This window comes from Pteronotus mesoamericanus, unplaced genomic scaffold (genome assembly GCF_021234165.1).
Source record: "Pteronotus mesoamericanus isolate MK-2021 breed Mesoamerican mustached bat unplaced genomic scaffold, CSHL_Meso_final scaffold_165, whole genome shotgun sequence".
Classification (NCBI taxonomy): domain Eukaryota; kingdom Metazoa; phylum Chordata; class Mammalia; order Chiroptera; family Mormoopidae; genus Pteronotus; species Pteronotus mesoamericanus.
The window spans coordinates 3101055-3241324 of NW_026555307.1; the positions used below are offsets into that span (position 1 = coordinate 3101055).

Below are 140270 nucleotides of genomic sequence, written 5' to 3' on the forward strand. Positions count from 1 at the left end.
AGGGAGGACACAGCCTGGCCCAGAGGACAGCCAGGCAGGAGACAGCACTCATTTCTTCCACACAGAAGTGCCCCGAGTGCCAAGGACCCCTCCCCCAACCCAGCTACCCGCCAACCAGCTTGTTACTAATCCTTTCATCCTTAGAAAGTGAAATTATAATCACTTCTAATTGAAAAATGAGGCTGATAGGATTCTAAACCCGAAGAGAGCATAATTAACGCAGGCCTCTGAGGAAGCTCATTAATCTTGTCACTCAGGAGAGACAGCTCATCAACCCTGCCTTCCCCACCGAGCTTAGGGAAGGAAGCCTCGCGTAACCTCCTATCTGGTCCCGCTTCACAGGCAAAGGCCTAGCTTATGGCGAGATGGGCTCTGTTTCCAAAAGCCAGAGTAGGCAGCCTCCTTCTCTGGGGGTCTCAGGGGTCCAGAGGTTGCCCTGCAGACACCACCCAATTCATCAACCTGCCCACAGCCTCAGTTCTCTCACCTGTAAAATGGGTCTGATGCCACCGCCCCCACCATCCTCCATGGCTGCAAGCCGAGAAGACTGGCCTAAGGCCCCCTATCCGGAGGCCGGGGTAGCCAGAACAACGCCTGGCCCGGCCACCGGGCCCCAGAGGGGCCTGCGGAGCACCCAGGGAGGCCCCTTCTGGCCCAGGGGCCCGCAGCTCCACTCTGTGGTCTCCCTGCCTCTCCCTCCTCTCACCTGGACCCAATCTCTGTGCAGACCAGTGCTTTTCATCCTGTCGTACATCAGGGTCATGGGGTGGGGGGGTGACAGTGTGCAGGATTCATGAGGCACGTTCTGGGCCCCAGCCCAGGGTTTCACACCTAGAGGGTCTGAGTGGACCCCAGACTCGGCCTTCAGGGGCTGGCCCATGGCCTGCCTGCCCTGAGCAGCAAATATCTGGAGATCACTGACTCATTTGAGGACGGTGGAAGCAAGAGGGACACTGAAAGCCACTTCAGATGGGGCCCCGAGATTGTGACAAAGCACTTAAGGCTTCATGTTGAACAGTTAGAGTCATGGAAAATAACTTTGATTTTTTTAATGAGCCATCGCGTGTTAATGGTTGTTTGGGGGAAGGGATGGGGACAGTCTTTCCCACAGAATCACATGAAGCTTTGAACATTGTTCACCCTCCAGGGTTTTTCCCAGTGTGACCCACAACCCAGGAAGACCAGGCCCTCTGGGTGGGGGAGCGGGGGCGGTGGTTTGTTACAGAGAACTGAGGACCAAGGCTTCCAGATGGACTATCTGCTGTGGGCACAGCCCAAAGCGGCCTCCAGTCTGCAGCCTTCCTGAGTCAGGGGCCACCTTGGGGCCTGAGGCCACCAGACCAAGGCGACCTCCAACCCTCCTGGCTTTCTCTTCCTGGTCCCTCTGAACCTCTCCCTCTCACCTGCTGTGTCCTTCTTAGTGACAAGCGTGGGGGCTTATCCAGCTGGCGGCTCCCAACCAAGGGCAGGCTGGGCGTTGTCAGTCCTTCCCCAGAACTACTTCTTGGCATCAAGGGTGGTGTCTCCGTTCCCTTCTCCAGAAGGCCAGGGGCTGGGTACCCACCCAGCCCTCTAGCTGCTGCTCGTGCCTGCTTCAAACCCCCTAGGTGCTACCCTTGCCAGGAGCTCAGAGCCAGAGGCCCCGAGAGCTGCAGCTGGCCTTTGGGCAAGCCAGCACCCTCTTGGAGCCTCTGTTCTCTCTCTCTGAAGGGAGCACGCTGAACTAGGTCCCTCCAGAGATCCTTGTTCTAGAATCCCAAGGCAGAGTTGCTCACCAGGCAAATCTGAAGAAAAGGCCCGGCCTGCTGTGATTTTCAAAGTAGGTTCCACGGAGCCCCAGAGCTCTGCTGGAGTGGTCACCGCTGTGTGTCCCAACACCCCTCTGCCTTCCGCACCCTGAGCAGCCTGCCCTGGACAATCGGCACTTGCTTGTTCACCCCGGGCCTGATCAGGAGCTTCCTGGAGCCACTGAATCCCAATAGGAGCCTTGTAAGCCAGACCCTGGCAAGAGGGCCCCAAACGATCCCTTGTCCCTCTCAGCAGGGGGAAGGACTCTCCAAGGACCAGGTCAGGGGTAGCCGGAGTGTGCTGGGCTGAACTTGGCAGAGTGTTGACATGTTCCCAAAACTGGGCATCAGCCTTGCCATCAGACATTTCTGGACTCAGGTGCAACAGCAGAAAGATAGAGAGGCTGACGGTACTGTCCCCACACCACCATGCCCACCTCCCCCAGGCAGCCCCTCTTGCCTGCTGGCTTGTGTGTACGGAGCATCAAGAGGGCTTCATTCGGAAAGGAAGTTCAGAGACAGAGTGTGCAGCTCCTCCACAGCCTTGGTACGTGTGTACACATGTGTATGTGCTACGTGTGCATGTGTGCACACACATGTGTGCTGAGAAAGGGATCTGGCCCTGCCCTGCATACCACCCCTCAAACCTAGAGCCCCCAGTCCAAGGAGAAGATCCCTGGGAGCCTCAGGAATGGCAGTTCCGGGCACCCTCCCTCCCTGAGGGCTGGGCCCCAGTTTCCCCGACATGTGTCTCATCCGGTTCTGTGATGTGCGTTGAGGCAGGTGGGGGTGCCGCCACTACAAAGACGGGCAAACTGAGGACCGCAGAGCCTTCCTGAAGCACCCAGTGAGGTTAGCAGCAAGGCCGGGCAGACCTGGGTCCCCTCCGGCCTGTGCCAGGCCCTGGGCAGGAAGGGGCGGAGAGTGGGGCCTCAGCCAGCAGGGCCCAGGGGCTGCCTGTTGAGTGCGGGGGGGTGGTGCAGCAGTAAGCCGATAGCACGGTGCAGGAACAGGACATTCCTTGAGAGATTGACAAACAAGCCTTGGAGGGGCAGAAAGGGATCTTGGGCAGTGGCTATGCTGGCTCTGTGGTCAGGGAGGGCTTCCTGGAGGAGGTGGCATTGACGCTAGACCAGAGGAGGGAAAGAAGGCATATCATGCATCCCTGGTGTGCAGTAACATGGAGGGTGACAGAGGTTGAGCAGGTGCAGGGGAGGGCAGTGGGGAGGGCAGAGGGCAGCAAAGCGGGAGGATCCAGGCAGCGCAGCACATGGGCCTCTCAGGTGTATGGGTGCCTGAACCAGGAGCCTGGTGGCAAACGCACAGTGTTCCCTGCAGCGCCTACCCTGCAATGCACACACACAGCACTGAGGGCTGTTGGGGTTCCCAGCGTCTGGACTTTGCATAGTATTTCACACCTCTCTTTCTTTCAGTCTCTGACCTCACTCCTAGGCCCTTCCCTGCTCGGCCTACGTGGGACAGTATGGTCACTCCTGTCTTGTCAGTGAGGGCACCAAGGACCCCTAGAGAGCCATGAGCCCCCCACCCTCGACAGCTGATGCCCAGGGTTCCAGGCAGTGCCAGTCCGTGCAGGTGGCAGGACGGCCCCTGGCTGGGCGGGTGACCAGACTGGGAATCCTGCCTTGGATTTCTAGCAGCCCTCCTGACGACGAGCGGCCAGCCGAGCCAGCAAGCACTTTCCACATCCCCACAGGTCATCGAGTGCCCTGGACGGGGCCGCTGCTGTCCAGGAACTGAGACTTGCGGGGAGGCTTCTCAGGCAGAGCAGGATGCGGGCAGCCAGCTCCCATCCCCTCCCGCATCCGCCCAGCCCCCAAACCGTTCTGCACTCCCAGCCAGCACGATCCTATAGAACATCAGTGGGGCCGCTAGGCCCCCCTTGACATTCCAGGGCTCCCACTGCCGCACTCAGATTAAGGCCCTGCTCTTTGTCGGATCTGGAATGAAAGCGTGCGGTGTCCTGGCAGGGTTTCGGGTTTGTTCTAGGAGGATCTTGAACAGGCCTCCAGCTGGCCAAGAGGCACTGAAGGAGGCACCGGCCACCTCCTGAAGAGTTGACACCTAAAGTCTGGGAAATGAAGAGCTACTGCCAGCAGGATTGTGACGCACCCCCAAATTCTGGTCCTTGAGAAACAAAAGGACAGAGAGAATGCTCGGTGCGGTACCAGTCTTCGGTGGGCACCACACTCTGTCTTCAGCACACATCCCCGCCACCATCGCCGCCCCCCCCAGCACCTCCCTGTCATTTTCGAAGACATCATTTTCTCCCCACGTGCTCCTCTTATCTCCCTTCTGTTAAAGGATCTCAAATATGCACCCGATAAGGTGGGACAAACGCCCGCTTCCCCGGCCCCTTCCAACGCCAGCCTCCACTTTCCCCCAAAGTAATTAAGATAAATGCAGCTGATAATTTGCACCGTATTCTTAAACATACCCTCAGGCCATATCTCAGATATAATTTTACCTGCAGAGGTTTATCTGCCCGCTTGGGTAACAGATAGTTTTTAAGCAAAGCGGCAGCGTTTGAAGGAAAAGGAAAGGAGGGTATTTGTGAAATAAATGTCAGAATGAGCCACACGACAGCCCCTTAGAGCAAGGACAGCTGACTGGGAACCCCAGGTGCTGTTCTGGGTCGCCCCACTGTGCTTGGCTGCCCCAGGGCTCAGGGCATGTCTGGCTGCTTATCCAGCTGAGAAAGGGGCTGGAATGGGTGGGGGACACCAAGAGAGTGGCACTGCTGGGCAAGACGTTGTCACAGGGCACTGGGCACAGCTGTGCTCCTCTCACTCTTCCCAGTCATGCTTGTCACAGATGACCTGGAAACAGAGGCCCCTACCCAGCATAGCAGGCATGCAAGGGACCTGGCTTCACCCACCACACCCCTTGGGAGCAGGCTGGCAGCCAGAGGGGCCAGGGCAAGCCTCAGGCCAGTCTTGCGCAAGCTCAGGGAGACCAGGTGGCCAGGCTGGTGTCCAGGAGGCAGCTCAGACAACTCGAGAGGGTGCGCAGCTGGAAGCACAGCAGGAATCGATGATAAGAGAGGCCGGGCTAGACCCAGGCTGGGCAGAGGCCTCCTAGAGGCCGGGAAGTGACCTCTTGGAGGCTGCAGGGTCCACTCTCCGTGTGCCCTTGGACAGGCCCGTGTCTGCTGTGAGCCTGCCTCAGTTTTCCCAGTTGCACCCCGCTCAGGCTGGAGTCCTGCTGCCCTTCTCAGCCAATTCTGCCCAATGGTGCCTATGCCTTGCCTACTGTTTTATATCTAGAACGGGGAGCAGGGCCTTGGGGTTCGGTGTGAGCATGAGCCCCATGCATGTCCACGCATCCCTCTGTGCCTTCGCTTTACCTGCAGCTAAAGCCAAAACTGGCCCATCCCCTCACCAGCACTGCTTGCTCACACTGGCCTTCCATGCAAGAGTCCCCACCCCTAATCCGTGCTTGAGATCCCGTTACCCAAGGCCCAGCCATGAATGGCTGAGGGTCACCTCCTCACAGAGGCCCTGTGCCCACCGCTCTCCCCTAGGCCCCGCTCCCTCGCTTTGCCCCATTTACAATCCACAGCTGCATTTTCTGCTCAAACTCAAGTCATACCTGCGCTGGGTGCAACGGCACCTCCCTTGGGCTGCATGACCTGGCAAGAGAGTCCCCCCCTCTTCATGCCTCAGTCTCCCCTCTGTAATGGTGGAGAGCAGTGCCGCCCTGTTGAAGTAGCCATGGACAGAGAGCGTGACAGGTGTGTGGACACTGTCGCCGTCATTGTCCTTACCACACACTATGTCCTGGCACTGACTGCTCTGTGGGAAGGGGTGGAAAACAAAGAAAAAAAAGCCAACAGAGTCTGACCCTGCAGCTTGTCGCCACCTCCCTGTGCCTGCCTGACCCTCCAACTTCCCTCTCTGTGCTTGTCCTGTGCCCAGCACTGAGCCTGCTCCTGGACCAGCGCAAGCCAGGCTGGGCACTGAGGGGCCGTGTGATCCTCGCCCAGGTCCCTCCTCTCCGGGGCTGCCCTGGAGCCGTAGCCCACCCTCACAACCTCATCGGACCCTAAGCACCTCCAAGAGCCTCACCTCCAAACATTATACCCTGGGAGTTAGGGCTTCAACGCATAGATTTGGGGACACAAGTGTTCAGCCACGACAGCCAGAATGAAGGGATGAAAGAGCAGACGTGCCTTCATCCAGTGTGATGGAGGAGGGAAGCCAACACCTACCTCTCCGGCAGGGTAGGAAACAGCAGGGCCCAGTCCCTCCACTTAAGAAGGTACAGCCCAGCCTTGATGAGAGAAGCAGGAAATTTAAAACTCACTCCACATCTGAGCAGGTGGGCAGCAGGGGGACTATGCCGGGCCCAGGGCAAGGAATGAAGCTTGGGTGCCAGCCGGAGGCCGCGAGCAGCCATGTCACTGGTCAGGAAAGATGGACCTGGATGGGCCTGAGGGGTCCTCAGGTTCAATCCCTCATTTATAGGTGGGGAAACTGAGGCCACATGTGGAGCTCTGGCTGGACAGTGCCATCCTGGGTGCAGAGCTGCCCCAGGCCACTAGGATGTCGGAAGACAGTCCTGCCCTGAGAGCTCATGAGGTCAGTGATAACTGCTGGGTGAAGCACTGGCTCTTGAACAGGTACCTCTCAGGTGGGCTCAACACACAACATGGAAGACTTCCCGGAAGAGGTGAACTGCAGAGGGATGCAGAGGAGCCATGACTGCGTTCAGAGCAAACATCGTTGAGGGCTTATTGTAGCGGGTCTGCATGAATGATTTAGATGTGCTGGCCCTCTTAAACCTCCTTGAAAATCCTTTGGGGTCAGAGCTTTGGTCATCCCCATTTTACTGGTGAGGAAACTGCTCAGAGAGACTTGGACTGGCCCTGGTCCCACAGCCGAGAAGAGCTGATGCCAGGATTCGAGCCCAGCCCAGCGGAGCCTGCGTGGCTCCCTGGAAGTGGATGAGAATCAGAAGACTGGAAGGAAGGGAGGAGGCGTCCTAGGCAGGGGGAGCTGCTTAGGCAAAAGTCCTGAGGTGGACTCCAGAGGAAGGGCTGGAACGGACTGATGGAAGTGGGCAGGAAGGGAGAGGGGACCCCAGTTCTATCACAGAGAGGCGGCGGCTGAAACAAGGCAGATTGAAAGAGGAGGTGAGGGAAGAGTGTCAGGAGCAGAGGCTAGACATGGCGCAAGGGGCTGGGGGTCATGGAGAGGGACACAGGGGCAGCAGGGGCCCCGGGCTGCAGCAGGACTACCCTCACCAAGAGCTGCCGCCAACACCCGGGCCAGAGCCAACCAGCACCACTGTGGTCTTGAGTTACCTGGAGCTCTGGGACCGGGCCTGGTAGGGTAGGAGCCAGGTAGTGTTTCTGAGGGAAAGGAGATGCCTGCACTCCTGGGGTTCCCTGGGGCAGCCCCGGATCCGGGGGATTGGATCTCCCAACTTCAAAGGGGCCCCAGGCTACTGAAACCCACACCAATGCGCACCAAGGGGCTTTGCCAAGAGCCTGGGCGGGGGTGGGAACCCGAGACCTAGGGCACACACTGCCCCACGCCCGCCTCATGGTCTGAGCACTAAAGACTGGTCCTCAAACCCTTGGAGGGGCAGCTGGCATCAAGAAACCCAGGTGCTGCCGGCAGAACATCAGACCCACTGTCTTGAGGCTGAGCAAGGAGAACAATGGGTGGCTGAGTTTTGTCCACAGGATCAGTATGTGGAGGCAGGGCACCCAGGGATGGGAAGGGGACACTGAGGCAGGACCAAAACAGAGAGCCACCGTCGAGCATGGGGCAGGCCTGCATCACCACCCTCTGTGCTTCACCATGCGCTGTGTGACTTGGACAGGTGCGCCTCTTCTCCAGGCCTTGGTTTCCTCATCTGTAGCTACCTGTTGACTTTTCCTGTGAGCAACATGAGGCAGAGGCCATGGATCGGTCACTCACCACTGTACTCCCGTGCCTAGTGTAGCACCTGACAGAAACATGCAGATCTGGGAGGGAATGAATGAATGACTGGGAAGATGTAGTGAAAGCTCTTCCACTGGATCACCAGTGGCCTCCTGTGGCCTCCCTCTCCAGGCCTCAGCTGCCATCTCCACTGGGACAAGGACTCATTGTGATGCCAGTACTTAAATGAAAGCCTGGGGTTCTCTCCTTTGTCAGGGGGAATGCAAGTCGGTGTAACCTCACAGGGTTGTACTAATAGTTGTCGCTGTATGACAAATAACAGCTTAAAAGGATACCGTTATTATCTACAGTTTCTATGGGTCTGGAACTTGGGCACAATCGCAGCTGGGTAGTCTGGCTTGGGACCTCTCAAGAAGTCGCAGCTGGAATGTGATCAGGGGCTGCAGTCTCATCAGAAGGCTCAACTGGGGCTGGAGGAGCCACTTCCAAGGTGTCTTTTCACAGAGCTATGGGCAGGAGGCCTCAGTTCCTCCCCACATGGACCCTCCAGGCATGCTTGTGTGTCCACCCAACATGGCTCCCCTGAGCGAGCCATCAGACAGGGAGAAAGCAGAAGCCATAGTGCCCTTTATTACCTAATTTCTAAAGTCCAACACCCTCACTTCCACCATATTTTGTTTATAAGCAGCAAGTCACCAGGTCCAGCCCACATCTGTAAAAAGGGAATTGGGCCCCATCTTTTCAAGGAAGAAGGATTAAAAAAATTGTGGCCATATTTTAAAACCACCCAGGGATTAATTTCACAATATCTCTCCAAATCACAAATGCACTTGTCCTTTGACCCACCATCTCCATTCCTAGAGTTTACCCTGTGGGTCTCACTGGCACACAGAGTCATTGCTCTGTTGTGTGTAAGGCCCAATATAGGACAACCCAGTGTCTATCTGGAGGGGTCTGGATATATCAATAGCTATCCATCCAGCTTATTTTTGCAATAGCTATCCATTCTGCCAAATATTCTGTAGCTGTATGTGATGGAGAGATGGACAGAAGAGAGAGGAATCTATAGAGTGCTGTAGAATTATCAGCGAGCTGTGTTGTTAAATGCAAAAAAAGTTTGGAATCGTGAGTGCAATAGACTATTTTTTTGTTGAAGAATGGGGAATGGGGTTTGCTGGTATTAACATCAAGAAACTCGGGAAGGAAACACAAGAAGTTCCCAAGTGCCTACACAGCAGGACGGGGAAGAGGGTTAACGGGCCAGGGTACAGGATTAGACTCCTCACTGCAGACCTTTGAACACTATTTCAAGTTTGGGAGACACATGAATGTATAGTCTGTGCGTAAGAACTTAACAAAAAAAAATGTAAAATAATCAACAAACCTGGGGCAAGGCAGCCAGCTGACCCCTAATGCTGCTGGGCTCCCTGGCCAGACTGAGCTGCCTGCTGGCCTCCTGAGCTCACCATCTCTCCTTGCTGGTTTCCTGGCCCCCTCGGGCCTCCTGGCTCTGCATGGCGCTGGGGGGCCTCGCCTGGGAGTCGCTCCCTCTGCCTGGCACCACAGGGATTCTGACACAATCTCCATTTTCCTTGCAGCCAAGAAGTCCTCATTCCTCAGGAAGCTGTGCGGCGACCCAGCTGAGGGCCTGACTCCCCAGGTACGTAGATAAGGACAGCTGGTCGCCACCTGGCCGGAGATGCCCTCGTCCCAGCCTCCCCACCCACCCCACACCACCCCCCAACCGGGGCCAACTCCCTCCACCTCCCCACTCAGGCAATAACTGGGGATGCCAGTTGCCTCCCTAAGAGATCGGCTTCCTGAGCCAACTGTCTGGGACTGACACGTGGCTCCTAACCACGGCCCTGAACTGGGCGAGAGGACTCTTCAGGACGACAGCGGCAGCTTGTCGCTTGAAGTTCTCCAGGGGCCAGTAAGCCAGGCCTCCTCAGATCTGAAGGAAGCCTGGGACACAGCTGTTTCAAACCAACAAATTAGCAACTTCTTCCCGTTTTCAGACCCACCCAGCCTTCCCCCACAACTCCCTTCCCGTAGCCTCCTCACTACAGCTCCTTCGTGCCAATGAGCAAATCAGGGCAAGAGGGATGACAAGACTTAACAGTTACAGTATTAACAGGGAAATATCAGCCCCCACCACGCTTTCTGCTAAATGCTTTATGAAGAGGTTATTCAATGCCTTCTCCTTTGCCACACCCTTGAGATAGCTTCCAGTGCTGTTCCTAGATCACAGATGGAGAAGCCAAGGCTGACTGAGGCTCAGAGAGGTGCTTGGGGATGTGCAGCTGGCACTGGTTGGTGAATCAGAACCAGGGGCCCCCCTCCCCAGGCTGCTTAGAGCCTGGATCTGCAGGGATCACTGTGTAATGACTACTCTGGCCTTGCCCACCACCCCCTGAAAAGCTCTGGAAATAGCAGGGAGGCCTGGGCCACAGGCCTCCCCCCTCCTCTGTTGTGTCCCAGTAGCAGCCTGTTCGGGGGCAGGGGAAGGAGACCGTGCAGGATCAGAGGTCCTCAGTGCCTCTACACACCTGACCCCATGGACTTCACTGCCTATTGCAGTTGGAGCCCTGGGCCTGGGTCTGGAAGTCAGCCTGGGTCCTGCCCCCTTAGGCCGCCTGGGAAGTTCAGGAGGGGAGGGCTATCAGGCCAGATGCCCCTCCTATTCCTAGGAAGGGCCCAACCCAACCCCCAACTGGCTCAGAGCCAGCTCTTGGCCAGACTTTTGCGGGACCACTGCCCTGCCACTGGGTAAAGAGCATTCCCCGGAGCCAGTGGCAAAGGGGGCCTCCCAGGATACTCCCTAGCCTGGGTCAGAGTGCATGAAAAGGCGGGTCACCTTGCCCACACTGCTGGCTGCAGCCTGGATACCCACTCACTTGGGGTCCCATTTGCCCGCCCTGTAAGGGCCTCCCTCTCCTGCAGGAACTGGCCCAGCTCCCCACAATTCCTTCCCAGGGCACAGAACTCTTTCTCCCAGTTTTTCCAAGCCACCCTGCATCTGGCTGTGCCCATAGCTCGCACCCTCACATGCCCTCTCTGTCCACGTGGCCAGAATGGATGCCACCTCCTCTAGGAAGCCTCCTCTAGTGCCAGCCATGCAGAAGTCCCCTCCTCAGCTCCCCCAGACCCAAGTTAAGTCCCACCCAGCATGCAGTAGGTATCTAATAAATGCCACTCCCTGCCCTCCCCATGCCCAGCATCTGTGGGCCCTACAGGAGCTCTGAGCCAGAGTCAAATCTCCAAAACTGCAGTCTATCTTCTCCCCAAATGCTGGTCATGAGGCAGATGTCCAGAAGTGCTCTTGTGAGTGTCCATGCATGAACGAGGGGTCAGTCCCAAGGACTGTCCTTCCCGCCAAGAGAAGCTGGTTCTGGCTGCTGGGAACAAAAGGACCCTTTGAGATAACCTGGCCTGACCCCCTCCCCCTTGGCTTATGGGGAAGGGAGGCCAGAGATGGACAGTGCCCGCCCCCCAAGACCAAGCAGTCAGCCCACTACCTGGCCGCAGCTTGTGACCTCAGCACTCAAAAAGGCAGCAAGAGTCAGGCTTCCGGATCTCTGGTTGAACCATCTCTGCTAAGAAGTAGCATGAGTCACCATTGCTCACAGCTAGTGGCTGAATGGAGCCATGTGGCAAGCCTGCCGGCAGCGGGACAAACTGAAACAACCCTTCCACGGGGACAGCAGAATCTTAGTAGTGCGATTTACCACCTTGAGTCCCAGCAGGGAGCTTTCTAGGCAGAGCCTCTGAGAGCAGGTGGGGCCATGAGGTCAGAGGCCTCTGCCCCTAAGCCCACTCAAGATGGCCCAGGTAGCCCCACTTCAGATATGGCTGCAGCCTGAAGGCAGTGCCCCTGGAGAAGCAAGGCCACAACCCCTTGCACAGATGGGGACACTAAGCCTGCAGAGGCAAGAGGAGAGGGTGCCCCTGCACACCAGGCACCATGCCAGATCACAAGAATGTTGACCTTTAGGACGACCTGGTGCGGGTGGCACCGTTATCGCCCCTGTTTCAAGGGCGCGGAAACTGGCCTCTCCTCAATCAGGAGTGCCCACCCTGCGCCAGACTCCAGGCTGTGGGGACAAGGCAGGCTCCCCAGCTCGGGGACCTAGGCTCAGGCATAAACAGGGATAATCAGAAAACCACACAAACAGCAGATGACTCACAAGGGACCTATTACACAGTTTGGACACAGTGACTCCTGTCATCGCACAACAGCCTCATCAGAGGCTCTCCTGGGATCCCCATTTTTCAGGCTCAAGGAGGCTGAGGGACTAGTCTCAAGTCCCACAGCAGGTCAGTGGCTGAGCCAAGACTTGCACCAGGCAGTTCAAAGTGCAGCCAGGAGGATGACACCTCACAGGCCCTGCCCTCTCTCTTGCACGGGGCTTTATGAGGGGCCGGGCACAGCCTGGCCCCAGTCGGGTGTCCAGACCATGCGTGGTACGGGTGGAGCAGGTCCGTCCTGGGGACCCAGTGACCTCCACTAGCTGTGAGGCTGTGGGCAGTTACTCATCTCCCCATAGCTCTAATGGTTCTGGCCTCCAGAGCCACTGTGAGAACAAGAGAAGTGACTGATGGGAAGCGCTCGCTCCCCGGCCCCAGCCACACACTCAGAAGGAGCTCACACTGCTCTTACTGCTCTCATCTATTTGCTCAACAACCTTCACCCACAAGACTTTGCCCCAAGGTCTCCTAGTCTTGAGACGGAAAGGGGACTGGAGGGTGTGGCCCCGGGAGAGGTGGTGAGACCTCTGCTTAGGAAGGGAGGGGCACCCAGGCCACAGGGCTAGGGGAGGGTCCACAGGGCTGACGGCGGGGAGGGGCACAGTGTGGCAACCTCTGCTGGCCAGTACTGGAACCATCCGCACCCAGGAAAGACAGGGATGCTTGTACCCCAGATCAGGAAGAACACCCTTCTTCAATGGGTACGATCCCTGGGCAGGTCTCCAAACACTGGGAGAGAGCACCAGCAGGGCCTGGCGCTGCCTAGAAATACAGATGCAGACCCCACCCCGGGGAGCTGACCAGTGGGCCCCCAGAGCAAGTGGCCCGAGGCTGTCCTGTGCCCAGCAGCTGCAAGATGGTCACAGGACCAGGGGCCTCAGGCCAGACTCAGTTGTACATCATCTCACCCCTTATTTCCCAGCTCGGCTTCTGATACGAAGCCCCTCCTCTGTCCTGCCTGGGCTGTCCCCTCACCCCACCTGGGCTGTAGCACACAGATAGCTACCAGGCGCCTGTTATCCCCACCCCGGGGCCTCTGCAGGTCTAGGGCCTTTAGCCCACAGCCTGGCCAGAGCCAAACAGGGCTGCTCCGAGGTGGCCAGGAGTCTTCTGAGACCCTCAGACCCCAAACAACACATTCTTCCTTTCTCCTTCCCTCCCTTTCCCCGCAGCCCCAACCCCATGCTCAGTCTGGCAGTAACACTTTTCTGCTCGTCTCTCAAAGTGCCATTGGAGCCGAGTTCCTTCCTCTAAAGGCGGGGGCTTTTGTGCCAGTGGCTTCCACTCCCAGCCTGTCACAGCCTCCATGGGGGCCAGGGAGCCTCCCCAGCTCCCTACTCACTTCCATCTTTTCCCTTTAGGCTCCACCCAGGACCATGAGAGAAGGCTTCTCCAGGGCCCCCCGAGGGGCGAGGTTGGCCCGCCAGCCCACTCCCCATGGACCTCCTCGGACCACCACGTCCTCCTAGCGCCCAGAAAAAGGGGCCATGCCTGGGGAGCAGCCCCGTGGAGCACCAGCCCCAACCATGACCAGAGGCCTACAGTCCTGTCAAACAACCAGCAGCATGGCAAGTGGCACGGCCAGTGGCACAGCCACCCAGCCCCGCAGCGAGGACGACACCGCAGCCAGCAGGACCGCCAAGGCCACAAGGGAGGCGGGCAGTGGGGCCCAGGCCATGGAACCCCCTGATGCCCAGCCTGGGGAGGCTAGGGAGGTGGAGCCCAAGGTCCCCCTCCTGAGAACCCAGCCCCTAAGCAGCCCCCCTAGAAAGGGTGGCAGCCCCCGGACCCCACTAGGGAGGAGCCACACGCAGGCTCCCACACGGCACACAGACAGGGCAGACGGCAGCCCCCAGCAGCTCTACACTCTGAGCATTTCAGGCTCAAGGGCCAGACCCACCCTGGACGAGACCCCCGAGGGCCCACAGCACGAGGCTACCGGGCCCCCAGAGACAGAGGCCCCTCCTGCCACGGAAGAGCTCAGCTTCCAAAGGTGCTTCCAGGAGACCCCCTCCAGCTTTACCTCCACCAATTATACCTCACCAAGTGCCACCCCAGGGCCCCCGCCCCTCAGGGGCCCCCAGAACCGCGATGCTAGCCCCTGCAGGCCAGCCTCCTACTCCGAATTCCAAGCCAGGGGGGCTGATGCCTGGCCTCCCACTGCTGAGAACAATTTACCAGGTGCTAGTTTCAGGGTCCTCTCCACAGAGCCGGAGCCCTTTGCTGAAGGTGGGAGCCCCAGGGTGGCCTCCTTCCAGTTCCCTTTCCCAGCGCTGCACGGGGCCAGCCCGAAGCCTTTCCCCAAGGACACCGCGAGGCCTGATTACTCGGACAGGGCACTGGTGTTTGCCTTCTGCCAGCCTCGGGGGGAGTGGCAGGAGGAAGCGGTGGGCACAGGCTCGACCTTCTCGCTGCCCACCCAGCCTGCTCCTCCACCCCCACCCTGCTACCCCAGCCAGCCCAGGCGCCTTGACCCCCCCAGTGACCTCGGCCGTGCTCTCCCCGCCACTGGTGCTGCTCACCCAGCCCCCAGCCCCTTCTCAGAGAGCGCGGTCACTTTCCCAGACAGTTTGCACAAGAGCCTGACCAAAGCCCTCTCTGAGAGGCCGCCTTCAGCCCACAATGGGTTGGGGAGTCCCAGGGGACCCCCAAACTCTCTGTCCCAGAGGCACTTTTCCCCGCAGGCATATGGAAGCCCGGGAGCCAGTGCAGTGGGCACCAGTCCTGGGTCTCTGGATGCAGAGTTGGCCACCCCAGGGCCCCCACCTACCAGACTGCCCCAACTGTGGGATGCCACCGCAGCTCCTTACCCCACGCCTCCCCTGGGCCCCCCAGCCACTTCCAGGGGTGCATTCTTTGAAGGCCAGCCAAGCCCAGGCCAGCGACTTGGCCTTCCCCAGAACCCCGCGCTGCCCTGGCCCCAGGTGCTCCCGGCCACGGGGCCCAGACCCCACGACGTGGAGATGCTGAGCCAGCTGCCTTTTCCCCCAGGCACCCCTGAGTGGCAGGGGGGCAGCCATGCAGCCCTGGTCGCTGCCAGCAAGACACCTGGGCTGGGGGAGAAGCTGGCAGTGCTGAGGAGCAGCCCAGGCCAGCACAGCAGCGGCTCCCCAAGGCTGTTCCCCTACAATGGGCTGCAGGACCCTGGAACCCAGCCCCTGTTCTTTGGGGTAACCCAGCCCCAGGTCTCGCCCCGAGGGACCCCTGGCCTGCCCCAACCCAGGCTGGTGGCAGCCTCTCCCAGTGAGTCCCCACTGCCCTCTCCTGCCACCAACACAGCCGGCAGCAGCACCTGCTCATCACTGTCACCACTGTCCAGCAGCCCAGCCAACCCCAGCTCAGAGGAGAGCCAGCTCCCTGGTCCCCTAGGGCCCTCTGCCTTCTTCCACACCCCCAGTCATTCCCAGGAGAAGAGCAGCCCCTTCCCATCCCCCGAGCCCTCACACAGCCTCCCCATCCACTACCAGTCAGAGCCAGTCAAGACCTTTCCTTTCCCCACAGAGGGGCTGGGGGCCGAGGGCACCTTCAAATGCCTGGAGGAGGCCCCATTCCCGAGTGTGGGCCCTGAGGTGGGCAGCAGGGGGCTGGAGGGCTTTCCCCCAGAGCCGCCCCCCTACTCTGTCCACCACTTCCCCCTCAGCAGCGCCAGCCTGGACCAGCTGGACGTGCTGCTCACTTGCAAGCAGTGCGACCGCAACTACAGCAGCCTGGCCACCTTCCTGGAGCACCGGCAGTTTTGCAGCGTGGCCAGGACCAAGGACAGCCACCAGCAACCCTCGGAGCTTCCCACGCCCTCCGCCACGGCCTCCGTGCTGGCTGCTCCCAAAGCAGCAGCCGGCGGGAACCCAAGCCTGCTCAGCCACACCAAAACAGTCCCCTTCCTGCTAGGGGCAGACGTCCGGGTTGATGGCAAAGATGACCCCTTGAGGACAAGTTTCTTGCCTGGCCTGACCACTGCCCCCTTCCCTCTCTCTGCTGCGGACCTGGACCTGGAGGATGATGCCAAGCTGGACAGCCTCATCACCGAGACACTCAACGGCCTGGAATACCAGTCAGACAACCCTGAGATCGACAGCAGCTTCATCGATGTGTTTGCCGACGAAGAACCTTCTGGCCCCAGAGGTCCCAGTGCTGGGCTACCCCCCAAGACAAGGGTGGGGGCCACACCAGAGAACAAAGCTCAGCTCCCGCTCCCAGCCTCAGAGCCCCAGGCTCCCCGCCCTGGGGACGGGGGCCACTCGGCCTGCAACAGGCCCAAAACCCGATCCCTGGGCCTAGTGACTACGGAGGCAGATGGGGCCAGCCCGGGCAGCCAGCCGAAGAGAGGGAAGCAGTTTAAGATTTTCCAGAGAGAGCTGGACACAGCCAACACTGCCAAGAGGTCAGGCAGGGGCACCAGAGCCACCTGCCTGAGGCCAAGGAGGAAGGGCGACAGGGCTGAGCCAGTCCCACCTCGCCCCAGGGACCTCAGGACCCAAGCTCTCAAGAACCACACAGATCCCTGTGGTAGGGCCCTTCCAGCGGAGACCAGGAGCTCCAAGCGCCTCCGACTGTCCCCGGGGAAAGATTCCAGGAGAGCGAGGGCACGGGGTGGCACCTGGAGCAAGGAGCTCATCCACAAGATCGTGCAACAGAAGAACCAGCTGCACAAGCTGCAGGCGCAGCGTGGCCAGGGCAGGTGCCCCTCCCCGGAGACTGAGAGTCCCGCACCCAGCACCCAGGATGGCAGGCTCCAGGAATATGACTACGCCTCCGAGTCAGAGGAGGAGGACCATTTGCAGCCACGGGGCCCCCGCTTCAGAGGCCAGCCCCGCCACGGCTGCCGGCAGTGGCGCCGAGGTGAGAAGAGAAAGGAAGTAGACCTGACCCCGAGTTCCAGAGAAGATCAGGAGCAGCAGAAACCCAGGAAGGCCGTGAGGCAGGAAACCACAAAGCCAGGCAGGCCTTGCCCAGGCCCCAGTGAGAGCCCCAAGGCCCACGGCCCACTGCAAAGCCCTAAGACCGGAGAGGGCCCTAAGGAGAGAGGCCCCAAGTGTCTCCTAGAGGTTCCCACCAGTGCCAAGATCCCAGAGGAGAACCATTCATCGCTGGACTTCCATCAAGATTTTCCACCTGACACCACAAAGCTTCTCAGAGATGCCTCCGGCTCTCCTCCGCCCACCTGTGTGGAAGGAAGTCCCTGTTCCCCAGCCCCAGAGCGACCACAACCAGGCAGGGAGGACACCGTGGTGCCCCACAGGAGCTCGTCGGCACCAGGCGCAGGCAGTCTGCTGAGGGACCCCGGGTGCACGGAACCCCCCATCTCTCATGATGAAGAGGAACACCCTGCCTACCTGCCAGGAGAATTGCTGGTGCCCATCACTAGCACTGCCGCTGCGTATCCCGAGGCCAGCATCCTGTTTCTAAAGACCCCTGATCTTGGGGGAGACCCGGCTCTTTTTAACAGAGACTCTGTGGTTCCAGCTGCCAAAAGGGGGCCCCAGCCCTACAGCAGCCCCCACAATGAATTGCTCCTTGGACCCAAAGACCTGGCTGGCTGTTTCGGTGAAGACTTGTACTCCAAGCCCTTAGCTCCGGACACTCCTCCTGCCAGCAACATGCACCTTCGCCAAGATGGTGTAGACGCCAGTTCCCTCAAGTCAAAACCTCCCAGGAATCCACCCTCCATGGTCAACACAGAGCCAGGCAAAGCCGAATCACCACTGGCTTTAGAGTCCACACCCCTTCTCTCGGGGATGCCCGTGGGTGACTTTGATTCACCGATGTACAGCAGCCTGTCTGGAAATGGGGATACACACTCACCATCTACATGCATCGACCCTCCCCCAAGGAAGCCCCAGCTAGACCCATCTTACCCTTCATTTCTGCCTGAGAAGGGCTGGTCCCTATTGGAGGAAGTTTCTCCGATGCTATCCAGCCATCTGGGCCATTTTTCTGACCTCTCAAGGGAAAAGGTATTCAGTAAGAAGTGTCCTCGTGAAAGGACAGTGGCCACCAACCCTCCCCCTTTGCCTTCCAAGGTTAGCGAATGTAACATGGCTTTTATGGGCAACTTGTCTGAGGATGAATTAGAGATCAAAAGATTGGTCACCGAATTAGAAAGTCAGCTGGAAAGTAAAGGTGAGCACGAGGTCCCAGGATTGCTGCGCAAAGCTCAGAACATGGGCCAGACGCGCTTGGACACAGTGTCCCCCCTGCCCATGCACCAGGCTGCCTCCCCCGAAAAGGACTCGTTCCCCACAGCTGACCTCACTGGTCTTGGGGAATTGAGTCCACGCCAGAAAGGGGCAGAATCAGCTGTGGCCACCACAGAGGGGACTCTGGAGAACCCTCAGGAGGAATGGTCCTCATTTCACCCCAGAAAAGCAGCCACTCCCCCTAATAGCCACAAAGACCAGGTTTCTAGCCCCACTGGGGCTAGCCTCACTTTCCAGCCAGTGCAGGACACCAGAGTCTCTAGGACGGGGCTCCCCAAAGCAGAGGAGGGCTGCAGGGTCTGCCCAGAAGCCTGTCTACCTGACCCCGGAGAGCCACTCAAGCCTCCGTTGGACAGAGGAGATTTAGTAAAAAGCAGCCCAAACCATGAGCCTTTGCATCCTAAAAGTAACAGGGCCACCAGAATCCATCACAACGAAGATATCCTGCTGCTTCTTTCCTGCACTCAGAAGGGGCTGTTCCCAGGATCCTGCAAGGCACAGGGGCCCTGCCGAGATGCCCTCAACAGCCCTGTTGCCCATCTGGCACCTGACTTGGCTTTTCAGGGTGTCGGGGTTCTGCACCTGGGTACCACCCCACCTCCTGGTGCCAGTCACAGTGAGGTCCTCAAGGGACATGCTGTAAGCAGCACAGATGAGCCAGAAGGAGCAGGTCCCCTCTACCCTATAGCAGGGGGCCCTGGCTCTGAGGGTAACAAGGAGTTTGTACCAGCAGGAGCCTCCCCAAGTCCTGCTTGCTTGCCCGACACCAGTCCTGGCAGGAGGCCCCAGGACCCCTCTGAAAGCCCAATACGTCAACTCCAGCTACTGGTGGCCAGAGCAGCTGAGAGTGAAGATGCCGCCCCGGACTTACAGGGGTCCCTGCTTGCCGATGCCCAGAGCCCTCAACAGAGCAACCCCTCAGATGTGGAAGGGGACAGCGTGGAATGCGGGAACATGGTCCAGAGCCCTGCTAAGAGCTCAGAGCGGGGTATGCAGATAACAGCTATCCCTGCTATGACCAGATGTCAGCTGGGACCAGAGGCAGATGATCATCTGGGCTCATTCAGCCAGGCTGAGCAGCTCAGAGGCCCAGGCAAAGCCAGCCACCTGCAACCAGATAACTGGGGGAGCCCTGGGGGAGCAGACAACCTCGCCACAGTCAATGCTGATCCTGAAACCACACAGGACAGCCTGCCTGGGGCTGCAGACCAGTTAGGGGGGCAGGTCCAGGGAAGCAGGCTGAACGTGGGCCTTCAGAATGAAGCAGAGTCTGCACCCTGCCCCACCTCTTCTGAATCGGAATCTCTGGCCCTGGCCCTGGCAGCAACACGTGCCCAAAGTGGGCCTGAGGACTGGATTCGAGAGGTGACCGGCCCCAGCCTTAAGAAGCACCTGCTAGTCACTGGAGAGAGCCCAGAGCTCCCCATGAGGGGCCCGGTTGGCTGTACACCCTCGCCTACTTCTGCAACCATCCCTGTTCCTTGCAGCCTTGAGCACTTGCTCCAGGAGGACCCTCCCGCAGTGCTTTCGGGTGAGCTAAGGGGGCTGCTTCCGGCGTCTCCCTCCTGTGGCAACTCCACCGGCACAGAGCACCTGCCAGCCTGTTCCTCCGTCGGCACAGCTCTGAAAAGGGCTGAGTGCACCCCGGATCCCACAGGTTCTAGGGCCAAAGGGTACCTGGCAACCCCCTCACCTTTGAGGACAAGCCCCTGTGACCTCAAGGAAAGCCGGGCTTGCTGCCCTCTCCTAGGGGAACAAATCCCCCTCGAAGACCCTCCCATAGGCCAGCCCAACTTCATCAGTGTTTTCACTCCCACCCATGTGGGGGACCACCCTGAAGGCCACATGTCAAGATCTCTAGAGGGTTCCGGAAAAGAGAGGTTGAGGGGATCTCCTGCCTGTGATACTGCTCCTCTCCCAGCGAGGGACACGTCCCCGAGAGTAACCATCAAGGCTGCTGCCCGACCTGGCATCCCCGCCATAGATGGCATGGAGGCAGCCAGAGGCCGCAGGACTGAGTGGCCAGACCCCCACTGCAGGGGAGCCATGCCCAACACCAGCCCAGACAGGACGCCCAAGGGCCCCTCCTCAGAACACCCAGGAAATAGGGAAAGCCAGAGCATCACTACTGTGCCCACTGACTCTTCCACCCATAGGACAGCCGGGCCAGAGCCCCATGCCTGCCTGGACAGTGGGGCGGGGGCCAGCCCCCAGGGCCAAGAGGACCTTAAGACACCTGGTGCTGGCCGCCCTAACATTGCAAAGGCCTCAGGAGCTGGCACCAGAGGCCTGAGCGTCACCCACCCTTATGAAGAGGTCTGCCAGGACAGAGCCACCTCTCTAAGCAGCACAGCCAGCAACTCCAGACCCAACTCCCCCCAGAGCCTCAGAAATGTCTTCCACCAGATGCCCCAGGGGGACCTCCTATGTACCCAGGACCCCAAACAGAAGGCTTGTGGCGTTAAAAAGAAGCCCATGTCTACCGAGAACAGCCTCTGGAAGGACCAAGGTCCCAGCAGGCAGCCCGTGACCTGCGAGGTCTGCTCAGCCACCTTCAGATCCAGGCCAGGCCTAAGTCGCCATAAAGCCAGGAAGCACAAGCTGCACAGGGAAGCCACCTCCCAGCCAAGCCCTCCAGCCCTGCCCACTCCCCAACCTGGGGAGTCCGCAGCCCAGATGAGCCACCCCCCTGGGAAGAAAAGCCGCAGGGGTCATGGGAAGGAGGAACCAAGGCACAGGCTGAGCAGCCCCAGCCATGCAGCAATGTCACCTCCCATCCAGGGCTCCATGGCTTCTGAGGATGCTCCAGGCCCCGAAATGGCCAAGGAGCTCGGTATTCTGAAAACATTAGGCTGTGCCCCCAGCCAGGAACCACACCCCCTGGGCCCGGTCAAGCAAGGAGTGGGCTCAAGGCCTGCAAAGCCCAGGAAGTGGGGCTTGCTGCCAAGGGATGAGCCTTATCCCAAACAGACAGAGAGAGGAGGAGGCCAGAGGCGGGGTAGACCGTCTGTGAACATCCCCAGTGAGTCAGCGGGGAAATCAAATAAGAAAGCAAGAAAGCCAAGAGCGAGAAGGTTCCGGGAGGAGAGCGATCCTCAAGTCTCTCCTGATGTGATTTCAGATAGAAGCCGCTGGAATCCATCAACTGCAATTGTCAGTTACCCACTCCCTCTGAGCTGCAGCCTCTCACAGGAGGCAGAGCAGGAGACAGAGGTCAGCCAGCTGCCTCTCCCCGCAGTCACAGACCTGCAGGAGACACCTGCACAGAAATCACCTGGGAATTGGGTGACCCCTCCAGGAAGGATGGAAGGGGTGCCTCCTGGGAAAGGACTGGAGGGGCAGAAGGCAGCCTTGACAAAGGGATGCTGGGGTCCCAGAGAGACCGGGATTCTGGGTGTCTGCAGAGAACTGTCAAGGGCAGCTAGGAGTACACCTGCAGGGGACAGCAGAGCAACTGACTGCATGTCAGGGCAGACAGACTGGGAAGGGCACAAGCAACCCCAGGGACTGCCAGGCCCGCCAGAGACTTGTGGTTCTGAAGCAGGTGACACCATCAGCAGTTGCCTCCAGGGCCCCCAGCACAACCCAGAAAACAGGGTCCAGGAGCATGAAGGCGTCACTCCTGAAGCTCCCAGCCCAGGTCTCGGGGACCCTCTGAGCTTATTTGATGACGAAGCCTCCTTTTCCCAGCTCTTCCCTCTCGGCAACCGCTTAACTCGGAAGAAGAACCCCCGAGTCTACGGGAAGCGCTGTAAAAAGCCAAAGCCCCCGCCATTGCCGGAGCCTGGTGGGGAGTTCCAAGGCAGCGCTACTCTGCCCTCTGCCCACATGCCTACAGATCTCAGTGACTCCGGTTCCCTCTGCCTGTCCCTCGAGGACCCGTGGGGTGACGAGGCCACTGGCCTGCCCGAGTCCTTCCTTCTGGAGGGCTTCCTCAGCAGCAAGGTGCCTGGCATTGACCCCTGGGCCCCCGGACCCAGCCTATGGGCCCTGGAGCTTGACCCGGAAGCAGACTGTGCCAAGCAAAAACCCTCCTGCAGTGCCGAGGACCACCCGTCGGAGAACATCCCTGAGCTGCACATGGTCCCAGCAGCTTGGCGAGGCCTGGAGCTGCGGGCCTCCACTGATGAGACTGCCTCTTCTCTCGGAGACGTGAGCCCTGAGCCCCCCAACCTGGAGCGAGAACACTACGACTACGGGCTCCCGGGCAAGACTGTAGAGGCTGAGAGGCTCAGCACCAAAGTTGAGATGCAAGATCTGTGCTTTCTGGGCTCCTGCAAAGACCATGTGGCTCTCCCCAGCATGAGCTTCTTAGACTTCAAGGCCACAGGAAATTCCCAGGGGCCACAGAGCAAAAGGACAGAGGAGGCGTCAGGGGCCATGAGGGCCCCAGGCAGGGACCGGAATGCCAAGGCCAGGAGGGCGCCCTACAAGTGCAGGGTGTGCTTCCAGCGTTTTCACGGCCTGGGTGAGCTGGACCTGCACAAGCTGGCCCACAGCCCCTCGCCACCCCCCACCTGCTACATGTGTGTGGAGCGCAGGTTCGGCTCTCGGGAGCTGCTGCGGGAGCACCTGCAGGAGAAGCACGTGCAGGGCCGGGCCGGGCTGTGGGCCTGCGGCATGTGCTTGAGGGAGGTGGCCGATGTCTGGATGTACAATGAGCACCTGCGGGAGCATGCCCTACAGTTCGCCCGAAAGGGGCCAGCACGGAGGTCCCTGGGAGACTCACCTGGATGCTGGGAGGGGAACAGCACCGTCACCCACTTCCTGAGCAGCATTATGGGGCAGGCATCCAAACCCCACAGGGGCAAGTGCTCAGTTGGCCAGGCGAATGGGTGCCCTGCAGAGAAGGAGAGGGCAAAACCCAAGGTTCGTACCAACAGCTCAAACCAGGATGGCTCTTTAATGCTAGAAAATAACTTAACCAACAGCAACCAGTCGGCCTGCACAAATCCCACTCTGCCCAGCAGTTCTGCCACTCTCCTTAGCTCTACCAAGATGTGCCCCAGCCCATCCCCTGACGCCTGCTCCAACCGAGAGCCCTTACTCCACACCATCCCAATGCACCAGGACTGCAAGGACCCCTCCAGAGACTGCCACCACTGCGGCAAGCGGTTCCCCAAGCCTTTCAAGCTGCAGCGCCACCTGGCGGTGCATAGCCCACAGCGCGTCTTCTTGTGCCCCCAGTGCCCAAGGGTCTACCCTGAGCTCCGCGAGCTGCGTGCACACTTGGCCAGGGAACACGGGGTGAGGGAGGAGCTGGAGCTGCAGCACACCCCACTGTACGCCTGTGAGCTCTGTGCCAACGTCACGCACATCAGCAAGAGGTCCTTCGTCTGCAGCTCCTGCAACTACACGTTCGCCAAGAAGGAGCAGTTTGACCGACACATGGACAAACACCTGAGGAGGGGACAGCAGCCCTTCACTTTCCGCGGGGTGCGGAGGCCAGGCGCCCCTGGGCAGAAGGCCCAGGAGGGCTCACTGCCTAGCAAACAGCTCAGAGTGGCCACACCCAGCAGCACCCCTGGGCCCGTCGTGGACAGGTCTCTGTCCCCGGGCAGCAGCCACACCCCGAACAAGGCATCCCTCCCAGCCCTGCCCCAGCTCTGCTCGGAGGCAGCTCCCAGCAGCACCAATGAGCAGTCCAGGACCCCCGAGAGACCCACAGATCCTGTGGGCCACTTGGCCGGGGACAACAATCTGCCCTTTGACCCCCAGGAACTCCTTCTCCCGTCTCTGTCTCCTTTCCCAGCAACCTCAGCTGATGGCAAACATGGCCACAAGCCAGACCAAGCCCTGGAGAGCCCAACAGATGAGGCTTCCCCAGGCAGTCCTGGGCCTCTTCTCCAGCAGGCTTTCCCATTGGAGGGGTCTCTGCCCCGGCCAGCGGCCAGAGGCCAAGCCATGGAGGAACAGAGGGCTGTTGGCCCACTCTCAGGGAAAGGCAGGACCCCAAGTACCCCTGGCAAATGTGCCCCTGACCATCGCCTAGAAGCCCCCTCCCTGCTCTGGAAGGAGAAGCAGGTGTCCACATGCCACATGATGCCTGAGAGGGTCGAGGGGGTCAAGGGAGTCCACTCTCATAAGGGTACCGCCACCAAGCATGGGAGCTGTCGGAGTTCGTCAAAGGACAGGCCAGCTTTGTCCATCCCCAGCAAAGCACCCAAGTTCCCAATGAAATTGAAGAAGATGATGGCCAGCCCAACACCTGGCGAGCCAGCCCGTGGCACTGAGGACAGGCAGAAGCCCACTGCCCCCAAAGCCAAGCCAGGCCCCAGCTCCCAGGGCGATGGAGGCCCACAGCACAGCACCAAGACAGCAGGTGGCAGCCAGCCTCAACCAGCCAGTGGGCAACTCCAAAGCGAGACAGCCACCACCCCGGCCAAGCCCAACTGCCCAAGCCAGAGCCCTGCCACAGACAAGCCCCCAACTCGAGCCCTGCCCAAGGGCTACCCCAAGGCACTGAGAGAAGCTGGTGACCAGGGACCCCAAGGGAGCTTGGTCCCCAGGGAAGAAGGGGAGGGGAAAGAGAAGAAGAGAAAGGGCCGGACTCTGGGGCCAACCAAGAGTGACAGTGTGGGGAGCTTGGGGAGAGCCCCTTCAGTCCCCGACAAGCCCCCCCGGGCTCCCCGGAAACAGGCTACTCCCAGCCGTGTGCTCCCTGCTAAGCCCAGGCCTGGTAGCCAGAGCAGCTCTACAGTGCCCCAGCCCTCAGAGCAGCAGAGAGGGGAGCCCGGCCACACACACCGGGACTTCAGACGCAGCAAGGATGGGCTGGGCAAGGCCTTCCCCCAGGCAAGACCCCTGCACAGGACCCCCAAGAGGGGGAGATCTGTCCACGGTGCTGAACATGCCAACTCCCGAGCCTGCTGGACAGCTGAATCCCAGAACGACCTCCTCAGCCAGCTCTTCGGACAGAGACTAACCAGCTTCAAGATCCCTTTAAAAAAGGACCCTTCTGAGTAATTTATAGGAGTGGGAAAGTGTATGGGAGAAGGGCTGGGGGACAAACCCAGTGAATAAGGGACTCCTGTCTACACTGGCACACTTTAGTCCTCGGAGATAGGTGGATTGGTGGCCGCGTTGTAATCCACCTGATCTACCATGCAAGTGCTCAGACTTTGGTGTTAGAGCTGAGACTCTGATGCTTTGAGCAGGCCTGGGGTTGATGGACAGCAATCCCTTTCCACCTAGAAAATGAGGGTAAGGGGCAGGCCAGCTGCAGGCTCTACGAGACCACACAGCTGTTTTTTCAGTACCAAGAACTTGAAGTAAGGGCAGCTCACACCTTGCACCCTATGTGCCCCCTCCTTTAGAGGTTTGAACAGGGCTCACCCCACCCCATGTCATCTAGCAGGGAACTAAGTTGAGGCAGCCGCGGTCGGATCGCAGCAGGCCCCTCTTAGTCTTGTTGCTGCTGTTGCTGCAATTCCAAAGTGGCCTTACAAATCAAATGGGAAGTGCAAGGCTCTCCACCTCGAAGAGCAGTGTGCGAGCTGCCTTGCCCCCAGAGCACAACAGGCCATCTTTGACCATATGGTCATGACAGCCACTATCCATGCCTCTGACAGAAGCGCTGGTCTCCAGTGCACCTTGACCCCTGAGAACCAGGTTCCCATTTGGACAGGGAGACAGCTGATCAGCCACCTCCCACTGGTCCTTTCTCCCCATCCCCCAATCCCTCCCACACACACACACTCCCTCCCCAGCCTCTGTGGTTGCCTTTCTAGAGCCTCCCTCCTACACGGAGCTCTCGGCTGCAAGTATCAGCAATTTAGCTCTGAAGTTTCTGGTGCTATTTTCATATTGTAATGTGAATACAGGCTTCCTTGATTCATTTTACCTGGGAGATTGGGAGAGGAGCAAGGTGGGAAGACGCAATGGGGGGCTGCATGGAAGGCCCACAGGTACCAGCCACCCCAAGAAGTCTTCCACTGGCTCCCCCGCCAGCGGGCCCCAGCCCCAGGGTTGCAGTCAGAGCAACTGGCTGGGACACTCAGGGCCGGGTGTGGCGCTGCTGGCATCTCATGCACTGATGTGACCCAGGAGTTGGTACGCACGTTCTTTTTACAGAATTGTGTCTTCGGAGAGGGTAGGAGTGTGGGAGAGGCTTCCTTCTGTTCTTAGGCATCTGAGGTTCATGGTTTGTTTCTTTTTTTTTTTTTTCCATTTTTACTTTGGGTGCAATGTACATGTCAAAAGTTTTTATTTTGGTACTTTGAAAGAGACCAAATCAGGCCCAAATCTCCTTTCTAGAAGGTGTTGTGTGCCACTCAGAATGCCTCCTTAGTGCTGATAAATAAAACATTGGGGAACTCTGAGGCTGTACTGTACAAATCACAGCAAACTCATCCTGTCAAATATATTCCCACTATTTTCACAGAAAGCCTCTGCAGTGTTGCATCTGTCCTCCTTCCAGCCCTGCCCTGCCTGCCCACCCAGCGCCAGAACCTGGCTCATAAAGTGTCGGCTTCAGCTGCCACTCTTGTCCAGTCGCCAGAGCTGCCTGGCCCTGTGGAGCCCCCCTAAAGCAGCAAAGCAGCCCCACCAGCCCCTCTATGAGTAACACAGTGCAGATTAATGCCAGAGGGCAGCCTCACTTTGTTTCGGAATCTTCACAGCTCCGGTCTGGGGCCCTCGGGGGGGGCAGAGCGGGAGAGACAGGAAGTCATTAGTGCAGCTCAGCTTAGGGGACACAGGAAAGCAGCAGAGGCAGTATGAGGGGTGAAACCAGGAGACCCTCCCCCGCTGCAGGCTCAGAAGCCCAGAGCTCACCGTGTCCTGAAGATCCCCTCAAAGCCTCCACTGCCTGGGACAGGCGCCCGGAGGAGAGGCGAGGCTGTCCAGAGTCAGGCACCCACTTGGTCCTACCCCTGACAGCTGCTTGGGCCCGGGCATGAAGAGAGCGGCTCAGAGCAGGCCCCCAGCACCACATGCTAGGGAGGGGAGGGGAGCCTCACCAAGCCCTTTCCACAGGGAAAGGGGTCCCACATGTGAAACTGTAACTGGAGTCTCATCACTTTTGCCCAAGCCCACGGGGCCCCTACCCCACCTGCATTCCCCTGCCCGCCTGGCTCACCTTCATCCCCCAGGCTCTTGCCTGTGCATTTCCCTCCACCAGGAACGCCCTTCCCAGGCCCTCTCCCTCAGTCCTAGTCCCTCCTGTCGGCATGAGCCAAGCCCCAGGCGAATGGCCGTGAGGGATTCAGTGGGGGCCTGGCCGTCCATCTCCCATTCACGCACCTATTCTGCACTGGGAGCGAACCAGATGCGGCTCCCATCCTCGGAGGCCTTCCAACAGATCCTGTCAGGGATGAGGCCTTCGGTCCCGCTGGGGTCGGGGGCTCTCCATAGCAGCGCCTCAGACAGGATTGGAGATCAAGGATGGGAAGGGCCCTGAGTGCCATGCGAAGGAGAGGGGGTGGATGAGCTTGAGCTATGTTTGAAACAGGTTGTTGGGGGACTGGGCATGGAGACCCACGGGGCCCAGCGGGTCCACAGAACTGGCTGCTCCCATTCCTGGCTGGCCTCTGTTTAGCCCACCAGACCTCTCAGGGCCTGGGGCCAGTAGCATCCACTTTACCTGGGAACATGGTGGACGTTCCAGGCTGTGCTCCAGATTGTGACCAGATGCCCTGGGGCGGACCACCACTCTGTGATGTCACATGTCCTTCGGGTACTGATGCTCACAACATCTAGAGACCCATCATGGCTCCAGTCTGCCCAGGGACTGGAATGAGCAAGCCACACCACTCCTGTGGCCATAGCCCCATCCTGCAGCCGGAGCCCCCGACATGGACATACCTGGCTGGCCAGCAGGTGGCAGCATTCACCCAGCTAGGCTGGGCACCTGGGCCCGGTTGCTGAACTCCAAGCCTGGAGTCGCCCACGGTTTTCCCATGCAGACATGATAGACACATGCCACGGCACCCTCCCCCACTCCCCACCCCTTCTGCCTCACCAACAGGCTCAGAAACCTATGCTTACTGTCCATTCATGTGCATCCCTCCACAGCTTTACACATGCCAACATGGCATGCAGTCCCATACACAGGCAAACATGGGACTTGCCCAGACACACTGAGACTTGAGTGACTGTCTAAGGAGACCTGGCCTGTCAGAGGTCCCCAGGCAGGCATCCCAAAGGGCCTGTTTGAGCCATGGAGCAGGCTGGATAAGATGGGAGAAGGTTTGGGACTGCTCCCTAAGGACCCAAGGAAGGGGCCAGCCATCCTGAAGCTAAGAAAACAGGGCACAGCCCCTCACTCACCCCTGAGTGCCCTCAGACAGGGTCGCTTCTTTCCTGGATCAACATCTAGGAAACCCACAGGGTCCCTTCAGGGGCCAGGAGAAGGTCCCATAAACGGCTGCATTCTCTAATAGGTCCCGAAGCCTGATCCCAATGACTTCTCGGCCCCACCAGCCCAGGGACAAGCAGGAGATAAGAGGATACCTGCGACCAAGTGAGACAGTACAGGTGGAGGGGACAGGCTGGGAGAGCAGGAGAGCAGAAGGGTGCCTGGACTTGGGTGGTCAGGTCAGCAGGAGGGAGAGCAGCTGGTGGTGGGATGGCAGGCCAGCTCCCATCCCCCAGACCTCATAAAGGGGGAGCTCTGCTGGGTACATCTGCCTGGGGAACCGGCTGGAAAATGTTGCTTAAAGTGGGCTTCCCTCAACTTCTGGGGCCACAAACACCTTGGAGAGCCCAGTCTCCCCAGCAAGGGCGCAGATGGCCAGTTTCACACAGTGGGAAGAATCCAGTGGAAAGGATCTGACAGAGCTGGCCTCAGAGCAGCAGACAGCCACCAGGGAAGGGCGAATCCTTGGCACTCTGGAGTGGCCAATGTCGGAATTCCTTGAAGGACCCCCCATGAGGAGATTCCTTTGTCCTACCCATGTCACCTGTGAATATGCTGCCTGTGGGCTCTGAAAACTCAGCCCTGAGGCCACATAATTCCCATTTCTCTGCCTGTCCAGCGGGTGGGCAGCCCACTTCTTGCAAAAGCCTGACCTCAGGGCCCGAGGTCCCGCTGCTGTGGGGATGGCAGCCCCAACAGCCACGCTGGGCCCCTCGAGGCCATCTCTATTTCCCACCCACTCTGGGCCTAGATGCCCAAGGCCACAGACCCTTTCGAACAGGGCACTGTCTACCTCACTGACTGGCCGGTGTGGCCTTGTGGGCTGCAGCTCAAGGCCACAAGCCTCCTCCCCAAAGCCCCCAGGCGGAGTGGAGACAGGACTGGGCCTCCCGAGGGCCGGGCCTGGGTTTAGCTGGGTGTGAACAAACTGCACCTGGCCTGCCTTGCCAAGAGACCTCCAGATCCATGTCTGGGGCCTAGGGGTGGGGGCAGGCCATAGGCACTGAGGGTGGTCAGGCTCTGGGCTAGGAGGCAGACCTCAGGCCCATCACCAACCTCAGCACCTCAATTTTCCCACCAATTAAATGGGCACAGTGATCAACAAAAACCCTTCCAGGCATGACACTCAGAGATGCCCTTAGGCTTCAGTGGTGTGGCTGGACTGGTGGGTCTCACTGCTCTGCACCCCACCACGCACTTGGCTCCTCCTTCAGGCCTGTACTCAAATGACACTTTCTCTCTGTAGCCTCCCTAACCACCTGTTTAAAGTGGTAGCCGCACCCCCAGTGCCCCCATAGACCCCCCCACCCTGTTTTATAGCACATCTGACCTTCTGGTATGACCCAGGCCCACTCCTTAATTGTGCCATTGTCATCCTGCTGCTGGACTCTCAGTGATATGTTGTATGTGTTCACAGTTTTACCCTTAGAGCCTAGAGTAGGAGCTCAAAACAAGTTCATAGGTAGGAAGAAAGGAGAAAGGGACAAGGGAGGAGGGAAGGGAGCAGGGCCAAGGCGTTGGGGCAGAGGAGGGGGAGAGGGGACAAGGCAAGGGTGGAGGAGGGGAGGAGGGGAGAAAGAGGAAAAGAAGGAGAAAGAAAGAAAGTCTTCCTGTGAGAAAGTGTGCATTTCCTATCTGGTGACATAACCACGTGACCCTAGCTCTCAGAGTTGGGAAATGTCCAGATAATACTTCCTTCCAGATAATACTTGCTTCGGGTACTGCCTTGCCACATGGGATCAATGGGCCACACTTGGGCAGCTGCACGAAAGCGTGGCTCTAGCTAACACCCAAGGACCTAGGGCAGTTTCCAGGCGACATTCTTTTTGTGTCCCAGGATATCACAGAGTGTGGCTTTTTAGAGACGCTGGCTTCATAGAGGACACCATGCCCAGGAGAAAGGCTTATCTGGTGTGGTCCCATGCTGACTCTCTCTAACGTCCCCCAGATGGAATCCCCAGCTGCAGGCAGAACTGCCTAAGCCCCGTCTCCAAGGCCAGAGCCACCCATCCATGATGGGGGCCTGCCCACCTGCTCCCACCTGCCTGGGGTTGCCCAGGCAGCATCTAGTCGTCTCTGGGCCAGCTCTTCCTGATTCCTAACTTAATTTATTTTGACATCCTCACTGCCTTTTGACCTGCTTACGGAGTCATGTGGTGCTTAAAACTCATTATCCTCCCATTGAAACAGGAAGTTAATTAAACCCTTCACAGAGCCAGTGTTGATGAATGTCAGGATGGGCCCCTGATGCAGCTGCCCAGTGACTCCAAGGCCTTGGGCTGACCGGCAGAGGAAAGTGGGGGGGGGGGGCCGGGCCGGGTAACAAGGCCTGGCCCAGGCAGGGCCCGTGGGACAGACTGGGCCCCATTCCCTCCGGTACCGCAACCAGTGTTCATTCTGGAGCAGAGGGTATGGATTTCCTGGGGAGAATCCAGCTCTGCCACTTAACCTGCTGTGTGGTCTTGGGCAAGTGACTTCACTTTTCTGAGCCTCAATTTATTCACCTGGCAAATGAAAATTCTAACAGTCCTTCAAAGAGCCTTATGAGCAGACAGCGTGTCAACCTATGTTAGTGCTCAGCACAGAGCCTGGCACCAAGGAACCCTCCATGACATTACTCTGGTGGCTGCTAGTGTTAGATGACAGGGCACTGAGTGCTGTGGAAGAGGCGTCTCTGATCGCTGCAAGCTGGAGCAGAGGCCCAGCCTGTGGGACACCTGGACCATCTACAAGAAGGTTCAGAAAAGAGAGTAAGAGCAGGGTGGAGGCTATCACAGGCGGCAGGGACGGGAGTGGTTTGGGGGCCCAGTGGAGTGGGGGCAGCAATGGTTAGGGCAGAGGGTGAGGGAAGCTTGGAGCACAATGGGGTGGTGGTGGTGTCTCAGGGAGCATTTTGGAGCTATAGAAGGTGAAGTCACAGTGAAACAGAAAGAGGGCCATTGGTGGGCGTGATGTCCTGAGGCCTTTCAAGTAGCCAGGCCTCGGAATCTTTTCTACCCCATAGTTTGCTGCAGCCCCAAGCATTTGAGACCCCACACTCAGCACCCCCCACCTTTGCACCTACTCTTCCCTCAGCTAAGAATGCCCTTCTCCCATCACTCTTTCTTGAATACCCTTTTCATTCTTTAATGGCCAGCTTAAGTTCCCAGAACATTCTATGGCTCCCTTTGTCATAGCCCAATAATCAGTGCAGGGTCTGGCAGGGGGAGGTGTCACAGTTAGCTCCCTCCCCCACCCACAGCAACTTTCCAGCCCTGGGCCACCCTCCTGGGGCAGGCTATGCCCACAGACTGCCAGTCCACAGGTCAGAGGGCAGAGGTAGGCCAGACAGGAGCCCAGAACCACAATGGCAACAAGGCAGAGGAGCCCTGAGGGGTCAGGGGCCACCAACGCTTATAGGTGAGGAAACTAAGGACCAGATTGGTTAAGGACTTGCTCTGGTCCCGCCCTCTAAAGTGGCACAGACAGAATTTCAACCCAGTTCTCCAAACTCCCAGGCCAGGGTTAAGAGCATGGGCTCTGAAGTTAGCCTGACTGGGGTTATGGGAAGTTCTGCCACTTCTGAGCTGGAGGACAACTCTGAGCCTCAGTGTCCTCATCACGACCACAACAGCCTTGAACACCGTGTCCCAGGCCCAGCTCTGCTACTTTCTGCCTGGGTGATCCTGATGGGTGTAACCAGCTGAGGGTTGCACAAGGACCTCATGAGACAATATGAACCAGCCCAAAGGAAGGGCTTAGAAAATGCTGGTGATATGACCACAATATCTCCCTAGACTGGGCGTCCAGGACAGAGCCATGCTCAAGAGGCCTTCCTAGGCTGAGACACCCATGGAGCCTGCTGGGAGGCATCCAGGAAGCCTGCTATTAGCTTTGGAATCCAGTGAGCAGGGAACAACCAGACCATGGTCAGGGCAGCCCAGCTCCAGGCAAAGCCCCCTACTCTGCCCCAGTTCCATAGCAAGCATTGACAGCGCCCCATTCAGACTGAATGCCATTCTGTTTACTCCACTAGTGACTTTGGATGTGAATCCTGGCACTCCTCACAGACACACAGGGACAGGTGGAAATTAGGGTTCACTACAGGCAGCCTATGGGGAAGGAGGTGGCCAGGTAAGACACCCCCAGCAACCCTACACCCTGCTCCTCTTCTCTCACCTGATTAGGGACTCCTGCAAAGCTCCAATCAGATGTCACCTCCTCCAGGCAGCCTTCCCTGACTTCCCCAGGCAGAGGCAGTCACTCCCACTCTGGACTCACCCAGGCCTTGCTTTCAACAACACTTTTCGCTCCTCTTTCCTCAGTTTACCTTTATTATCAGCAGACCTCCTCTGCGGGCCAGTAGTGTGTTCAGGCCCTGTGGCATCACCACTGATCGCCAGCAATGCAGTTTCCTTTTCTGTATAAGGAAGGTAAAAAATATCCCCTGCAGGGCAGACTAAGGGACAAAGCATAAAAGGAAATTGCTCCAGAAACAGCTCTCACCTGGGTCCAGGGCTCCTGCACTTGGTTTAACTCTCTGCTGTTGCTGCCCTGAAATTCTCAATTTTTAAACTAGGAGCCCCACACTTCCATTTTGCACTGGGCCCCAAAAATGATGTAGCCAGTCCTGGTCAGTAGGTTCTATTTCTGACCTGCCTCTGCTCCTAAGTCTCGGGGTGATCTGGATGTGTTTCTCCTCTCAGGGCCTGTCTATGGACAAAGAAGTAGCCGAAGTGATGCTTATTTTCCTACCCTGCACCCTAGACAGATACCACTAATAGGTCATGGATCTCTCTCCTGCTGACCCTAAGAATCCTCTTTAACACAGATATCCAACCATTTTCAGCAGCACCAACCTTGGGGTTCATGGAGTCTCAGACCCAGCCCACGGCCCCCTCCACCAGAAATCCCTCTGACTCGAACATGCCCATCTTTGGGGAGGCAGTAAAGCTCAGAGAGAAGCACAGGCAGGTGGAGTGCCTCAAACATTGTGGGAACCTTGGGCTGAGTGAAGAAGCTAGGGGCCTGTTCCTGCACCCCTACCCCATGCTCCTCAGTGAGGGGATATGGCACGAGGCAGCTGTTGGAAGGCTTTACCCAATGGCCCTGGGTAGGGAGCTGCGTGACCCTGGGCAGGTCTCTTGGCCTCTTAGCCTTAGCGTTCCTCTCTGTCTGGTGGCAGTGGGTGGTCCCAGGATGGGCCTCTGCCTCCTGCCCTGCCTGCCAGTCTACTGCCCAGAGACCCCCTGAGCGTAGTGACAGGGCAGGAGGGAGTGCCCAGGCCCTGGAGATAACCCTTCTCCTTATTCATGGAGTGGGGGCAAAGGTAACAGGAGTCAGAAAAGCCGGTGGGGGGGGGGGGGGGGTCTCACAGGCAAAGAGCTCAGCACTCAGCCAGCTTCTGCATGTGACAGTGACAATGATTATCTGCCATCAGGTGGGTGTGACTCTGCAGAAACCCTTGCTGGTAGCCCTGGGGCCCCACTAATTCCCTATTTCTTGTAAATATAAGGGAGAGGGGGCAGGCACCAAATTCAGGCTAAGAATTATTAAAATAAAAGAATACAATTGTGCTCTCGGGACAATCCTTATGCTGTGTGGTTTTGAGCAAGACTCACTAGAAATGGGGGGGCTCCTAGGATCCCAAGAACATATCTCAAAAGACAGGAGGGTCGTCTCCATTTCCAGGAATGGAAAAGACGGTACTGAACTCCGGGACCTTCTCTCCTTTCAGACTGCTCAGGCGGCGAGGGGGTGGGGGTTCGCCCAACCCGCTGAAAGGCCTGCTTCCTGGGTTCCAACAGGAGCTCCCGTCAGAGGAGAGGCTTCGAGGGGTGACGACCGCCGGCTGCTTGGGAGGGGGTGCAGCGGCAGGCCCCTAACTTCCGCGCCCTCCTAGATTTCCTGCCAGATCTCAGCACAAGGGAGGAGGACCTGAGGTCCCCTCTCTCCATTCGGGGGTCTCGGCCAACGCGGTGTTGGGGATCCCAGGGATATGCTTCCACCAAAGATTTGGACGGAAGCCCCCACCGGCCAAAGCTAGCTCCCAAATCGGGCCCAAGAGAAATGTGAGGTGTCAAGGCATTGAGTTTCCTGACCCCTCACTGGCCTCTTCCCGCGAGCAAGGGAGGGCGGGTGAGCCCAGGTCTCCAGAGCACAGCCGAGAATCTAGGGGCGGACTTACTGAGTAGGGGCGGAGCCATAGGGAGCCGGGGCGGAGCAAGGGCGGAGCCACGCCGCTGGGGCGGAGGTGGGGCGGGGCCTCAGCGTACAGGGGCCCAATCTGGTCCTGTCAGGCTTGGGGGCAGGGCTAGCGCCAGGGGGGCATGGCCAGAGCCGAGGGGCCGGTCCAGAGAGGCCTGGAGCAAGGCCGGATACAGTGCCCAGGGCTCGGCGAGATGGAATAGGTCGCAGAGTCCCAAAGAGGCTCGGAGACAAAGCTACAGGATCGAAGGAGGAGTCTAGACCAGAGTTCTGCCCAGGGCCGTGGGCGGGGCCTCAGGGAGGGGGCGGGACGGTGAAGGCGGGGCCACGGCACGGGGGGCGGGCCGCGGCGCGGAGGGAGGGGCGGGGCTCGCTCTGTCCGGGCCGGGGCGGGCACTCCTCTCTGGGGGTGGGGCCAGCGCGGGAGGCGGGCTTGGAGGCGCGGCGCCCGTGACGAAGAGCAGGCCCCGCCCCTGCCGGCCCGCCCTCCCCGAGCTCCCGGGTCCAAGCCGCCCGGTTCGCCGCGCGTTGCCCGCAGGTTCCATTGAGAAAAGCTGAGCGGCGGCGGCGGCGGCGTCTGCGCGGGAGCCGAGGACTGGCAGCAGACCGCCGCCCGCCGCCCCTGGTGGTCTGTGCGCTTGCAGCGCTGGGCCGAGCCTCCGGCCTCCGCAGCGGCTCCGGACTGGCCGCGGCGGGCTGGGGGCGCGGGCCGGGGCGCCGTGGAGCCCGAGGGCCGGGGGCATGAGCCGTCCCGCGGTTCCGCCGCGCCCCCGCCGCCCGCCGCCGCCCGCCAGGGGCTAGAGGCGGCCGCCGGGAGGGCACGCGGCGCCGGAGACATGTCCAGAAGGAAACAGAGCAATCCCCGGCAGATCAAACGTGAGTCAAACTTTGCCCGCCCGTCCGCCGTCCTCGACCCCTGCCGGCCCTCGCCGGCCCCCCGCCCGCCTCCCACCCGCCCCGCTCTGCCCGCGGCGCCGCCGACCTTCACCCCGCGCCGCGTCCCCCGCGCTCTGTGCCAAGCGCGCCGTAATCTAATCTCCGCGGCGGGCTGGGCCCCTGCGTCTCTGCTCGGCACCGGGGGTCCGACCCGGAACGGTGTCCGCCTAGAGGGCCAGGAGCGGGGTGTCTTGGGCGCGCCCACCTCGCGACCGACCCCTCCCCCGCATCCCCGAGATGGTGCAGCGATAAGGCGGCCCCGATCTGGGCTCAGATAAAGTTTAAAATATTCCATTCTGCAAGTCCCATCCTGATAAGATCGCTCTGTCGGGACGGGCTGAAATTGTGATCTTATCTCGAACGGTTGACTCTCCCAGGCTTTGTATCTAGAGGGAGAAAGAGAGACCTGGGAGGAAGAGGGGACACCCGGGGCGTCGTGGAAATGCATGGGCAAGTGGTGGGGACCGGCCGGCGCCCAAAGACCCCTGCTAACCAAAAAGCCACGTGGCCTGTAGGGGAGTGGGGGTGGCCTGCAGCTACCGCAGCCCGAGCACTTGGCTCCAGCTACTCAGACCCTGAGTCCTGTCGCCAGGGTCTCAAACTCGAGCCTTCCCTGCTGGGAGACAGTTTCCTGGAGGTCCGACCCGGCCAAGGCCGCAACAGCAGCGGAAGGTGCGCTCGGATGCCTGCGGGCACTACCCCCAACCCCAAATGAGAGAGGGGGCTCCTGGGGACTCGCCCAGGCCAGGGTTGCCTCTGTGCACTTCCAAGTTTCTCTCCCATCCGGCTTGCGGGCCGGGCCACTTCTCGGGGGGCTTGGGCGGCCACTCCGCGGAAGCCCCTGCGATAAGGCGCCCCGCACTCTCGGGGGCCACGCGGCTTCGGGAGAAGTAACCGGTCGAGCGCACAGGAAGCGCGGCTCCCCGCCCCAAGCCAATAATAACTTAGTGCTTCGGTGTCCAGGGCAGAGGCAGGGACTTCCTCCGGGGGTCTCATCTCCCGGGCTAGACGGGCGGGTAGTCGGGGCCAGCCCACTGCCCAGCCCCAGGCACCGGGGCATTGCCACTTCTGTCCACATGACCACTGCCACCAGGACCGCATGTGCGAACTCCTGGGGGAGTGTCTACTCCCGAGGTCCCGGGGAGCGGGGGGGAACACAGGCATGAATCCGGGTTCCCGTAATCCGTAATCTGACTCCCTCAATGTGCAAGCGGGACCTATTTTCAGAAAGTCGCCTTCTATCAAGTCAACTCAAGTATTAGGTAAAACCACCCACAGGTCCCGATGTGTGCGCGTTCTCTGGTTTCTTTTTCCCCTCCTCCCCTGTGCGCCACTGTTCGGGCTGTTCGTGTGTGTGTGTGTGTGTGTGTGTGTGTGTGTGTGTTTCAGCGTGATGAGAAATGCAGATAGCGCGGGCAGGGAGATCGCAGGTTGGGAACCGATCGCCAGCACCGATAAGGCCTAGAGCGGGGCGAGCACCCGGGCCCAGTTGGGTCGGCAGAGCGGTGCGCGTTGAGGACAGAGACTGCAGCATGCGCACCGGCGAGCCCCAGCTGCCCACCCTTTGCGTTCCCGAGACCTAGGCAGAGGAGGGGGCCGGGCCTAGGAGGCGGGGCCGGGCACTCTCCCTGCTGCCTGCGGCCCCGGGCGCCTCCTCCCAATGGCAGATCTTGGCGCGTTAAGATGCGAGCGCTGATTGTCACCGAGCGGCGGCGCCCGCCCGCCTGCCCTCTGCCCGCGGCTGTGCGTGCGGCCGTCGCAGCTGCGCGCCCGCCACGCTGGCCTCACCTGCAACCAGGCCGCGGGTAGGGACGGGAGTAGGCAGAGCTCTTGGGGCCGCCGCCCCCCTCCCCCCTCCAAAGCCGGGGCGCAGCTGCCCGCGCCTCTGTGCGCCTTTTGTTCCGCGCAGAGATAGATGTGCCGCGCTGATAAGGCGAGTAACCGATGGCGGCGGCGATAGGCGCTTCCATTTATTAACTTCAAACGTGGGAGCGGGGGAGGGCGAGGCGGGAGCGCGGCCTTGGCCGGCCAGATGGCTGAGACGATAGCCCGGCTGCGCTGGCGGGGAGCGCTAGGCAAAGCGCGGCCCGGGACCCCTGGTTCCCCGGGCCCGCTGAGCTTTCCTCCCGCCCGGGTCGATGTGAGCTCTGATAAACTCCGGGGCCAGTCGGCCGGATGGCGATCGCCAAGAACGATAAGAGTCCTTATCTATGGCCACCAGGCCCCGCCGGTTCAAGGCAACAACAGCGCGGGGGTGTCTGGCTGGGGCGAGTAGGGGCCTCGGACGTGGGCGGGGCAGGGGGAGTGGGCTTCCGCGCCAGGGTTGGTCTGTCTGGGCGAGTTTTCATCCCAAACACACTTAATTGCCAAGAAGTTGATCCTCCCCCTGCGGGTGGTACAGTCCATCAAAATGAAAGAAAAGTGACTCTGTGCTGGCCAGGATGGGGGAGGGCAGGGGAGGACACCCCGCCCCTAATTTCTATTAGATGGTGTGAGACAACCAGAGGTGGGGTTGGCACCTCCAACAGGAGATATGGCGTTTTTCCTCTTGAATCATGTTGGGGGTTGGTGTTGTTTTCTGGCAAGTATGAGGTGTAACCTGCTTGGAGTTTGCTTGAAAAAAAAACAAAAAACAAAAAAACAAAAAGAAACACAAGGTGATTTCCACTGCCCAGGCCGAGTTTCGACGGACCCAGTGTGCTGGTTTCTTTTTGAGCAGGTCTCACAAATCTGGAGAGAAGGTCTGTGTAGATTTGCCTTGGTTCACTCAGAGTATCTTTATTGAGCACTTGCTGTGTGCAAGCACTGGGTCACACTGCCTTGGGGAGATTGAAGCGGGGTAAGACCGGGAGCAGTGTGGGAAGTCAGGACAGGGTACTGGGTAGAGAGCAGATGAGGGACATCAGGTAGCCAAGGACACTTTCAAGAGTGGGAGGGACTTCCAGTGAGGTCCGGAGGAGGCTAGCTAGGGTGGTGCCCCAGGGACAATGGACAGGCCTCATTTTCCAACTCTGAAAAATGGGATGGTGATTCCTGGTTGTGAGGCAAATGAAGGGCTGAGAGTCACATGATTCTAGGGAAGGGACAGCCTGTGTGAGGAGGCAAGAATGAGGTCAGAAGGGCCGGGCCTCAGTTTCCCTTTCTGAAAAATGGGGACAGGAGTGAACCCTCAGGTCAGACTGGAGCTGTCCAGGGGCACAGAGTCCCTTCATAGTGAGAGGGCCCTTGGGAACCATGGATCCCAAATACCAAGTGGAAACCAAGGCCAGCCACGGCAGGAGCTTCCAGAAGAAGCTGGGCCTCGCCTGGCTCAACTGTCCCCACCAGTCCAAGCCCTAACAGCTGCTCCAGCTCCATCTCAGATGATGATGTTTTTCACATGTTCTCAGAGTTTGATTAAACAAATTATTGGTGGCCACAGGATGACTAATTTACTCCGAGCTTCAAAGTCACCTGCCTGCTCTCCCCAGCAGCCTGACACCCACCTGTGGGACTAGCTGTGCCTTCTGGCAAGGGCCAGTTCCGGGAGAGCCTGGTTTAGGCCCTAAAAAGAGATGAAGTGGTCTGTGTGAGTTTTTATGAATGCAAGCTCAATTGCCTGCACAGAGCCATGCACACTTTCTTTCCAGGGGTAGCAGTCACTTGGGGTCTGCCTTCCTCCCAGGGGCCGCCTTGAAATGCCCACCACCCTGCTGTGATGGCAGAAAAGCTGGGAAAGAGGGAGCTGCAGCATCCTGGCTGCCTGTCTTGAGCCATTTGTGGACAGGGTACTTTGCCGGTCACAGCCTCTGAAAAACAAGTGTGACGGGCACTAAGTTCAGCTCTCAGTTAGCTTTGGCCCCCTTCTCAGAGGGCGTGGGGATTGAGCTCTAGTGAGCAAACGAGACAGAGGGCTTAGACACCTGGAAGGATGTGCTCACAATGCCTGCCCCTGAGCCTGGTGTACTCTGCAGCACAGCCTCTCACCTCCAATGGTGGGGCTTCACCCGGCTCCAGACTTTTATCGGTTTGCCTGCATTCCTAGGCCTGAGGGAAGACAGCTCATGTGATAGTAATAATAATAATATTAATAATAACTAATATTTACCGAACTTAAGCAAGTCTTTATTCTTATTGCTATTATATCTAAAGAAACTGAAGCACAAAGAGGTTAAGTTTCTCACCCAAGGAAGTGGCAGAGCCAGAGTTGGCATGCAGGCAGCCTGACCCTCACTCTGAACCAGTCTGTCCGTGAACGTCACGCTGCTTCCCTGAAGCCCTCTCCCCTCTGCTTCCCTCTGGGGTTCTCCAGGCCTCAGTCTCCACACCTGTGGCATGGGCCTCGGGGGCAGAGGTGCTCTGGGGTCTTTCCCAGTCCTGCCCTTGCTGAGTCTCCTGTGGCCTCCTTCCTGAGACATTCCTGTGCAGTAGTGGTCCCCAGGGAGACATCATCCAGCCCAACCTGGGGGCCTGAGCCTGGCCTAGTCCTGGCCGCCCAGCCAGCCCCTCCCCCGGAGGTCACCAGGAGCCCAGCATGGCACCAGCACCGCCAGCGATTTAAATGGGTCAGTTGGGGAAGAAAGGAGGAGGGAATGCGATGCCATTAATTGTACCCCTTATCTCCTGTTTCTATGCCAACCAGACGTTCCTGGGGCTTGACGGGCTCGTGAATAATACTCCCGGCCAGCCTATCTGCCATCGACAGGCCTCCTCCTGGAGGCAGCTGTTGCCTCGCCGATTGGTATCACCTACCGCATAGACCCAGGCCTGGGCCCTCACGTAGGTTGGCTGGGCCACACTCGGGCACCTGGCTGGGCTCCTGCCCACCCCGCCACCATATCCCTGGCTGAGTCTTCCTGGAGCTGCCCTTGGCTACTGTCCCCATTTCACAGAGGGGGAAACTGAGGCCATAGCCACATGTGTGCTCTCTGGACCTAGTCTGCTGTTCCCCACTCATACAGGAGCGGCATGGGGTAAAGGGGGTTCTACCAGCAAAGGGAGTCAGCCTCCCTGTCCCCTGGCTCTCTGTGGGCCTCAGTGTCCTTGACTGTGGCAGAAGGGGGCAGATGGCCCCACAGGTGAGAGTTCAGCTTCCTGCAAGCTGCACTGCGTGTGGCCCCGTGAAAAGGGGTGAGCCTGCACTCGTAGGGGCAGCTCCCGTCAGGGCTGAGCCGCGCCCCGGGGCTGTGCACAACCCGACTCGGAGGCTCTCTCTCTCCGGCATCTTTCTGTCCCTTCCAGCCTCAGTGCCTTTGCACAGTTGCTCAGGTCTCTGCTCAGAGCCCCTTACAAGCGGGCCATCCCTCACCTCCACATCCACCCTTCCTGCAGTGACCCCATTAGTCTGTGTGATCACTCCCTCCCTGGGAGCAGGGACTGGATCTGTCCTGTCCGCACAGAGGGCCTTCCAGAACTGTCATGGAGATTATCTAATGGATACATGGCGTGAAATGGACCTGGACTAGGATCCCAGCTGTGCCACTTACTGTCCATGGAACTAGGGGCAATGTCCACCCCAGGAGAGCCTCATTTTCCCCGTCTACAAAATGGGAGCGATGCCATTGCTGGCCTCTGAGCACAGCTGTGAGGATCAAAGAGAAATACGCATCATCTGAAACAGCTGCCAGAACCATCCTCCTCCCCACCCCACCCCCAACTCCCGCACTGCCGCCGCCTCCTCCTCCTCTACAGTATCTCTGTGGTCAGTCGGGTCAGATCTGTAATTTCCAACTCATGTGAGATGGAAAAATCCCTTTCTCCAAACTCTCTCCCAGAGAGTAAAACACATGCAGGACCCTGCTTGGGAAGTGCCCCCACCCCCTCTGTGACCCTGTGGTCCACAGAGCTCACTGTGCCAGCCCCTGGTCACCAGCCACCCCTCTTCCTGGCTGGTCTTCCTCTCCTGCTAATACCCACCATGACTTGCCAAGTGAGTGCCCAAGCTGTGCAACCTTGCCACCTTGCTCACCCTCTCTGGGCTGGGATCTCCTCTTTGTCAGAGGAAAGAGGGGAGGGGTCAGTGATGGTCCTCTGCCTCCCCTCCCCCACCTCCTTACCTCCCTGCCTGAGCTCCGGGTGGACCTGGTCCAAGCCAGCCCGGAGTTGAGGGGCCACAGGGCCAGGCAGCCAAGTGAGAATCTTCTGTGTCCCTGTGCCCATTTCACGGATGACATGGGAGCTGGAGGCCTAGAGAGGAAGGTGGGCTTGCCAAGTGTCCCCAGCCAGCAGTTGGCAGGGCCAGAAGGGCAGTGGGCCTGGGACAATGGGTCCAGGAGGAGCGGGGATCTCTGCAGGGAGGCACACTTAGTGGTTGCTGGCAGGGTAATAGGCAGCATCCTTGTGGTGCTCTCTGTCTGCCTCAGTTTGCCTGTTGGTTCAATGGGCACATCCTAGTTTAATGCCCTACTTCTCAGATGAGGACATGAAGGCCACAAGAGGTCAGGACTTGAATCCTGCGTTGGGGCACAAGGGAAAAAGGGGGATAGTCAAGCTCTGAAAGAGGCCTGAGATGCTCAGCCTTGCATCTCAGCCCACAGCTTCCCAGCTGAGCACCTTGGCGACTGCCTTCCTTCGTTCCTGGTCCTGGTTCTCTCATGTGTAGAATGTGTGTAACACGGTGCCTGCTCCGGCAGCTGTGCTGAGCTCAACATGGCTGGGCCATAGTAGTGTCAGATGAACAGCCGCACTTGGAGCATACCTGAGGCCCAAGATCGGCGGGACCTGGATTCTGTGATACTGAGTGAATGTTGCTCCCACCTCCCCAGCTGTCCACGGGGCCACCAGGTGGACTGAGGACAGAGACCCTCCATAGGGTTCCATCCGTACCCTATGGTCCACATCGGGGAACCAGGGCTCTGGATTCTAGGCCTGGGCTTCCCTCTGAGGGCTCTGGGTGGCAGGCCAGCCCTTGCCTCCAGAGTGGGAGGCCACCGCAGCAGGGACCACCTTTCAGCCTCGAGTCCTAGGCTCACTGTGACCCTGGGGGCAAGTGGCTTCTCTCATGCCTCAGTTTCCACTTTTGTAGGAAGAACTTAATTAGAGAAGATTCCTCCTGGAGCTTTCATGTGGGATCCACGAAATCCCAGATGCAAACTGTGAAATGCTGACCTGGGGTTGTGTCCTCGGTGGGCACTGGGGGCCTGAGAGCTGCTGGCTGTGTTACTGATATTTTGCCAGATACCCAAGGGCCCCTCACTGAACACAGAGGCCTGCCTTGTGCCTTCCTCCTCTTCTCGTGTTTGTTTTTGAAAAAGGAGGAACTCATGGGCAAGGGTGCCCTGGCTGTACCACGCCCTGGGCTGGGCCAGCCCTACACCCAAGCCCTCTCAGTCCTTTTCTGCACAGGGATCTTAATGCTGCACAGGGATCTTACCTGCTGTCATGATCATCATCATTACTGATTGACCCATTTTATAGGCGAGAAAACTGAGGCCCTAGGAAACTGTGACATGCGACACAGGAGCTGGGTCTGTGACACAGAGGTGGGCAGAGGTTTATCTGGGCAGTGCCTGCTCAGCCCCCCAGGCCACCTGCCCCGATGTCCCGTATCCTCCTGAGGCCTCCCCAGCCCCTCTCCTCCCCACCCCCTACTCCTTCTTCACAGCCTCATGTTTGGGAGACGGCAGGGCACTGCTGGGGCAGGAATGTGCTAGCTGACCTTGGGCCAGAGCCTGGTGAGGCAGATAAGCAGGCCCTCCCCTTGGCCTCCTGTCTCTCCATTCTGCCTCCCCTGGGCCAAAAGGCTATGGACTCTCATTGCTTTGGTTTCCCCACCTGTAAAAGGTAAGGGGGTGCTAGTGTGTGGCTTCCCTGAGCCCAGGCCTGGTCAGAGCCCAGCTCAGCTGCTCCAGTCCCGGAGCCAGAACGGGGACAAAGGCCCAGTCAGCCAGCCAGCGTCTCCTAACCTGCTAAGCACTTTGCAGGCATCCCCTCTTGTGGATCTCCCAAAACCCACTGAGGCTGGGGTTCTCAAGCCATTTTGCACACAAAGAAATGGAGGATCCACAGAGAGTGTGGGTGGCTGCACCAGGGTCACACAGCACATTCATGATAGGGAGACAGGATGGATGGGGTGGTCTGTGTGAGCCTTGCCCCAGACTCCAGGCTGGTGCACCCCACCCCCAAACTGGCAGGTGTGTTGCTTCCTGAGAAGGAGGGAAGACCACAAGGGCATCTCTGAACATGTGTGCTACTGCCGTGGACAGGTAGAACTCTGGGGCCAAGGCTCTGGGACTCTGCATGTATGCAGAAGTTACTTCGCCTTCCTGAGCCCGTCTCCTCCTCTGCAAGATGGGGACACTGGACTGAGCTCTGAGGGTGCCTGGGCCTTGTGCAGGCCATTGAGCCTCACGTTGTTGAGCCAGTATGAGCCTCAGTTTCCCCCTACAAAATGGAACACATCTCTCTGGGCATCTCAATTAAACAGTTGAGACTTGATGTAGGAAGTACAGCCAGGGACAGAGCTAGTGTGTCATATGCGTTGCCTGAAAAATTAAAATGAAGAGGACAGAGGGACACCTCTCCCCTCTCCAGTCTCCCTTGGGCTGCTTCCTTTTAGTTCTTGATGCCTTCAAGCCCTCTGGCTTTCCCAATCTGCCTATCATAACCTTCTGCCTCAATTTCCTTTTTCTCCATCAAGCCCCCACCCTGCAAGTCAGACCCAGGGAATAGGAAGGGGAGGGGCGCCAGGGCCGGGTGGTTTTGGCTCCTTCCTGCAGTGGGGTTTCAGGGAAAGAGCTGCCAGAGGGACCACCAGCAGAGACAGGACCTTGCAGGCAAGGGTGAGTCCATCCTGGGCATTGCTGGATTCTCAGCCCCCAGGGAAGGATTGGAGGTCTGCGGCTATTCCCTCAGCGGGTCTTTGGGCTGCTCTGGCAATGGGCCCTCGGCCCCCCAGGAAAGGAGAGGAAGCCAAGGCAGAGCTGTGGGCAGCCATAGGGCTTCATGTGGCCTCCCCCATCTGCCCCCGACTTATCCAGGGCTCCCAAGCTCATTCTCAATCACCTCAGGCTCGTTGGTCATTGGTCATTACAACAAGCATTTGCTGAGCATTTCTTAAGACTGCTCTGTGCCCAGGACTTATAGCCATGAGCTCACAGCCTTCCCCCAAGAAACCTTCAAGGAAGGTTCGGTGATTAGCCCGGTGCACAGAAGGGAAACGGAGGCTTAGAGAGTTTGAAAGTTAGACCCAGGGCTGCAACAAGCTCCTGGGGGAAGGAGGAAGAAGATGGCTGTAGTGGTGTTCTCCAGCGTGGAGCTCTGTGGTCCCTGCTGGGCCTGGCCATGTCCAAGTTCAAGTCTAGGAAACTGAGGCCTTCCTGGGGTTCTGGGCAGTGTCCATCTTTGGTCACCATGCTATATCTCACTGGCTGCATGACCTCGGGTGAGTCCCTTCCCTTCTCTGGGCCAAGGTGGCTGCCTCCCAACCTTCTGGGTGCGGGAGAGAAACCAGAGCTGCGGATGTCAGGTGGGGGCTGCAGGCAGGAGGGGTCCCAGGGTGAGACCCGCACACCACACCTTAGCTGCCCCTCTTTGAGTGGAAGCACTCAGTCCCCAGGGGCTTGGAATGAGTGCATTTCAGGACTCCTTCCTCTGAACGGACAGAGATATTCTGTTTATGGGCCATGGGCCCACCTTGCAGGGTGTCCCATGTCAGCAGGTAGGTGGCCCTCAGTATTGGAGGGTCACACTGAGCATATTCTGCTCTCCCCAGGCTGCTCAGGGGCTGTGGAGTTTCAGTGGAACCCTAGGTCAGGACCTGCAGGGCAGAGCCCGTCCTACTAATATTTCCTGCTGCCAGGGCTTAAGGCTGGAAAAGGTCCCAGGCAAGGGACATGGGACCTTGTATGTCTCAAGGTAGGAGGGCAGGCTCTTGACACCCCAGCCCCACCCCTTGCTATGCCCCCACACCACTGGCCATCTTGCCTTTTCATGGGTCTGGCACAGCTCAGGAGGGCCTGGGACCACCCAGCCTCACTGGGACCCTGAGGTGGCCTCCTGCCTCGGTTTCCCCTCCTATTCAATATACCCACACCCAACTCCACTAAAACCAAGCATTTTACCAGAGAACAGAGAGAGAATCCCTATGCCCCTGTGGTGACTTTGAAGGTCAGCAGGCACCCAGGCTCCTGGGGGCCCCGGCCAGGCCAGCAGTCTCTCTCTCCCTCCAGGCTTTGCCGGCCGAAGCCCAGTCTGCCCCGAACTGTCTCCCAGTCCGGGCCTCTGGCAGGCGCAGGTTTCAGCTCCTGTGATAACTCGGAAAGTTGAACTGGCCCCATTACTGCGCTGAGATGGTTGGCGAGATACTGCCTTGATAATGGGGGAGATTCGGCCTCTCCGTGGCCAATAGCCCAGCCTCTCCACCCATTAACATTCCCCACCAGCGATCCGCTCCTGCGCCTATCTCCTCCATTTCCACTCCTCCCGCAGATAAGAATGGAAATTCTGACTTCATAGCTCACTGATTAAAGTGTCTGGATTTCTTGATAATACACAGATAAATTATGTTTTTGAAAAAGAAGGTAGGGAGGAGGGTGGGGAGGGTGGGGGCCCTGGAGGGGAGCCCTTGGCTGTCTCTCTGGCCTTTCCTGGCCCCCGGGCAGGCCGTGCACCTCGGAGCGTCCAGCGTGCACCTCCCAGGTTTGGGTACAAAGACAGCATCCAGGGGCTGGGCTGGTGAGGCAGAGCAGACCTCCCCCAGAAGAGGAATCACGTTGGAGGGCATGGTGCCCGGGCCTGAGGGGCAAGCCCTCTGTGGGGAGACTTTAAGCCTCGCTTGAGCCTGGAGTCAACCCAGCTGCCTGGACTCTAACTCTCGGCGAAACAGCTTTGGGCCTCAGTTTCCTCATCTGTCAAACGGGTGCTGGCTTGTGGAGAGGATGCAGTGCTCCCAAGGGCAGGTATTTTGCCTCTTCAGGCCTCTGCTGTCTCCTGGACACTTAGAACAGTGCCTGGTTATACAGCAGGTGCTTAAGAAATGTTGAGGGCCCCATTAGTCAGTTGGGGAAGAGGGGGCACCTGGTTGTCTCCCCACCTCATCACCAGCCATCCAGCCTTCTGAGGCCGAGGCCGCTCAGCTGCCACGAGTGACAGCAGCACCCAAATGGGGCTCAGGTGCCATCTCCGCGTCTGTCTGGATAAAGCCGCCTCCTTCAGCTGATCCGAGATCCGGCGCTGATGGTGCGATTAGCAACGATTAGGGCTGGCGTGTGGCTAATCCTCCCGGTGAGGGACAGGTGAGGCAGCTGTGGTGGGGTTGGTGCCTGCAGAGGGACACCCAGCCCCCAGCTGTATGGGAGGGGAAACTGAGGCCCTGGTGGCTTCAACATGCCAACTGGGGCAGTGGCCAGGCAAAGCCCGCCTCCCTCAGTGCAAGGAGCCCTCCAGAGGGACCGTGGAGGCTCCCGATGGGCACAGGGCAGCTGGCCATTTCCCTCCTTTCTGCACTGGTTTTTTTCAGTGACTCTTGAGAAATGAGATTCTCTGCAAGCCCAGAGGCAGGAGGCTTGAGTGGGCAGTCAGCGACATTTCTGGATGGCTCTGGGACTCCCCAGTTACAATAATCCTAACGGTGCCCATGGCCACGGCCATTGTTAGATAACACCTCCCTTTACTCAGTGCTTGCTGTATGCCAGGCCTGGACTTGACCTGTCTTTCCTGTAGAGTATTCCCAGCAGATGTCACCTCCGACATCATTTCTCCTCAGAGGATTCAGGCTCAGAGAGGTTAAGTAACTCACCCAAGGTCACACAGCATAGGAGGGAGCAACAGAGGCTCTGGATCACACAGCCCTGTCCAAGAGCAGTGGACGAGAGGTGCCTCTACATTGGCTCCTTTGATAATAAAGTTGGCCTTTTTCTGTCTTTGGGGTTTTGATTCCTTTCAGTATTCTAAGGGAAGTCAGCTGTTTCCAGTAAATGAGTGCATATGCAGGGGAAGGGGCCAAGTGTAGGGTGGAGTGACTGGGATTTGATTCCTGCCCCCTGGATGGGTGGCCTGGGCAAGTGACTTAATGTCACTTGACCTCAGGTCACCTGAAAATGGGCATAATTGCAACTCCAGCCTCCTTGGCCTTTGCAGATTGAGGAATGAGACAGGAAAGAAGTGGGGAGTGCATCAGGGATTCGGGTTCTCTAGGGGGCATGTGCAGGGTCGGGCAAAAGTAGGTTTACAGTGTGGAACACGAAAAACAGAGTTTAGGGAGCAAGGGTCGCCAGGGCTGCACATGCTCCATGACCTACCAGCATTCTTCCTGGATGGTTTTTGGCAAACAGCTCTGGTTTGCAGAGGCCCAGGGCCCTGTCCTATCCCACAATGATGCCGGCATTCTAGTACATTTGTCCTATAGCCCTGGGAGCCCATTTCTTAGAGAACCCTCCATTTTCTCCAGAGCCGGAGGGCACACGGAGGGAGTGTGGGGTCCAGTGTGCCTCGTCTCTGTGGCTCACAGGCACTGCCCTGTTCTGAGCCTGTTTCACCATCTGTAAAATGGGACTGAAAAATACTAAGACCTGCCTTGCAGGCCTTGGGCTGGGAGTCAGAGGCCAGCTGTGGCCAGCTACTCTGAGGGGACCCTGTTCCTAGGCGCCTGTGGCCTCATACAACTTCTCAAGGGAGGAGCTCAGCAACCAGTCTCCAGACCACCAACTTCAAGGCCCAGATTCCAATCCCAGTCCCACCCACATATGTCCTGTCTCCTCTCTGAGCCTCTCTGCCTTCCTCCATGAAATGGGACATCATCCCTCCTCAGGGCCCCTTTGTGAGCTGATGAGAAGGATCCAGGGTCTTCACTCTGCAAGGACAGATGTGCTGCTGCTGTTGTCCCCATGGCGACAACAATCCTAGGACCCTCACCCCTGCCAGTTGGAAGCTCTGGGCCAGGGTGCTGGATGTGCTGGACACAGCTGGAGGGAACCTGAGAGGGGGGGCCTCACCCCTTGGTTCCTCCACTTGGGGGGGTGGTTATTCCACCCTACCCCCTCCCCGAAAAGAAAGAAAGAAAGAAAGAAAGAAAGAAAGAAAGAAAGAAAGAAAGAAAGAAAGAAAGAAAGAAAGAAAGAAAGAAAGAAAAAGAGAGAGAAAGAGAAAGAGAGAAAGGGAGAAAGAGAGAAAGGGAGAAAAAAAGAAAAGGGAACTGTGATAAAAAGGGCGATAGGCCCGCGTGGTGGAGGAGCCCTATCGCTGTTATCTATCTGCCTGCTGCTCGGAGCAGTTCTGTTGTTTCCCCTTATCTCACCCACCAAAATGCCAGGAACAAAAGCACAAGCACACTCTCTCACACACGCACCGGGGAGCCTACCACCCTACAACTCGTGGAGCCCCGAGAAGGTGGTGCCACTAGATCTAAGGTGAAAGCAGGAGTTGGGGGTTGTTCAGGTTCTCTTAAAACCATCATCATCATCATTTTGCAAAGGAAGGCAAAAATAGGCCTCCCTGAGACAAAGCAGCTAAAATTAAGAAGTTACCCACTACAGGCCCTCTCTGGAGGGAAGGACCTAGCCTTGGGATGGGGTGGGCCAGGCCAGGACTTGGGGCAAGATTCTAGGTATGCCACTACCCCCTGGCTGTGTGACCTGGGGTCAGTATCTTTCCCCCTCTGAGTCCCTTATTTGTGGAGTGGGGGGTTTTGTGGAGTTTGAGGAGTTAAAGAATCCCTGGAACAAAAAAAAGAGCCTGCACTATAACCAAAGTTTTCCTCGTGCAGCAAGCTGCCCTTTGTGTCCCGACTTAGGGCTGGGGGAGGTCAGTCACCCAGGGCCCAGCACCCCCAAAACCTCCTCAGAACCTGGTCTCCCCCCAGAGCACAGCACAGTCCTTCAGGAACCTGGCGCCGAGCCTGACATCCCAGAATCTGTCACTCCCAGAGCTTAAGCCCCACTGGCGCAGCCCCCCAAGAGTCTGGCACTCTAGAGCCCAGCGCCCCTTGCCTGATACCCCAACCCAGGTGCCCCAGAGCCCAGCACCCCTGACCTAGTCCCCCAATCCCACCTACGCAACAACTTCCCCTCAGCCCGAGAACCTAACCTGTGTGCTGGCAGCCAATGGAAACAGGGCATGCAAATGAGCTTGTGTGACCCAGGAATTGGCTGATCACACCAGGGCAGGGCCTCCTCCCCTCTGCCAGCCCTGACCTAGCCCTGGTGGTGGAAATCCCCGCTTCCCCAGCCCTGGAAGAGCCAGCCTGGAAGCAGGGGAATGGGCAGGCCGGCCTTTACGTGACCTCCAACTGACCTCAGAGCCCAGACCCCTCAGTCTGACGTAGGGCCTTCACATGACCTCCTGCTGACCCTCAGAGCCCAGACCCCCACAGCCTGATTTAGGGGGCCAGGATCTGTGTGTTTCTGAGATCAGCGCTGACAGCTGACTCCCAGACACGAACACTAAGTTCAAAAGCGGGGTGGCGACCTCTCCAGGCTGGCCAGCCTTCTCTCCTGCTCTCTGTGTCTGGGTGCCTCCAGACCCTGTGCATGCTGTCCCCCGACTCTCTGCCCTCCCCTGGCTATGGTTTTTATCAGAACTTTGCTCTGGCAGGCTCTGTAGCGCCAACTTCATGAATGACAGTTCCAACCCACTTGCCAGACCTGCTTTCCCCTCTGTAAATAGGAGGGCCTGGCCGCTGCCTCCCCGGGTAGTTTCTGTGCCCTCCAGCAAGCCCCGTCGCTCCCTGGGCCTCAGTTTCCCCATCCATGCAATGAGAAGGAGGTTCTTTGGGGGTTCCCTACTCTTCCTGGGGCTGTGGCATATTCTGGAAACTTGGGGTCTTCTAGATTTCCCATTTTCAGAAATTTACATGATGGGAGACCATGTCTGTAGGGAGGGTTCAAGCAACCTTGGGGGATTCTCATTGTGTTCATAGTCACTTTGCACCCCCACGGGATATCTTGTCAGCAAGATGGGACCCAGGTAGGCCCAGCCAGAGCCTGCTGCGCGCCCCCCGCCAGCTCCCACGGCACCAGCAGGGCTCGGTGACCAAAAAGCAGCCACAGGCGTGGGCGTTTTTCAAAAATGCGTAAGTGGAAAATAGCAGAGAGGTGAGGAGAGAACAAGTTTGGGCTTAGATCTAAGGGGAGGAAACAGGGAGGGGGCCATCGATCCAGAGCCAGACTGCCACTGTGTGACCTCAGCTGAGCCCCCCACCTCTCTGGGCCTTCATCCGCTACCCCATAAGATGGCATGATGGTGCCTTTCAGGGGTAGGGGGTGTGAGGGTCAGAGGGACTCGGTCCACAAGAGTGAAAGGACAGTTTGGGCAGCTTTACCTTGGAGGGGTGTCCTAGCACCTGCCCAGAACTCTCTGAGAGGAGCCCCCATTCTACCAGCAGCTCTGTCTCCCCCAGGACAGTACAGGGCATACAATAGGTGCTCAATAAGTTATCCTTCAACTGATTTCTAAATTTATTCCTGCCCGGGCCCCTCCAAGAAGAGCAAAACAAACCCAAGCAGAAAAGGAAACTGGAAGAAAAAGTTAATGCCTGCAAGGGAGTATGTCACGGGCAGAGCCCTAAAGCGTAGGAGCTGGGGTCCTTACCCAGTGGACAGCAAGGTCCCCATCCCTGAGGAAGGACTGGGACTCTCTACTTCAGGGGCTGGCTGCCTGGAAACTGGGACACACAGCCTGACTTCTAACTTGTACTGAGTACCTACTTGGGTGGGGGGACCTGGACCAGGGATCCTGGTGACCTTCACAGGCAGGGCCTCGGTTCCTGACCTCAGGGAGCTCCCAGCTGGTGAGGAGGTAGAGAAGGAAATAATCCCTGACAGCGGAGGGATCCCCTGTAGCTGGGGGACTGGCAGGTGGGGAAGGCGCAGCGGCCACACCGAAGCAGACATTGGGGTGGCGGCACGTGTGGGGAAGAATGCTCCGGGCAGAGGGAACAACAGAGGCAAAGCTCTGAGCAGAGAATGAGATTTATCGTCGTGGGAGAAGTGCCAGCCCCCTGCTGTGTGTTGACCAGCACAGTCGAGGCCCAGTTCAGTTCAAATGCCAGCGTGCCGCCTAGCCTCCAGGACAGCCACATGGCCTGTGGGCCCAGGGTGTGAGCTGGGGACAGGGGAACTGTGTGCGCGGCTCCTCCCTTCCCTCCCTTTTATCCTCCTCCTTCTCGTGTACTAGACTTGCCCTCTCCATTTACTCCATCATGGCCTGATGGGCTCTGGGAATCCAGACACAAGACAGCGATTGACAAGCCAAAGGGTTTGGCTCAAATCTGTAGTGTCCGTGCTCCGAGGTGATTGTCATCACCATGGCTCTCATTCATCCTGTAGGGGTCGAGGTTGCTGGTTCTGGAGCCACACGGCCTGGATGCAACTCCCAGCCCTCCACTTGCTAGGTCCTTTGGGGCCAGTCACTGTTGAAACCCCTGAGCCTCGGAAGGGGCCCTCCGAGGTCGTGAGGAACTCACTAGGGGCTGTGTGAACCACGCTTCTCACAAGCCTAAGGCTCAGTCCAGTCTCACTGGGTATTCTAGGCTGCGGGTCTTGGAGCTGGATGCCAGGGAAACCTCAGACCCTTCATCAATAGCCTAGCAGGGCCAAACTGTGACCAGCAGCAGAATTTTGCCCAGGGCCATTCATGGGACAAATCGGCTGGTCTGGCCTGCTTCCTGGACTTGCTGTGACCCCTCGGCATCGTCACCACATCCACGGTTGCAGAACCAGGCCCCAGCAAGCCCTGGCCTCAGTCTCCACATCCAGCAAATGGCCCAAGGCAATGTCACTATGGGGGGCTGTGCACATGGGTAGGCACCTGTGTCTCTGAATCCCTGAGGAGAGGAACAGACACTTAACGGAGCACCTGCTTTGCGCTTCCTGGCACTGGGTGACAGATTTGTTTTAGTTGTAGTAAAATATACATAAAACTTACTATCATTATAACAATTTCAAATGTGTAATTCAGTAGCATTAAATAGATTGACAAGGTTGTACAACCATTGCCACTACCAGAAAGTTACCATCACCCCAGCAGAAACTCTGTTCTCATTCAACACTAAGTCCCTACCCCTCCCCCAGCCCCCACAACCTCTGTTCTACTCTCTGTCTATGAATTTGAGGCTGATGTTTTAACTCCCAGTTTTCAGTTGAGGTAACCAGCTCAGGGGGACAAGGGCCTTGCCCCGTGGGATTTGAGCCCTAGTGTCCTCCACCCCAGCTTCCTAGATGCTGGGCTCTTGGCCCCATGGGGAGGCGAGGTGCTCCAGGCCAGGAGTACAGTTTCAGGCCCTGCAGAGCTGCCAGCTCCCCATGGGAAAGGGAAAGTGCCTCAGTTTTCCCATCTGTGCAGTGGGAGCAGAGCAGATTTGCTGCCCAGATCTGGCCAAACCCAGCAGGGGAAAAGGCCAGCCCAGAGGACCAGCTTCTTCCTTCCTCCCTGCACACCATCCGCGGAGCACAAGTCTGGACGCTAGAGTCTTCCAGGTTCGGGTATACTCCTCACACAGAGCATCAGGACAGCCTTTAGGATATGGGCGCAGGACTCCACTACCTGGAAGAGGAGGCAAATGAAATCTTGCACCCAGGCCTCCCCAGGGCCAGAGTTCCCGCTTCTCCTGGGGCCACAGCTCTTTGATAAAGTGGTTAATGACAGGCCCTTCTCATGGTGCCTGGAGCGTAGGACCCGGTGCAGTAGTGCCTGAGGGCCAGATGCTTCAGAGGCGAGAGAGGAGAAATCTGGAGCTGAGGAGGGCTCAGCACCTGCCGCTTCCCCTTGAGGCCTCCCGACCCACCTACCAGATGGCAGGGCCCTGTCACACTGGAGCCCTGGCCCCTTCCAGGAAGCAGTCTGCCTCCATCCATCTGACTTGGGGGCCACCCAGCGACGGCTCCATTAGCCGCAGCCCCACTCCCGTCTATCAGCCTTGTCGGCTCATCTGGGGAGAGAATCTCTTTGGAGCCCATGGCACTCCATTTTCTCGGGCACTATTTCCTCATCTCCTCCCCAGGCTGCCTACTGCTCTCCACTCTATGCTGTGGCCTTGGCTGCCCCTGCCACGCACCATGGCCTTGACCACCATATCACCCCGTGCTGTGGCCTCTCCCCTCCACCTCCCCATAAGTCACACGCTAGGGTCTTTGCCACACAGCCCCAAGTGTGTTCTCCGTGGCCCATGAGTGGCCTGGCCCCTCTCCACCTGGCCCAGGCCACGTGGTCTGCACCTCCTCCCCCGGGAGTATTAGTAATCGGTCCTTGGAGTGAAACAATCTCGTGTAATCTATCAGCAGCTATCAGGCCCATCGGAGGGTGGGGAGTGGCCAGGCCCAGAGATGGCGCCAACCTCCAGCGTTGATAAAGTTTCCGAGCTGAGCGGAGATGAATGTTGAGTAAGTGCAGGCCGCACGATAGGATGTGGACTTGGCAGGCCCACAGCTCCGGCTGAAACCAATCTCTCCCCTATCAGCCAGGCTGGGCTTTCTCAGGCCCTGCGTTTTCTTCCCGCCTCCTCTGCCTCCCCTTTCTCCGCCTTGCCCCGCCCGGACCCTGCCCCTGGGGACAGGGGTGGGGGACCTGCCCACTGGCCCTGGCCCAAGAAAGGGGGCAGGCTCAGGGCAGGGGAGGATCCTGATTGAGGCCAAGCACGTGGCACCCAGCTAGGGGCTGCCTAGAGTGGTGGCCATCCACAACAGCTGGCCTCCCTTCAGTCCAGCGCCCACAGTCTTTGCTTAGTTTCCCAGGTGCTGGGAATAAACCCCGGCCTGCTGCCGGGTGCTTCTGCCCCTCTGGTTCTCCACCTCCGCCATCCTCACCTGCAGAGCCAGAACCCACCAACTCTGCCCTGCGTCCAGGAGTTCACGCTGACGGTTCCCTCTGCCTGGAGCCGTCTTCCCTATTCACAGTCAGAGCTGAAATATCGCCTCTAATGAGAACCCCTTGCTGACCACCTACACACCCACACCACATGCTGTTCTCCATCCTATACCATCTTAGCTCTTCATCGTATCTGAGAGGCGTGTCTACCCCTCGATACGTTCTAGATACGTTCACACAGCGTGCCCACACACCCCGCGTCTGCACCTGTGTGCTCAGGTTGACTCAGCAAGTGGCAGGCTCTCGGGAACCTGGTAGAAGGGGTTACAGGGCTCTTGGAAATAACCCACATCTGGGAAGTCTTCACTTCCTGCAAAGCCCCTTCCTGTCCACTCCTTATAGCAGCACTACAAGGTGTGTCAGTGCCCATTTGCCAGATGTGCAAACCAAGGCCTGGGCAGGCTCCCTAGGCTCAGAGCCATATGCCCCAGGCCTGGCCCAGCCTCGGCTCTGCCTGGCCCTGAATAACAGTGGCGGGCAGATAGCTCAAGGCCCGAGATGAGACTAAGCAGGGACTGGCGCACTGCTGTCTGCCTCGGTTTCCTCCTCTGTGCAGGGGAACCAGTTTCCGTACGGGCTGATGTGAGGAGGGTCCTGGCAGAGCTTCATAAACCGTCGAGGGCTTTGCCCTTTTGTCCCGGGGATCTGGGCCAGAGGGTCCACAGCTCCTGGAGGGCGGGGCCCTGAGCGCCAGTCTTTGCACACCCTGCTCTCCCTATGCCACAGCCAGGGCGGGAGGTGGACATCCCCACAGAGCAGGGAGGGCCATGCCAGCCCAGGCCACACAGCAGGTAACCGGCAGAGCCTGGGCCCTGGCCTCAGGGAACAGACAGTTGGTGACTGGGTGGTGGGGGGGGGGGTGACAGACAGATGGCAGTAATAAGGCAATCATGGAATGGACTCTGGAAGGAGCTTGAGAGATAGGGAGTGCTTCTGCAGGCCTTGGTCTGTCTGTGACACAGGGTCAGGAAGGGAAACTGAGGCCAGCTGAGGGGAGGCCAGATGACAAAGCCACAGGCCTGGGAGTCCGCAGACCTGGGTCTCCTACTACCTCCTCTATAAATAGGGACAATGGGTGGAGGAGTGCAGGGAACACCGGGCACAGGGAAGGGGAGCGGGCAGGCTGCCTGTCCACTCTTCTAGCTGTGAGGCCTTGGGCCAGTTTCTTTAACCTCCCTTTGCCTCAGTTTCCCTATCTGTAAAGTGAGGGTAACAGTAAATAGAGGAGCCGGGAATCAAAACTGCTGCACGGTTCACCCTTTAGAACTGGGCATTCTGCAGAGGCTGCTTCAACCCCTGTTGCTGCTATCGTTGTCATCACTGCTGGTGTTCACTCCTGCCTAGCGGGATCCAGGCTGGGAGATGCCCCAGCGCTACACGTCGTCCCTCCTGCTCCGTGAGGCCTCCAGGGGTGCATGCGTGCAGGCAGTGACCAGGCTTACCCTAGGCCCCACACTGGGCCTAGCCCTCCAGGCTGGGGCAGTTAAGCCCCCTGAGTTCCGCCTGTCGGTTAAGGGGCTGACCACAGGAGGAAGTGGTGGTGGCTGCGGGATGGGATATGGAAACAGGACCCCCCCCCCACTGGGTGGTAGTGCCCTGTCTTCCCAAATCTCCCTCCCAGCCTGGAGCCCCGATACCCGCCCAGGCCCCAGATTCCCCAGGCAGGGAGGCCCAGCTTCCACCAGTAGGGGGAGGTGGCACACCCCTGGTTCCAGACGCGGCCCCTGGTCATCCACCCACACATGGACTTAGACCCCAAGGCTCCGCTCTGGGGCTGAATGAAACTCCCCAAGTGCTCTCACTCCTCTGCCCCAGTTCTCTCCTGTGGGGGCCCAGCAGGCCCCCAGCCACACCTGGCTCTGAGCCAGGTCATCTGTGAACAGCCTGTTTCCCTCCCCTACACCCGTCACGCAGTCACCAGTATTCTTTAAGCACCTACTGTGTGTCAGATGCTGTTCCAGAGCTGGGGTACTGGCACAGGCTGGGAGCCATGGGCGGTCCTGAGCAGAAGAGGGTGGGTCAAGGTGTGGAGGGTTCCGGGTGCACATCACCAGGAAGCCTGAGTGCGATGGGAGACACGAGCATAGGCAGCCACTCACCAGAGAGCATGACCTTAGAATCTGTGCTGACAGCCTCTGGAGGAAGGAGCTGGGACGCTGACCACCGGGTGGCCAGGGAATGTGAGGGCCACGAGGCAAGGGGGGCCTAAGGCTTCAGAGGGCGTCCTCCTACCCCAGAAGCTACATAGGTAGACAGTGGGGCTCATTTCCTGGGACAGGGCTGTTCTTGGTTACAGCAGCCCCCAGTCGTAATGGAGTCACAGGGACAAGATATCTACATGAGCACGGTTACTGGCCTTTACCCGTCACCCACCTGCCATCTGCTGTGGGGAAGGTTTATTTTGTCCTCAGCATCCAGGCCTCCCTCCACATCGTACAGTGAGGTCGGATGGGAGCCAGCCCAGCTGCCAGACCTGTGACGGAGTCGGAAAGCGGGTGTGAGGAGAGGGGACCTGAAAGAAGGGAGAGGGAAGTTGGGACAAAGAACATTCAAGTGTGGGAAGGGAGGGCAAAGGCACAAGGACCCGGCTCATGGCTGGGAGTAGGGCCCAGATGAGAGGCGCTGGCTGGCCGGGAGCGTGGGAGAGTTGACGAGGAAGATGCTAGTCCCTTTGCATGAGACTGAGTCACAGGGGGCCCTGGGTTTTATTTGGGTACATATGACTGTCCCTCCCATCTTTCAGTAAACACGCCTTAAAAGGATGGGTTTTACTGTATATGAATTCTATCTCCATAAGATCTTTTTAATTTGTTAGAAGCTGGAGTAAGTCCCAGCAGCTCTTGTCCGTGGGAGCGTGGTTCTGTGTTCCCAGAGAGCATGGGGCTCCTACTTGGCACCCTCTGGGCACTGCAAGTTTGTGCTTAATGCTGAGGGCATCTCTCTGCCCTCGGATGGCCCAGAGTGTGTTGGGATGGCAGCCAGCCACCCTCCTCCAGCCTGGCTAACTTGGGACTGTCGCACTCGCCAGCACCTCCGGGCTTGGCCTGGAGGCTGGCCGAGCTATGAGACTCACAGCTGTGACGGGGACACTAAGACCTGAGAGGCACAAAGGTCTAGGACTCAGATGTCTGCACCTCTGCAAGAGCAGAGTTCCCGGTTGCAGGGTGCATCCAGTCAGCATCTGGCAGACCCTTGGTGGAGAAAGAGAGTGTCAAGCTGCTCAGTCCCCACGTCTCCCCCGCCCCAGGCCCACTCGTGCGGTCGGGGTAGTGGCAGAGACAGCATCAGTGTGGGAGAGCATCTGGTCCCAGGTCCCCAGAACAGACAGAGTTTCAGACACTCGCTCTACACTTGGAGGAGCAGGCTGCCCACTCAAATAAGCCAAGATTATCTTGCCAACATCCTCTTTGCGGTCGCCCTAGCTGTCATCGGGACTGATCCTGGGTTGATGAGAGCTGCTGGCTGGCCACACCAGGGGCTTGTGGGCGCCTCCTAGGTTCACACCTGTTGAGGCTCCAGAGACCCCTCTGCGCTCCCTTGGGACCCTCTTCCTCTTGGCCATCAACGCAGTCCTTTAACACGGGACACACCGCATTAGGGCTACCGGGGCAGGGCCTTCCTTGAAACTGGCTACAGGCGGGTCACCCTCCAACCTCCCTCGGGGCACTGGGGGCCAGCAGGGAGCATCAGCTGACCAGCTGCCCCCGTCCCCTCTCTGCTCGCCCTGGAGAATTGTGCAAATGACTTGCAAATCAATATGAAGCTCCAGGGACACCCAGACTGCGGGAGGAAGAGTTTGCTGAGGGGTAAGGAGGCCTTAACCTGGCAGAGGGACAGCATGGGCTCCTGTCCTGTGGCTGGAGGGCCAGGGCAGTGGAAGGGGTTTGGCTGACATCCTGGGGGAGGGGGCGGAGCAGGGAAGAGCTGGGGCCCACGAAGGGCACCTGCTGTTGCGCTAGACCACACACTGGCAGTGTCGCGGAGAGGAGCGGACAGCTTCAGGCTACAGTTAGGGGGATGCTGGGCGGGAGATGGACTCGCTGAGATTGCCAGGCTCCATGCGGCATCTGTGTCAGCCCTCAGCATCCTGGTGGGAAGTGGGCATGAAAGGACCTGCCAGGAGGGACGGTCGGTGCCGGGGCCTGGCTGGGTATCCAAGAGGCCACCGCAGAGCTCCACCTTCCTCCTGTGGGCCCCTTCTGCTGCTGAGAGCTCCTAGGAGGCAGTGGTCCAGAAACCTGCCTTTGTTCGGGCTAGAGAAGCTGTTGAAGAAGTTCTGATTAAGTGAACCCTTTTCCCAGGCCTGATAACTTCCTAGAACCTATCATCTATGCCCTCTCGTCTTCCCCGGGGCCCCTTTCCTATCAGAAGCCCTACTGGGCAGCCCCTGCCCCCCATGGGCAGCACAAGCCAACCTTGCCAGTCCCCACACTGTCTGCGGCCTCTCTGCTTGGGGCCCTGGGGATACCCTGCCTTCACCAGAGCCCCACATGCTGGACTCCATCCTGCTGCTCTGGGATTGGTCCTGAGCCTGCCCTGTCCCTGCCCTGCCCAGCACTCCCCTCTTCTAACCTGTTTCTCTCCACCCACCTGGGCCTGGAAAGCTGCGAACTGCTTGTCAGAGTTGTGCATAAAGTACGAGTCACTTGGTCATGAGAGGTTTGGGCAGTGAGAGTGGGCTGCAGGCTGCGGGGTGCCGCTGACAGGCGGGTGCTGGGCGAGAGCAGCCAGCTGCCCCTGCACGCTGCACCTTGGGTTCCCTGTCTGTCATGCACATGCTGGATTAAAGACCTCCTATCTGATGAGGGGTTTAAGAGCATTCAGTCGTGCTCGACAGGACCCAGGGGAGGGAGAGCCTCACCAGAGGTCACGCTGCCTCCTGCCTAGAGGTCAAGCTTCAGACCCAGTTTTATCTGCTGGGCCCCAAAATGACCAGGTCCCTGTCGCCCGGAGCTCCCACAGCACAGCTCCCTCAGGGAGAACAGGACTGGCCCCACTGCCTCTGTGTCCCCGCCATGGCCCAAGCTGCCCGCTGCCCAGCGGTGGGAAAGTCTGAATCTGTTGCTATTTTCTCTCTGTTATCAGGGCCTTATCTGGCCACTGTGCCACCCAGAGGCCAGGGTTTCTCTCCTGGCAGCACCGAGCCCCCTCCCGCCCACTGGCCGTCCAGGGCCAGTGAGACAGGAGGCTAGGCCTTCTGCCAGTCTGGGGGGAGGTCTTCCTCTCCTGCCTGCACTCCCCTCCCCAGGCCCCAACCCCTCAGCACCCCCAGCCCTGTCACCCCCAGCCTCACCCCTAGAGGGCCAGGTGGCACCTCTGTGGAGAGTTGAAATAATAACGGTTGTAATAATAACCACAAGCCTGTGCTCAGCGCCCACTGGCACCACCTTGCCTGAGCCCTGACCGTAGCCTGTGACAGAAGGCTGCTCCCATCACAGGCTTTCAGCAAGGAAACAGGCTCAGGGAGGCAGGGCCTGCGCAAGGTCACCGGCCTCAACGTCCTCCTGCTCCTTCTGCCTGGAATACCTTTTCCGGGACCTACTTGCAGGCAAGCTCCTTTTGCCCCAGGTCTCCACTCATTTGTTGCCTCATCCAAGAGAGCTTCCCCGGCTGGCACCCTCTCCTTTGTACCCATGACTGCACTTGCATTTTTCATGTTTCTTTCATGGGGTTACATCTTAATTGCTGCAGGGTCTTCAATGCCTGTAGGGGTCAGGCACTCAGTGGGCTCAGGAAAGGTTTGATGAGTGATGAATAAGTGAGTGAAGAACTGGGCTAGTGAATCAGTGAGTGAGTGAATGAAGGAACAATGGTTGAGAATAAGCCATCAGCCCGGCTCCACCTGCACCCCAGGGTCTCCCTGGTACCCCTCTCCTAGCTCTGCACCTCCCCGGACAGACCAGGATACGTGGTGGGGAGGAAGGGGGCACATAACCTGCCAATGTCCACCTGGCCCCCAAGCCTGCCAGCCTGCATTTAGAATCCCACCCTGACATGGCAAGGGGACCTGGGCAGGTGCCTGAACCTCTGCTTCCTTTCCTGTAGGTTGGGACTAGAGAGGGTCTCCCCGGAGAGGCATAAATGACCCCGGCAGTGGGCAGGCCTAAGGGGAAGATCCGCACTGGGCCATGGTCAAGACCCAATCCAGGTCAGGGCTCACTAGGACTTTGCCCTGGTTCTTTCACGTTTCCAATGGCCTGGAGGGGGGTGGTCAGAGTTGCCCCTCTTTGACACAGGTACAGTCTGCAGGGACCCGAGGGAACTCCGTCCCGTGTTTCAGGCCACCTCCATCTGCTCCCACCTGGAAGGTCTGCCTGAGGGCTGATGTCCGGGGGAATTTTGTCCCCTCAGCCTCCAGCTCTTGCTTTCTTCAAGGCAGTTACTCAAAAGGACCCCTCAGCCGCCTTACCATCAAAGCCAGGAGGGGGTCGTTAATCGTTCCTGCTTCGGGATGGAAGGAGTTGGGATCATCCCTCTGCACAGAGCCTGTCTCCGTAATTCAGTTTTAAAGCATGAAAAAAGGGAGTTGATGAAATTCCGCTATCAGCGCTGAGCCAATATGCAAAATATCTCACCCCCAATCAAATAGCTATTATGTTTTCATTTCCATTTCGGCATCCGGCTTAATGAGCAGGAGACAGATCGTCGCGCGTGGCGCCTGCTCACCGTGATAACCGAGGGGCTCTGGGCAGCGAGGCCCATGCCCAGTGCTGCCCTGGCCAGTGGTGACCAACGGCATCCTCCACAGGCTCCCCCAGACAGGTGCTCAGCTTTGGGCATTGGCCTCTTGACCCCACCGGGGTACGCGGCCAGCCTCGCCCTCGCCCCAGGTGGTTCACAGGATGAGAAGCATGGGGCTGCACCCCGTGCCGAGAAGGGCCATGGCCTCAGCCAGTGTCCGGAAGGGTGGCTTGTTGGAGGAGGCTCCTGCCTCACCTGCCCCCCACTGCTGCTTTCTCTCCCCGGCCCATGAACAGGTCAGTTCACTTTGCTGGGCCTCAGTTTACTCATCTGCAAGGTAAGCATGACTTGTGCTTCCATCTTGGGAGGTGTATTCACCCATCATGACCGTCCTCAGGGCCCTGCCCGCCCACTGCCCTCCCACTGTCCTCTGCCACCACTCCTCCCATTGTGGTGGTCTTGTAACCCCCTCCCCACGCACACCTTCCCGAAGGAGCGTAGAACTGCGCAGGCAAAGAGGAAATACCATTCCGGTTTGATGTGTGGTGGGGTATTTTGTGGATTGGCTCCCACCACCCCTACAGCCCTGGTTACAGGAAGGGGAGGACATTTATAAAATGAGCACAGGATAGTACTTAATCATAAATGTACACCCCGCCCTGCCACCCACCATTTCTCAGGCCCTGCCGGGTGGTAGGTGGTGGGTGGTGGTAGCTAACTGATGACGGTTGATGTTTGGGGTCCACATACTGTGTGCCAGCCCTGAGCTAAGCTCGGATACAGGTGTTGCCACGTTTCATCCTGTAGGGTAGGAGCTGTGTCGTTACTGAGCACAGAAAGGTAGAGTGACTTGTCTGAGGCCACACAGCAAGGACACCTCCTGCCTGGCTGTGGGTTGGCCTAGATCAGTTGTTGGGGTCTCTGGGCAGAGATGGTCCCACAGGGGCCAGGCAGGCTCTTTCCTAGCACAGGGCGCCCAGGAAAGCACAGTGTCTCAGCAATCACCACGGCCAGCTGAGAAGCCTTCCTGCCTGAGCCCCAGGGGGAACCAGGGTGGTCAGAGGGGCTTCAGCGGGGGCAATGTGACACGCTCTCTGTGCACCAAGGCAGGTGTGAGGTGGAATTTGCGGTGCTGCATTCTGGTTGTGGGCTTGTAGCGATTTGCTGGTTGGCAGTTGTCTCCTGCATTATCAGAGCTGTTTTAATTGTGCTGGAACTGAATTAGTGGCATTAGAATAAATTGCCTCAGCCGGCAGCCTCTTTCTTCACGCTTATTGTCACGCCTTTGTGCAGAGCGGACGCCTTTGTTCTCCCATAAATGGACCCAACGGGAGCCCAAGGCCTCCCTGGGTGTCTGAGGCCCACCTGGGTGAGGCACCAAGAGTGGGGGCTGCTGTCCCGGGGTCCTGGCAGGTGTGGGGAAGGGAGTGTCACCCCCACCCCAGTGCCCTGGTCCCTTCATACCCACTCTCCAGGGCAGGCAACCGAGGCCCTGAAATCTCACGAGCCATTCAGCAGGCGGGGCCATAGCTCCCTGGCAACCCCTCCAGCTCCGAATGAGCCACAGACTTTACCAGGGCTTCTGGAAAAGGGCCAGCAAGGGGGCCAACCTTGGGACTGCGTGCTGGCCACAGTGGCGGGCAGTGCCCAGTCGGGGCCGACACTGTGGGAGAGGGATCGGAGGCCGACCTCCACTGCATCCAGTGCTTTCCTGCCCAGGTGCGTGCCCAGGGAGGTTACGGCAGGTCAGGCCTCCCACCTGTCCCAGGGGCACGAGTCTGACCGGTCTGGGATGTGCCCAGCTCAACACAGAGCCTGCCTGTGTGGGCACATTGACGAGGGTACGGAGGCTTAGCCTAGGGCTGGTTCTGTGTGGTCTGAGTAATTATAGCTCTGAGGTGTCCTGAGGAGGCTGGGGAGGCAGGAGCTAAGTCCAGAGAACTACAGCTGGGAAATGACCCTGCATCCTGCGCAGGCCCTCTGTGGGCCTCCAGGGTTAGGATCCACCTGCTCCCCTGCCCCCTACCCACCCCTGCCTCTAGGTCGGCCCTACTCTCCTCTGTTTTGACTACCCCTCCTCCTTCCTCTACCATATAGAGACCTGTCTGGATTCCAGGCCTTTCCACAAGCCGCTTCCTCTGCCCTCTCCTCCGCCGTCAGCCTCGTCCCCGCGCCGTCCCCGCGCCGTCCCCTCTGAGATCTGCTGCCTACTGTTTTTCTCAGTTGCCTCCCTTGCTCTCAGCACATTTATAATTTCTCTTGTTTCGGTTTGGGGCCTGTCTATTGTCTGACTACATCCCTACTGGCCTGGAAGTCCCCAGAGAGTCCAGAGGTCCCAGCACCTCTGCTTTCTAGAACAGCGTCTGCCCTCAGATGTCCGCGGAAGTCAGGAGAGGTGTCTGCCCCGCCAGACACCTCAGTGTTCACTGCTGTAGCGGGCCATCACCCACCTGTGTGTGGTCAGAGAGGTGAGCTGAAATGCAAAGAGAAAACCAGCTTTGCACCTCCCTGCTCCATGTAAATTGCTAGATTTTGAAAGGAAGCCTGGGAACTCAGCCACCTCATTCTGTCATAGCGTCGTGGGTTTCCCTGACCTGCTGCCTCAAGCCAGCTTCTGGGGCCCATGTTGGACACTGGCAGGTGGCACAGTTGTTACTTGCTGGGCAGTCACTGAAGAGTCAGCAGGCCCCGTCTGCCTCCATCAGCTGACCCCCCAGCTTCTTTGACCCCTGGAAAACCCTGGCAAAGCTGGAGGGTAAGGACATCAGGATGGAGGACACTAGCGATTCGGTGAGAAGCCTTCTGGAACTTAACACATTTTGGTCCCTCTCTGTGTTTTTCTGGGAAGAAAGTGCTGGATTTCATTAGATTCCCAGAGGGGTCATGACATACAAAAGTCAGGACCCACCAGCCACTAAGGTATGAATCCCAAACGAGTCTCCCTCTGCCGCTGCTTGCTTGCCTCTAAGGACCGGGAGCTCAACGGCCCTTGAGAAGTGGCCTCCCCTTCCTCCTCACTCAGGCTCCATCTGTTCCTGTCAAAACAAGCCCCACTCTGCTCCACCAGGCACCTCTGACATGTGAATTCACAGATGTTGCCATGGCTTCTAGACTTTTCTTCTTGCTCATTTGCCTGAGCAGCAAGAGAGCCAGGATGCTTCAGGCTCAGTTTCCTGGGCCCAGAAGTCCCCTCCCCAGCTGTATGGCTGGGGTTCATGAGTCAGGACCCTCCCTTAGGCCATACCCAGATGATGAGTGTCATCTCCCTGATGATTGGTGGGAGGGGGCAGGGCAGGTAGCTGCAGAGAAAGAACCTGGGAAGGTACAGTAAGTCCTCATGTGACATCCCTTATAGGTTCTGTGACTCTTAGTGTAATGCAACCAAGTTTCCCTAGGCTAATTGATATAAAACCAGAGTGAGGTTGCTACAGCATCTCATCAACATTATAAGTAAATGATGTTATTCAAGAACCTGCTGTTCATCTTGATCCCAAAAAAAAAGTGTCATCCCTGTGAATGAGGAGGCTATACATGTGTGGGAGAAGGAAATATATGGAAAATCTCTGTACTTTCTTCTCAATTTTGTTGAAAACCTAAGACTTCTCGGAAGAGAGAGAGAAAAAAGGAAGGAAGAATGGAAGGAAGAAGGAAGGAAGGAAAGGAAGGGCCGGAGGAAGGAAAGATTAAGGAAAAAACCCGTGATTGGGATAGGAGGCAACCCCACCCCAGACCTGGTCTTGGGACCCAGGCTGAGACAGGGATAGACGGGGCTTGGGTGATCTGGGGAGCAGAATGAGGAGGGACACCTGGTCACCAGTGTTCTCTCTGTCCACTGGCACCACCTGCCTGACCTCAGAACAGATGTTGCGTACGACCCTGGCCTGTACTCAGGGGCACTGCGGGGTCCAGCTTCAACACCCTCCCAGGCCTGGTCTGCGGTCAGATCACCTGGATTCCCATCTGCCTTCTCACCTGTAAGGTGGGCTCCCTGGAGCTCCCCCTGTAAAAGACTCTGGGGGGATAGGAATTAGGGGACCCTGGGCCTATGGCTCTCTAGCCCCCAGAGGTAGACTGTGGACAACAGTGTGCTCACCTGCGCCCCATCAGCTGTTTATTCTTTTAAGCAGCTTCTCTGAGCGCCTCATGTGCTGGACGCTGGGGCCCACACTCAAGGAGCTCTCGGGCTTTGGAACCTGAGTACAGGCCGCTTCCTGGAGGAGGGGTCTCGGGCAGAGGAAACAGCTCTGCAAGGCCCAGGAAACGGTCACCCACAGGGGCTGTAAATGTGCACCAGGGCTCTGCAAAGCCCTGAAGTGCGTACCTGCGGGGCGTGGAAGGCCATGGCGGTCGTGTGACCTCCAGGGGGCTCCCTGACTCACAAACAGTCCCCATAGCTGCCCCATGGTTTGGAGCAGAGCAGAAGGGAGAGTCTGTGTCCATTGTCCTGGCAAAAGCGGTTCGTTGGGCTAGCACAGGCTGTAGGGCAAGTCAGGTGGGGCAGAAAGGCCAGTGACCCCCAGCTGTTGGAATTGTCACAGGGGTTGGGTTGATATGGGGTGAGGTTTACACATCAAGTCTTGGGGGACCCAGAGGGAGCCCCCACACTGATGGCTGCCCTCTCATGGCCTCTGACCCCATGGGGTGGTCAGGGTGCACCATGGGGAGGCAGAACCTCATCATTCTCCTTGGGCTATGCTTGCAGGTTCCCTTGGAGACATGGAGGCTGGAGAAGAGGCCCAGGCCGCAGATATCAGCCTCCCGGAGCCAGAGGCGGCAGCACCCGAGCCTGAGGCCAAAGAGGGGCCCCGGCCCCTGAGCCCTTCCGTTCCAGGTGAGTTGAGCGGTGGATATAGTAGGCCGGGGTCTGGTACCCTGAGCCACCCTGCACCTTTTCACATCCTTGCCTATGACTTCATGGGAGCCAGCCCTTCTGGGTTCGCACACCTGTGAAGTAGCATTGAGCTGGGTGTATCAGTGGGCGAACTGATATACCCGGTAGGGCCAGGAGAAGCCCAGGTGGCTCCCAGCAGGGGGCCTGATCACAGGGGCTGGGGGGCTGGGGGTAACGAGGGAGAGGAGGCATGCACACCTTCGGCAGGAGGGCCTTAGAAGTCTAGCCCCTTGTACAGATGGGGAACGTCTAGTCCAGGGTTAGATAACGAGTCTTACGGGCCACTGAGCGACCTTGAAGAAGCTGTATTCCCTCTGAGCCTCAGTTTACCCTCTATGAAATGGGGCAGCAAGGCCTCGCATGCCTATCAAACCTACCTCAGCACACACAGTGCTCAGTACATAGCAGCTTCTCGTATTAGGCATGTCACCCCATTTGGAACCTGAGCAAATGAGGCCCAGACAGGTTAAAGACCTGCCCAGGGTCACATAGCCTAACCATCTAAGCAGTGATCTGACCCCGAGGTCTAGAGTCACACCGATTCCCCCAGTCTCTCCACCTGACCCCACACCACCCCAGGCACCTGGACTCTCTTCTGGGGCCCTCCTGGTGGCAGTCTCCCCAGTGGAGGGTGGGACAAATTTCTCAAGCTGAGGACAAGTTTTGGAAGGAGGGGCAGCCCTCCACTCAGGGGTGAATTAACCCAACAGCAGGAGGCCTGCTCAGGACAGGTCCCCGGTGGGGCCTCAAAGCTGGGGAAGCCTCTTGGGCTAGCTGCACCCCCAAGAGACCCCCAGAGACTCCCAGTAGGAGGGACCTCACTGAGGCAGAGGCATTGGGGTAGGTCAGCACCCTCACCCATTTTCTAGAAGAAACTGAGGGTTGAAAGCTAGTATTAGGAGGATGAGGGTGCGTGGACTCTGGCTGAGCCACCTGCCATGAGCCCCAGTGCCCCTCCCCTCTGCCCGCCCCCCGGGATTCTCCACCAGGGCCATGGGTGGAGATTTAACTCCCGTTACTATTCTGTACCATGAGTGCACGCCCCTGCTGAGTTACCCTCAGGTCTCATGATGCGGCCTGAGTCTGATGGGGCACAGCCACAGACTGGACCATTTGGGAGGGTGGTGAGTGGGTGGGCAAGACTGGAGTGAAGCAGAGATGCGGGGTGGGAGGGCAACGTTGAACAGAGACCCAAAGGATGCGTAGAGCCACCCATGCTGTTGGTGCACAGGGGAGGCTCCCTGGGCAGCGCAAAGGCCCTGAGGTGGGATGGAGAGTAGACAGCAGGAGAGTTCTGCAGGGGAAGGGGGCCTAGAAGCCGAGGAGGGGCAGAGGGGCAGGCAGATACACCAGACAGACCTTAGTCCCTGGCAGGGAGGTTCCTTCTCACTGTGGACTCCCGAGCAGGTCCCAGTCTCAGAGCGTCAGGGTCTCCCCTAGAACAACCACAGGCCCAAAAGCCCAACAAGCCGCATCCTCTGAGCCTCCTCCTGCTGGCCCCTGCATCCCTTTCCCCAGCAGCAGGCCAGCTGGAGTCACCAGGGCTATGCCGTGAGAGGAGGCTGGGCCAACGGGAGTTGAACCCAGAGTCCAGGGCTCCCGTCACCCTCAGCTCACCAGGAACGGCCAGACCATGTAAAGGGATCGTGAACCTGGCCTCTAGCGCCTGCTCCAGTTTGTTGTTATCTCTGCCGCTGCCATCATCATCATCCTCATCATCGTCATCATCTTATGGTGCTTAGTGGAGCATCAGCCTCCCCCGCCAAGCTGGTCCCCAGCCCAAGCTCCTTTTCTTCCTGAGCCTCAGTTTTCTAAATCTGTAACTGGGCGTGAGCCCTTTGGGGTGGCCAAGGGCCTGAGGGAGTGTGTGAGGGGCCCCTTGTCACCATTACCATTACTGTTAGGTGCTGTGCACTAATGGGGAGGCCTCGCGGGGGCCTGGAATTGCCAAAGGGCAAGTGGTTCGTTACTGGTGGACTTGGACCCAGTGGCTTTCCTAGGGTGCCAGTGCCCCTTATCTGATCTGGGAACTGGGGCCGCATGGGGGTGGGGTGGGGAAGGAGCTGGAAAAAAACAGCCGGGGTTGCACCTGGCACAGGCCGTGGTGATAACGTGGCGATGGGCGAGATAAGGCAGCAGGAGCAATATCTGCCTCTCGGGCGGGCCCAGCGCAGCTCCCTCTCTGTGGCTGGAGCTCAAATGCCAGCCACGTTGATTTATAGCCAAAAATAATAGGACTTTTATACTGTGTGATTGATTTATTTGATGTTAATCATGGCCCTTATCTTGGGTATTAATAATCTGCCGGGCGCGTGACGTCACCAAGGGGGGGCTTTTATGGGAGCTCATCGATTGGGGGCTGAGGTGGTTATCAGGCTGGCAGGGAAGGCAAATATGCCCTTTGGGCTGGAATTGGATGCAGGGCCTGCTGGAGAGGCCCCCAGCTGCTCCCAGAGGAGACCAGGGAGGCGGAGCCCACACTTATGCCTGGCCTGGGCGGGCCCCTGGCCTGGGCGCGCCTGGTAGGGCATCCTGCACTCTAATTATTAACAGCAGCTGGAATAGCAATTATTATTACTACAATTAATGAGGGGGATGAGAGGTATTAAAGGCCAAGGGGGAAAATGAGGTGTCTGATCCTCCCCGATTAGAGCAAGCCTAGGTAGGGGTGGGTGACCTTAGGCACAAGCTCACCCACCTGGGCCTCGGTGTCCTTCCTGGCCACAGGGTGGGGCAAGTAGTCAGGCACCTTGGTGCCCAGAGCTTGGCGGGGCCTGATGGTGTTTTCGTCTCTGCAGAAGCTAATCCCCTGCCCCCACCACCGACACCGCACCCCACCTCTCCTGGAGGCCCCAAGGAAACGGAGGAGCAGGAGCCAGAGGCAAGCCTGGAGGAGGAAGCCAGCAGCCCCTGGAGCGGGCCAGGTAACCATGTCTGTGGTCACGGCCAGCAGCATTGCCTCTCTAGGATGGCCCCAGGGCTCAGCCCTCTGGGAATCCTGGGAGCTGACCACTCTGATGGCTAACGTGAGACAGGCCTGGCCTGCTGGTTGGAGAGGTTGGTGTCAACCCATCAGGCCTGGGCTGTGTCTGTTCCAAAGTCCAGCCTGCCTGTGGGGCCAGTCATATCACAGGAGGCAAGCACCGAGCAGTGCCGATGCTCAGAGCTGAATCTCAGGCAGACGGAAGTGTCCTGAGGATTCCCAGGAGGCTGAGTCTGGTCTTGCTGGGAATCAGGAGCAGGCGGTGCAGGCAGGAAGAGGCATCCCAGGAGGCGGAAACAGCCAGGGCAGAGGAAGGTGGGTGCATGTGGAGGACCTTCCTAGCGGGGCTAGGGATTTAGAGCTGTACAGGCGCTCAGGTTTGTGCAGGGTAGCCTGCCCCGCCCCCGCTCCCGCCCCTGCCCCTGCCTCTGCCCCTGCCCCTGAGGTGCCTCCAGGCAGCTGGGAGGCAGCAGGTGGCTGCAGACTACCTGGTCCTGGACCACAGGGAGTGTCTTTGAGGATGGTCTTGGATGGGCCGATGATCACTACCCACCTCCAATTTGCAACTGGAATTCTGACCTTGGAGGTCCCACCCTGTGTGTTCTCTCTGGACCCTCCAAGTCTAATCGTTTGTGAAGAGAAGGAAGAATGTCGTTGTCTCTATGGTTCCTCAGCTCAGGGACACGGGGTGGCGTGCAGAGGGTTAGGCAGGGCTGCACCTGCAGGCACAGGTACTGCTTGCCGTCAAGGGCTGTTGTGTGGGAGGCGGGGTGAAGGAGGGAGAGCGTGGTCCTTGGTGACTGGAAGGATGGAAAGGAGACACATCTGTGGGTACAGCAAGCACTTACTGAGCACATGCTGTTTACCAAACATCTGTGAGCACCCTCCTCAGGGAGCATGTGCACAGACGGGTGTAATAATACAAGTGAGGTTCATGACCAGTGGTAAGAAGCTTCATGGTGAGGGCTTCACCTTGCTGGGGGTTCGGAGAAGTCTGCCAAGGCAGAGGGGCACAGAGCGACCAAGGGGCTTGTCCAAGGTCACCGACTGGGAAGTGGCAGAGCTGGGTTTGGACCTGCCACCTGGCGCCAGAGGTGTGTGTGTATGAGCACCAGCTTGAGTTATCACCCCAGGTGGTGCCTGTCCACCCTGGAGTGTCAATTTCATCATGCCCATTTCGCATACAGAGAAACGGAGGCCCCTGGAAATCGGAACCTGATCCCAGGCAAGGGCCAGGGTACACCCAGGAGCTTCCTGTGCTATTTGCATCCTTGGGGGCTGGGGGGCTGCCTATCAGTTCCCACAGATATGAAGTGGGCAGCGATGGGCCGATAAGCGGCCGCTGGCCAACCGCCGTGGTGGCCACCCCCTATCAGGCCCCAAGCAGGCCCCACTTATCGGCTGGCCGGGGAAGCCAAAGAGGCCCAGTGGGCTCTTATCTTGCAGGGGCCGCCTGTGCCAGCGATGGGGCAGCAGGGCTTTGTTGGGGCCCAGCTGGGTTGGTGTCCCCAAGGGCACTGCCCAGCAGTGACCGCCTGGAGGTTAGAGGGGCAACCAGTTCCTGACCACCTTTGCCTGCAAGTCCTGTCAGTCTTTGCAAGTCCAGGGCCCTCTCTCTTGTCCTCTTTTCATCTGAACCCTCCTCCCTGTCGTGTGTTAGCATCTCTCTCCCTGTTTCTTGATCCGTGGCCCACAGCTAGTCCCCGGACCCCAAGTAGGAGGGAAAATACAGCCCCCTGCCCTCACCGGCAGCTTGTAAGGCAAGCTTGGGGGCACCAGCCGCCTGTCCCCTCTGGGATGGGGGTGGCAGCTTGGACCACAGTATACCCTATGCCCTCTGGCTTTGGGCAAGTGACTGGGCCTGAGCCTTGGTTCCCCATCTGGCCTGCATGAGGGTGGGAGCTGGCCGCCTGACAGAGCCCAGGGTTCAGCACACATGCTGCAGCCCCTGCCGGCTGCCCTCTGCACATTTCTAGCTGCTGTCTGCCGGTTGGGACCCAGGCGGCGGCAGCCCAGGGGAGAGGCTGGGCCTCAGGGCCCCTCTCTGCAGCTGCATGCTGGGGGTACCGCAGTTGCCCTGCCTCCAGTGGTCAGGGCCCTAAGCAGACATCCAAAAGGACCCCCGAGAGTCACCCCATAGCACTGGGCAGAAAGAAGCCCTCCCCGCCCCTCTCCTCCCAGGAGGCCCCCCACGCACTACAAATACAAGTGAGGTCCCCTTTCCCACTCCACCTCCAGGCCCACCAGTGCCCTGCCCTCGCTTCTCCCGACCGCTGGCCGATACCTGCTGACTCCGAAGCTCCAAAATCAGACTGTGGAGGCGTTTCGGGTGTTTGTTCTCATTTTCTAAAGTTATGAGCTGCATGAGTGGCTGGTGGCTTGCTTCAGAGCGGGACCCCCATACTGCCCTGAGAACTGCAGGACAGACCCCAAGTCAGCCTGCCCAGCCTGGGTCTAAACTTTGCTGAGTAAGTGTGGGCAGCCCACTTGCCTTCTCTGGGCCTCAGTTTCCTCGTGTGCCCAGGAGAGCTAAGGAGAGTGCCGGCTGCTCAAGAAGCTGTGAGGAGAGAGCCGTGCCTGGTGCAGAGCCAGCCCTTCGCCTCAGGGTCAGGCCCGGGGCCGTCATCCCGCCCTGGCAGCCTGGACTCTACCAGGCCTGGGGGCGTCAGCAGGGTCTACAGGAGAAGCTGAGGTCTGAGACAACCAGAACTCTGCTCTTGGGCCCAGCCAAGCTCTGTGGCTGTGGAGCAGGAAGTGGCACCTTTCGCTCCCCTATGGGTGGCGGTCGTCTGTGCCCCACAGATGCCATACCCACCTCTCACCAAGATGCCCTTGCTGCACCAGAGCCAGATCTCCTGTCAGACAGAGCCCAGGGTCCAGGCTGGGTTTGCGGCCCAGCTCTGCAGTGATACCACAGTATGGTCTCTGGGTTGTCAACTCCTTCTCTGAGCCAACGGGGTGGGTGAGGCTGAGAGCAGAGGTGCCCCAAGAGAGTGTTGGAGGAACGCTGGTTGTGCCAGGGATGTTCACCCTCACGGAGCTCAGGCAACACCAGCCTGAACTGTGGGGTATGTGGGATATAAGGGGTCCCAGGGAGTGACCCTGGAGGTCCCAGCAGGACAGGGAGGGCTGAGAGCATGTGGGAGAGGAGGGTGCCAGGCACAGGGCACAGCCCCATGCAAAGGCTCAGAGGTGGGATCAAGGCCCAGCAAGGAGGCCCTAGGGCCTGAGGAGAAGAGGAATCAGGAGGATGCGGCCTGGTCCCAAGGGAGAGGACGTTGGGGTGGGATCTGAGCAGAGGGGGTCCTTTTCTGCCACGGGAAAGTGGTCAAGTGAAAAAGGCAGAGCAGGGGACCCGCCCCGGCCTCTATGGGCAGGGGGCCACAGCCTGCAGTGGGTAAGGCATCCCCAGGGCTGGAGAAGACTTGGCCTGGAGCTGCCCTGGCTGGAGCCTTCAGCCCAGTTCAAAGGGAAAGGGGGCTGGCAGCAAGATGAAGGAGAACTCAGTAGTTTTATCTTTGAAATGACCTTGTTTGCTGGAGAGGCTGTCTGTTTAAAATTCTGATATGCAAATGATGTGAGCTATAATCTGTAATCCCCAAAGCCTCTCTGAGAGGGCGCTGCCCCTCCCTTTGCTCTTCTAAGCTCTCCGCTCCTGGGGTTGGCTCCACCCTCTCATGTCCCACCCCCTCTCCCAGTCCCGTCCCGGCACCTCCCACCACCACCCTCCTCTCCCTTCCCCTCTCCATTAACATCCAGAAACAACAGGTCAGACAGACAAGAGGCCCCCATTAGTACTGAGAGCCCCGAGGGTCCCATCTGACGGTGTGGGGGTCCTGGGAATTTCGCCCACCTCATGGCCCTGCCCACGTGTTTGTCCAGTGGCGGTCAGCATGGCCTCAGCCTGCCCACCTGGCAGGTCGTGAGAAGAGAGATGAAGGGAGTGGCTGCAGTGTGTGGGGCTGGGTCCAGGTTTGGACCCCTGGGGGGGCCTCGGGTGTGGGGTCCCCTCCCCCTGAGAGCCTTCCAGGGCCTCTTCCCACTGGGCAGCTCTTTGGTCAACAGAGGCAGGGTGGCGTGCCCCCTGGGGGTGGCCAGAGAAGGCTTCACTCCTCTGACCTCCCTCCCATCCCGCCCCCACCCTCTGTTCCCAGCATAGAGCAGACGTCAGTGAGGGCAGTCTCTGTCTAGTTCTCTGTCCGCGTGCCTGGGAGGCAGCATTGTCCAGATGCCCTGGACACTGAGTGCAGGGCTGTTCACCGTGGGTGCCGTACCTGCTGGGGAGCAGGATGGAACCCAGGAGGCCTACAGGGCTGCCCACCAGCTCTGGGGACATAGAGTGGCTCTGAGGGCAACCTGAGCTTCACAGGCCCAGGAAGGAAGGAGGTGGCCAGGGGCACATTTAGTGGTCAGGGTGGTGGGTAGTCAGTCCAGTGGCCTGGCTGGGTGATCAGGGCCTGAAGGGCAGGGTCCCCTTCACCCATAAGTGTCTCAGGGCCTGGAACTCTTTCCAGGTGACCACTGATTACAAAATAAAGCCAACTGGGCAGAGCTGTAGGGGGTGGGGACCAGGTGAGAAGGCGAGAAGACCACGGCGAGAAGACCACGGCGAGAGGCCCGTGGGCAATGGGGCAGCCTCCTGGGCAGGACTGATTGCTAGACTGTACAGCCTGGCTTTATCATGAGGGTGGGCACAGGGTGGGCAGGAGGCCTGTCACAAGTCCCCAGACTGGTGCTGGGCAGGAAGAGGCTGAACTAGAACAGGAAGGGACGGGGGTGCAGAGCTGGGGACCACCTGCCACCCACCTTTCACTCATCAACATTTAGCAGCAACCGGTGCCCAGTCCCAGACCGGACAGCAACTGAGACATTTGTGGGGCAAACAGTCCCCACAAGGGCCCATAGTCTGTCACCACCACCTCCTCGTCCCCCACTCCAGGGGTGAATTGGTTCTGCTCCGCTACAAGCCAGGGCCATTAGTCATGGGTGGACTCCCCTGGGCCCCACAGCCTCTGTCTGGGAGCCCAGTTTCAGGAGAGAGGGGCACGGGATGGGGATGGGGAAGAGAAGGACTGTAGAGCATGGCATGACCCAGTGGGAACCGCTTTGGCTCACGCTTTCTGTATATCCTGATTTTCTGTATATCCTGAGCTGACTATTATTTCTCCTAATCCTGCCAGCAGTCTTGCGAGGCAGCTATTAACTAAGCCCCATTTTATAATTAGGGAAACTGAGGCCCGGCAAGATGAAGTGGCATGGCCAAGGTCACCCAACCCCCAGTGTACACAGAACTGGGTTCGGAGAGGGCGCTGCCTGTTTGGCGGGGGGTGTCTCTAGGCTTCATTTTAGTGCCCACCTTCCATCTCTGCCTCCACACCTTGCTCCTGGCCTGACTGTGTGATCAGGGCCCCAGGAGTGAGGCCCCCTTTACCCAGCGTCTCAGGGCCTAGAGCTTTTTCCTGGTGACCTCTGTTTACAAAATAAATCCAACTGCTCAAGTAGTGGTGTCACCTTCTTTGTCCCAAGCCCCATCCCCAGCCCTGGAGGGAGTGATGGGTGGGGTGGCCATGCTCCCACAGCACTGCAGGTCAGCAGAGGAACAGCCGGGTGCTCAGAGCCAGGTCAGCACCATATCCCTAGCCCCTCCCCCAGCCCCAAGCTGAGGACTAAAGAACAAGTTGGAGTTGTGACGAGGCTGTTCAAGCAAGGAGCTAGCGATGCACAATGGTCCTGAGGTATGAAGTGTGAGTGTGGCTCGGGCGTTAGAGACTGCAGTGGAGCTGGGGAGAGGTAGGATGGGGTGCGCGTGTGGGTCAGGGTTTGAGCTCAATGCCATGGACTGTGGGGAGACACCTCCATTTTTTTGGCTATAAAATGAAGGGTTTTAAGCAGGGTATTTGGTCAGCGGCCATATGGCAAATAGGTTGGGAGCGAAGCGGCTACTCTGAGGGGCTGGGGGAGGCGTCTGTCAGCCGTTTCCTGCTCAGGGATTGAAGCCTGGTCCTCCAACCCCAGGGTCCCCAGTGGGGCCTGCTGCAAGCTGGGAATCCTCACCCTGGAGTGTGAGCGAGGGCGCAGGGCTGACTATCTGGGCCGTGCTCGGCTGACTAATCTTGCTGCCTGGAGTTTCTATGCAAACCTCAAAGTTTGTTATCGGGCAGTGGGCGGGCAGGCGGCGGAGGCAGGACGGCCTGTCCTGATGGACAGCCTGGGAGATGGGCCGATACTGCCCGGCCACAAGTCCCCTCCCGCCAACTCGGTATGTGTGGGTGGGAAAAATCATTTCAGCAATTTTGCTTTATCACCGGGCCTGGCATTGCGGCCTGATAGGCCTATTTGTCTTAGATTAACAGATAGGGGAGGGCCACAGGAGGGGGACGGTAGCTGATGTCAGGGGTCAACCTGGAGTCAGCTCGAGACCAGACCCGGGGCTGGGTCAGGAGCCACCTCTTTCTGGGTCTCCTAGGGAAGGGGGTCCACACCAGGTGCTCCAGGGGGCTCTACACCATCCTGACTTCTCCACATTACAGCTGAACAAGTCGAGACTCGGGGAGACGGAGCGGAACCCTGAGGAGCGCTCTGTGTGCCCCTGCAGTGGGCCACCCTTCCTTCCCAGGTGGGAAGGACCTGGTGGGGGCTGGGCACAATGCAGGTCCCGGCAGAGAGAGTCAATCCCGCCCTCATGGAGGTGTGTTTTTGGGGTGACACAGCCCATAGGACCAGGAGGGCATGGGGGCTACAGCCCAGGCGTGGGCAAGGGAGGGAAGGTGGTTGTTTATTCATTCCACAAACACATGTATCTTAAGTCCCTGCTCTGTACCAGCAGAGTCCCGGCGCCCAGGGAGCTGATGTTCTAGTCAGAGAGACAGACTAAATAATAAGGGAGTAAAAAAGTCATGTGTTCAAGGGGGCGAGGCTCTGGAATAAGAGAAAGAAGGGGGAGCAATTCTAAACTGGGTGGCCAGAGTAGGCCTCAGTGAGCCCATGTTTGAGCAAAGACCAGAAGAGTGAGGGGAACTGGCTGCTGCCTGGGGACGGTGTACCAGATGGAGGGCACAGGGCAGGCAAGAGCCCGGAGGCCGGAGCGTTTCAGCTGGGTCTGGAGTGAGTGCAGAGTGCAGGGGGCCCCATCTGTAGTGGTTGTCTTGGAAACAGAGTTCAGAGGTCACCGACTCTGGCCAGCAGAGGCCAGGGGTGGCTGGCTGACTGATGGATACCGTGGCTGCCCACCACCCCCAGGGCCCAAGCTCTTTTAATGGCCCCTCCCCAGAACACCGATCCCCGGTAGGATAGAACTTGAACCCTAAGCCTGCAGCCACCACCAAAGCTTCGGACTGCCCACCTATCTGAGCAAGGCCCTGGGCAGAACCCACAGGTCAGGGCCGAGGTAGGGCTCTGAGCCCATGGCCTCTCCTCAGTGGCTGGCCTGGCCCATGTGGATGCTGCCTCTGCACTGCCCCAGGGACCAGCACTCGGCCACACACAGCACCCCAGAAAAGCCTGGTGCAGAGGGACTTCTGCAGTAAGACCACCCAAGCCCTCTCTACCTGGTGGGGAAACTGGGGCACAAAGCTGGCCCCCTCAGCCCTGGGAAGCCTCTCACTGTGTTCAGCAGTTCCTCACTCCGGAAGAGCTGACCACTCGGCACCCACATCAGCCCAGCCAGGGGCAGCTGCCCCTTGGCCTAGTTCTGACTTTAACCTCTGCCCCCACCTAGGCCTTGGGGTCACAGGTTGGGGGGTGGTCAGAAGATGTGGGAGGAGCAGGCTGTCAACGGGTGGCTCTTTGGCAAGACTCTACCACCATCCCATCCAACTACTCCAAAGGAGCGTAGCCCATTGTCCCACTCCCTTGCACTTTTATTTATTGCGTGCCTCCTGTGTGTCAGCCCCTGTTGTAGACACAGTGTGAGCAAAGCAGACCAGCTGCTGCCCTCTCACAGCCACAGCCCACAGCACAGGGAGCAGCGCTCGAGGGGCGCGGGCCAAGCAGGGAATGCAGGCAGGAATGGAGGTGTGGGCAGGGGGCGGAGGCCGAGCCGCGCCTCGTCCTCAGGGGTTTGCACAGAGCGCTCAGTCGATCCAGGAAAACGGCCCCACGGGGTACATGGTGCAGAGACCCTGCACGCAGGGCGACTGGCCAGGGAAACAAGGACAGAGCAGGAGGCAGTGAGGGCTGTTGGCTGAATTGCCATGAGAGGAATGGACTGTAGGGGTTCAGGGTGAGCATGGGAGACCCGTGAAAAAGCTGAGCCTGAAACTTGGTGTCAGACACTGGCCTCCCTGTTTACAGATATGGAAACTAACCCCAAAAAGGCTGAGCAGCTGCCTCACTGCCACCACTGGGAGGCTGAGAGAGTTGAGCCCAACGTTCGCCTCCCAGGGAGCGGCCATAGCCCACCCTCTCCTGGCCCAGCCCCAGGGGCTTCTCCGGGGCTCCCAGGGCCTCTCCTCAGAGGGTGTGGACACTGTGCAGGTAGAGGGTGAGTGGGCAGCCGGGTGCCCAGCGAGGAGCGTGGCTGGGGCCCAGTTCCTTGGCTGTCCCGGTGTCTCGGGGGTCCAGGCCTGGCTGCCTGCCCATGCTGCCCGCTGACCTCACCGGCCTTCCGGGAGCGCCTATCTGTGGCCAGGGCAGCCTATCTTGGCTGCGGGTGCTAATCAAGCCTGGCTTCCTCCTCCGCCCTCCCGCCGGCTTCCTGCCTCAGCCAGCCCACCCCGCCAGTCGGCTGTGTGTCTAAGCATCAGCCTTTGCCTGGCCTGACTCTCCCAAACATCAGTGTTGTGCAGGTCCACCTGCCCCCACCTGGGGAGCCCCTGGAGCCTTGGCTACTCCTTCCAGAAGTTTCCCTCCCTCTTCTCCTAGGCCCAAACTCAGACCCACCACAGCCTGGCCCTGTTGCCTAGGGTATCTCAGCTTACTTCTCTGAGCCTCCTGGGAAGAGGGCCCCTGATGCACACAGAGGACCCCCTACGGACGGCGGGTTAGCTGCTACTGCCGCCACTACCACTGTTCCTGTGCCAGTGCCAGTGCTGCTGCTGGCACGGTCCCTCTTCCCGGCACCAGTGCTCATGCTGTCATTTTTCCTAGCACTACCATTGTTGTTGGGACTAGTACTGTCACTCGCTGCTGCTGTTGCTTGTGCTTACCCTGGGACTCTTGCAAGTGCTCTCACTGTCACTAGCACTGTCCTTGTCACCAGTACTGTTGCTGTCCCATTACCCCTTGCTGGCACAGACCCCACACTGGTACCAGGGCAGACCTGGCATCCAGCTGTCACCTCTCTGGCTGGGGGCCTTGGGTCCCCCTCACGGTTCTCCGGGCTCAAGCTGCTCCTCTGTGGGTCAGGGACAGGATGTTCAGGTGCCCGAAGGTGGCGGCGGGAAGGGAGCACGTGCGATGTGGTGGCTCTAAGCACACACAAGGCTGCGCGGTGCGTGGGGCTGCAGTCCTCAGGGCATGGTGTTGAGCTCTCCCTGGGCTCATGCAGCCTCAGCTGGGGCATGTCAGGGTCACCATCAGGCGGTTCCCTCCCCTGGGCCAGCTGGCTCTCATTGCGCCGGAGAGAGATAGACAGCCTGCTGTCGGTCATAGGCAGCACTGCCCTCGTGCCAGGCCATCGTTTGTCATGGGATCTCCCTCGGCCCCAGGAGTGGGCTCCTTTGGTCACACCCACTTGACAGATGAGGAAACTGAGACTGGATGAGCTGCAGTGGCTCTCTCGGACCCAGGATAGGAACAAGGCCCCCACCGACCCTATAGGCCCGGCTGCCCACTCTCCTTCCCCGTGTGATTTAACACTTTGTTCTCAGAGAGCCCCTCCCCCTGCCAGGCGAGCTGGGCTCCTTATTTATTTATTTATTATTCCTCTATCTCTGTGCGTAACTTTTGATTTCCTCACTGCGTTTTTCCATTACGGCAGCGGTGGACGTGGCCGATAAGATCGGTCCCCGGAGATGGGACAAAGGGGCCGCCATCGGCTCGAGGGCTGGTCATATCCTGCCCGAAAGGGCCGAGCGGGGCCTGAAATGAGGCACGATGCTATCTCGGGGGCTTATTATGTGTCATAGTGGGGAGGGAGACCCTGCCTGCCTCGGCCCCTGCTCCCTCCCATCCAGAGCCCGCCTTTGCCCCTCCAGGCGGACTCCTGTGTCCCACACATCTTCAGCTCCGTCCCTCACAGCATCCCCGAGCGCCCTCGGCAGTGAGCTCTTGGGAGGGCTTTGTCCCCAGGTTCCCATCTGGGGCGTCCCAGTGCCCCTTGCCCTCCTGGGCTGTTCTCCAGCCTCCCCGAGCTTCAGTGCTCATGTCTGTCCCCAAGTCTCCCCCTGCTGCCTGGTGCTGCTGGGCACAGTCGGCTCCGGGGACCTACCCCCACTTCCAAAAAAAGCACTCACACATTCAGGTGCCCAGGCTGGATCCTGCACGGCACTGTGATGCTCTTGCCTTGACTCAGCAGTTCAGCTTCTAGGAATTTATCCCAGAAAAATAATCTCAGCGTGGACAGGCATAGGGTGGCAAGGATAGTCATCATGCTGTGTTGAAGATAGCAAGCCAGTTTATTTATTTATTTATTTATTTATTTATTTATTTATTTATTTATTTTTGCTGGCCTGCAGAATTTCTACAAGAAGAGAAATGATTCTAAAAGAAGCAAATTCCTCACAGATGTCCCCACTGCACCACCAGCATGGGCATCCCCCCCCCACACACACAGTGGGTCAGACATGCCCAGCGCCAAAGGCCATGGGCAGCAACAGCAGACCTGGGGCTGGCATGGGGCAATCCCACTGCTGCCCACCCCTTCCCCAGGCCCTGAGCTTTTCTGGTTCTGCCAAAATCCTGTGTGTCCCACCCCAAGGCCCAGGGACCTTGCTAGGTCTTAGAGGGGACAGGCAATCATCTTGGCAGACAAGATACGGAACAAGGAGTGGAGGTGGGAGCAAGCACCATGCCCCCAGACAGGGACCCCCGGGGAGCCTGGCCATGCGCTCAGCTGGATGGACCGCAGAGCACTCCACTCAGGGCCCAGGAGGGAGCCCCAAGAGTTCTGAGCAGAGGCTCAGCGGTGTCTGGGGTGGGGGCCCGAGCCTGCTGCGCACAGGGCAAGGCTCTCTGTACTCCAGTCCTCACTTCTCTTCCCCAGCCCTGCCCTGCCCCAGTCATTGTTCTCCCCACCCCGCAGGGCCATGAAGAAGGACAGGGCACCGGACAGGGTCTGGGGCCTGGGCGTCAGCTCAGCCACCTGCCTCACTGTGTGGCCAGGCCCTCTCTGACCCCCAGCCTCCTGGCCTGTAAAAGACAATACCAGTCCCTATGGCGCGGGGAGGTTTGAGGATTGAGTTGGCCGGAACCATGAAAACAAGTGTCTGCCGGTTTTGCATAGTGTGGTAAAAATGCTCGGCTTTCACAAGAGGGGGCTTTAACAATTCCTGGGACCTGCCCCATGCTGGGTTGTCCGTAGGGGACCCTGGGGCAGGGGGCCGAGCCCCAGTTAGAGCTGTGGGGCTGTGGGCAGGCCAGAGCCCTCCCTGTAGGTCTCAGCCTCCCTCCCCATGTGTAACTGCCTCCTTTGTGGGCAGAGCAGATGGGAGGTGCTTGGTGCTCATAAAGGGCGAGCAGGTGCCTTTTCTGGAAGGGTCTTGGTAAACCCCTGAGGGGCTCACCCCGCATAGGCAATGGCAGTGTCATAATATTTTCGAGCGTGTAGGCTTGGTGCCCACTGCTGTCCCTCAGGTGGGACAAGGCTGGGGGCTGTACCTGGTGCCTCAGCAGTGGGCCCTCCCTTCACCCTTGCAACCACCCAGCCTCTGCCTAGACCCTCATTCACCCACACCCCACCTGCCCATTTACAGAAGAGAGACGGGGCCCTGTGCGGACCGCGTCCCAGCCTGTCTGAGGGAGCAGGGTGGGATGGCCAGTCTGGGGCCTGAGAAGTGGTGAGCTGGAGGCTAGATGAGAAGGAAGGGCCCTCTCAGTGGTACTGGCCCTGGAAAAACAGGGGGCAGGGGCCAGGACGCCCAGGCTGATAGGGACCAGATAAGCTATTTGCACAGGAGGTATTTTCTTTACCTTATCACACATCCTGCTTCCAGCCCGCCTACAGGATGAGGCAGGGCCAGGGAGAGTCAGGGACCCTGACCCCCGTGCTCAGGCCTCAGGGTCTCCCAAGACCAAAGTACCAGGGCCCAGGAACTGAAGGGGCTTCCTCTCCCCACTTCACAGGTGGGAAGACTGAGGCCCAGAGACCAGGACAGTTACCTTTTTAAGTAGACAGTTTACACCATGAGTCCTCCAGCTTTGGGGAACCCAGGAAGCTGTGGCTCTCAGGCTCCATGAGGCCGAGGGGAGGCGCCATCCAAGAGGGGGAGCATGCGGGGGCCTGCTGGAAAACTCAGCAACGTCAGGGCAGTGATCTGGGCCCAACACACCGACCCCTAAGGAGCCTTAGGCCCACCGCCCACCCCGTGGCTGCCCCTGCCAGTTAAGCCAGTCTTCCTGGCTGTGCCTGGAGGGGGCTGAGTATCTGAAACACATCCCACCCTAAGGAGCCCCATCGTGGGGTTCAGATGGGGATCAGAGCTCTAGACCACCCCCCACCACAGCCCTCCCCGAGACTCTAAGCTTCCCATAAGGCCTCAGAAAGGGCACTTCTGGGCCTGAGTGTGGCACCCCTGCAACCCCTGCTGCCCATGGCTTTGCTCCGTCCGAGCCCTGCAGACCCCCCTCTCCCTAGGGTCACCCCTCACCGGGATAGGTCTCTGGGCTTCACCAATAGTGGGGAACGGCTGCCGCAGGGCTCAGGTCGGGGAGCTCAGCCCCACCCTGCTCTCTGGGCTATTCCCAGGCGGTCCCAGCTCTACCATTAGCCGGGGCCAGGGTTCAGCCCGATAAAGATGGGCTGTTGTTCTATATCAAAAAATCAATAATCCCCAGTGATGTTCCAGTGATAGGAGAGAAGTTCACAGGCACCAGCTGGCAGGTGGGGTGGGGGCAGGGCCGGGGGCTCTAGCACCTGAGGCTGCCCTCCCTGTTCATCCCTCACCTGGCTGGCCGGCAGGCCGATCCACAGTGGACTCCAGTCCCGGCGGTCCCCCTCCCTGCCCACCACCTCTTTGTGGGCGGGCAGCCTGAGAGCCACCCCTGTGAGGAGGCCCGGAGTGCCTAGGCCCCTCCCCAGGGTCAGGAGGGCAGGTGGCTGGGAGGTGAGAACAGAAGCAGAGGGGAGGCTGGCACGGAGCCCCACTCGTGCCCAGCAGGACCAGCTGCCCCATCTCCCAGGCCCGTGCTTGCTGACTGGACTGGAATGCCCAGTTCTTGTTCCACCTCCTACCACCATCCTCCAGACACAGCTGCTTGCTGGGTCCCCAGCTCTACCAGGACCATAAGAACACAGCCCTTGGCAACCCCAGCCCAAGGGGCTAACATTCTAATGGAGAGACAGAGTTAATAAAATACAAGTGTCAACTCCGCAGTGCTGGGGGCGGTGGCACTCAGGGTACAATGAGGCAGGGGGCAGAGGGGCTAGTAGCCAAGGGCATCAGCGGGGCTACATGCATGAGGTCGCTCAGGCACGCAGAGGCACTGGAGCACGCCACTACCCTGGCCCTGTGGTGGTCACTGTGCCTTCCGCGCTGCCCCTGCCCCAGGCCCACAGTGGAGCCAGCAACATACGAGCCCCCTCTGCCGTTGGCTCCCAGTAATGTCACCTGCCAGCTCTGCCTGGTCCCAGGCCACCCCATCTTGTACAGCCACTGTGCAGGGCTTGACAGGAGAGGGAGGGTTCAAGAGATGCCACTTTGCCCAGTGGGTGGGCATTCAGCCCATACCAGTGGAAAGCAAGCCTTAGGCAGGCGTGGTGGGCTGGGCAGGCCACCCTGGTTACCCTGGCAGGGGTGCCCCCACCATGGGAGGAGGGCAAGACTCACTCCGCTCCCTGCAGTCAGCCACTGTGAGCATAGGGTCTATGGGAAACTTCTTAAGAAGGTTCCGGGCTTGAAGCCTTTGAAAAGCTCTGACCTAAAATGAGAGGGAAACCCCTCCTCCGGGGAGGACTCAGGCTCTGCATACTGTTCTAGCCTGAGCACTTGGCTGTCTGGGTGCTAGCAGAGGCCCAAAGGCCCACAGGAGGGCACCAGGGTGGGAGCAGAGAGGCCAGAGATTTCCCCGGACGGTGGTGGGACCGGGACACCCAGAAGGCCCTGAGTAAAGGGTCGGGAGGTTCCCAGGAATTTTCTCTGACTTTCCCCATCAGTGAAATGGACGCTGGGCTTGGTCACAAGTCACATCCACATCTCCAGTGCTGGGCACTCGATATCATAAAATAACACAAAAAGGATCTGATGGAAGTGCGGCCCTGGGGTCTGTGCCAGAATAGGGGCAGGGGGCGGGGCATCACTCAGGGGAGACGGTCACTGTCCAAGGGGTAGCAGCTGGCGCTGGGCTCGAACGGTTCCCTGCCCTTCAGGAACCAGAGCCTGGCTCCGTCCCGGCATCCAATATCTCCCTCGAGGCCAGAGATCCCAGACTGTATGTGAAGCCTTATTTTTAAATGACAACAGCAGGCCCCGGTTTTGATTCACGTCCTCAGCTCACAGCTCCCGAACCCTCTGGGGTTCCTGTGGGGGCCGGGCCCTCTGAGGGGCTCTGTGGGGATGCCCAGGCCAGAGGCAGGGTGGAGACCCCCACCCAGGCTGTGAGCCCCCGATCTGCCGAGGCTTCAGGTGGCTTTGCTCCCACGGCCCCCTCCCTCCTGTCACAATTGCCTCCCTCCAGAGCAGCACGTGTCAGATTATTCCTTCCACCTTGGCCGTGCCCACTGCTGCGGGGCCTGGGGTGGGGCCTGGGAGAGAGCCTCAACACTGGGGGTGTGGCCCGTGCACAGAGCCCGTGCACCAGAATCGTTTACTCCCCTCTCAGCGCAGTTGCTCCCACCTGAGAAGTGGGACCAGGACTGTGCCGAAGGCCTAGAGCATGCCAGCCATGCGCTGTGCCAGGTTCACGGTGAGTGAGGGCACACCGCCTGGGTTAGGGTCATGTATTTGGGGTCAGAGGGACCTGAGCTCAACTGACTGCCTGTGCCACTTGCTGGCCATGTGACCTTGGACAATCCCTTAGCCTCCCCAAGCCTTGCTTCTGTGGACTGGCAGGGAGCATGGGACAGGGACCCCACGGTTTTTTCCCCAAAGCTTTTTTAGCCGTGTCCTCTCAACATGGAGTCCCCATAATTCGTAGGTAAGAGCTAGAGGCTTGAGATGGGGCGGGATCCATCCAAAGGTATGCCAGCCACTGGTGACAGAACCGGGGCTAAATTTAAGCTCTGCCCTTCTTTGTTTCCTGGTGTGACAGTCAGGTGTGCCTTGATCCAGGGGACACACTGGCTGACCGGCGCCCTGTAGCTCTGGATCTCCAGGTCCCGAGGCTCCGGGATACGTGGTCACGACTGCCTTTTTCATGCCCTGGAGGGTACGAGAAGGTCAGCACCGAGCCTGTGAGCAGTGCTGGCTGGGAGTCTTGCTACTGCCCCACCCTGGGGAAAGAGGCCCAAATGGGAAAAGCTGCGCAGCTCCCGCGGATGTGCAGGCCTGCGGGTAACTGGCAACACGGGTACGCCTCCTGGGAACAAACCGCTGACTGTCCTCAGTCCTGTGACCTTGCCAGTTCACCCAGACACAGCCCCATGGCCGTCTTCATGCCCCAGGACAAGGGTCTGCCAGTTCCACATGGGAACCCTGAGCCAGGCGCCCCCTCTTCTGGGCCTTGTGGTCCCACCTTTAAATGCAAGCAAGAACAGGGGCCAATAGAACAAGACCAATCACTTGCACGAGCTTTCAGTACAGTGCTCTGTCCCGCTCAGCCACCAGTCATATTCTATGTTTTGAGTCCCAAAACACCATACCAAGGACTCTGGGGGCTTTAACCATCTTCCCCACAATCTTCAAGCCATCTTCCTCCAAATCACTTCATATAAATGTCATTAAATTTAAAAGAGAAAAAGAGAAAAAGGAACAGGGACCAACAGGTTGGGGCCGAGCACGTGGGCATGTTCCAAGAAGCTGATGGACACTTGCCTTCTCCTGGTCATTTCTCCCCAGGCCTGGATCTGACCCCTCCAGCCAGATCACAGGAGGGTCACATGTGAGCCAGGCCACAGCATCTGCCTGGAATAAACCTGCCCCTCCCAGCGCTCACAGAGCAGAAGGGAAGAGGACCAGCCATGGGCCTTGGGCTCTCATGGTGTCAGGGGGCACCACTCCATCTGGAAGGCTCTCAACCTGCACCTCACAACAACCATGCAGGGGGTGGCCTTCTGTGCCTGCCTGTGACCCCTGTCTCCCCTGTTTGTGTGTCCACGGGACCAGGGCTCTGCCCACCCCCATGGGTGGCTCCCAAATCCCCCAGCATGCCGGCAGTTAGTAGTGGCTGCAGTTGTGTCCCGACACCCTGGCAGCCACCACGGACTCGGAAGCAAGGACTGGCCGTCCCGGGGCGCCAGGCACTGGTGTTGTCTCTTTTAGAGATGGGGCCCCAGCCCAGAGGGGCTGAGAGCCCGGCCGAAAGCATGCAGGGACTGCGCTTGACCCAACCAGACCCCCGGGCCTGCTTGCAGGCCATGCTTCTGTGAGTGCTTATTGAGCACTTACTGTGTGCAGGCCCTGTCCTGCATGTACCATCTTTATTATGTCTTTTCACCTTGCTGTGAGCTGGGAGATAGGTGCTCTTATACCCCATTTCACACAAGTGGAAACAGAAGCAAGGGAAGTGACCTGTCCAGCTGGGAGATGGCAGTGGTAGGATACAGCCACAGGTCCTAGAGCCAAGGTCAGTTGCTAAAGATGCAGAGAAGACAGTCAGACCCTTGATGGCAGTGGCCACATGGGTCAGGAGGAGGAGCCACTCAGCCTCCTCCTCCCCTTGTCCTTGTTCCTGTCCTTCTAGGGCTTCAGCTGCCGTCCAGCTCATGGCTTTCCCAGTCAGGAGGGCCGAGTTAAGGGCTGCACTTTGGAGCTGGTGACCTTGGACAAGCACATCACCCTCAGTAAAATGGGCACCGTCCCCATGGTTCCAGATCCTGGGGGGATCCAGTGAGGCGCATCGCAGTGGGAGGGGCTGAGCAGATGGGGAGTGAACAGGTCTGCAGACCATGCCATAACAGGAGAGCTTGTGCCAGCCAATAGAGGGGCCAGCCGCAGTCTGCTGTGTGGCCTTAACAGGACCGCTTGCCTGCTCTGGGCCTGGTTTCCACGCTGGTACAGGGTGTGTTGGAAATACGCACTCTCAGGGCCCGCACAGTCGCCCCGCCAGCCCCACTTTGGGCCCACACCCAGGAAAACTTTTAAAACCCCACTGAGGGGAAAGGGGTGCTGCTCATCCTGGGGTTTTCCTCCTCTCTCTCTCTCCCTCCCGGCCTCCCTCCCTCTTGCTCCTTTTTCTCTCTCTTTTCTATGACTTTTATCAAAGGCAAACAGCATGATCCCTGAGATAGGGCCACTCCCCACAAAGCCAGGGCCAGCTGGCCCACAGGAGCCACAGGGCGGGGCTGAGTGGGAGTGATGAGGCTGATTAGATAAGTGGGTGCTGGCAGTGACCCCAGGGTGAGCGCCCACATGCCGATCCCACAGCCCACCATTCAGGGCAGGGACTGCCCAGTGGCTGGACTCTGTGCTCTGGAGGCCATCGGCCATTAGCATAAAGGGCAGGCCAGCCAGCAGGGTACAGAAGGCAGCCCCTAAGCTCATGGACACTCGCAAACCTATAGAGCTGCCCCAAGTCAGAGTTGCAAGCCAGCCTGCTGGGGCCATCGCTCAGGGCAGGCACTGAGGCCCAGGAGGCCAGGCACAGTGGGCTCTGCAGCCAGGTAGTCCAGGTTAGAGCCCCGGGTCTTCTGTCAGAAAGCAGCTCAGGCCAGGATTGGGCAGGTGCCTGCTGTGCAGCCCTGAGGGAGTTGCTCCAGCTCTCTGGGCCCCCTCTGTAGGAGGAAGTGGGAGGAGTGGAACCCCTCACTGGCTTGTTCAGGTTGTTGAGGGCGGCCGCCACAGGCTCCAGCGCGGGCAGAGCTAGGGCCGAGGCTGAGGGCAGCAGCTCAGTGGCAGCCCTGGGCTGGGCCCAGCGAGGAAAGCCATGCTGGCCACATCTACCAACACTTGGGCCTCTACTCGAACAACTGCCAACCCAGCAGGTAAACTGAGGCTCAGTGAGAGGCAAGCAGAGGCAGGCCCTGGCCCCAGCCTGTTGAGTCCACACCCCAATTCTTTCACCCAGCTACCCCCTCCACTGGGCTCCCAGGAGTGGGTCTAGCTGGCCTGGGTGACAACACTCTGCCCTGCCTCCCTTCGCCATCCCCTTGGGATGCCATTGAGGTTTTGAGACCTAAATAGACGTGTAAATCATATAAATAATGCAAAACCGGAATTTTTTCATCTAGTTGCTCACAGAGGCTTGGGGGTGAAATTGAATCCCGTGCTGCATGTTTGTTTTGGAAATAATGTGTGTGGGGTTGTTTGCCAGAATGAATTAGTTTTTGTCCCAATGCTGTGCCTGTAGTGATGGGCTGATCCCCATGGGGGTGGGGCGTCCACCCAGGCATCAGGGTCTACCCCACCCCCAGAGGGAGCCATCTGCAAATGGGGAAACTGAGGACAGCAGGAATTCAGCCATGGGACAAAAGATCTCAGAGCTGGCCTGCGGTACCGCATCACCTCCTGCCTTGGCCCAGAATGGGGTGTCGAGGCCGTGGCCGTGACCTCCTGCCTGCTTACTGTATATCTTGGTCTGGTTGCTTAACTTCTCTGAGCCTAGGTCTCCTACTCTGTACACTGGGGAATAAGTTCAGTGCAACTAGGAAGAATCTCTGTAGATTGTGCCAGGCCCTTGGCTAAGGCTCAATAAATGGCCAGAAATCATGTGGGGATTGTGACTTGGGATAAATGGCATTGCCCTCATTCTCCAGCTGAGGGGCCAGGGACCAGGGTAGACAGAGTAGAGAAGAATTGACCAGTACCTGGCTGGAGCTGAGGAGGAAGAGGACACCTCCACCTGGAAGCCTACCCTGACTGGCCCACCATTAGAGATGTTACCATCAGTGTTTCCTGGAAGCCCCTGAGGGCAGACGCTGTGCCTCCTTTGTCCTTTCCCTGGGTGCTACACAAGGGAACACTGAGCCATGCGTCCGGAGACCTGGATCTCAGGCCCACCTTTAGCCTGACCTCGCAGTGTGGCTTGAATGCTGCTGGGCCTCTCTGGGCCCTGGGTTTCCTGTCAGTGTGGTCGAGAACTGGCCATCTGCACAGTTACCGCTGTCTGGGTCCTCCAACTCTTACAGAGGCTATTTAAAAATAACTGCATCTTCCTGCCTGTCACTCTCCCTGTCAGCTGCCACCCCTGGCTCAGCGTCTCCCACCGTTCAGCCCCTCTCCCTTGCCAATTTCCGCCTTTGTTCGTTCTTGGCCTTGAACTGAACCCTCGCGGGATACCCAGTCTGCCAGGAGTAAGTGGTCCCACCCACCCCCACTTTTCTGATGCAGTTTTACTTGCGGTTGGAAGCCGGTCTCTGCTACGTGCTAACTGCACTTTGATGCCTGCTTGAGCCTATTCTGGCCATGGGAGGATTGGGGCAGGAACTTGGAGCTGGAAATGGGGTATCTGAGCACACGGGTGTTGAACATCACCAGGGCTACGACAGACAGTTGCACAGGTTGCACACTGCACAAGGACCCTGGGCGAGCTGCAGATCAGATCCGGCCATGTACCCCTCACCAAGCCAGGCACCTGCCATGGCCCTGCATCCACCCACAGGGGGCGCCTGAAACAGCTTTCCCCACACCCAGGAGGTGGATTGCCATGGTGATCATTGCCATTCCCCAGCCCAGGTCCCTCAGTTCCCCAGCCCAGGTCCCTCAGTTCCCCAGCCACCCCACCTTTCCTGGGCCTTCACCAGCCCCCAGCTAGCCCAGAATGGTGGGTTCTGTCCCCAGCCATGCAGAACAGCCGCCTTTATCAGGAGCCAGGCCTCTCTGGCAATGCGTGATACTCAGGAGATGGAGTGGCGGCCGTGGGAAACACCAGCCATGCTGTTATCTGGGAGGCTCGGCCCGCCAGCCGTGAGGCTCTGATTAGGCAGCACGGTCGTTTGCCTGTGGGTACATGTGTGGGCAGGTGGGGGGCAAACCAGAGCCAGGGCTCCGGGAAAGGGACCGCAGGCCCCGACAGGTATGACAAGCAGGGGCAGGCTGGGATGCCTGGGACTGCCCCACTCTTTCTGTCGCTCGCGGGATGCTCTGGGCCAGCTGCCTTCCTCCACCTCCATGTCCCTGAGTCTCGGCCCACACATGGAAAGACTGAGTTGAATTCTGAGCTCCTCCTCCCACAGGAAGGTGGGCACCAGCCTTAGATGGAAAGTGTCTCCTCATGGGGGCTTCATGACCAGCAAAGCCAGGAACAACTCCTACACGAACATTCCGCGCACAGAAAAGAAAATATGTGACTAACAGAAGGAGTCATGGCCACCGCACCTGTCCTGCCTGTGGCCCCAGCAGGAGAACTAGTGCCCAGGGAAGCAAATGGGCGAGCCTGTTAAGAGGCCCAAGTGCAGGCCGACCTTTGTGTGGCTTAGTGAGTGTCTAGTTGTCAGGGTAGGATAAGCCATTGTGTTAGGATTCTGGGTGCTTCCCCTTTGATCCTACAACCCCGAGTGGTCAGTGCACTGGCCATCGGCAGCCCATGGCTGGCTCCCTGCCAGCCTCAGAAGCAGCGCCTGCATCTGTCAGATGGCTGGACAGGCAAATGAGGACCCAGCGAGCTCATCTCTAGACAGCCTCTTCATCCCCCGTCTTCCTCACACATACACACCCCCCTGAGGGCTGGCCAGGTGGAGGACCGGAGACCCAGATATACCCAGGGCACATGGGGCCAAGACCCTGCATCCGCATTGGGAGCCAGGTGGCCTGGGTCTGGATCCTGACATCCCACTGCCAGCTGTGTGTCCTCTCAGGGCCTTGGTTTCTTTATCTGTGCAGAGGGGCTTTAAGGAGGCCAGCTTCACAGGGCCACTTGGGCAGGGTTGGGTGACCGCATGTGGCTGAGCCACACTCCTGTTCCTGTTTCTGAGAGCCTGAGGTGGGTGAGGCCCATGGGCTGGGACCCAGGCATCCTAGGGGGCTGGCAGAGGACTCAGACCCTTGTGGACAGGCCACAAAGCGACAGAGCTGGCCACTGCCCCCTTCTCTGTGGGGCTGATAAAGGGGCGCCGGCCTCCTCGGCCTCGCCCTGGTCTCCTGCCATCTTATCTGCCCTGGGGAAGACAAGGACCCAGTTAGAACGTTTTAGCCGGGCCTCCTGGCATATTTACACGTTATCTCTGCCATTAGGCCGGCAGTTATCTGATAATCGGGCCCATTAAGGCCACAGCCTGCCCAATCGGGGCTCCAGGAAGTGGGGCCGCCACAGAAGCGCTTGCTCAGGGACCTGGCCAGGCCACATGAGGCCTCCGTGGGCCCAGGCAGCCTGGGTGGCACCTGAGGCATAAGGTGGCCTGGCCTTTGTGAGCAGAGGCTGTGTGCTATGGAGGTGCTGCCGTCTGAGGGCGTGGCCCACCACTCTCCCCTTGCCCACTGAGGACACCAAGGCCGGGGAGGAGAGGTAGCATGCAGGCGTCATTCTCCCAGGGCAGCCCTGACAAATGCGTACAGCCTTGGTGCCTCAAAAACATCAGAAGTCTCTTCCCTCACAGTTCTGGAGCCAGAAGGCCCAGATCCGGTGTCAGCAGGGCCGCGGTCCCTCTGGAGGCTCCAGGGAGGGCCGTCGCTGCCTCTCCCAGGTCCGGGGGCCCCCGCCGCAGCTTCCTCCTGGCGGCATCACTTCATCTCTGTCTTCACACGGCCTTTTCCTCGAGTCTCCCCTCTGTGTGTCTCTTCTTACAAGAACATTTGTCATTGGACTTAGGGCCCACTGGGTGATCCATGATGGTCTCATCTTGAGATCCTAACTTGATAATATCCACAAAGACCCTTTTTCCAAATAAGGACACAATCCCAGGTTCAGGGTAGACATAGCTTTTGGGGGCCACCATGTAGCCCACTATACAAGGTCATGAGGATCATGTGGCCTGCCTGGGCTGAACGCGGGAGCCTGACTGTGGACCCTGTCCAACCCCAAGGTCCTGCCCCAGGAGAAGGACCATCGCAGGCGCTCACCGCTGAGGCCCATCTGTCTGGGCAAACATGGCAGAACGCCAGCTCTACAGCGGATGCCACTACTCCAGCCATGCCACGGAGTCATGGCCAAGGCCACATAAGCAGGCAGAGCCCAGAGTATGGCCCTGCCCATGGCTCAGGGAGCCTCAGCCAGGAGACAGACCATCAGAGAGGCCATGGTTGGCCAAGGACCTCAGCGAGAGTCAGGGTCCAGACCTTCCGGAGAGGAAGCAGAGGTCCTAAAGGCAGTGCGGGACCAGCAGCATGCTGGGGTCCCCGCTGACCTTCAGAGTGTGAATGGAGCTGGACTCCGCACCACCCAGGTGGAGATTCTGGCTGTGCTGTGGGCTTTGTGGGGAGTGCTTGGCTCTGTACCTCAGCTGCCCCACCAGGCACTGTGCTAAACATGCTAGGTGGGCGACTCATTCAATCCTCGTACCACCCAAGGAAGGAGGAAGTATTGGGGATCCAACCTTATAGATGCAGGAAGCAAAACCCAGCATTTCCACAGCTGCCTTTGCAGAGGGGATGGAGATGGGTCTCATCAACATCATTGTCCTCCTCTCTGTTCCCATCCCAGCATAGGCAGCAGGGGTGACCTGGCTCCATGAGTGCATCCTGAGCACAAGCAACTTTGCCAGTGCTACCCTGGGCTGCGTGAGGGTCACAGAGGTCCCTGACAGAGCAGCTGTGGTCCCCAGACCATATGTGTTACTGGCACAGTGACTGTGCTTCCCAGGCCATGCATGTCCCTGATAAAGCAGCTATGGTTCAAGGTAGAAATACCTTTTGGTTCAAGCTATGCACCTGCCTGCTCAAATCCAGCTGCAGGCACCCCTCATTGTCCTATCTCTGCAGCCCATTGTCTTCAGGAAAGGTCTCACCAGAGGGGCTGACCTGGCCCCCAGAGCTGGGCACCAGCTACCATCCCTGTAAAGCAGGCCCAGGCCCACAGGGCGGCACTCCCTTCTCTGCCCGGCAGCCACCTGACTGCTCCTGGGGGACCAGGCTGCAGAAGTAGGCTAGACCTGGGCAGGCAGCAGGGCTGGGCTGTCACTGGTGGGCATTCCTCACACCTCTGATGTCTCTCCCCGCAGACGAGCTGGAGCAAGTCCTGCAGGATGGGCAGAGGTGCGTGCGGGCTCGACGCAGCCTTGCTGAGGGCCTGTCCTGGGGCCCATTCCACGGAAGCATCCAGAGCAGAACCTCATCCCCCAGGCAGGCAGAACCGGTAAGGAGCCCCAACCATGGCTAGACCACCCACCGGTTGCAAGGTAGTGTCCAGGGCAGCATCCCACCCAGGGCACAGGCCCTCCTGACCCCCCCCAAGCCGGGCCTGGGGTAGACTCCAGCCCAGAACCCCCCACCACTACATGTAAAACATATCAGAGGATGTGGGTATTGGGGCCAGGGGGGTATTGAGGCAGGGAGGGTTAACTGCCTGGAAGCACAAGGAGGGCTTCCTGGAGGAGGTGATGCAGGGTCTATGGGACCTTGGGTGACACAGGGAAGGCTTCCTGGAGGACAATTTTTTAAAAGAATTTATTGATTTACTTTTAGAGAGAGAGGAAGGGAGGGAGAGAGGGAGTGAAACATTGATGCAAAAGAAACATTAATCAGTTGCCTCTCATACACACCCCAACCAGGGACCAAACCCACAGCCCACGCTGTGCCCTGACCGGGAATCGAACCAGTTACCTTTTGCTTTGCAACATGATGCCCAACCAACTCAGGGCTGGAGGAGGGTTTTTTTAAGCAGGCCCTTAACAGATGAGTAGAAGTTGGTGAGGCAGAGAAGAAGAAGGCCTTTCGAGGGGAGTAAGCAACAAGGAGGCAAATTGTGGGGCTGGACCTTGTGTGTGTCTGGGGAGGAAGTCAGGAACTCCCCCACCCCCAACCAAGGCTTTATGGGCAGGCCCCCCTGGCGGTAAGCTAGGAGGTTTTCTGGGCACTTGAGGACAGCTGCAGCAGAAAGTGAGACATTTGTTCTGTTTTCGTCCCTGTGGGCCCTTCTGAGGACAAGGAGAGGGTCCCTCTGGTGCCTGAGTATCTTCAGACCCTCTTCAGCACCTGCTAATCTGCCTCTTTGACTAAGAAGCCCCACCTGGACACCACCCTGTCCCTGGATGAGAACAGTTCCAGGTTGTCGTTTGTTTCAGTGTTACTTCTAAACTGCCTCCTATTTACGGCAGGTTGGTATGGCATCCTCTTGCAAGGGGTACAAATGCTCCTTTTAAAATACAATTCAATTAAGAGCGAGCATCAATTATAAGGAGTGAGTGAGTAGGTATGGGGAAGCAAATGGGCAGCATGTACTATCATGGTAACTGGGAGCAGCCGGTGAATGATGAGTGTTCAGGAAACACCTCCTAGCCCCAGTGGCCTTGCCTGGGAGGCCAAGTGGTACCCCAAGCTGGTCCCCTCAAGCTCAGGCTCAGGTGCTCCAAATATGCGGCCATAGCCATGGCCTAGGCCCTTTTTGATTCCTGGTGGGGCATTCAGGTATGGCTTCATCCAGGGTACAGACTAGCTAGTGGTTGCTGGGTCTCATGGTCCCAAGACCCCAGCTGTGGGTCTCCGATCAGCCTACATGTAGTCATCAAGCAGTGGTGGGGTTGTTGGGTATGTTTCTCCCCCACCCGCACCAGCACCTACAGGTTAAATGCTGCCCCAAAAGCCCTAACTGGCTCCAACCTGGCAATCCCCCGTTTCTCAGCTGCGGAAGCCAGGGCCTCAGGAACTCAGCCTGCAGTAGTGTTGAGGGCTGATGGCATTGCAGGCAGAATCCCCAGCTGCAGACCCTTGGACCAGCATGCATAGCCACGGGCCATAAAACCTGGGCTCCGGGTCCCATTGTGTCAGAATCTGTGGCTTGGGTCTGGGTCTCAGGGGATTGGAGAAGTCCCCCGGGTCCAAATGTGCAACCCAGCTGAGGCCCCCCCTGGGCTGCCCACCATGGCGGTCACAGCTGAGCAGGCAGACACAGAGAGGCAGACACGTGCCCAGGCCACCCAGCGAGTCGGTGGGAGGCTGGCCCAGGACCAAGGGCACCCACCTTTGTGGCTGAGCCGCCCACCTTTGAGGCACAGGGTCCAAATCCCAGGGTCTCCTACCTCATGGCTGTTTTGCTGTGTGCTCCCAGACAAGCCCCCAGCCTCTTTGAGCTTGTTTCCTTACCTTTTGGGACCTCCAGGGACACAGGAAGCCTTGTAGGGTCCTTGAGGACTGAGCCTGCAGACCTCCCCGCCCCCCTCAGAGGAGCTGCAGCTTGTCTGTGAGGTGGGGAAGCCAGAGGCCTGCCTGCCTCCCAGGGTAGCTGAGCAGGTCGAAAGAGATGATCCACAAGCGGCGCCTGCCACAAGGCCAGGCTCAGTAGGCACCGGAACCAGCGGGCCTGCAGCAGGGATGATCCTCTTGTCCTGTGGCCCCAAGCTGGGAGGAGACAGTGGAAGCTCCAGGCTGGATTTTGGCTTTGTGGAAGGAGACTGATTTTGGCTCCACTGTGGGATGGAGGCTGTATTGTTTCAAGCAGTGAGCTTCCTGTCACTGGAGGCATTCAAGTAACAGTTGACTCTTCAGAGGGTAGGCTGTTGGGGGGCATTAATAGTTAGAAGGAAGAATGGGGGGCACTGAGAGCTCTGGGGCCCTGGTTTCCTAATTCTCCAAGTGTCAAGAAAACCAGTGAGCAGTGACAGGACAGAGGCGGGGTGGCTGAGGGGCGGGGGTCTCAGCACGCTCTGAGCGGGGTCTGCACGTCTCTCCTCGGCCCCTTCCAAGATGGACAGGCGTGTGCTCCTGCATACACACAGCCCCTCGTTTACTCCTCCCTCCCACCCTGAGAGGCAGGGACTGACTGCTGCCCCTGTTCTATAGGTGAGGAAACTGAGATTAAGTGACTTTCCAGAGCCACCCAGATCAAATAGCAGAGGGAGAATTGTCTGCCCAACCCCAAAGACCCCTGCAGGCTCCGTAAGGACAGGGCTGAGGGGCCTGAGACACGGGCGCCAGCCTTGTCCCCTCCATCTCGGCCCTCCCCTCTGGGGGTTTGTCCTCCTTGGGCCTGGGGCACAGGTCAGCCTGGGGAGACTTGGCACGAGACTGGAAACGCTCTCCAGGCAGAGAGATAATGCCGAGGGGAATGAGGGAGCCAGCACCAGAGAAGCCAACAACCTTTGAGGCTCTTGCGGAGGAGCCTGGGGAGGAAGGAGCCTCGCCTGCTCTTCCCTGCAGCTTTATCTCCTGCAGAATTAAATCCTTGATTAACCCTTATCTCCCCAGCAGGCGCTATCTCTGCCTTGGCGCCGAGTGTCCAGACGCACCGTACAAGATGATTGATTTCTTAAAGATACGCGTGCCTTTCTGATACTTCATTTATTGTCTAAATATTTTTGCTAACATTTCAGCGGGCCCCTTATCGAGCTCAGCTGATGGGTCCCAGTTCTCTCCCCCAAGCACCTCCTGCCCCAGATCCTCCTATCAGCCGACAAGCGGTATTCACTCTTTCGAGAGGGAGGAGGGGGCAGGAGTAGGGGCGCCGATGGGGTGTGGCGACCCTTTCCTGCTGGTGGTGGGGGGAGCTTCTCGCAGACTGAAGAAGGGACAGGATGGCTGGACTCTAGGGGTGGGAGCTTCAGGAAGGACACAGAGGGCACAGAGCCTGGCGGTGGTTGAGAGTTGGTTCTGGCACCAGCCTGCTGTGTTAACTCAGGCAGGTCCCTCCCTGATCCAATAACAGCTTCCACTGTTGGAAATGAGGGCTTGGAGGCCCAGCCAGCTCTAAAATTTAAAGTCAGATGCAAACGAAATGTTCAGGATGGATGGATGGATGGATGGATGGATGGATGGATGGATGGATGGGCAAATGGGCGAATGAGCAAATGAATGAACAAGCTTTCACCTCCAGCTTGGCCCACACTGGCTTGGCCCATCTTTCTGTCCATTTGTACCCCCAAGTCTCACCCACTTTAGCCATATAGCCACCATGACATCAGTGAGACCTGGGAAGGACCCCATGGCTGCCAAGCAGGGTGACAGGTTCAGTGGGAAAAGACCCTGCCTGCAAGGGTGAAGCAGGACTCCCTGGGACCTGTCCTGCCGTGTGGCCCCAGGTGAGTCTTTGCCCAGGGATCAGTGTAGAGCATCGGCCTCCTTGGTCCTTCACCTGGAGATGGAGATGGAGGCGGGGCTGGGGCCCTGGGCTCTGAACAGCTCTCCATGTGGGAAGCCTCCCAGGCTGGTGTCAGGGGTCACTGCCACGGCAGAGGCAAACCTCACAGGAGGGCCAGCCCAGACCAGGAGCCTCTTGGGGGGGCGAGGGGAGCTGAGGCAGGGTGCCCGGGTACACTTCAGTGACGCCCCTCTCTCCTCCTTTGATTCTCATTTACATTTGTTTGTAATAGGGAAGAATCCCCGCACCCCACCCCTCACTGCCCTGCTTTCCCGTTACTTCTGGGTGTGGGGTGCCCAGCTGTGGGGTGCCACGAGTTCTTTACCCAGGTGGGGACGCACTGCAGGCCGCCCTGTGTCTTGCTTTGCTCACCTGCTGAAATGTTTCCTAGCATTTCAGGGCGGCCTGCCCCCATGGCTCCAGGTGCTGCTGGCTGCACCGCCCTGTTCGTACCTGGAAAGTAAGAGTCAGTGACACAGGACATGCTGTGGGCTCACCCTGACAGCAGGTGGTTGCTACCCACTAAGGTCTGGGCACAGCAAGGCAGCACTGGAGCTGGCCCGCTGGCCATGCCTCCCCCCGTCCCTGCCCAACCCTGCCTCCTTACTTAACAGCCCCGTGGGCCATCCTTGCCCGTTGTTCCCAAGAGCCTCTTCTAACCACTCCAGCCTGTCATCCTCTGTCCAGTGGACCCAGCAGCCACATGGGACCTTGCAAGGAAGTGCCCTGAGGCTATGCTCCCCTCTCCCTCCCACATTAGTGAGGTGCAGCCTGGTCCAGACCCCCTGGTGCCAGTAGGTCGCTAGGACGATGGCGGTCATTCCCCAGCAGGCCCTGGCCTAGAGCTTTACCCTGACACTGATGACTCTCCTTGGCCTTGAGGCAGCTGTTCCAATTAACCCTATTGTGCAGATGGGGAAACTGAGGCTCAGAGAGGGCCCCAGAATGTAAGTTTCCTGTGGCTGCCGCAACAAAATGCCACAACTTGGTGTCTTAAGCAGAATTCATTCTCTCCCAGTTCTGAGGCCAGGCGTCGGCAGGGCTCGTGTCTTCTGGGGTCTCTGAAGGAGAATGCATTCCAGGCCCCTCCCCAGCTTCTGCTGGCTGCTGGTGGTCCTTGGGGTTTCTTGGCTCTGAGATGTATCAGTCCTGCCTCTGCCTCCTCGTCTCTCTTTGTCATTGGACTTTGGAAGCACCCAGCTAATCCAGGACGATTTCTTCTGGGTTATCCTTAATTTAATCATATCTGCAAAGATGCTTTTCCCAAACAAGGTCACATTCAGGCTCCCAGGGGACATCTTTGGGGGGCCATATTCAGCCCACTCCACAAAGCTAGCAATTGGCAGAGCTAGGGCCGGGCCAGGCCAGGTTGGCCCCTGGCCCTATGTGGGGCGGCCCCTGAGGGTGCTCGGGTCGGGGCTTGGCTGGAGCACCAGGGCAGGGAAGAGCAGTGTGGGGTGTCCTCCTGAGGACAGGCTGCAGACAGGAGAGCTGCTCCTGGCCTTCCTGGGTCCCTGGCACCTTTCCTCTCCATGTGCCTCAGTTTCCCTGCCTGCAGTTGTGGGAGCTGGGAAAGGGCCACAGGGTGAGGGAGGTGCTGTCGGCATGAAGGGGCTCTAGCTACCGAGTCAACCCAGGCTGGCCCCCTGGAGACCCAGGAGGAGGACTCAGCTAGTGTCAGGGACTCAGGACCTCTCCTGCCACACCAGAAAGACCCAGGCTTCCTCGGAGGAGTCTGTCCCGGCCCTGGCCACCTCCCACCCTTCAGGGCAAGGGCACCAGGCCCACCCTAATGGCTGGCTCCCTACCTGAGCCCTAGGGCCACCCTGAAGAAAAGGTCCTCGTCCATGCCATCTCTTTCTCCCTGTTGTCCCCTCCCCTGTTGTCTCCCTCACCCCCATCATGTCCTCCTCCCACAGATGCCCGCACAGTGCCCCACTCACCCCTCAGGCCTCGCCCCACTGCCCTGGCAACGGCTGCCCAGCCCCTGCCCCCGCCCCCGCCAGGCCTCAGCCCTGCGCAGCCTTGTCCCTGTTTCTCCAGCACTTCCCGCCTCGCCTCCATGTCTTGTTTCCTGCTGGCCTCTCCGCTCCATCATCCACGCTGGGACATCAGGGACTGTGTGTTCTCTCCACAGTGTCCCTGCGCCTGGCACAAAGCTCGCCCTCTGGGACTGTTTTTGAATGAATGAATGAATGAATGAATGAATGAATAGGATGCAGTGATTCAGTGAAGATCATGCATACCTGGGCTCTAACCCTGTGTACACAAGGCTGCCTCTGTGGTCCTGGGCGGCCTTCACCTCTGTGAGCCTCAGTCTCCTCCTGTGAAATGGGTTCTTCACAGGGTCTGGGGAGAGGAGAGGGGCCTGAGGACTGAAATGGGTGGGGCTTCTCTGGATGGGCTGAAGCACAGAGGTTGGGGAGCCCAGTCAGAGCCCACCTGGGGCACCAGACCGGCCCTCCCACGAACCTGCCTGTAGTAACCTTGGTGGGTAGGGGCCCTGTGGCCCTGCTGACCTCCTGCAGGGACATCTGCTCCCTGTGCCAGGCCACCCTCCCCCAGAACAGGGCCCCCACCTCTCCTTCCATGCAGCTTCATGAGAAGCACCGCGAGGTTTGGGAACAGCCTCAGATAAAGTTGTCACAGCGGATGCGGTGGAGATAGGGTTTCCGATGGTTATCAGCGGGCAGAGAATCCAGACACTGACCTCTTTGTTGGGAAACAAGGAGCATTCTCAGACGCACCCAGAGAATTTAAAGTGGCCGCCCGTTATCCCGGGGCTGGGTGGGGCCGGCCTGGAGCCAGGAGGGAGGGCCCGGGGCAACCCTGAGGGGCTGTAGGCAGGTCAGGCAGGGCTTCTCGCTTACTCCTGACAGGGCCTGTCCAGCGAACTGGACCCAGAATGGGCACCGCGGCAGGGGGGGCAACCAGGGAGGGAGAGCAGCTGGTGGTTCACATGACTCTGCTGGTTTTGGCAGAAGGGCCGGGGCAGGGCAGGGGGTTATGAATAGCCCCTCGCAAGCTTGGACCCCACAGCCCACAGGCAGGGCAGCCAGGAAGGGGGCTTGCCTTGGCCCACCGCCTTCACCACAAGAGAAAAGGGCTTGTGTTCCCTGGGCTGCTCAGAACTGGGGAGAAAATAGTAGAGAAAAAAGAAAGAAAATAACATGGGGCAGCCCCATGTTGCGTCAGCCCCTCCACAGTGGAAGCAGAGATTGAAACCTGCCCCTCTTGGGATGTCCTCAGCCCCTAGGGCTCGACATGCTCCTGGGGTCCGAGAGGTGGCCTTCAGGCTGCAGCCAGCAGACATGGGGGGCTGGCTTAGGGCGGCTGGGGGGCAGGGTAGGGGCAGGCTGGGCAAGGCCATGCTACACTCCCCAGGAACCAGGGTACGGTGGCCCGAGCACCCCTCAGGGCCAAGTGCAGGCATGTGCTGCCATTCAGACAGTGGTGCCCCACCCTTTTCCAGCCTTCCCATTTAAGGGGGAGGGGCCAGCCCACCCCAGTGTTAAGGGCTGAGAGAACATGAGGGTGAATGTCAGTCATAAAGCCCCGGATCTCCTGACCCACTTCTGGAAATCAGGTGTGGGGTGTAGCACAAGGCCCTCTTTAAGCCCCTGTATCCCCTCCTCCCGCACCTGCCCTCACAGACAGGGGCGGTCACCTAGCCCAGCCAGGGGAACCACCAAGCCCAGGAGCTCAGTACCCGTCAAGACACAGGGATGGGCTGCTCTGGGCAGAAGGCACAGAGCTGGCCGGGGACATGGCGCCACTGCCTTCTGTTGGCTTAGGATGTACACGGAAAATTAGGGGTTCTGCAGCGTCAGCAAAGCTGAGCGCAGGGGTTTTTATCATGCTGTGAACACACGCTCCCGAGAGTGATAAGCATTAAACCGACCAGGAGGCTGTCAGTCTCAGTTTGAGGGTTTAGAAATATTGGGACGAATAATTAGATTTCATATCGTTACCGCAGCACCCATCGGAGGATCAGGCAGATTAATTTTTTTCACCCTCCTCTGCTCATTAATATTCATTAGAGACTCAGGAGGCCCAGCCTCTGCCTTGCTACTGGCCCTGTTGGTTTGCCCGCCACTGCACCGGCCACCCTCAACCAGTTCTGCTTTGCCCCAGGCCTGACCCACCACGGTGGCCTCAGCACACCTCCCCGCCAGCAGGGACCCCCAGCCGGCGTCCAGCTCCCACCCCCTGCTCTGCAGTGTCACCATCACCAGGTGTCTATTCAGACCAGAGCGCCACCTGCCCCAAAGCAGGCTCCTTGGTAGAGATGCCCACAGCTGACATTTACTAACTGCTGGCCTGGTGCCCCAGTGGACACCAGCCTCTTGGGCCCATAGGCACGGCCCAGCCTGGCATGTCATGCCGAACAAAGGGAATGCAAATGCAAGGGTGTTGGTGGCCGGGGCTTGCCAAGTGCTGGTCACACACCGGACAGGCACTGTTCCAAAGGAGGGCTTCACACAGATTGCTTCTTCCCAATGTCCTAGGAGAAACTGAGTCACAGACCCAAGGATGAGATGTGCCCTGCAAGCAGGTGGCAGGACGAGAATGGGTCCAGAGTGAACACGCAGGCTCGGGCCACGGCTCCGATCAGGAGGGGCATCACCTGTTTGCAGAGAGGTGCCAAGGCCCGGGGAGGGCTGCCGCGCGGCAGTGGGATGGGCGGGGCTCTCCGTGACCCACTGGCCAGCCACGCTCTGCTCACCCAGTCCACGACTGAGCCACATAGCTGCTTCGATGAGCAGGGTGCCCCGACATGGTTGGGTTTTACCAGGAATGCCCGACACACTGGCCTGATCCCCGAGTCTGCCACAGTATGGGAACAAGGTGCCGAGATGGCCAAACGGGCTGCCGGAGGGCAATGCCTTGCCCAAGGTCACAGTGGGGGAGGTCAAGCTTGGACAGGATCCTAATGCCCAGCTCTGGAGCCCCTGTGGTCCTCACAGCCAAAGCCCAGGAGAGTGCAAGGGGCTCGGACCCGGCGGGAGGTGCCGGGACCTCTCAGAGGACACCCCACACACCGGCCCCGGCCCTGGCCGTCCCACCATGGCAGCATCCCCAGCAACTGCCGTGGGCAGCCTGCGGGTGCACGAAACCACCTCCTTGTAGGTTGTAGCATTTCCAGGTGAGAGCAAGTGACACTGGTTTTTCAGTTCAAGGTCCTGATATACCAAGTTTCTAAGTAAAAGACATTTATTTACATAAAACAAAGCATACCCAAATGTTGACATGTGCCATACCTTTCCATACGGGACCGAGCTGCTGAGCTTAGGGAACTCCAAGCAGAGGAGCACAAATCCAGTGCTGGTGCTGAGGCGCAAAGGGAAGTGGTGGTCACCTCAGCCTTGGGCAAAAAGGGCCACAGTCCTGCCCTGCCCACCTGTGAGCCGTGGATCTGCACCACAGCCGGAAGTATAAACAGGAGCTGTGGCCACAGCTCGGGCCTGCAGGCAGCCCATCCCTAGCCTACCATCTCCAGGCACCAGGCCGTGCTGGGACAGAGGACAGGTGTTTGCTCTGCAGGGCTCCGGAAATCAGGCCACCCCCCTCCAAGGCCCAGAAGACAGCAGCTCCAAGGGCCTAACCAGAGCACTCTTTCCTTCCGGGTGCTGCGATGGCCAACTCCCAGACCCAGCTGTGAGAGGGAGAGAGCGCTGCTGGGCGAGGCGCTGGTGCCAGCTGCCCCTCCCCTGCCTCCCTCCCTCCTCACACCTCAGTTTCATCACCTGTGAGATGCAAGGATACTGCCTGCTCTCCAGGCTGGCCCAAGGCCAGGTGGGTGAGGGAATAGTCTCTGGGAGCCACAAGGAAGGGACCAGGTACTGAACCAGCCCCAGCATGGGAACATGGTGCTGCCTGGTGACCTCAGTAGCTGCTGGGCCCAGGCAGGTGTCCTTTGAATGTCTACCATGTTCTGGTCCCAGGCTGGACTAAACAAAAGTGGGCCTGCCCTGCCCTGCAATGGAGGAGGGGAGCCCCACTGTCTGGGAGGACCTGGAAGTCCCTCTTGTCAGGACATGCCATCTCCTCAGGCCTGAGCTCTGCCTCAGCCCCCAGAGCCCCTGCGGGCCCGCATGGGAGGAGCCTGTGCCCCATGCAGCCCCCTGGGCACCCTTGGAACTCACCATAGCACCCAGCGGCCTGCTAAGATTGGGGGGTGGGGGGCATGCAGTAAGGAGATGTCAGGTCTGGACATGAATCCCCTCTGCCATTGGCTGGCTGTGTGACCTTGGGTTCTGTTGCTGATCTCTCTGGGCCTCAGTTCTCAGGAGAACGCAGCACTGGACCCCTTAAGTGTCGCCAGCACAACATTTGACAAAGAGTAGGCCCAGAGCCTGCCACCCCACCAGATGGCCTCCCCGCAGGGACCCCAGCTGGGTGCTCCCCCGCTGTGTCCTTGCTGACCCCTCCTTTCCGACCCACAGAGCCCCACCCTGACGCTGCTGCTGGAGGACGAGGCCTGCTGGCTGAGGACACTGCCCCGGGCCCTGACGGAGGCTGAGGCCAACGTGGAGATCCACAGGAAGGGTTGGTATCTGGTGCTTCCCTCTCAGCCTTCCGGAAGGTGGAGGTCCTTCGGCTCTCTCTGGGCGGGTTCTTAAAGGGAAACCCGCCTGCTCTGAGCCAGGCCAAGGGACTGGCCACTGCATTCCTAGCACCCCAATTAATGCCCATCTGGGGGCAGGCATTTGTCTGGCCTGGGATTGGGGGAGCAGGGTCTCAGGAAGCCAGGGGCCTGGGCCCAGCAACAGGTGTCAATTGGACCAGGGCCTATACATTCTGGCTCACTTCTGCCTCTCCGCCCCTTCCGGAAAGAGGGGCTCAGGAGGGAGGGCCTGGGCAGGTCGGAGGGAGAGCAAAACGGGGGTCCTTGCCCCCCTCACCTCAATTCAGAGTTCAGGCCACTCAGATGCGGGGGCTTCCATCTCCATCACCGTAACCCTGGCTGCCCTGGGTGGTCTTATTCCTGAGGAAAGTGTAGCATGGCCTTTCCAGTGTGTGAGGGTCAGGGGGGTGTAGAAACCCCTTCCCCCATTACAAGTAAGGAGGCTCGGGTCCCAGGGGAGGATGTGGAGACAGGCATGTGACAACTTTCACAGACAAGCAGGGCTGTTTCCCATGTGGCCACCCCGGAGGGCTGTGGGCCTATTGACCACAGGAAGCCTACCTCACCCCCTACAAGGGAGCTCTGCTTTGCTAAAACATCCTGGGAGGCGGCACTCACCACCACCTCCTGAACACATACCACATTCGGCTGAACACCCTGGTGGAGGCAAGGCTCAAAGGCCAGACAGAGCCAAAGGCCACTGGCAAGAGGCAGCAGCCTTGTGACCAGCCCCTACTCACCAGGGGGCTGCCAGGGCTTGTGGTAGAGACAGGTGCTGGACTCAGCATCTGGGGACCTGGTCTCTCCATTCCGCCCTGTCAACCCCATGCACCTTGGCCCAGTGTCCATCCTATGTACCTCAGCTTCCCCATCCACAGGGGTTGAGGACCCTGGCCCCTCCTCCCCATCAAGGGGTACTCTAAGGACCAAGAAGGCAACTGGAAGGCTGGGTACTCGCAGCAAGTAGTCAGCCATGAGATTATACACCAAGCCAGGACGTGGGCCAGTTAGCACTGCCTGGCTTGCCCTTCCTCCTAGTCTGGTCAGCAGGGCTCCAGCCACCTGTGTCTGCCCATGCAGGACAAGGGTCTTTGCAGCTAGTGAAATGGCCTTGTGAACACTGACGGTGGGCAGTTGGGTAGCTCACAGGATCTTGTTGGCCAAGGCTGCCCCCTGCAGGCCACCTTGGGAACAGTGCACCAGCAGAGTTGAATAGAGCAGGCAGGCAGGTCCAGTGGCTACCAGGCCCTGCACAGGCACTATGCCACCTGTCCTACATGACATCCATCTCCTGCAAAACAGGGCAGCTTTGGTGGCCACCCTCAGGGTCCTCCAACTCGATGGGCTCAGGGCAAGGAAGCCTACGGGTTGGGCAGGCCACCGGCCAGTTACCCCAGAGAGGCAGGATGACTTGTGGAAACCAACTAACCACAGCTGTGAACGAGGCATGGCCACTCCCTGACCGTGGCCTTGGCTCCACCCCCCACCTCTGGCTTCAAAACTCTAGTCTCTAAGATGAGGTGCTCAGCAGGATATGAGGGGAGTCTGCAGAGCTGGTGTGGTGGGCCTAGGGCTGCTGGCCCTCCCATCCAGGGTGTCCTCTACCCTTGTAGATGAAGCCCTGTGGTGCAGGCTCACCAAGCCGGTGCCAGCAGGCGGACTACTGAGCGCGCTCCTTGTAGCCGAGCCCCACAGCACCCCCAGCCATCCTGTGAAGAAGGAGCCAGCGGAGCCCGAGTGCCTGGCCCCCTCACACACTGACATCCAGCTCCTGCCCCAGCAAGCCGGCATGGCGTCCATCTTGGCCACAGCGGTCATCAACAGTGAGTACCATCCTCATGTGCACCCCCCACCCCTGCTGCATGACAGGGTCCCCAGGCACAGGGCTGCAGGTAGTGCTCAGTGCTCAGGAGCACAAAGATCTGTGACCGCTGGGATCTGAGCAGAGGAGGGAGTGTGTTGCAGTAGACGTGCACACAGCAATTGAAAGTGGGATCCCAGGAAGGGGGTTGGGGGAGGGGGCTCAAGGCTTCATCCAGAGCACGAGAGCAACATGGTTGGCTCAGGGATGCTGAGGGGGCAGCCCTGGGCCAGCTGCCGGGAGTCGGGGCAGCAGCATGCGCCTGGCTTGGGCAGAGAGGCAGCAGGGTCCCCAGGACTCAGGTCTTGCACTGTGAAAGGCGCAGCAAGCGCGCACTAACCTGAGCCCTTGCCCCCACCCTGCTTTGCAGCACAGCAGGTTTTTCTCTCTCTCAGCCTCTGCTGACATGTGGCTCACCCCCAGCCCTGCCCACTAAACACTGGTACTACCCCCACTTCCCAGCACACACTAAGCCTGAGAGCTCTGACAGTTAAATAGGATTCACTCTTTCTGCAAATACTCGTGTAACATCCACACTGGACCAAGCAGTGGAGGCACCAGGGCCACGAAGATGGGGTGCTGGCCCACTCTGAGAGCGGTGGCAGCAGCTGCAGATGAGGGTGCATCCATGAAGGAAAGCAATGACGTGATCACACAGTGGCAGGGCCACTTTAATTGAGGTGCTCAGGAAAGCTGCTCAGACAAGAAGACAATCGGGTTTGGACCTGCGTGTCAGGAAACAGCAGCTGAGTGGTCGGTCATCCAATGAGACCCAGGCAGTGGTCACTGTGGCTGGAACCTGGCAGTGCAGCAGGCACGCAGGGGGCTAATCTCTGAGGGTGGTTCCAGGCAAGAACCGATTTCTTCTCAGAGCAGTGAGGCCTCACGAGAGGTTTTAAGCAGCAAAGGGTGTGATCCAGTTTGGCTTTAAAATCACCCAGGCTGCCGGGCAGCAACTTCGGGGCTGCAAAATTTTAAGTCAAAGGTGATGATGGCTTGATGCAAGTGTGTGCAGCTGAGACAGAGCCAGGTGTGACGCTGGAGCCCACAGTGGGCCGGGTGAGGAGGCAGCAGCACGGAAGAGGCCAGGCGCTTTGGTGCGGCTGTCTAGGTTGGGGTTCGTCAGCACCATTGCTGGTGGGGGGAGTCAGAGAGGACAGCCCTTCGGAACATCCTGACCCAAAGACAGATGGGGCAGGGCGAGACCCCCAGGAAGAGGCAGGACCTTCAGACACTAGAGTAGGGGGGAGGGTCTGCTGAGAACGTGGTGTTTCATCCTTGGGACTCCACCACCCTTGGTCTGTTTTCTTGCCTGTGAAGTTGGGGTGATGGGAATACCAGCCTCGAGATGTTTATGCAGGTTACCTGGGCAGCACCCACCCATGGTCAGCCCTGGGTCGCGGTGGCCAGGGCTTGAATGGAACTCCAAGCCTCTGGCCCCTCTTGACACCATGGGCAGCAAGCAGCACAGTCCCCAGCACTGACCTTGCAAGTACAAACACAAACCCCCCAGTGGCCTCAGGTCCCCAACCCAGCTCAAGTCCTCAGGTGATAGAGAACAGAGCTGCCTTGGGATCCCAAATGAAAGGGAACTTGAAAAGCAGAGAAAACACAGGAGAAAGGAAACAGCCAGAAAAACTGCAGGTACAGGGTACAAGGGGTGACCACCTCAGCCAGACAGATAAAGGCACTTTTATTCATAAGAGAAATAGGAAAAGCAGGAACCCTGGCGGCCTCCTGGGTGGAGGAAGAGCACCTGTGCAATAACTAGGCACCCAGGACAAACATCAGAGAAGCCAAGCCAAGAAACACATCCTAAGCCACAGAAGTAGAAACCAGATGATAAGGAACCCCGGGGCCCTTCATGCTACCTCTACGGTGCAGAACAAGCCCTTTCCTGGCCATGTTCAGCCAAGGGGCGGCTGGCCACAGAGCAAGGGCAGAACAGTCCTTTAAATTCTGCTATAAAAACACACTGAGAACCAGAAAATGGTGAAGCATCCAACAGAGAAATCCTCACCTGCTGGCATGATCAGCCCTGCAACCCAAACTCCAAAAACAGAAATTGCTTATTTGGTGTAAATCTGGTGGATTCATTAATGTGAGTATTCAGTCAGTAACTGACATGGAACCATCCAGATATACGGGGGATGACAGGGAAACAGGAAGGATTCTTCGCTGCATCTCCTGGCCTCACCCCCTTCCCACCCCCTTCCCACTCCCACCCCAGAAGCCACCCAGAGCCATGTTCTAGTCTCGGCCTCGTGCCCAAGTGCTTGGGGATTCATGCATCTGGCCCCTATGCACCTGGTCACTTGCACACCCGTTCATGTGCACACACCTGTTTCATCCTCCACAAGTACCCAGGTCCACACCGCCCTTCACAGCCCCCTTGTCAGCACACGTACACCCGCACACGCTTACCACCTTCCTCACCTGTACATGATCACTCCCACCGCATAACTGACACAACCATGTCCTGGGCCAGTCTCACTCCTGCAGGTGTCCACTAGCATATCCACGCTCCTCCCGTGAGCACCCTTGCAAAGCCATGGCATCTCCTTATGGGGCTCACTGTTGGAAGGCAGCGCAGAGAGCACCCTGGATACTCAGAGCCCCTATCTACATGGCCCTACAGCATCCTAGAAATCCACAGAGAGGGCACCCTGGGTTGCAAAGAACAGATAAGAAAGAGCAGCAGTGATGGGAGGGGCAAGGCCAGGTCGCCAACTTCACTGCTCACAGCAGGAGGATGCAGAAGGCAGCCAGGGCACCGCCCTGATTTTGCAGAGTCCACTGCCTCACCCTGGACTGCACGCAGCCCACCTATTTCTGGAATGTCCCCTCAGGCGTCACCCACCTCTTACCCCCACAGAAGATGTCTTCCCCTGCAAGGACTGCGGCATCTGGTACCGTAGTGAGCGGAATCTGCAAGCTCACCTCCTGTATTACTGCGCCAGCCGCCAGAGTGCCAGCTCCCCTGCCACTGCCACCGCTGATGAGAAGCCCAAGGAACCGTACCCCAACGAGCGTATCTGCCCCTTCCCCCAGTGCCGAAAAAGCTGCCCCAGTGCCAGCTCCCTGGAGATCCACATGCGCAGCCACAGTGGTGAGGCTCCACGCCCCCCCAGGACCCCAGCCTGCTTGATGATAGTGCGTGCGTGCCCACTGCGCCCAGGCAACCGATGCACCTGTGTGGCCCTCCCACCATACCACACAGTCTCCCACAGCTCCCAGGGCACGAAGCCCAACTGTGGCTGCCTGGATGGTCAGCTCGGGGCTGGGCCCGGGCCGGGGTCCTGGGAGGCTTGAAGAGCCCTCTACACGTGGCCCATATCATGGCCCCTCACTGGGCCCTGTGTTCCAGGCGAGCGCCCCTTCGTGTGTCTCATCTGCCTGTCGGCCTTCACCACCAAGGCCAACTGCGAGCGGCACCTCAAGGTGCACACAGACACACTGAGCGGTAAGCAGACTGGGAAGGGATCAGGGGCAGGTCAAAGGGTGTTTGTGGATCCCACTTGCTCCAGGGCCCTGACACCACAGCCCATCTGCAGGTGTCTGCCACAGTTGTGGCTTCATCTCCACCACAAGGGACATCCTCTACAGCCACCTGGTGACCAACCACATGGTCTGCCAGCCGGGCTCCAAGGCTGAGATCTACACGCCAGGGGCTGGGCACCCCTCAGCCAAACTCCCCCCAGGTGAGTCCCAGGGGGCCCCTTAAGGATTGGGGAGGGGTCTGGTCCATGAGACAGCTGGGGGGCTAATGGGCCTTAGCCCTCCACCTCCTCTACCCAGCCCAGCTCTCCCTTCCCACCCTGCCCCTCCTCAGGTCTGGCCCAGGCAGGTCCTGCTCCAGCCCTGAAGTGTGGCCCTTGGGGTCTTCCTGCAGACAGTCTGGCCAGCTTCCAGCAGCACACGGCCCTGCATGGCCCCCTAGCCTCCTCCGACCTGGGCCTGGGGTCCACCCCATCACCAGGACTGGACAGAAAAGCCCTGGTCGAGGCCACCAATGGAGAGGCCAGAGCGGCCCCCCAGAATGGGGGCAGCGGTGAGACCCCAGCAGCACCCAGGAGCATCAAGGTGGAGGCGGCCGAGGAGCCCGAGGTGGAGCCAGGGCCCCCGGCCTCTTCATCGCGGACGCCCTCCCCGCCCAGCCCCGCGCCCGCCCGGGTCAAGGCTGAGCTGCCCAGCCCAACACCCGGCTCCAGCCCGGGCCCCGGCGCGCTGTTCTTGCCACAGTTCCCAGCCGCGCCTCCCGCCTCGGAGATTCTGGCCAAGATGTCTGAGCTGGTACACAGCCGGCTGCAGGTGGGGGTGGGCGCGGGGGCACCGGCCGGCCTACTCGCGGGAGCCCCTAAGGGCGCTACATGCTTCGAGTGCGACATCACCTTCAACAACGTCAGCAACTTCTACGTGCACAAGCGCCTATACTGCTCCGGCCGCCGCGCGCCAGAGGATGCACCCCCTACCCGCAGGCCCAAGGCGCCCCCAACCCCTGCGCGCGCGCCCCCTGTCCCGCCACCTGCCGAATCCGACGCGCCAAGCTCTTCGCCCGGCCCCGGCGCGCGCGAGGACCAGGCGGGGGACGGGACCACGCCCGAGGCCGAGACGGGCGGCCGGGGCAGTGAGGGCAGCCTGAGCCCGGGTAGCGGGGCGGACGAGGAAGACGACCCCCGCCGGACACTGTGCGAGGCGTGCAATATCCGCTTCAGCCGCCACGAGACCTACACGGTGCACAAGCGCTACTACTGCGCCTCGCGCCACGACCCACCGCCGCGCCGGCCGGCTCCCGCTGCACCCCCGGGAACCCCTGGGATCCCCAGCATCCCCGTGCCGGCACCTCCACCTATGCGCACGCGCAGGCGCCGCAAGCTCTACGAGCTGCAAGCGGTCAGCCCCGCCCCCGTAGCGTCCGGCCCCGCCCCACCGGCTCAGGCTCCTGCCCCAGAGCCACCAGCTTCTCCCTCGCCGCGTCCCGGAAGCGGAAATGGGCCGGACGAATCCGATGGCCCTATCGATCTGAGCAAAAAGCCGCGGCGTCAGACCTCTGCCGCTCCTTTATCCAGCCCCACGCCTGTGTTACCGGCTCTCGCTGACTATCACGAATGCACGGCCTGCCGCGTGAGCTTCCACAGCCTCGAGGCCTACCTAGCGCACAAGAAGTTCTCATGCCCAGCCGCACCGCGCCTCCCGCGCGCCCCTGAAGATCCCGCCGTCGTGTGCCCCTACTGCCCCCCTAACGGCCTGGTTCGTGGGGACCTCGTCGAGCACTTGCGCCTGGCTCATGGCCTGCTGTTGGGCAAGCCCCTGGCCGGCCCCGGCGCGGAGGCCCGGACACCTTCGCCCGCTGCCCCCCGCGATGGCCTTAACGGCCAGGAGCCATCCACTGGCCCTCCTGACAGCAGTCCCCGGCCTGGCCCGCCCCCGGCCCCACCAACGCCTCCTTCCCACTCGGACAAGGGCGTCCAGACCCCCACAAAGGGGACACCAGCCCCCCTGCCCAATGGCAACCACAGGTATTGCCGCCTGTGCAACATCAAGTTCAGCAGCCTGTCCACTTTCATCGCCCACAAGAAGTATTACTGTTCTTCGCACGCTGCCGAGCACGTGAAGTGACCGGAGGCCACACTACAGATGGGAGACCGCTTCACACGCCCCGCTGCTCTCCAGGAGTCAGGGACTATGGGTCTGCTGCTCATAGAGACAATCACCGCCAGGCGCCTGGCTGTTGGTGACTCTGGCTCCTGGGAAACGCACCAAGCACAGGCCTCAGCAGAGGGGGCTGCAGATGGCAGCGCCCACCTGGACCCTTGGCACTTAATAAAGAAGTTCAGTTTGATGAGTAGAGTGGTGGAGCAGCCTAGTTCTCTGAGCAGAGGGCCCTGCAGGGTGGGAGCACATACTGGCCAGCATCGTGGGTGATCTGTGCACCAAGCACTTAGAAGCACACCACTGTCACCTCCAGCATACAAACAGGCCACTGCAGCCTGGAGTGACCAGGTCCCTGGCAGAGTCATGCAATTAGTGGCCCTAAGAGCTGGACCAATCCCCAGGTCAGTCTGATGCCGCCACACACTAGGAACTGCTGCCCTGCCAGCTCCTCTGTACCCAGTTGAGGCACGTGGGGAACAGTCAGGCACTGCCCTTAGTGCCCATGGGGGGAGGTGCCATGGTGGCTTGGCTAGAGTCTCTAGAGCAGCACCACGCAACTTGCTAAGGGTCCTGCAACTGGGTCCCTGGTCCCCCCACTGCTCCCCACCTCCCAAGGTAGTGCTGAGCACCCTCCTGCACCCCACCACAGTCCCGAGCCCATCTTGACCCCGTCCTTCCTCAGATCCCGAGTGTCCAACGCCCTACAGATTCCATCAGTGGGTTCTGCCTCTTGAAGCCCCCCACTCTAAAACTCTGCCCCCTATACCAGAACCTGCCACCCCCACTGCAGCCACTGTCCCAGCCACAGCCCAGGGACAGCACCCAGGCCTCCTTCCCACTCGTTTCAGGACACCTGATGCTTCTGCCTCTCAACCACCCCCTCACCCCCTAGTCTGCCACTTCTCTAAATGAGGAGAGTTCACATCTCACAGAGCCGCAACCCCCACCCCAGCCTCCCACTTGCACATGGATTCCCATGCCCCTAGGTCTCTCTCTAGCCTAGCCATGCCCCTTGTGAGCACCAGATGTGTCTGTCCACTGTCCTGGAAGTCACCCTGATGTCCCTCAAGGGCCCTGAATGTCCAAGACTGCGCCCCACAACCTGCATCTCCTCCCTGCCTCTGTGCAGGAGTTGCCATCCGCTCTGACAGAGCACCACACCTCACTGTCAAAGCAACTCTTGATTTCACCGGACCTGCCTCTCCCACCACCATCCAGCTTCCAGCTCTGCAACTTCACCTGTATTCTCTCTCAATGGCCACTTTCAAACCCATCAGCCAGTCTGCTTGGCCCTACCTCTCCAGTCTAGTGCTGCTTCGCCTGTGCCCCCAGCCACACCCGATCCAATGGACTGGCCATCACCCCTGGCCACCACTGCTCTCCTCCCAGCTTCCGTCAGGCCCTACTCAAGCCGTCAGGTGTTCCTGTCATGCAGAGGCAGCCTCCAGGCCCTCTTCGCCGCACCACGCCCTGTTCACCCGGCTCCTCTTGGTACTCCTCACAGTCTGCCCCCCAGGAGGACTGCCTTTCTTGTCACACGGCTGTCAGTTTAAGGATCCTCCCTGCCCTGCCTTCCTTAGCACCCTGCTTATTCCCCCCCGCCCCGTAGCAGTGGCACTCTAGAAATCTGGTTTTATTTTGCCACCCCCTTGTCCCTCCCTAAGGGCATCATCTGCCTTGACTACTGCCTGCTGGAGAACCTGGTCTGTGGCCTCACACCAGGGAGGGGCATGCAGTCATTGAAGTCACAAAGGAGTAAAAGGGCCAGCAGACAAACGAGCGAGCCCCCTCCCCCGCACCCCGATGGTCAGTCTACAGCCCATCCCCAAAGCTAGCCCCTCCTATCCGTCTCTGGGCTTCCTCCTCAATCCCATCCTTCCACTATACCAATCGCACCTCCCTGGAGGCAGCTCTGACCAGGGACTTCATGTAACAGCTCCTTGCACACGTGGTTCGTGTTCGAGGCCACCATTCGACCCCATCTCCTCCTAACCGGGCCATCCACCCCGAGTCCTCTAGGGGTACTAAATGGTCAGCCCACTCCCACGTCATTGCCATCCACACCCCTGCACACCCACACAGCCCTAGGGACAGCCGAGCTCTGGGAATGGCTGCAGGTAGACACTCCTGGCACCAGGGGTCAGCAGCAACTCATTTATGTAGGTCAGCAGGCCAGGTGCTGGGAGCTTGCTTCCCTATCATGCTCCAGGCTCACCAAGCCTGTGGGCCCTTTGTCTCATTGGAGACAGAAGGAAAGGGGTAGGAGGGGGCAAGGAGGGATGGGAGGTGGCCCATCACAGCTGAGAATGAGCCTCAAGAGGACACAGAGATCGACGTTGCAGGGTTTGGAAGAGTCCATCTCCACAGAAAGGGAAGGAGCAGCAAAGACAGCCAGTCAGTGAGGAAGGGGCCTAGACTGGGGCCGGCCTTGGGTGAAGGGAACGCAGAGAAGGCAGAGGGTTCCCCTGGCAGAGCCCCAGCAGGTGCCAGGCTGTGATCAAACTGCTTCCACAGTGCCCGAGGTACGGCTTGTCCTCCTGTTGCTGCTCTTCTTTCTTTCTTTCTTTCTTTTTTTAAATTTATTGATTTTAGAGAGTGAGAGAGAGAGAGAAACATTAATTTGTTGTTCCACTCACTTATGCATTCATTGGTTTATTCTTGTATGTGTGCTCTTACTAGGGATCAAACCCACAACCTTGGTGTGTCAGGAATATGTTCTAACCAACTGAGCTACCCAACCAGGGCCCTGCTGTCACTGTCCTTATGGAACAAGTAGCAGGCTCAGAGGGGATGCAATTTGCCACACACACACACCCCCCAACCGTGAGGCTGCTGGGAACACTGAAGCAAACTGCACACATGGCCCCAGACTGCCCTGGCACACGGCCATCTGCACGTCAGCTGCCTCCTGGCTGCTACCAGGGTCCCCTCTGCACCAGGCCCCACCTGGCTCACAGACCTGCCCCCACTGGGGCTCTCGCTGGCGGCAGCTTAGAACAGCAGGGCTTGCCTGCTCAGCCTTCCTGCCTGGCCAAGTCCGGCCTCCCTCCCGTCATCTGACAGTTGCCTCACTGCTGGGGACAACGTAGGAGAGAGGTTCCCTGGGATGCAGCTGGTCCCAGTTCCCAGGAGCCTTCCTCCCATCAGCATTTCCTGAGCCAGGGGGGAACCCACATGCCAGGGCCTCCCAGAGGGGCTGGAGCAGGTCATGGCCTGAGAATCTGCATTTAATCAGCTCCAAACATATTCCTCTCTAACAACTTAGAGAAATACCCACATAACAGGAGCCTAGACTGTTAGCATTCTTCTTAAGAGCCCAGCAGGTGCAGACACAGCCCTGCTGAGGGAACCCTTGTTGGCTGGGGCAGGGACGAGCAGGAAGGGGGCTGGATCCACACCTCAGTCCCTCGCAATGTCAGGGGGAGATGATGAGACCACCGCTTCCCCTGCACAGAGTATGTGGTTGACCACCCCAATGTCCTGGACACTCGCCCTGATACCTTTCTGTTCTTCACCCGTGACACAGATGAGACTTGGAGCCCTGGCCCTGTTAAGCCTGGACTACACCAGTGCCCAGAATAGCCAGGCGTGACGGTTCCAGCTGCAAACGTGGAAGGACACCCTGTGCAGAGTGCTGCCGCCCTTCCCATCCCAGATTACAAACTGGAAAAGAAACAAGCAGAGTCCTCCCAGCCACAGAGCACTGCTCATGAGAGCCGGTTTGAGGGGCCACAAATTTGATCCCTCCCATTAGTGCCCCCCGGGGGAGTTCTCCCAGCAGTTTTAGACTATGGGTGCGTTGTGGTCTGGGCCAAGTGCTGGCTCGGCACTGAGGGGAAAATGCAAGTGCACCAAGGTACAGATATAACTGTAGGTTCAAACCAAGGAGCAGGGATGTAAAAAGCTTTAAGGGATGGTCTGATTGGCAGAATAATGGCCCTGAAGCTGTGCACATCCTAAGCACCTATGAATATGTTTCCTTACACAGCACAGAACGTGTGAATACATTTCCTTATATGGAACAGGGGAATTGAGGTTGCCAACCAGATGACCTTGCGACAGAGAGACTCCAGAGGGACAAGCACATGCAAAGCCCAGCAGGGCCCGGGCAGGCTGTCTGGTCAGGCAGGGGGTTGGGCCTCCCAGAGGCCCAGGCTCAGGGGATGTGAGAAGAAGCCAGTCACACTTCCAACCGTCCGTGGCGGTGCGTGTACCTGAACCTGAAAGCCAGACTCAGTCCGCGCCCCACGGGCTCCTTGAGGGAGAGCAAGTTAGAAGAAAGAAGATGTCTCAAGTCCCGAGGTGGACAGAGCTTGGTCCTACGGCCCCCTGGGGAGAATGCCTAGCTCACCCCCCACCCCCTGACCTTTGAGGCCCAAGGAAATGAGGTGTAACCAGAGCTGCACCCAACCCTCATCCAACTCAGGTCCTGGTAAGATCAAAGGGAGCCAACTTGCAGAGGCTGGGCAGATGGACGGGGGTGGGGGGCTAAGAGAGGCAGAGAAGCTCCCCGAGGTGCTCTGTGCTTGAACCCAGAGCCCAGCGGGAGGCCTAAAGCTGCAGCCGCCCCCCAAAACAACGCCACATCCACGGGGCCTCGCCAACCAGCTGGACATTCCAGCGGCCCAACAGAGGACAGGGTGGAAAAGAAAAGGACACATACCACCCCCTCATGTGCTTTTATACCAGCAGTTCTCAGAGTGTTTTCCAAGGAACCATAGGGAACCCCAAGACACTTTCAGAGGGTCTACAAGACCCTATTTTGATCCACATTTGCATGAATGACACAAAAACCAAGGTGGGTATGACAAGGGAACCTTAGCACAAATAAGGCACCAGGCTGTGGCAGTGAGCCCTCTCCACTCACGCTTTGATTAAGAATGTCCTTGATGAAGCTGTACAGAGCATTAATTGCATGTAACCCCCACCGTCGAGCAGTCTCTTGGACACCCCGTGAGGAACTGGGAAGTGCGCGCCGGCTGCCTTGTGGAACAGCCCTGGGGAGTTGAGTTGCCGTCTGAACTCCCTGGTTTTTTTTCAGGGAACATCTTTTCCTGATTTGGAAAGTGAATAAAAAGACTGGCCATTTACACTTGGATATTGGGCAGACCCTTCCTAGAAAATGACCGGTGAGCCTGTCCCTTTGAGGAAAATAGGTGACAGTATTTCTTGCCAGTTTGAACTGGAGCTTTCAAGGGAAAGTTAGAATTTTGAGAATCTTGTATCCATCACTGTCTACTCAACAGCTTCTCAATAGTTAGACTTTTTTTCTGGTGAGATTCTTGGTGATATTCATGAATGTGAATTTTGTCATATTGGGAGATGAATGACGTCACTCTGGAAGTTCTGCTTGGCTCAATAAGCCAATGTCTTCCCTATGACAATACACGATGTCACAGAATCATGAATGGGTAAGATTTACTCACCCAGAGAAAAAAGACACTAAAATACAGGAAGCAATGACAATAACACCTGAGTTCTCTTCAGAAAGGAATGGAATTCAGAGGGGACAAAGTAAAAGTTTCAAAGGGCTAAAAAAATAAATAAATAACACTGTCACTCCAGAATTCTACATCTAGCAAAAGGTATCCTTCAAGAATAGGAGCAAAATCAGAGCAAACGTCACCTGTCCCCTCCTCCAGGTGCCCTTCTCACTTCATAGACAAGAGACGGAGGCTCAAGGAGGTGAAACACCTGCATAAAAGCTGCACAAGCCCATGGCCTTCCAAGCGCTGGGATACCTGCTTCTAAGTTACTCACCTGGAGGAAAGTAAACACTCTCCCCCAAAGGAATGCTGGTGCTAACGTGATAAGAGGCAGCCTGTGAGAAAGGGCTTGTTGGTAGCGACCATTGGCCCACTGGTAGCAAAGGAACACCGTGTAACTGGTCAGTAAATTGTTCTGCAAAAGAGAAAACCAGACCATGTTTGACATCATCGCCTGAATCACTGAATTGCGGGAGCCTTGAGGTGCTGACACGCATCTGAGAAAACTACTGGACACTCGTGGCCAGTCAGGACGCAGGAGGGCAGGTGGCACAGGAGGGGATGGCCTTGAACACGGATGGCTCACTGGCCACCCTGCTCCCCTGGGACAGGGGTGGCTGTGGAGGAACGTCCAGGCAGAAGGCCTCGAGGACTGAGCCCCAGGAAGGCTCTGGAAGGAGGAGCCGTCTAACTCTACTCTCACGACCAGTGTGACAGGGCATCTGCTGGAGACCCACCAGCTCTGGGGATGCTGGAGGGAGCTGAGGAGGGACCAGAGGAAGTGAGCCCAGGGGAGGGATCCTGCCTTAACCCTCTTCCACAACCCTTTCGCTCAAGTCCCTTCCTCCTGGATGAGTGTCCTGGGGCTGCCGTAGCAAATGACTGCAGGCGGGTTGGGTGGTGCTTAAAACAGCAGAAGGGTTCTCTCCCAGTTCTGGAGGCCAGAAGTCAGAAATCAAGGTGTGGGCAGAGCTGCCCTTTCTGATGCTCCAGGGGAGCAGCTGCTTCAGGCCTAGGCCTCTCTGCCCAATGCTGGTGGCGGCCATCCCACCTTGAAGGAGCATCATTCCGCCCTCTGGCTGAGTGTCTCTTCAAGTGGTATTGTCTTCTGTGTCCCTTTCAATGTGTTCTGTTTCTGTCACTTTTGGAGACACTTTTATTGGATTAAGGGCCTACTCTAATAAGGGAGGATCTCATTGTGATCCTTACCCTGGTTACATCTGCAAAGACCCTTATTCTAAGTAAGGACACATTCAAAACTCCAGATAGATTTGAGGGAATGTCTTTTTCTTTCTTTTTTTTTTTAAAGATTTTATTTATTTATTTTTAGAGAGAAGGAACGGGAGGGGAAAGAAGGGAGAGAGGGAGAGAAACATCATTTGTGGTTGCCTCTCACGTGTCTCCTACTGGGGACCTGGCCCACAACCCAGGCATGTGCCCTGACTGGGAATCGAATAGGCAACCCTTCGGGTCATAGGCCGGCACTCAATCCACTGAGCCACACCAGCCCAGGCTGCGGGAACACCTTTCAACCTGATACTCTCTAGGACTCGGAGGGAGGAGTGACCTACCTTCTCTGCTGCCTGAGAAGCTTCTGGAGTGTCAGGACTGCCACCTCCTTTGCAAATGGACAGTCTTCTGCCTGCCCAGATCCCAAGGCATGTCCAAGCCATGAGCAGGACAGTCACTTGGAGAAGCCGCTGCCAATGATCTGCTAGAGTGCCTGCATGCTACACCCAGGCCCAGCTCCGCAGTCCAGAGCACGGACGCTGGCCAACCCTGACCCGGGGGAACTGGGCTGCTGTGGACACAGCCACATTATAGCAGAGGGAACCCAGGAGGAGGCCCTAGACTTCCCACTACACCGGTGTTTCCAGGCTGTACTCCTAGGACCCGTGGGGGCTGTGGAGGCATGTTGGGAGCTGCTGGGGTTGGCGGGAGGCAGCTCCAGGTGACTCACCGCTATACAGACAGGAACGGCTCCATTTAATTCATTTTCTACACAGGGCTTGGCAGTTTCACTTAAGGAAAGCATCATGAGGTCAAGGACAGACCAGGCTCTTTGCTGGCTAATGTCAGGTGCAGAGGACGACAGTCGCTACATTTCATAAGGCCCATTCATAAGCTGATGTTACCGTGTCATCCTGGCTGCCCTTCAGCATGGGTCCCATGAGAGCTGATGTGGCCACAAGCAAATGACTATAGGCTCTGATTCCCACATGCGCATCTGGGCATCCTGGCTCGAAAAGCAGCCATCTCTTCTGTAACAGTGAAACATTGTAACCCACCCCACCATTCTTTTAACATTGCTTCTGTAAGTGCTGACTTTGACTAATATATGGCTTATAGATGAACAGCATGTGTGTATAAGAATCCTAGGAATTAACTTCAAAAGATGCAGACCCCAACCTCCAGGCATCCCAGCTCTGGGAGATTTGCTGGCCTTCATCCGTAGAGCCAGGATGACGTGAAGCCAGGACGACTAAACCAGGACGCTGCACACCAGACCATCACTTGCCTTATCGGAATGGACTGTGCGCATCTGGATGTGGAGAACTTTTCAACCCCTTCCCTTGATCTTTTTGTTCTGTTTCCCTCTCCTTCCTTATTTAAAAAACAAAAAACAAGACCCTCTGCCTCCACTGAAAGATGGGGATGGGCTTTCAGACATGATTTCCCCATCTTCCGGATGGCTGGCGTCTGCAAATAAACCACTTTCCTTTACATCAGCATCTCAAATGTTGGCTTTTGTAGCAGCAGGCAGCTGGACCTGCATTCAGTTACACTTCTTAGCAACGACCTTGGCGTCAGCTGCACCCCATGCTCAGGCGGGAGACCAAGCGCCCGTTTCCTTAGCTGGCAAAGCCCTCCTTTAGAACTAACCTTTTGACATGTTGCATCCCCATCCCCCAGCTCTGAGACAGAAAAGTAGAGCTCAGTGGAGAGGGACAAACAGAAGGAGCCACAGAGAGACGGGAAGAAATTGAGTGACACAGATCAGAAGCAAAGAAAATTGGAAGTGATGACAGACGGGATGTCACATAATTAGAGCTGACAACAGCCATAACCTAGGGCTCTACTTATAGTCTCAACCCCCAGTGGGGGAAAATGAGACCCCATCCACACGGGGCAAACTGGCGACCTCTTTCCCCCCCGACCCACAGCGAATGAAACTTGGAGTCTGTGTGCCCATCTCCCAGGCAGGGTCCTGTACCACCAACTGACTCTCTGTCTCTACAGATGTACCTGCTCTGGACATTTCATACAAATGGAATCACATGATTCATAGCATTTTTTTGTCTGGCTTCTCTCACTTAACATAATATTTTTAAGGTTCATCCAGGCTGCAGCATGTGTTGTTGCTTCATTCCTTTTGATGGCCAAATAATATTCCCTTGTATGGATGGACCATATTATGTTCGTTCACTGCTAATAGACATTTAGATTGTTTCCACTATTTAACTATTAGGAATAATGCTGCTATGACCATCCATGTACAAGTGTTTTGGTGGAATGTCTGGGTCACATGAACACTCCATGTTTAACCTTTTGAGGAACCACCAGACTGTTTTCCACAATGGCTGCACCATTTTACTTTCCTACCAGCCTTGTATCAGGGTCAGATTTCTCCACGTCCTCGCCAGTACTTGTTATCGTCTGACTTTTTCTTCTTACTGTCCTATGGGTATAAGGTCTCACTATGGTTTCAGTTTGTGTTTCCCCAAGGGCTAGTGATGTTGAGCATCTTTTCATGTACCTATTAGCCATTCGTATATCTTTGAAAAAAAGTCTGCTCAGATCCTTTGCCCATCCCTACAACACTGGTATTCATTTTGAAGTGAAAAAGCAGAAGCTGATGATCATTTGAGTCTAAAAATTGTAAGAATGGGCTCTGGCTTCAGACACCCCAGCTCAATCCTACTAAGGCCCTTCCTGGCCAATCAACTTTGGGCAAGTCACCTCCAGGACCCTCAGTGTCCTCGCCAGTCCACGGGGTAATGAAGAAGTGACCTTGTCACACATCTGTGGGCAGAGGAGAAGTTGAGCACCTAAAGCCAGCAGGTGGAGACCTTTTGGCACAGAGCTGAGGTGAGAATGAATACCCTTCTCCTCAAGGGGACAGGAGCATAGCTGGGGGCATGTTTGTTCTGAACAAACAGATTTTGGGTGGGCAAGGAGCAGGTAGACACCACGGCCTGACCAATGACCTTGGTGGAGCCCCCTTAGTGCAAGGTGCACATCCCAGCTCTACCCATGACGGTAGAAGTCGATTCAACTGCTTGGCCCCTCTAGTCTCCCTTCTTTGTCAGTAAAATGGGAGGGTCCTGCTGACCCCACAAGCATTGCCACCGAGATTACACCCTTTAATACCAGTGAGGTCTAGACATGTCATTATCATCAAAGGCTGCTCCTCTGGGAGAGCATCCCATTCACCTCCCCCCCAGGAGTTATAAAGGGCTTCCAAGCCCCCAGCCCTACTCCTGGCAGGCTGGGACAAGTGTCACGTGATGGGACCACCCTGGCTCTTCCTGCCCCATGGTCTGAGCTCCTTGCTCCCGTGTGGTATAGAGGCAGGATAGTAAAAAGCTAAGAAAATCCCTTGGCATTTGGAATGGGGAAACTGAGAAAAGATCATTAAACAAGGCCAAACAATGGATCGATTTACAGCAGCTAATGAATTGCAAGACCTTATCTTCTGTAACCAAGGCCTCTTGAGAGCAAATGGTTTATACTTCACCTCCCTAACCAGCTTAAATCACCCTGGGCAGCGAGATAGGTAACAGAGACCCGATTAGTGCCATTTGTGCCATCCAAGCCCAAGGACAAATGAAGTCAGGGAAACAAGTAGCAAAAAAACCTGATTAGAGCCAGGCAAACCCAAGATAAAAGTAAAGCTGTGAAGTTGACCAGAGAATAATCCCAAACTCCCCTATACACCCATTTTGATGAATCAACATGTTGAAGGACACACCTGGAAAACAGGCAGATATTCTGTTAAGACCTTCCCCTGAAGTCTCCCCCTTAGGACTCCCACCTGCCCCGCAGAAAAAAAAGATAAAAACCCTCAAGACAAAGGATGCCAGGTGGAGCGCACCCAGGCCTTTCTCCCCCTCTGGCATGCATCTTTACTTTTCACTCCTCAGAGCAGCGAGCAGGGGCAGCTCGACCCTAGCTTACCCCCGAACCTGTCTCCAAGGTCCACTTTTCTCTGACTCTCCAGTGAGCTGACAGCAGCCCCTCCTTGGCAAGCTTCTTTCCTATAATATTTCTCAAGATCCAAAGCAGCCCACCGCCTAGGCTCTCTCCTGTGCTGCTTCTATGCCGAGCCCTTCCTTGTTTCACTGTCCCCAGCTTTCATAAGCGTGCTCTCAAAAGCACCTGGACTTGCACTGTGAAATCTTTCCTGCATGTACCCAAGAACCCACACACTGTAGGCTGGTCCAAGACAGGCCCACTCCAGGCCCCGTCCCTTTCCAGTGACAGTGTCAGCTGTGGAACCTAGGGACCCTCCTTGATTCCACCTCAAGCTCAGGGCAGAACGTCTTGTCGACAGACCTCTCAGGGGCCCACACTGACGCGCACCTGCCCACCTGAGACTGCCCTTGCCAGTGCAGCCGCGCTGACAGCCCGGCCCGCGGCTTCCTCCCAGAGCCCCCGGCCCTGCACGTGGCTCATCCAAGGGGCTCGGTAGTGGGGTCCAAGCGGGAGGCTGGAAAGGACGGGCCCCCAGAGCAGGGTCCTCAGACTGGAAATTTACAAGCCAGAAAACTGCCAACCACCACTTTACGGGTCCCGTGGATCTAATCTCTTCTTTTCCCCCCAGATACTGACGTTAATTTTTTAACTACCGTTTTATCATCTCAACATTTCATAAAAACACATTGCAGCATCAAAAATGGTAGAACAACGTAGTCTCAGAACAAAAGACAGGCTTTTACATGAAATAAATTTGATTTCTTGAAATCCTTGACTTTTCTCTTATTTTTCTCATTTCACCGCAGACCAATAGAAACGTTGCCACAAAACACAGGGTCACGGATCAGGGTTTAGGGACCTCCGTTCCCAGATGAATCCTCCCTACCCCCACTTTGTTTTACAGAAGAGGAAGCAGAGGGTCCAAAAGGTCAAACGCGCCCTCAGCAGCAGCACATGGCAGCAGAGAGGGTGTCCCCCACCCCAACCCAAACTCCACTCAAAGAAACGGAACTTCCGGTGTTTCTCTGCCTCCCACCCCCCAGCACCACGCACGCGTCAGGGGTGTCGACTCTCCCTTGTTCCCGTCTGCACCACAGGGTGTGTCACCCACTGAAGTCCACGCTGCCTCCAAAGGGGCAAACGCACAAGCAGAGCCAGCTCTGGCGGCCCCCGAGAGGTCCAGGGCCTGACCTGCCTGAGTAAGACACACATTACCCCGGGGCAGGGATGCCCAGGGTGACTCCAACCCCACACCCCAGGCTGGCAGGGGGCTCCTCCTTTCTGAGTGAGCATGGTTCCCTGGGGCGGGTGGGAGTCCCTGAGGTGAAGGGCAAAAGCTCAATGGCCTCTTGAAGAGGAAACCGCTGGGGAATGTTGCCCATGGTCAGAAGTTGGACTAGAGAATGTGCATCTCTCTCCTCTGCCTGTCTTCTGCACAGCCTGATGTCATACTTCAGGCCAGGGAAATCACAGAGCCTGGGAACACAGGCCTCCTACCCCAAGCCTGACCTCAGAGGAAGCAGGGGGCCAGCCGATGACCACTGCAGGCCATCTCGTGGCCTTCCTCACCTGCCCGGGCTCCCAGGAAAAAAGGAGCCAGGGTCCGAGCTGAGATGAGAGAGGCTGACCAAGTAAAGACCCGCAGAGATCCGTGTGCTTGATCATTTCTCCAAATAGAATGACAAAAGACCCTTTAAAAATGATTACAGCCCTGGCCAGTGTGGTTCAGTTTGTCAGAGGGTCATCCCCTGGATCGAAAGGTTGTGGGTTCGATTCCTAGTCAGGACACACACTCAGGTTGCAGGTTTGATCCCCTGTCAGGATGCATACAAGAAGACAACCAATCAATGTTTTCTCTCTCTCTCTCCGCCCCCCAACCCCTTCCTCTCTCTCTCTAAAACATCTATAAAAAGAAATGATCATTACCCTGCTGACCTTTCTAAGCCATTATTTAGATTATGAAAATTTGGAATCAACCAGCCAAATACCCCATTTCGGGGAGTGCCCAGGACCACAGGGGAGTTTGGGCCCCACCAGGACAGTGTGGGGACCAGGCTCCCCACCTGGCTCCCTCCTCACCACACACTCCTCTCCACACTTCTTTTTTTTTTTCTTTTGAGGTAAAATTCGCGTGACATAACAGCACCTTCTTCACACGCACAATTCAGTGGTATTGAGCCTATTCACAGTGATGTGCTCCCACCCCCTCTGCCTGTCTCCAGCATGTTCCACCCTCCAAAAGAAAGGCTGTGCCCACTTATTAGCACTCACTCCCCATTTTTCCCCCAAACCCCCAGCCGCCCCCTCCAACCCACGTATCTGCTTCTGTCTCTATGATTTTGCCTTTTCTGGACAGTTCATATGGACGGAATCATACCACACGGGGCCTTTTGCAACTGGCTCTTTTCACTTAGAGTGTCTCCAAGGTCCATCCACGGTATAGCGGCAGGCTGCGTTTAGCTGATCCACCTCTGAGAATGAGCGTTCATCTTATATTTTAAACATGCTCGTGGACACTGGCAGGGACAGGTCTGAGTCATGGGGCTGGGAGAACTGAGCCCTGTGTGGCCTCTCTCAGCTTCCCGTCATCATCCCCAAGGACAGGAGACCCGTCTGTGTCATCTTCTAGGAAGCAACAACCTTATACAGGGGTTCTAGCATATGACTCCCAGCCAGCAGCGTCCCCTTAGGCCCAGCTCCTCCCACGGCTCCCCTGGCCCCACGTGCCCTGCTGGCTCCTGAGCCCCGCCCCTCTCCTCTGCACGCCCACTGGTGTCCTTATGAGAGGAGGAAAAGACACTGGGAGGACTCCATGTGATGACAGATGCAGAGATTGCAATCATGCAGCCACAAGCCAGGGGACACCGAGGACTGCCAGTAACCACAGAGGCTGGAAGAGGCAGGAAGGATCCTCCCCTGGAGTCTCCGGAGAGAGAGCCTGGCCCTGCCAACACCTTGATCTCAGACTTCTGGCCCCCAGAACCGTGAGAGAATATATTCCTGTTGTTTTAAGCTACCCCGCTGTGTGGTGCTTTGCCGCGGCAGCCCCAGGACACTCACACAGAGACCTTATAAGTTTATCCATGAATCATTGTGATTTATGTGCAAATGTTACCCCTGTACCAAACAAGTTTCCTTAAAGACAAAGCCTGCATGTATTATTGTTACACCTGGCACTTAACAATGGCTGGAGGATGACGAGTGAGGCTCATGGGGACAGTGGCGAGGCAGCCAGTAAAGCCCCTTATGGACCTTGTACCACAGATGAGGACCGACAAGGAAGTGTTTTGCCAAGGCCTTCAAAGGCTAATCTCCCTAGAGTCGTCATTCTTTTACACTTTTTTGGCACAGTTTGTCAGCACTGCATGTGAAGGGCTCTTATGTCCCTCCCTCAAACCTGCCACACTAGGCAAGTTCAACGGCCACCTGGGAGGTGACAAATTCCTTATTCAATAAAGCTGCACAAACACGCATTAGTTCAGCCACAATATGCAAGAATAAAGTGTTTATAAAATCTCAATTGGAAGGTAATTTGCATGGAATGAAATGTGCTGAGCAGGGGATCTAACCCTGTTTAGAGGACCCTGGAAAGAAGGTGTCAGCCTGGGTCAGGGTTCCATGGAGTAGGGACCCGTCTGGAAGGACCCAGCGGGCAGAGCTGGGAGGGAATGCCCGGCCGGGAAGGGCAGCTCCAGGACTTCCACTGGCTTTCCAGGGCTGGCTCCCCCACGCTCCCTTACCTGGGGGGCAGGGGGGCAATTATTCCTTCAGTAAAAGCCCCTGTTTTATACTAAAAGCTCCCCGTTTTTAGGATCTTCCCATGAGGCTGACCTCTATCAAACACTTTGCAAATAGCAGCACTCTAAGAGCACCTGCGTAACATCCTGCTTCCAGCCCTGGTTACATAAAAGACAGTAAAGTTCAGATGGTCCAGCCAACTTGCCACCCGGCTCACGAGTGGGGAGCAAAGGCAGCAATTAGATCTGTCCAACTCAAAGCCTGAGCTAGCCCCCTCCATTAAAGTGAGAGAGCGAGAAATGAGAGCAAACAGACACACTTAGAGCCACCTGAGCACATGCTCAGGAGCTGCTATTTCTTGTGCTTCTTGTCACCTCATGACATCCAAGCACAGACCAGCAGGTGGTTTTCAAGACCAGAATTTAATCTGGTGGTTCATGCTCACTGTGGTTGGCTCCCTGTGGCCCCTAAAATAGACCAGGTCCTCATTCTCAGAACCTATAAATTTGACCTTATTTGGAGAAAGCGTTTTGCAGATGTGATTAAGTTAATGATCTTGAGATGGGGCAATTTTCTTGAGTTAGCTGAGTGGGCCCAGTGTCATCTTGTGGATCCTTACAAGGGGGAGGCGTGACACACTCAGAAGCAGAGAAGGCCGTGGGGCCATGAAGGCAGAGACTGGAGTGGTGCGTCCACAAGCTGGGGACGTCTGGGGCACCTGAGTCCTGAACGAGGCAGGGAGAATCCTCCCTTGGAGCCTTCGAGGGAGCACAGCCCAGCAGACACCTGCAGCCTGACCCGGTGCACTGATTTCAGACTCTGGCCTCCAGAACTGTGAGATTATAAATAGTTGAAGTTTTAAGGCCCCTAGTTTGCAGTACTTTGTCACAGCAGCCCTGAGACACTAAGATATTCACACACTGTCTCACCTCAAAAAAACACTCTGGTTTTAGTTGTGCTGAATCAAGATAGCAGAAAGGACAAGCCGCCAGCAGGGCCTGTTTGGATTCTGATTTTGCTGTAAACTTTCTTAGCATGAGCCAGCAATTCCCCACCATGCCAGGGGTGCGTCCCCTCCCGACCCTGGCCTTGGAGTCCGGCTCCCTGGACACCTCCGGCCCAGGCAGGGGTGAGAGGCAGGTATCAGAGCTATCCTTTGCCTGCTGTGAGAGGACAGGAGCCCTGATTATATTCAAAGAAACAAAATCCACCTTGCATGCCTTTTGATTGCTATGGAGACAGGACAATGCAAGCAAGCCAAGCAGAGAAGTCTGGGTTTAGGGGAAGACCTTGCCATGATGGAGTCCAGGCCCACAACCACCGGGACAACTGGTACCTAGAGCTATGGTCATTAAATGACCTTGGGCAAGTCCCTTCTCCCTGTAGGGCCTCAGGCTCCCCAGCTGTAAAATGAGAGCTCTGCTCTGGCTTAAGTGGCTCTCAACCTGTGGGCCCGGATCCCTGAGTTTATGACCATTGGTTGTGTCTGCACAGTGGCAGAGCCCGTTCCCCATACAGCTGCATCTGCACTTGATCCGCTTATAGAAGATATGCATTAAGTGTCTCCAGCTTCAGAGCAACTCTCCTTCCTCCTTACAGATGAGAGGTCAAGGAAAACCAAAGGGGCTGTGGAGCAGGCTGGAGAAGACAAGGGTTTGGAGTTAAAGCTGGAGGTAGGTCCTTCCTCCTCTGTGTTCTGGTGGCGCCATGCTGCAGCAAGTATGGAACCTCACCAGCTTCAGTTTTTTTCTCCTCAGCAAATCAGGGGTAGTCCTTGCTCCAGGATCACAGGAGGAACAGATGAGGCACATTAAGCCCAGGCTCCGTGGAACATTGTGTTCATGTTCTGAGATTATTTCCCAGAAACACAGACTGCTGTTGTCCAGAAACAGAATTGAGTGGATCCTGGAATCCGTGTTTCAAAAGGATTCAATCAGCTTGGACTTCTCCAGGGGACAGCTCAGTACTCTGGTGGCCTGTGGCTCCAGGCTCCCAGTTCACCAGACGAGGAGAGCCAGCCTCTCTGGAACTCAGTGACACCCTTTCGGGTCCTCACAGGTTTAGTGCTCCTGAACTGGCATCTTCTTCTATTGATTTACTTTTTGGGTAGAGGGTGAGGAGGGAGAAAGAAAGGGAGAGAAACATCGATTGGTTGCCTCTGGTACTCACCCCAACCAGGGATGGAACCTGCAACCCAGGTATGTGCCCTGATCAGGAATCGAACCAGGAGCCACCAAGTAAGCCACACCAGTCAGGGCTGAACTAACTTCTTTTATCCGCCTGTTTTTCTGTGCAGACCCTCCCTGCTCCAGATGCAAGCTGGCAGGTAACTTTCAACCCCCCTCAGGACACCCTGGTGGGCTGGGCAAGAGCAAATACACATAAAAATTGGGGAAATTTTTAATTCTCCATGTACAAAAAGAGAATAGAGCTACCTTCTCTCCTTTCTTACAGCATTATTTTTTTAAAAACTTGTAAATTCTTGCTCTGCCTCTTTTGAAATGTATGTAACATTTTAACTATATGAGCCTCTTGCAGTTTTATAACACAGGACCATCTCTCTCCAGGACCTGGGAGCCTCCTTGTTGAATGTGATCGTTAAGAAAGGAGCACCCTGCACTGGCCGGGTGGCTTAGCTGGTTGGAGCATCGTCTCTTACACCAAAGGTTGCAGGTTCATTCCGAGATCAGGGCACATACCTAGGTTGCAGGTTTGATCCCCAGTCACGGCACATATGGGAGGCAACTGATCAATGTTTCTCTCTCCCTCTCTCTTCCCCTCCTTCCTCTTTCTCTAAAAAAAAAAATCAATAAAACATATCCTCAGGTGAGAGTGAAGAAAGGAAGGAAGGAAGGAAGGAAAGAAGGAAGGAAGGGGCTCCCTATCTCCCAGTTTCCATGGCGGGCAGGAGCTGTCTTAGCTGGCTCCCCCCCACTCCCAGCTGCAAGCCTGGCCCCTGTCAGAGATAGAAGTGTTACTACTCCTTTAGATAAAGGCACTTTGCTAATGCAGATGGCCCTCCAATCACCAGGTGGATTCAGCGTGAACTACGTCTCTTCTGAGAACACGTATGTCAGGGGCTACGTCTCAGCTAAATGAAAGGATGGGCTCTCCTATCTTTAATCACCTAGCAGATGTGACCCACATGACGTCCTGGGGTTATGCTTATCTGGTAATAAAACCATCCTCTCTCTCTTCCAACCTTGTGGACAGGTGTTCTGTGTGGGCAGATTTTGTTTTAATCATATTCCCCCAACAGCTGATGCAGGTGAGGGTACAGCCTGGGTCTGGACTCAGCTGACCACTGCTGCCCGTGAACAGTCCCCTACACCTCCCCTGCTCTCAGAGGACAGCACTGGTAGCTGCCTCACTGGCCTGGGGAGAAACTCACATGGGTTGATGGATCTGAGTTATAGTTGACCCTTAAACAAGATGAGGTTAAATTGCACAGTTCCACTCACACACAAGTTTTTTAATTGAGCCGTGCAGTTCAATCCCATGTTGCTCAAGGTTCCACCCTGCCCTTGAGAATCTGAGTGTGCAGAGGGCCAACTGTGGTTATTCATGAATTTCCAGCTGCGTAAGAAGCCAGTACCCCTAACCTCCCAGATGTTCAAAGGCCAACTGTACTTTGTGCTATATCATATTGGATGAAATGATAAAGGAACTAAAAAGTGGCAGTGAGTTTGTTGTGACTGGGGACATGAATGTAGGCTCTTCAGAGGCAGGCACTGGGTTTTTCTGCCCCTGAAGCCCACACAGTGATTCGCCCTCTCGAGGTGTTCCCAGATGTTGGCGGCCTCTAAGCTGAAGGAGGGGTGGATTCTGAGGGAGTGGCGTGAGGACGCCGAGCCACTCGGGGAAATACTACACCATGATGCCCTTGCTTGGGAGTCACAGGTGTGCCTGAGGGAAGGCAGGTGGGAGGAAGACGATGGAGAAACAAAGTGAGCAAAGCGAACAGAGCAGGCATCACTGGCTAGGAGTCCAGCAGTGGCCTGGTTTTGCCCGTACTCATAGATAATTCTCTCTTTTCTAAACCTGTTTCTCCAAAAGTAAACCAAAATGAAGGAAAATAATCATTTGTAAGAACAGTATTTGCCAGGTACTATGCAAATTAATTCGCATTAAATAGTTCACAACCTTTTAGTCTCTGGACCCAGTTTACACTCTTAAAAACTACTAAGAGCTTTGAAAGCCCTGAAGAGCTTTGATTTATGTGGGTTGTAGCTATAACTATTTACAGTATTAGATGTTAAAACTGAGAATTTTTAAAATATTTATTTTATTTAAAACTAGCAAGAGCCCTTGCCAACATGGCTGAGTTGGTTGGAGCATTGTCCCGTACACCAAAAAGAAGTAGGTTCGATCCCCAGTCAGGGACACACCTAGGTTGTGGATTTACTCCCCCATCAGGGCGCATATGGGAGGCAACCAATCAACGTTTCTCTCTCTCTCTCTCTCTCTCTCTCTCTCTCTCTCTCTCTCTCAAATCAGTAAACATATTTTTAAGAGTTAAAAAGAACTAACAAGAATAAACCCATTACATGTTAACATAAATAACATTTTTATGAAAAATAATAGTTTCCAAAAGAAAAAGAAAATTAAATGGAAGAGTCTACATTTACTCTGGTGCAATATATTACTTTTGTTGATGTATACAAAGAAAATCTGGCCTCACACAACACATAGTTGGAAAGAGAGGAGTGTTTTAATACCCTTGTCAGGCCATCTTGGCTGAACCAACACTCAGCAAGTGGTAGATTCCTCAAGATTAGCTTCAATGTGGATTCTGCTACCATATCATTCAACTTTTCATTCCCTGTTACATTAAAATCTATTGGTCAATTTTGCACTTTGAAAGGATCTGTTACCCAGGCATGATTTCCAACATCCCACATTGGGTCCTTGGAAACTCTAAGTTTACTGAGTCACAATAATCTTCCAAACCATAGCACATTCCATTATATAATATCAAAACATAGCAATCATTAATATCACTATCAATTTCATCAGGAATGTCATTAAACTCTACAAAGCTGTCAAGCTCATGGTGGGAACAGACTCTCCTAAATTCAAACCTTCACTTGAGAGCTCGAATTCTGTCATTAGCAACAGATATCGTCAGCTGTTCTCTTGGAGGCGGCAGACTCCTTAGGTGAGTCTCCGAGAAGACTTGGTTCTGCATCACCACGGCATGTCGTGGTCATGGCTGCTTGTGAACATGGGCTCTCTGGGAAGAGCTGCTGGCTCAGCTCACAGCACAAACCTAGCCTGCAGGTCCTCCCTGCAAACCACCTGTGCATTTCCCATTGTGTCACCAAAAACATTAAAAAGACAGACTTTACACGTTGAGATTGAATACAGTTAGTACTTGTTGGGGCCTCCTCCAGGCCAGCCTCAGGGGCAGCTGCGTTTCTTCGACTGCACGTGTGAGCGTCAAGGCCGGCAGGGGGTGGGGGGGTCCTCAGCCTCCACCCAACTCAGGCATCAGCAGTTTCATTACATTGCCTCTGCCCTGTCGGTGAGGAAGCCAACCTGTGAAAAAGGCAAATGACATCTAAGTGGTTTTGACAGCGCAGACCTTGAGGGTTCTGCCCACCACACTTTGAGAAGTACTAGAGTGCTAAATTAAGTACTCAACAGCCCTGCCTCAGGTCATGGGGGTGAGCTCTCTGTCCTGAAGAAGAAACTGGAGGCTCAGTGGTGTTAATGTGGTGTCTAGCTAGACACACAGTCAAAGCACAGCCCAGTGCCCCTCGAGTCCCCGTCCTTCTCCACATGTTGATGGGCCATGCCCCTCTGTCTCTAATGCAGCAGGAATTTGAGTGATGGCTCTAGCCCCTACTCTAGCCTCCACCGGGCCAGGCAGGGAGCATCCCAATCCTAGAGCACTCAGCCCAGTGGGAGCTAAAGCCCCCACCCCACACAGGTCCAACTCTCTGTTCTCTGCCCCTCCAACTTCCCCAGGTTATCTCAGGGGGCCTGGGTCCCCTGCAACAGGAAGTGACCTCTGCCAGCTGGTTAGCTGAGGCCTTCAGATGCCTAAGCCACCTAGATAGCTCCCGGTAGCCTACACAATGAGACCCACTGCATCAGTGATCCCCACACACCAGGGATGCTTCACGATTTACCATGCACATTTCATGCTCCTTCATCCTCAGGACAACTCTGAGGATGTGCCCAAGTGGAAAATGAGAGATGGAGCCTGGGAGAGGTCCCAGAGCTACTCCCTTCCCCGAGCATGGCTCCCTCACTCCCACCTCCCCCGACCTCCCCAGCCTCTGCCCCCACCCAAGCTCTAAGTCAGGAACCGCCCTGGGGCTGATGCCAAAGACAAAACCATAGGAAGACCCTCGGTTTCACTCGGGCCTTTGCAATAGGGAGAGCTCTGTGGGTCTGAAGACCAACCACATGTCCTGGCAGGTGATGTTGTCCTGGGCTCTATGAGGAGTAGATAGGTGACAGCTGGTCTGCAGGTGGATTTGTTTTGCAGTTGTGGGAGTCAGGGTCAGCTGAGCAGGAAATGTTTTCCTCTTTGTTCACCAGGAGGACAAATAGCTCCAAGCACAGGTAATCAACCATGAGACAAAAAACAGGGAATTAGAGGGTCAGGGCCTGGCCTGGTCTCAGGTAACCCAGGGGGGCACCTGTGGGTCTTACAGGGGTCATGAGAAAGAGTGGACTGGGGACTCAGCTCAGTCGTTTGGGGAAGGGGTTCTTTGCAACAAGCCAACTCCCATGATATTCAGAAAGCAAAAGGATTATAGGGATTCTTTTCTGTCCCTGGTTCTGGGAGCACAAGCTAAGGTAAAGTCCAACATTGTCCTAAGAAAGCTCAGAGAGGACCATGCACAGCAGCACTCCAGCTGGTCCAGCTCTTTCATAGAGGAAGCCCTCCTCGTCTAGGGCTTAACTTTGTGCCAGCAAGTGTCCAGCCCCGCGTCTCTTCCTCGGCCCTCACAGCTGTCTCCTGGTGGGAGGAGACGGAGCCCCTGCCAGGATGGATGTCTGCCTGTGCCAACACTTGTCCCTGTCCCCTCGTCGGCCACACCACTCAGGGCATTTACCCCGAGGCCTCAGCCCCACGTTGAAGCCACAAACACCCATCAGAGAGCAGAAGAGGTGGCGATGAGCTCCAGTGGCATTTAGTAAGTGAGCATCGTTACAATGCCACTGTGTCTTGGTGCCTGAGAGCTCCTCGGGCATCACACTCCACCCCAGCGGTTCTCAGCGCCACTGTCACTTTCTGAGCCCATTCCTAGGAAACAGAAGCCCTTCCTGTGGCTGGCTTCGCCCTGACTGATGCGCCCACTTACACACAGCCGAAGCTCCACTGATGGCCGATACCTGGAGAGCATGAATCCTAGCTGTGGCGGAATGAACCTCACGCAGAATCAGAACTTGACACCCGTCTGTGTGGATTTAATGACACAGCTGAGAACCATTGGTTTATGCCTTCACACACCAAAGCTTTCGCTTTTAGCCACTGGGGTGGGAAATATATCGAGAGCATAATGTATGGTCCAGGTCACCTTAAACAGGGGCATTGCCTGCTGCCAGGCACTGTCGTGATTCAGGCGGGGGGCAGTGGCCCAGCCAGAGGGCCAGGGCTGTCTGCTCAGGTGCTACTGTCCTCCTGGTGAGACAGTTGTCATGGTTTTCATAGCCTACTTCACCACAGTTGTCACTTCCCACTGCTCCCCCGGAGCAGCTACCCCAATACCACACCACCGCCCCCACCCACTGCCTCCAGCCTGGGCCCAGGAATCCCGTGTGAGGAAATCACCGTTCTGGTCCGCAGCATGCAATGAAAAATGGATGTGGAAATCAGATAGAGTAAAGGGCTTCACTCTGGAGAAATACAATGCAAACAGGGGGAGGGGTTACCTGAAACAGGGTTACCTGATGTGCAACCAGGTTTGGGAAGTTCTGAGAGTTGTGTGTCAAATGAAGGCCAAGAGATGCAGGCTCACTCCTGGGTGACCATGCATCCGCTTGGTAACCTCCTGCACTTTTAAAAGTTCTCTGTTTTCATTTGCAGGGGTATGGGGGAGGCACAAATTAACTTCCTGGTTTTCATCTATGTCCTGGAAAGGTACAATAAAACATTAACCTCCCTATCAATGAGATGTTCCTGTGCAAAGAAAACAAATAAATAAATAACAAAGGAACAGTTCAGACAGCCAGACTGACACAGGACTGGCCTCTTAATGCCAATGACTGGACCTTAACATCTGAGATGCCTGTGCCCACTGAGCTCACCTGCAAGTGTGCAAGTCGGGTGCCCTTCCTTCATGGAGGCCGCTCATCTTCTCACGCTCCCTGTCCCTCCCTCGGGCCCCTCTGGAAACACAGCCCCGCCACTGCCTGCACCGTCCGCTGCGTTGGCCCAGCTTTCACGATACCTTTCCACCCTCACCGACCCTCCTTTCATCCGACACAGGGACCCCACTGCCAGTTTGCACTCTGGTCATCTCTGCAAAATTTAGACCTCTTCCCAAACAAGTTCCACCAAAAATATGCTTTTAATGGCCAGTGCAAGGGCTCCAGAGGAAAATAATCCCAGAAGAAAATAGGGATGGGATCAGGGGCTCCATAAGACTCAGCTTGCATGTTTGGGAGTAAGAGACCTCAGAAGTGGCTTCCTATTTCTTGTTAAGCCAAGTATTCTACTCTGTTTATAACCCAGAGTTAGCCTCACGTGTGCATTCTGGCCCAGGGAGAGAAGTCAAAATGGAGGGAAGCAGGATTCCTATGTACCTGGTCATTCTTAGCACCTATGTGTGGCAAAGTGGAAATGGCGTCTGTGCAGATGATGGGGCAGCATGAAGTGTCTCTGAGTGTAAGGCAGTGGAAGCTGGGTACCCTTTTGATGTGGCACCAGGTGGCACTATCCACAGATAGACTAATGGATGTATATTAGCAAAGACTGGAAGAGCATTCCTTTAATATCCACCAGGACTTTTCCCCTTATTAAAAAAGCCTGGCATTGATAAGTAATGATGGAAGGTCACAATTTTACACTGATGAAGACTGGGGTTCTTCCAGCTCCTTCTTCCTAGTTCTCACCTCCCCCACTTCCAGAGGAGGTGAGACAGTGACCCAAATGGAGTCCAGCCTTGATCTCCGACCACGTGACCCGGGAGACTCTAACGTCCTCTTTCATGAAGAAAGTCACTGGGGGCATGAAGCTAAGGGCCGTTGGCAACAGGAGTGTCTTCCCCTCTCCTGGCCCTGCCAGCCACAGTGGATGGACAGACACCTGAGGACCCAGAAGGACCTGTGAGCAGACAAAAGGGATGAAGGTAGAAGGAGGTAGAAAGGGGCGGGGCAGCAGCAGGGCAGCTCTCAGACCATGCTGAAATAAGGCCCCTGAGGCGGGGGCCCAATCTTCTGGGGGGCCTCTCGGACCACATTGCAGCTGGTGAGGTGGGCTGTGCACCTCTGTGGCCTTTCTACCCTGCACCTGCACAGCTGCTGGAAGCTCACCCAAAATTTTGGGGACACGACGCTGTAGATGATAGGGCTGACAGCACTGTTGGTATAGACTCAGATGCGGCAGAAGAAAAGGACCAAGGGGTCCAGGAAAGGCCAGGCCATAAGGAGCCAAGCAGCACTAGAGTGAGGTCAGGCATCCACAGGGCAGCAAAGAGCAGTACGACCACCAGCAGCTCCCGGGTGTCCTGTGGGAGGGGAGGGGAGGGGAAGCCCCTGGGGCCTTGCACACCTCATAGCTGGTGGCCAAGCAGACCACCAGAGACCTCTCAGAGAGAGAGAGGAAGGAAGGAAGGAAAGGAGGGAGGGAGGGAAGGAGGGAGGGAGGGAGGAAGGAAGGAAGGAAGGAAGGAAGGAAGAAAGGAAGGAAGGAAGGAAGGAAGGAAGGAAGGAAGAGGTGCAGCCATGACGCCTGCCTCAGGAAGTGTTTCCTATGTAAGTGATGAGAATGTTACTAAAATAATAAATTATTGCTGCACATCCTCTGGGCACTGTGCTAAACACTTCCTATGCAGCAACCCGGGGCTGACATTCAAAGCTGTGCTGGTTGATAAGATCATGAAATATTGGGTTGGCCAAAAAGTTCATTTGGTTTTTCCCATAAGATGGCTCTAGTAGCACTTAGTTGCCTTTAACTTCGTTCAAAACAATTTTGTTAGGTTGTATTGTGACAGCTGTCATATCAGCGTACATTTTTTTAAAAAAACCAAAATTGGTGAATTTTTGTGCAACCAGTTTAATATTGAAGATGGAAGAAAATAAACAAATGCTTTTGGCATATTATGCTTTATTATTTCAAGAGAGGTAAATATGCAATTGAAATGCCAAAATGATTTGTGCAGTGTATGGAGAAGGTACTGTGACCAATCGAATGTGTCAAAAGTGGTTTGGGAAGTTTTGTGCTAGAGGTTTCTCATTGGACAATGGTCCACAGTTGGGTAGGCCAGTTGAAGTTGATAGAGATCAAATCAAGACATTAACTGAGAATAATCAACATTATACCATGTGGGAATTAGCCGACATACTCAAAATACTCAGCCCTGGCTGGTGTGGCCCAGTGGATCGAGTGCTGGCCTGCAAATCAAAGGGTCACCAGTTTGATTCCCAGTATAGGGCACATGTCTGGGTTGCAGGCCAGGTCCCCAGTAGGGGGGCGCACAAGAGGCAACCACACATTGCTGTTTCTCTCCCTCTCTTTCTCCTCCCCACCCCCCTCTCAAAAAATAAATAAATAAAATCTTTTTAAAAAATTCATGCCCTTGCTAGTGTGGCTCAGTGGACTGAGTGCTGGCCTGCAAATCAAAGAGTCACTGGTTTGAATCCCAGTCAGGACACATGCCTGGATTGCAGGCCAGGTCCCCAGTGTGGACACACAGGAGACAACCACACCCTGATGTTCCTCTCCCTCTCTTTCTCCCTTCCCCTCTCTGTAAAAATAAATAAACAACATCTTTTAAAAATAAAATAAAATAAAATATTCAAATCAAGCGTGAAAATCATTTGCACCAACTTGGTTAATTGTGTTGATATTTGGGTTCTACATAAGTTAAGCAATAAAAAAACCTTCTTGACTGTATTTCTGCATGTAGTTCTTGACTTAAATGAAAAAAAGTTCAGTTTTTAAAACAAATTGTGATGAGTGATGAAAAATGGATACCTTACAATAATGTAGAATGGAAGAGGTCATGGGGCAAGTGAAATGAAGTACTACCAACCACACCAAAGCCCAGTCTTCATCCAAAGAAGGTGATGTTGTATATATGGTGGGATTGGAAGGCAGTCCTCTATTATGAGTACCTTCTGGAAAACCAAAGAATTAATTCCAACAAGTACTGCTTCCAACTAGACCAACTGAACGCAGCACTTGATGAAAAGATTCTGGAATTAGTCAACAGAAAATGCATAATCTTCAAACATTTCTTTGATGACCAGGCAAAAACTGTTGGTTCTGATTCATCATGTTCAACAGACATTGCACCTTTGAATTTCCATTTATTTTGGTGTTTACGAAATTCTCTTAATGGAAATAATTTCAATTCCCTGGAAGACTGAAAAGGTGCTTGGAACCATTCCTTGCTGTTCCGAACACACCTCACCCTGTTCTCTATCTCCGTCTCACTCTCTCCATTTTTCTCTCCCTCTCTGTCTCTCACTCTGTCTGTCTTTCTACCTCTATATATCTATTTCCCCCCTCTCTGTCTCTCTCTTTCTCAACCATCCTCTTTCTCCCTGTCTCACTCTGTCTCTCTATCTCTCCTGTTTCCCCCTCTCTCCCTCTCTCTACTCACATCTCTTGCTCATTCACAGGTTCCCTCTCTGCTCAGTTTTCTCCCAGCCTCAGTCTCTCTGAGTGCCCATCATGGTTACATGTGGGAACCTGTATACTCCTGTCTCAGCCTCCAAACATGTGGGGATCCTGCTGAAATTTGAGGCAGAGTCTGTCCCTCCATTCAGGATTCCCTAGACATTTGCCCCTGCTCCCTCTAGTCAAAGCCAAGAGCTTCCAGCCCACAGGACCTTTCCTCTTCCTGCTCCTTGTTGATCCTCAGAGCCAAGCATCTCCTGCTTCAGGCTTTGCACTGCCTTCCTTCTCTACCTGGAATGCTTGGCCTGGATGTTTGCTCATTGTGCTCCCTTGCCAATTTCAGATCTTTATTCCTTTGTTGCCTCTCAGTGAGGCCTTTCCAAACTCTCCCCTAACCTCTCTCTCCTCCCCACTTTGTGCCTTTCCTTATTTCCTGTGTGTGTGTGTGTGTGTGTGTGTGTGTGTGTGTGTGTGTACTTGAGGTACTCATGGCATGTTTCCACCTACCATGAGCCCCAGCAGGGCAGGATGTCTATCTTGTCATGTTCTCCCATGTCACACAGCCTAGAACCATGTCTGATACATAGTAGGTACTTGGTAGACAATTGTTGAATGAATGAACAAATGTTGAGCTTGCGCCCTTTCTCTCTGCCCACTTATGCCTTCGTTGTATCTCCCTACCTCTTTCAGGTGCTAATTCCTCCCACCCTCCACCAGCCTCACCCACCTACCATCCTCGCCCAACCCTAGAGGAGACCTCAATTACCTGGAAGACGGGAAGCCTTTGGGTCGAGGGCAGCTGCCCAGCCTGATCCATGGGGTGGTCTCCCTTGGTTCCTGCCTCCTGCCAGACCTCATTGCCCCCATGGTGGCAGGCAGCTCCACCACCAGATGGGACAGGGAGCTCCGGAACAAGATTGTCACAATGAGCCCATAGAGGATGGTGGTCACCAGCAAGGGCATGACAAGGAAGACAGTGAAGCCCAGAACGTAGATGGATGGGTAGAGGCTACAGGACGCCTTGTAGCCACACTCCAGGCCATGGCTCCCACTGATGTAAGGTCCACCAGGAAGAGCCAGAGCAGACAGTAGATGGATATGCGCTCCAGACACCAGCGATGGTCCACTCGGCCTGGACCACTGTGCACATGTTTTGTGCCCACATCAGGTGGCAGATGGCAAAGTACCTGCAGCCAAAGACAGCCAGTTGCCCCTGGACCAGCTGAGTCACGTGACTCACCCATCAGTATGTGATTGGACCAAAGAGGGGACACCTAACCTAGCTTAGCCGATCAAATTCTCCATCTGGAAGAACTGGAATGGGCATACAATGGTTTAACTGGTTCTTTCATGGGAGAATTAAAAGGCCATCAAGGTTTGGGGAGCCAAAGGATGATTCTGAAGTAGCCAAGGAGGCTGGCACAGCAAACAGAGCCAATCTTGAGAGGGGAAGGCAAGTGGGAACTCCTCTCAAGGACCTGGTCCCTGAGGCCCACCAGCTGCTGCCACATCTGCTGCAGCCCAGGGACCCTGGTGCCCTTCAAAGGGCTTTGACCTTACACTAGCCCCAGTGGGTTTTCTGTTGCCCACTTCCAAAGGTCACTGACTGAGGCAGCCAAAGACATTGCTCACAGCTGAGACCCGGTCCCCGCCGCCACCCTGTAACTCTCAGGCTACCAGGTCAATGCACATGGCAAGGATATGGAGGTCACTGGACTCCAGAAGGACACAGCCAGGGAGATCCAGGACCAGGACAGCATCTGCATGTCAGATGGTCTTGGTGTCCTAATGCTGTGTGGCCCTGGACATGCCACCTAGCCTCTGGGCCAACTTGCCCAAGACCTAGCATCTAGAAAGAGGAAGAGCTGGGTTTGAATCCAGTCAGCAAGCTTCATAGTCCACATGGTGAACTACAGGGCTAGAATGACTCTTGGGTGCTGAAATCAGAACTGGAAGAGACCCAAGAGATTGCCCAGTCTAAATGCTCACTTTCCAGATGGGGAAACTGAGACGCAGAGGAATGCAGAGATTGGCTTGGTATCCCCCAGAGAGTTGGCAGCAGAGTCAAGATGAGAACCACACTTCCTAAAGCCTGCCCCCTGATGCCGTGTTCTTCCAGGTCCCCCTCTCTGCTCAACTGAGCCTCAGTTTACCAAGGATCCCAGCCAGGAAGTCCTGGCTATATTGTTTTGTAGTAAGGAAAGTGGCATGCAGGTGGAAAGCTAGCAGCATCTACCTCCCCATAGTGAATGCCAGGATGGAGCAAGAGGAGATATTGATGCCCAGATACTGCAAGTAGGTGATGTCCAGACAGCTGACATGTCCATAGGCCTACTGCCCAGCCAGGCTGTCAGAGATGTTTAGCAACCCTGTGGCTACCGACATGGTGAGCTCAATCAGGGCCAAGCTGACCAGGTAGCAGCTGGTGGATGTGTGCATATCCTGTGTGGTCAGTACTACCAGGACCACCATGGCATTGCCCATGATGCCCACCATGCACACTAGGAGCACCAAGAAGACTGAGACCATCCTGTACACAATTGGGCCCAGGATGGTGGTACCTCGCACCAGCGACACATTACTGGGGTCGTCTAGCTTGCTCCCATTTTCCATGGTGGCTGATTAGGTGCTGGAGGGGGCAAGAAGAGGGCTCTCCAAGAGGCATCCACCCTCAGTGGGGCAGCTGCAGAGCCCAATGAACACCCACCTCTCCTATGAGCCAGGCCCCCAGGAACATGCAGAGACCCACACTTATGAAGTTATCTGCTCAGCCAGGCAAGGAGATAGAAGAGGAAATGCACATTCTAGTCTCTGCCATTAATATAATTAGTGAGTCACATTCTCTGCGAGCCTCAGTATCCTGGTGCGTAAATACAGATAACAATCGTACCTGACACATGAGACTGGGTAGGGATTGAACCAGGCAACATGCCCATCAAGTCCGTTGCTGGCTCCACATTAGTGCTCACTGTCAGCTGCCCTCTGCCATTAGGAAGTCACACAGCATCTCTAGGCCTCAATGAGTTAATTATGAAATGGGGAGAATAAAGGATCCCAGTGAGATTTTCATGAAATGGTGAGGCATGGACAGCTGTGGGCAGTGAGCCCGGTGAAGGTTCAGTGTCCATTATATAATGTTAATATTGAGGCTTTAGTCTCCCTGAGCCTCGGTTTCCCCATGTGTCTGTGGGAATAATAACCGTAGCTCCCTCCCACAGCTCTGCAGGTGCCCAGGCTCAGCTCCCCAGGAGCACAGCTGGAAGCTGATGACTGGCTCTTGCCCAAGAGCTCCCCAGGCCTTGGCCACAGTGGACCCTTGCTCCATCTCACTCTGGAAAGGGACCTAGAGCCAGTCAGACCCCCTTCCATCTGTCATTGTTCAGAGGTGCCCCCTTCCTTTTCATTCTTCTGGGGATAACAGCAGAAAGAGCTTTGTTATGAGTTGATAGGGAGAGCCACAGAGTCATCTGCTCAATGAGTGAAGTCAAAGCTGGGACTCAGGCAAACAGGTGAGGGCACAGGACACACGCACATATACACACATCACATTCATGTCACACATGCATGCAACACAATATACAACACATATACAAACCA

General features: G+C 57.4%; 2 protein-coding genes and 1 pseudogene across 3 annotated transcripts; 2 read left to right on the forward strand and 1 right to left on the reverse strand.

Annotated features, from left to right (window-relative positions):
* The first annotated feature begins 13389 nt into the window (after positions 1–13389).
* ZNF469 (zinc finger protein 469) lies at positions 13390–25107 on the forward strand. The gene has a single exon (XM_054588824.1). It carries the CDS (start codon positions 13432–13434, stop codon positions 25105–25107), a length of 11676 nt encoding a protein of 3891 aa, XP_054444799.1. The 5' UTR covers positions 13390–13431.
* Positions 25108–35426: 10319 nt separating this feature from the next.
* Positions 35427–110559, forward strand: ZFPM1 (zinc finger protein, FOG family member 1). 2 transcript variants are annotated; one of them, XM_054588825.1, is made up of 10 exons: positions 35427–35560; positions 65781–65909; positions 68768–68893; positions 92237–92370; positions 102753–102855; positions 104548–104757; positions 107671–107904; positions 108163–108258; positions 108350–108496; positions 108628–110559. In XM_054588825.1, the coding sequence occupies exons 1-10, from the start codon at positions 35521–35523 to the stop codon at positions 110412–110414; spliced, it is 3006 nt and encodes a 1001-aa protein (XP_054444800.1). In that variant the 5' UTR covers positions 35427–35520; the 3' UTR covers positions 110415–110559. The 2 variants fall into 2 exon arrangements, with proteins under 2 accessions (XP_054444800.1, XP_054444801.1); XM_054588826.1 differs by having other exon boundaries at positions 108688–110559.
* Positions 110560–137435: 26876 nt separating this feature from the next.
* On the reverse strand, positions 137436–139286 carry LOC129083014 (thyrotropin-releasing hormone receptor-like; annotated as a pseudogene).
* Positions 139287–140270: the final 984 nt, after the last annotated feature.

Excerpts from the sequence above, each read along its gene's own strand:
- ZNF469 (XM_054588824.1), top strand. The coding sequence starts at position 13,432 with ATGCCTGGGGAGCAGCCCCGTGGAGCACCAGCCCCAACCATGACCAGA.
- ZFPM1 (XM_054588825.1), top strand. The coding sequence starts at position 35,521 with ATGTCCAGAAGGAAACAGAGCAATCCCCGGCAGATCAAAC. Across the intron at positions 35,561-65,780 it reads CAATCCCCGGCAGATCAAAC|GTTCCCTTGGAGACATGGAG; the intron begins GTGAGTCAAACT and ends CTATGCTTGCAG. Across the intron at positions 65,910-68,767 it reads CCTGAGCCCTTCCGTTCCAG|AAGCTAATCCCCTGCCCCCA; the intron begins GTGAGTTGAGCG and ends TCGTCTCTGCAG.